Source organism: Labrus mixtus, chromosome 10 (genome assembly GCF_963584025.1).
Source record: "Labrus mixtus chromosome 10, fLabMix1.1, whole genome shotgun sequence".
NCBI lineage: Eukaryota > Metazoa > Chordata > Actinopteri > Labriformes > Labridae > Labrus > Labrus mixtus.
The window spans coordinates 16290130-16434308 of NC_083621.1; the positions used below are offsets into that span (position 1 = coordinate 16290130).

The window sequence follows — 144179 nt, forward strand, 5'->3', positions numbered from 1 at the left end:
TCCCAGTCTTCTGTGAGCCGCCAAATCCGTGCAACTGTGCTCAAAATCTGTGATTCACAAGCTGGGAGGTCTGAATAAAATGAGGGGAAACATCTCCCCGGCATTGTGTTGCCGGGCAGATTGCAATTAGAGACAAGGATGCTGAACATAATTGGGTGTGACACATGTTAATAGCCTTTCATTAAGACACATGTGGATCTGCAGTGGAAAGCTGGATGTGAGGACGGAAAATTGAGTGGATGCTCTTGGAAAACAACAAGTGATTATGTTGCAGCGTGAGCGCCTTCTGCCAATGTGTGTGAAGTCGCCGCCAAAAGGAGCTTGCAGCTGATCGCTCCCTCACAAAACATATGAAGCAGACTTTTATCAGAGCACCTGCATCTCTGTGAGGGCTGGAAATTGCATTTGTTTAAAGGATCACTCACAAGGAATTACAGCTATGTTCTGTCTCAATGAAGACAACAGAGGTTTGATGAATGAAAGATGGCTTTTATAGGATAAACTGCTGAGGCATTGAGAGAATCAACCCTTTGAGGAAATTATCTTATTGCAGGGAAGCTTTCCAACTAAGCTGTGCAGCCGACAAAGAGCACAGAAGCACAGGTGAGCCTTCCCTTTTCACGATCAGAAAGAGCTGAACAAGCAAAACACAGAACGTAAAAAGTATTCAATAAGAAGAATATTTCAGGATGATAACCCTTCATCCCATCCTTTTTTAAGAACACGTTTAAAGGAAAGAAAACCACTGATACCAGCAGAAAACTCCCGGAGATAACACAGAGCTGAAAGAGTCGCTTTACGATTGTTGCTGCTGCACAGATTCATCTCCATTCATGCTGTGCTGGGAAATTACAAGTGTGTCTGACCCATTGAAGCTCCCTGCATGGGGAGGGACAATAAAGGCAGTTGGCTCCCTTCATTGGCTCTGTCCATGCAGGGAACATTGACTTTTTATACATGGAGTCCCTTGTGCTCTTATCTCCTGGACTGTATAGACATAATGCTTGTTGCTCCAGCTGAGACCTCTATCCATCCCTCTTGGCACCCTAGAAGGAAAGCGATAGCAGAGAGGAGAGTTGAAAATCAAGAAGCAGATTTTAAATACAAATATGAATTGTGTCTTTTATTTACGCTATTTAGGAGCTTGACCAAATTTAAAAGGTTCCAGCCGGCATTTCAACCATCATTATTTTCTATTATTTTGTTTACATCACACGGTAACCTCTCCAGCTCCATTTATACAGACAAAAGATGTGCCAAGGGGTTTGATTTGGTCCATGACAAGAGTGAGAGGTACCACTGAACAATAAATAATACAGTAGTTATGGTGGATCGCCACAAAGGGGTTTTACCAACAGGCTCAGACCAGAACGCACCTGGGCGCTGAAACCAATTAGGGCAGCAAAATGTGCAGCCAACCCAGCTAAGCTAGGTAAGTTAATAATAATAATAATAATACTACATTTAATTTGTAACGCACTTTACATTTTTGCAAAAAAATCTCAAAGTGCTACAGGAAGAAAAAATTGAAATAAAAACAAATTTAATCAACTAAGCAACTAACGAAACTAAAAGCACAAGCAGAAGGCTTTGTTAAAAAGGTGGGTTTTTAGGGCCCTTTTAAAAGCATCAGCAGACTGTGGAGCCCTCAGCTGCTCGGGGAGAGCGTTCCACAGACTGGGAGCAGAGGAGCAGAAGGCCCGGTCACCCATGGTGTGGAGTTTAGTCCTGGGGGGATGGAGGAGGTTGGTGTTTCCAGAGCGGAGGCTTCGTGTGGAGGATTGTGGGGTGAGGAGTTCTTTGAGATAGAGGGGGGCATTTCCATGGGTGCACTGGTAGGTGAGAAGGGTGACTTTGTATTGAATCCTGAATGAAATAGGGAGCCAGTGTAATGTCTGAAGGATGCAGTAGTCCAGTCTGGAGGAGACAAAGGCGTGGACGAGTTTCTCTGCATCTGAGAGGGAGAGTGTAGGACGGAGTTTGGCAATGTTTCTGAGGTGGTAGAATTAGTTTTTGCACAGATGTTTAATGTGGGCTTCAAAGTTCAGTTGAGGGTCCATTTTGATGCCGAGATTTGTGACGGTTGGAGAGAGGTCGATGACTTGGCCAGAAAAGGTGATGGTGGTTATGGGGGGGTGACTTGATCTGGTGTGGGGTGCCAAGTAGAATAGCTTCTGTTTTGGAGCTGTTTAACTTGAGAAAGTTGTTCTTCTATCTCCTCCAGGCAGGTGTCGATGATGGCAGGGGTGCAGAGGGGGTTTGATTTGTTTTTAGGTATATTTGAGTGATATTGAACAGGGTGGGGCCGAGGACTGATCCTTGAGGGACACCGCAGGTGACAAGGTGAGTCCGGGATTTTTTTGTCTCCAAGGGAGACATGTTCGGTTCTTTCAGTGAGGTATGAACGGAACCAGTCTAGGGCTGAGTCAGAAAGACTGATGACAGAGTGAAGGCGGTTGAGGAGGATGGCGTGATCGATGGTGTCAAATGCTGCTGTCAGGTCGAGGAGAACGAGGAGAGATGGAGAACCAGCGTCAGCTGCCATCAGCACGTCATTTGTGACCTTGACCAGAGCTGTTTCTGTACGGTGGACAGAGCGGAAACCAGACTGAACTTTCTGAAATAGTTTGTTGTGTTGTAGATGGTTGTGAAGTTGAGCTGCAACTGCTTTTTCCAGCACTTTGGAGATGAACGGAAGGTTGGAGATGGGCCTGTAGTTGGCAAAGACATCTGGATCTAGGGTGGGTTTTTTGAGAAGTGGTGATATGACAGCAGTTTTCAAGGCAGATGGAACATGGCCGGTCTGTAGGGAGTGATTTACGACTTTGGTGATGAGGGGACTTATGGCAGAGATGTTTGATTTGACCAGGGCTGTGGGAAAGGGATCCAGGGTGCAAGTGGAAGGTTTAATTTTTTTGATGATCTCCTCAGTCTCTCGCTGCGTAATTGCAGAGAGGCAGCAGAGAGGCTGGGTGGTCCCTGGCTGTGGGTCGGCAGTCGGGACAGATGGAGAGGCGGAGCAGAAGAGGAGAGAGTGGATGGTGTCAACTTTTGTTCTGAAAAAGTCCATGAAATCGTTACACTGCTCCTCTGTGGTGTCTGAGAGGAAGGGGGTTGGTGGATTTAGGAGATGGTTTATGGTGGAGAAAAGTTGCTTTGAGTTGCCGGGGCTATTATTTATGATATTTGAGTAGAACTGTGACCGGGCATTTCTGAGGGACTTTGAGTAAGCTTTTTGGTGTTCCTGATATGCTAGCCTGTGCACAGTGAGTCCTGAGACCTTGAGACGCCGTTCAAGGACACGACGAGTCGCCTTCATTTTACGCAGCTCGGAGGTGTACCAGGGGTCTGAGCGTGGGAACGTGACAGTTCTGGTTTTGAGAGGGCGTGGTAAAATTCCACTGCTTCACTGGTTGATGAGAAGTTAGCAGAGGAGAGATGTTGAAGGTCTAGTGTTAGTGAGTCCGGGTTGATGTTTTTTAGATTTCTGAAGTGAATCTGGCGCTTGGGTTTGGTGAGAGCAGACTGGAAAAGCAGCTCCATTCAGACAGCCTTGTGGTCAGACACACCCAAATCATATGCTAATACATTTGTAATGGGTGCAGAGTGAGTGATCACCAGATCAAGTTAGCCAGTTTCAACATTTTCAACAGTTTCAACATTCAATTTGGTTCAGCTTCTAGGTAGCCCCAACATCATGCACTGATGTAAGCAGCCAACGATATATGTAACATGAACCATTGTACTGTATGTTTTAATTGAGATACCTAAAGTTTAATAATGTGTTTCATATCAGAAGTCTTTTTTTTGTGAAAAAAAAATGCCCCAACAACCCTTCAACCTGACTCAAATTAGACAACAGTTTGTTATGGAGCTGATATGAAGGCAGGCTGGAGATAATTGTGATTCGAGGAATGACCAGACACATTTACTAGAGCAAATAAAACATGCACTAGCAGATTTATCTGATTCCCAAGATTATTTCGACACCAAGCTGTAAACATGTTCATTTCTGCTGTAAAAACAATTATTCATGAATGGGTGTGTATGCGAGTTCCTGTGCTTCTGCAGCCAGCCTCAAGTGGACACTCGACGAACTGCAGGATTTTGCACTTCCGCATTACGCTTCATTTTTCAACACTGAAGGTTGCTGCTTGGATTAAACACACAATTTCAAAGGCTGAGGACAAAACCAAAGGCTGTTTATTTATTAATTTATTAAAACAACGTTCTGCAGTCAGCATGTCCTCTTACCGTAGTGGTCAAACCAACAGACCAGTTATTTTTTTCTTTAAGTTTTGCTTGTATACTTAGTTATATCCAATAAAGTATAATTTTATACACACAAACTAAGCACGTACACCTAAGAAAAGGTTATAACTTCCTCTTCCAGCGGTTCAAAAAAAACCAAAACAACGGAAAAATATTCTTTTGAAGCACTCCGTGGATCCATGATTAGACCAGAATCGTTTAAAACGTTCTTATTTATAGTGCAGTGAGGAAGTCAAGGCCAATTATCTTTGTTTACTTTCTCATTAAGGTTTGTTTTTGGAGATTGGTTAGTGGATTTCAAAGCCTTCTGAAAAATAAGAGTGAGGTTTAATGATCTTCATTTGGAGAAATGTCTGGGCCCGACCAAAATGATTGAATCTATGAAAGATTATCGGTGTACATTCCTAAACATCGGTGTACATTCCTAAACAGAAAACATGATTTTTCAGTTCTCAAACACATCACTAATTAAATGCAATGTGTTTTGAGCTCCACTCCTAGCTGCCGTAATCAAGTTCTCAGCACGAGTCCCCTGATCATGATTTGGGGACGAAGGCCAAATAGTTTTTCCTCCTCGCATGAAAGGTTGAGCCAAATTTTTATTACCACATATCACAGTGAGTCCGATATTACTCAACATAACAGCTGCTGCTCCCACCTGTGAGAAAATTCTGTTTGGTGTTTTGCACCATCGGAGATCTGAGAAATTAAGTTATAAATTATTGATGTAAATCTGCAACCAAGGGCTCGGAGAGTCAAGAAATGCTGCAGCTACTCTCTGCTCCAGTTTCAAACAAAAATGGACAAGAAAACAACTAGCCTGATTCCACATTAAAAATAACTAAACAAGGCTTAGAAAATCTAAAATAATAATTAAATTACCGTCAAACTTCGAGTAAAAGTCAATCCCAATTTAAGGGCCCGGGTCCCCTTTTCTAGTCTGGTGTTGCTGCACGTTTGACAAGTAAAGGCAGGTCTCCGTTAGAGGCTGCGATGCATTTAGTGTTGATTAGTTTGTGGGTCAAAAATAAGGATATGAAGCAACACAACACAAAAAAGAAAGATGAACCAACATCTGTCCAAGAAAGACAGAATCATAATGGTATGCAAACAGGCCATGAAGCAGGTGTCTTGCATGCTGTCTTTAAAATCAAGATCCGAAAGTGAGTTATTTAATTTGGTTTTTGATATCCTTATTTTTTACAACGTTAAATATTCTTACTGGTGTAAAATTTACAATCTCGTAGAGTGTCCTATCTTTGCTGTGCACCAGTTTTGTTTGAAAATAATTAAAAGCCCGTCTCATATTGAAGCCTGGCCCAAATAAAGGCAGGGCCATTTCAATCAGGAGATTCAAAGATAAATATTTATTTTACCTGATGATGTGATATTGAATGATTGTCAGATAATCTTTGGCACTTGAACTCTACAGGGAGACAGGGTGATTGAAGATGTCTATCCCCCTTGGAGTCCAGACACTGGTGGAGAAGGTGGTTGATGATGTCATCCGAGGCTGATGGGATGAAGAATGCGGCGAAACTGCGAAGGCTTTTGGTGATGGGGAGATGGAGGGTCGCTCGTAATGATGTCATGAATGAACTAGTCGAAGAGAAAGCCATATTTAAAAAAAGACAGCAGCAATATGATGATGATATGATTCCTGAGAGCTACATTTCACAGTCTGAAGAAAATAAAAGCCTGGGCTATTAATAGAAGTTTTGCTGTATTTTTGAAAAACACCCTAAGGTGCACTGAAAACCCCATCTAGGGGTGGTGTGGTGCCGAAATCCAACAAGGGTTGATACATCTTATCACCATTTGAATTGTGTGTCTGGTCTTCCAATAATAGTGAATGATTACTATGAGTAATCAGCTCTGTGCTCACACAAGAATCCTGTGAATCCCGGGTTTTGGAATCTGCCTAACAACAAAGGAAAATTGGTGACAAAACAATTCAGGTCCATGCTAACAAGAAAATGTAAATTCCAGACAAAATATTTCCCTTTGATTCATATTTCTGTTGTATATATGCTCCAATTAGCTGTCTCACTTGTGTGTGAGACTTCCTTGTTGCTCTAATGATGCTGCGGTAATTTCGGGTGGTCCATAAGAGGTCATGGATCACTTTAAGCCCCTCTAAAGGAGACACGTTCTGTATTTACAGCAGCAGCAGTAGCCCGGGGAATAACTGCGCATACATACAATTTCAGCCCCCGAACCGATGGGGAATAAATGGATGGAGAACACATTAAACTCATTTGTTTCTTCCATGCTGGTTGCTCTGCGTTTAATATGACTACAAACTGTGATTATGTTTTCAAGCCTTTATTCAACCGCGAGGTCTGCTGTGCAGGCACGCTGCTCCGCTTCATGCACACACATTACATTTATTCACAGGGTGCTGCTCAGGTCACAAACAGACCTGCAGTGGATCTTTAAATGCCTATCCTCATGGGACAAGTGTTATCTTAATTGTGGAGATCTGCTGACCGAACGCTGCATGTGCAACTTTGACAAAGAATTTTAAAATAAAAATCCATTTTAAATGACCTACCATGTTTCACCAAAACCAGCATGCAATGTTAAAATATCAGTTCTATAGGACCAGCAGGTGGAGCCCATTTCGGCTGAGATTGTTAAACGTATGTAAAATCCACCTCCGGGGGGCTCTCAATAAAAACAATAACAAAAGATAATGACGAGGCTAGCGGGGAATCATGGGAGTGATTTTGGATCACCTCCTGCTCCACAATCTATGACCCTGGAAGGACTGAATGCAAGGTATGTTGATGACGACATGCTTCATATCAACTGTTGAGTCTGTTACCTTCGGAGTACTAATTAGCAAAATACCAAAAATACCTCTGCCACAGCGACACTAAATACAGTGTACATTAATATGAGTACTGAAGCAAAAAAAAGTAACGCTCAAGTAACTTTCCAAAGTAATTACATGACATCAAGTTGTAAATGCCTGGACGCATTATTATGATGTGATGATAAAACAACAACAATGCAAACAATCAATGTTAAATCTTTGATTTGAGAAACAATATTGATTTGCTCACAGACTAAATAAAGCCCTCATCTAGCAGCATCCGTTTCAACATAGACCATCATAGCAAGCTTCTTAGATAAAGTTTTCCATCTGCTGTTATTCTCTCATCATTTTTGACTGACTCACTTTGCTTTTAATCATCAGTTTCCCGAGATCTTCTTTATGATGCGTTGGAAAGTGCAGCTCCAATCAAGCCTTTGCAGCGGGTGTTCAGTGCTTTCATTTAAAAATCTTAAAATTCAACTGTGCTTGTATGACTCATTCAGGTTAGTTTTTTTTTTTTTTTCACTTTAGGCACCTGTTCAAAGTGCTTGCTGATATATATGGAGCTCAGAAACGGAAAATTCATTAACAGGGAAATGTCACAGTGTCGCCCACACTGTGTGACTGACAAGTGAACTTTATGCTTTGCAGCGACACCACAGAAATAACACCACAAATAGAGAGAACTTATATTTAATGACTCTACTGAGACATTACCTCATGACTGCAGAAAACCTCTCTATTATGGTGCACTGAAAAGATAATGTACTGTTGGACCGAGGGCTGGAGGAGAAAACATGAAACAAAGTGGAAAAGAAAGTGGAATTTTCCTGTTTGTTCATTCTTTTTCATTCCAGCGAACTGGCTGTGTGCGAAATAGGAAAATGGATGCTTTAATTATCAGCGGACACAGTGGGACGGCTTCTTCATGCTGGTTGACATTTTGATTTGGGAGGAAATAATGAAAGCAATCAGTAGCCTATCCCGCTTCTCCCACTGGGCTCACAGCCCCTTTGTGACATGTTTACTCGGGGCTCTGAAGACCTCCACGTGTCTGTCTGGCTTTGGTCCTCTCTCAGGCTCTGTCACTACTGTTAACATAAAAGAAATCCAAAAACATGTGTGTTAAAGCTCCTGTTAGACATGACCCTGAATGGATATGTAGCTAGGCTTGTAAACACTGATAAACGAACTTCAGCCACTTATCAATGTGAGATATGTATACATTACTGGTATTCCCTTTGATACTTACTTCTGTGTTGCACTATAGACCTGTCAAATTTTAAAGTGGAGCAGAACAATGATGGGTTGAGAATGAGGGAGGAACGCCATGCCATTGGTTAGATGAGTACCGCTGACGAGACAGGTGATTAACCAATGACAGCCCCAGAAAATGACAGCTCGAGAATGACAGCGGAAACGTGAGTGAGCGTGCAAAAAGGGATGATTTTGTCTTCCTGACTGAACTGACTGAGCCTCACATCATTAATGTGTCACGCAAGACAGGCTTTAAAAACTAACGCAATGATCGGTTATCCATTTGACATTTAAGATGGCCTGATTGATTAATGACGTTAAATTTCTCTTGAAGTAGTCGAGCTGTTTTTATTAATCGTGCACGTTTTCTCGGTGTACAGCTTAATTGTATTTGTTCATGAATAATGAGGTTTGAGCAGTTGAAATGTATGCTGAGCTTTAAGATTTTTACTTATGCATTATTCTGATGTCACTGATTTTGTCATGGTGTAAATAAAGTTTGCGTCCATCAATGATAACATGTGCTTGCTTGCATGCTTTTGAGTGCAATTTTCAGAGTTTGAACGAGCAAAATCAGTTAGCAGCATAGTGCCCCTTGTGGTCAAAAAAATCCATGCTTCATTGATTTAAACCCTGAGATAAAACATATTTTTTAGCTGTCTTTACGTTCTTCTTCTCCTGCTCTAGATTAGTGTTGGGGTTGTGATATAAAACCGTAACATCTCTGCAAACGTGCAACACTGCAACATACTGATCTCCATGACAAACACAATGGTGAAAAGCAAGAGTGTTCCTCTTACTAATTCCAGATCCTTGATAACCCTGCAGCGTGCGATACACACAGCTGTCCAAGCAGCTGGTTGCGGACTGCAGATGATACATTTTTGCTTCAAAGCAGCTCGGTGGCCGATCAATCACGTGCAAACACAGCTCAGAGAGGCATTTACTGCCCTGGCACGTTCATGCAGCCAGCAAATAAATAAATAATAAACACTAATGGGAATTTCCCTGTGTGTTAAAAGCAACACAGAGATAGCTGTGGGCCTGTCCACATGAAAAAGAAACCAATCACTCTGAGCGAGATAACATGTCAGATAGGACGGTCACGGCGCAGATTGTTTTCACTGCAGACGCTGTGGCTCGGCTCCATGTTGAGGGATCTGCAGCTGATAGGGAACCTTGTTTGTGAGGAGCTTGTTGCTGACGGCAGATGGAGGGGCTCCGTTGGGCGTCAACATGAAGAGAGATAAAATATGGAAAAATTCCAGGTTTCCAATACCTGTCATGATGCAGATGACAGCGTGTTGAGTGAACGTAACACAACAGAGAGCCGAGGTTTTTATCTATAAGATTATTTCAGAGATTTCCCCTCCTCGGTTATTTATACTATATACTTCCCTCAGATAATCAAAATGTATCCCTCCATCTATTTAAATGTAAAAAATATGAATATAATCCCTTAAACATATATTTCTGGGATATACAAAGGGACTTTAACTATCTGCACTTGTGCATGTATGAAAGAAAGAGATGACATGGGATCTAAACAACATGAACAACTATCTTCATGATGAATGGCTTTTTTTATATATCAGTAAATGGACCTGAAGTTGCCTCTTTCCTGTCCGGGGTTTTTCAGAGATATAGGAGAAAAAGGGGCCATTTGCTGAAGAGGATCCTCTTAAAAAAAGGAGAAGGGAGCAAACCATTTTTCTTTATGAGTAGGCTGATACTGCAGCCTATACGTATTTATGTCGACAGCAGATTTTGCCATTGCTCTCTACGATTACATGCTATAAAATCTTTATAGTTTTTTAAATATAAATGAGTTATAAAAAAATCTATAAAAATATGTTTTGAGTTTGATTTTTTGATCACTCTAAATTTATCCAAAAAAAAAAGATTGAAAAACAATCGAAAATGCAGGTTTTTAAAATCTGATTGTATTTTATAATTAAGCTTATGGTAAATGTACTTGAGAGCTTGTATAGCTATTTTCTAGTCTTCTGACTACTCAAAGCGCTTTTACACCGCAGGTCACACCTACACATTCACACACTGATGGTAGAGGTCGCTGTGCAGTGAGACCATCAGAAGTAATTAATCACTTTCATACACATTCATACTCCGCTGCAGGAGCTGGGGATCAAACCTCCGACCTTCTGGTTGAGATACGATCGACTCTACCACTGATCCACAGCCCCCCACATACTATGAACAACAGCAACGTGACAGAAATAGCCTTCTGGACTCCCAACTGGTTATTGCAAAGAGAGAGAAACAAGATTCAGACTTTGCTGTTTATTAGTACAACGGAAGAGGACAAAACAAAGTCTTACTGTATAACAGTATCCATGGATACAAGCAAAAACTGCCCAAAGCAAATCAACACAGTTCATCAAAAAAGGTGGAAATAACAGAGATGGAGTCACAGGGAACATCCACACAAGGAACAAGGGTTGGAAAAAAAAGACTGAATACACTGGAGGTAGTCAGGGAGAGTGAGACAATTAGGGAACAGTTGAAAACAGGAACTAGGAAATGGACAACCAAATATAAATTAAATAGGCTATACATAAACATTCATACGAGCATGTTTCTATAAGTCTGATTGATTTGAATAAAAACATTCCACCCCCCCCCCCCCCTTCCCCTCCTCTGTTTTTCCTTTGCAAAGTACAGCCCCAATCATATACTTCATAGAAAGGTAGAAAACTGGATTCTGATTGGTTCTGATCAATCTTCACTCTCCACTTTCTGCAGCACTATCTTATCGCTGACTCTCTCTGAAAAGTAATCTTATCAATGAGAGGATCATTTGTGTTCCCCCCCGGTGCTATCACCGAATAGTTAAAGGCTTAAATGTTCACATTATTGCTTTCTGGGTTAGGCACTGCTGTAATTACACCATATTTCTGTGTGTGTTCAGGCACAGAAAGACTTGGAGTGCTGCCCACACATCAGACAATATGGTTCTTCACTGAATCCACCATCACACGCAGGGCCAGCAGGGAGGACTTAAAAGGGCTCTGAAGAGCTGCATGTTTGGGAGGGAAAACGAGAGAGAAAGAACCTGTCGAGTGGAACTAAGCTCCCAAAACATGATACATTGACACGTCAGGAATCCTGTGAGTTCCAGCCAATTCCATTATGATTAAGAAGCCAGCGTCATTATTTTACATCAGAGTGGGAGAGGATGATTAATGTGCAGCTATGTTTGGGTTGTTTTTTTGTTTATCCTGGTTTGCACATGCAGTGGGAGTGTCTGCAGTCGCAGCACACTCATTAATATAAGGCTGTTATGGTGTAATCTAATTTCTAAAGGAGTCTTGGCATTTAATGGTTTGTAATGGTTACAAAGGAGCAGCCTGCTCTCACCAAATGCTCTGTGAATAGACAAGCCAATGTCTCAACTCATTTTGTGTGGTATCAAAATAGATTTTTTTTCTTGTGCTTTGACATCATAATAAAGAAGTGCACATACCCTCTACAACAATGACCGCACTGCATGCCTTATGTTCTGAACTGACCCGCATGCACCAAAGAGCAAGACAGACGTCAAACACAACACAGTGTTACCGAAGTAAATGTGGAAGAAAATTAAAAACCCCTGCAGTCACCCCAAATACTTATTGGGTCCAACACCTCAGTGTCCCTCCACCGCAGCTCGTCTTCCAATGTTTGTTTTCACCCATCCTGCCAACGCTGAACACAGTCACGAGCGTCAATCCGAGTGACGTCCCCATGCATTTCGACCTGGCTGTTCAGAGTGAGGTTGCATTGGAAAAGATCTGTATCTGATTAAGGACCACATATGAAAATCTAATTTACATACAGCATGAGCTCTATTGTCTGCGGTGTGAACATAGTCTTAAAATGCAAAGGCAAAAATTGCAATCTATTTAACCGTTCACAGGGACAGACTTAGCTGGTTACAAAAAAACAGTTTGATTGTATGAAAGTCTACAAGAAAGTGACCCTGCTTATCACTAAATGGAGCAAATCATCACAACTTTTTCCTTTGGAGTTTACATGTTCTATCAGTAGTTTCAAGTCCTTTTTAATGTAGCATGATGTTCATTTTGTACATCATCGCTCCATTATTGAGTCAAATGGATGATTAAGCGCGTAGTGTTTACACTGTCAACTTGTTGGCCACGCACCACAGCAACCTGTCATCCAGTTAGAAGAGAAGCAAAATGTATCAACCCTCTCATCCTAGTATGGACTTTTCTGGCAGCTGGAGAGATGGCGACTACAAACTGGGTGATATGTCATGGTGGCTACACCTTTTTTTTCGGTGTATGAATTTAATGCACAGAAGACAAAGGAAAAGATATGTTTAGAGTGACTCAGTATAAAGACTGACAAAGCCAACTTATGGTTGTCAGTGTTGCTGGTTCAGTAGATTGCCTCTGGAGGACAATAACGATTTTCTGATTCCAATTCCAACCAATCATCAATCTAATCTGTAAACAGTAAGTTGCACCGTGGACAACAGGATCAAGCAATTATATTAAGCGTGTGTCTTGTCTTACGGATCTAAAGTAATGCAATAAAGCTGCTCCACAGGATACAAACAAAATGCTGAGACAATTGAACAACTTTTGCTTGCAGTAACAAGAGAACAGCTGTTCAGGTGCAGCAGCACAGCGGCCAACAGCACAGAGCTGGTGTTGTGTGTTGTGCAGCTGAGTGAGTTTAATTAAATGAAATGTACGGCGGGGCTATAATAGAGCCGCAAAGAGCAACGCTCAGCAAACCTCACCCCGTAAAAAATAACGGCTGGAAAAAGAATAATAACATTTTGTAATAATGTTAATGCAGAGCAGCCAGCATGAAAGAAACAAATGTGGTTAATATGCTCTCCTTCCATTTATTCCCTGTTGGTTTTTACGGAGCAGCTCAGAACAAAACTGCACAACTCTCAGTCCACCAGCAGCTTCCCCCCCACGCTGCCGGAGTAAATAAGAGCTCTGTTTTTATGAGACGAGCTTTATCAAACCAGCAGGAATCACAGCAACAGCAGCACAACATTGTCTTCTACTCCTCCTACTACTACTTCTATGTTGTAAAGGGTTATACTGTATACAAGGCAGAGCAGATGACTGTATAAGAGTGGATGCTTTGTTATATATTTGTAATTCACGGGATCAGCAACATGCTTTACCGGAGAAGAAAAAGAAGAATCAAAAGGGATTATTTTAACAGAAAGACAAAAGAATACTCCATTCCTGATGTTACAGATGTCAAAGCGCAGATAGCTGCCTCTACTCTGATGCACTTTTGATAAAACAGGGCAGATGAAGGGTTTGTTTTTATAATCTTAGTATAATAATTTGGCTTTCCCCATCGTTATACTATGCAGACTTAAAAAGGAACACAGTAAAATTGCTCATAGAACAACCTTAATGTTTTGATAGCCAAAACGAAGATATATCATATGGATTTAGAAACAATAAACCAGCAGACTGTGTACTGTATTTAAGCTGGTCACCAGTAGGTGATCACTAATAAGTGACCAGCTCGAGAATGTTTTGTCCACTGCGGCACAGAAACATTTCTTAAACATGTTGGATTGCAAACATACTAACTATTTTGAGCAAAAAAAGGGCAAAAAAAGAGAATACAAATCAAAACTAAAGATTAACATCGACTAATTTAGAGATTAAGCACACTTATTTAAATTTGAATTTAAATCATTTTTAATCCGGGTTCTGAACAGCCGAGCGGTTATGTTGCACGCCCAATGTTCGGAGGCTATAGTCATCATCAGAGCGGTCGTGGGTTCGAGTCCTCAAAGTGACATTTTTTCTTTGTGCATGTTCAAATTTAAACAAACAAAGCTAAAAAAGCAAAGCCTTTTCCCTTTCACAATTCAAAGGCACAGTATTCTGACTGTGGACACACATCTCATGTTAATCAAAAGATACAACATTTACTTCTTAAAGCTTCTCACAACTATTTATTTCATTTCATTATATTTTTGATTTTTCTTGCATGTTTTTTTTAAATCTAGTAATATTGTTTTTACTTTATGAATCAATGTACTGTTCTTATCTGTTGTACTATGCTGCTCAGGACAATGCTTCACTGTTTTGTTGTCTCACACATTTAAAATAAAGGTCTGAATCTTTAATCTTATGAACATACATATTTGCAATGACCTCTGCTGATATTGTTATGACTGAGTAATATATGCACATAATGTATTTTATTTTTTTTGTTATTATTGGATCTGTCTTTGTGGTGCTTTGTGCTCTTTTTCTTGTTTGTGCATCTGTATTTGTGCTGCGCTGCTGGTACCCGCTCGATGACTGGAAAGCGTCGACAGTGTGCGCCCGGCACATACAGTATATGTAAACATGCCAAGAGATCACAGCTGTGCACAGCGTCCTTCTGAGTCCAAGAATATAAATTAAGGCCATTTCTCAGCATTCCCATCACGAGGAGGAGCTCGATCATTAGCAGCTATAATTCAGACGCAATGACCCAGGCTTAAGCTGCCCATGGCAGCTTCAAGGCACCATGAAGGACGAGATGAACGGCCCTGTTCAGTGGCTCCACACATTCAACAGCACCCATGGGTGAAGTCCAAAACCCCACAGTGACAATTCCTGTAAAGGCTTCCAGTCCCATAAACGCAGCCTGGCATGTCGTTACTTGTCAGGTAAGGGGTGGTAACTAATTAATATGCTGGAGTATTAATCATTGTGTAATGAAGTGCAGTTTTCATGTTAATTGAATGGTGAAATGATGGGCCACTGAGGGGGTGTAAACCAAACAAATGTAACCTGATTCTGCCTTGAGGAGTTTAACATTTCATACGGCTTTGTACGGGACACACAGGAAAATATTGTTTCATTAATCCAACTTCACCTTCATGCTCTACCTTTCCATTCTGTGATTTACAACACATACTTGTTCTCATGTGGGGTTATTGTATTGCAAATTGTAGCACTGTAGTGTTGGGACATTTTAAAAGGCTTGATTCATAACAAACACTTGTAAATGAAGCGAACAATTCATGGATGAGCAGTAATAGATTAAAAAAATAAATCAAACCTTTTTTAAATGTATGGATGCTCATTCATAAATTCTTGTTTTATTTACAAGGGTTTTAAAAATAGTCTTTATGGCTGAAACATGACATATTTATGTGATTCCCAATTATTAATCTCCAAAACCCTCGGCCATAATCTGCTGCTATAAAAACATCAATTTTAGATTTTTAATAGCAACGTGAAGCTGCTTCAACATGCAAGCTCAAATTGTGTCATACTAATACTATAATACTCTTTTTATTTACAGTATTCCACTGTATGTGTATGTGTAGTATGTGAAAAACCACACCTCCTAGAACAATAGTTTAAAACTGTGCAACATATTTCACAACTTTTGCCTGCACAGATAAATACATGGTAGATATGGACAGTACAACTCAGGGAAGAAAGGAAGAAGTTTTGTATAACATTGTGAAGGAGAACTGGCTAAATAACTTGAATGCCTTGGAGACCATGTTCATTCACCAGCTAGTCTTGCATGTCTCCTCTTTTATTATCAAGCCTTAACGGCAACTATTTTGCAGGATGAGTGGATGAACTCTAAAGACAAATATAATGGAAGCAGTCAGCCACTTTTCTAACTTATTTCCCACAAGGACAGAAGTAGACAGAAAAATGTCCAAATAAACCAAAAAAACAAACAGGAGAGTTTCATGAAGCACACAGTCTGTGCACGCCCACACAGTCTCCAGCAGAAGAACAGATCTTCTCAGGTAAAGTAAGAGTGGGAGGATACTCGTTAAGAGTAAGAGAAAGTTCACTGCTACAACAAAGAAATTAAAGGAGGACTATATACAAGAATGTAAAGCTCACGGCGAACATCTGTCAGATCTGTTATTCTCTCTCTTTCTATGGTTGACAGATAAACCAATATTTAGGATGAGAACAGATTGAGTAAGCTGTGTGAGTTGAAAGTAGGTCACATATTCTCTGTGTTGCACAGAACAGGCACAGGAGGGTCTGTTTGACAAGAAATGTAAAAACTACAGTAAGCAGACATATATTGTGCTGCACAGGTGGTGCAGCACAATTGTTTGATTTAAAAATGTTCACATCAAGTGATTTTTCTTACAGGTTCCAAAGGTTTGCACTGAGCTGGTGGAAAAAAGCTTCTTGTTATCGACAGAACATTTGGTAGAAATCAACGCCATAATATTTACATACAACTAAAAAGTTTATGTAACTGTGACATGCATTTGCTTCATTGTTTCATTTTTGCTCCATCGCAATCCGCACCCAAAAGCCTAAGCACTGAACCCTCGTGGATTTTAATGGCATCAGGTCTGTGAGAGATCGTGAGTCCGTGAGAGCTTGAGATGGTGCTGTATAAAAAATGAGAAATGGGACACAACATTATGACATCACACATTGCCTCGCCTCCAGTTTGTATCTATTTGCTATCTATTTGCTATATCTATCTGCTTATTTGCACTTCTGGTGAGATGCCAAACCTCATTTCGTTACTCTATACTTGTATATGTGTAATGACAATAAAGTTGAATCTCATCTCATCTCATCTCATTTAATTACAGTGTTAATATATTTAAGCATAATATATAATAAGTAATGAAAAAAAACATGAATAATAATGCCTTGTGAATATTTGACTGAAAAACCAAAAACAACTTTTCAAACGTGCTGTAAATATTCACAAAAGTAATAAACTATTCAATTCAATTCAATTCAATTCAATTTTTATTTGTATAGCGTCAACTCATAACAAGTGTTATCTCGAGACACTTTACAAGAAGCAGGTAAAATACCTTACTCATTGTCTGTTAATATTACAAAAGAGCAGGTAAAAAGACCTTACTCATTGTTATGTTACAAAAAGCAGGTAAAAGACCTTACTTATTGCTATATTACAAAGATCCGGCCTATCCATCATGAGCACTTTAGCAAAGCAGCAAAAGTTACAGTGGTAAGAAAAAACTGCCTTATTAAAAGGCAGAAATCTTCGGCTGGATCCCCCGGCTCATGACGAAACAGCCTTCACAGGCCAAGTCCCAAAAACTACATGACATAAGCTGGTCCCACACTTGCATAAAAACTTAAAAAAAAAAAAAAAACTCCTGAAGTTTTCGGGGTGAGCTGCATGTGAATGCAAACAGCCCCTGCATTTCACTCAGACTTCATTCAGAGTTTCTCCTTCCAGCACCCTAGTCAAATTTCTGCATGGACTCAAAGTGAGCTGATGTGAGAATTTAGCAAGCTATAATCTGGAGAATTCACCTTGAGCAAGTGGGAGGGGGTGGTGAGGTTCATTACCTGCGATCGGTGCAAAGTGCATAATTTTTTTCTGTTCATATAAAGTAAAAAAAATCAAAACAATCTACAATCAGCCGTTAAAATTGCCTTTGGCGCAGACAACAGGTTATGTTGACTGTTTATATTTGCATGCATGATAACGATGAAAAGCCTAACCCTCAACTTCTTCTTTAAGTAGAGAAAAGATTGTCTAATGACTTCTTTGAAACACTATATTGCAGACATGTTTACCCTCGACTTCATTTCTCTTATTGACTGCAGACGAGGTGTTTGAACAGCCATGTCACTATGGATGCGCCTAATTTAATTAAGATGTGATCACTTATTCATCGTCATTAAATGGACACAGAGCTGTCAGCAGGCTGCTGCTCTGGCTGCCTGCCAGCTAACCCTTCAAGACACCTCCACGGCAAAACAACCTGCATGAGACAATGTTCACTGTGACACTACAGCACAGGGTGGACGGGAATGATGAGGCCATGGGGGGATGAACAGCACTGACATGATCACAGAGACACAGTCTGGGTCACACCTAACAGGGTTTAGAGTCTACAGCAACGATACAGCTGTGAGTTACTTATTTCACTCATTATTACATTTCATGAAATTACAAATCTACTCACTATTTATGGTTTGTCTTTAATTCAAGTTTCAATTTTGTTGCATTATTAACATCTTAAGAGCATTGAAAACCCATTGCAACCAAATGTTTAGCACATAAAAAAGATTTAAGGTCGTTTCAAACACAAATGTCTCTTTAAGATGCTAGAGTAGAAATTTGCCATGGTGTCTTTTTAGCACTCACGTCCCCCTTCCTGTTACTGTTCTCCCACCGGTGCTCAATAGGGAAACATAAAGAGGAAACTCCACTTCAAATAAAGGTAGTCATTTTGAATGATATCATCTTGATTTGACCTACATAGACTGCTGTTCAGATACAACCTCAGAAACCCACTCCTCATCACATCCTGCATTCTTCTATCACCACCACCACCAGTGTCTAGACTCCATAGGGGGGGTCTCTCTTCATCTGTTGCATCACATAAACGCAAAAGGCCCAAACTAAATATCTCTGAAAAGGCTAAATATTTTTTATACTTTTCTACTGAATGTTTCCTTTGCAGTATTGCACTTTTTGATGGCATAAAGGGACTTCTCACATTCAAGGTTTTGCAGACTCATTTTTGTTTATCATACATGGAAGAGATGGAAAAGCAGAGAGACTTCAGCTTGTTTTTTTAAAGGCCTTTTTCTGTCACACAGATGGTCCTTGGCTGAGTTTCTGTGCAGCAGACAAAATGACCTAATTCGAGGGATTCTCCCAAATATTTGCCGTTGCTGTTAAGAAGTCCCTCAGCGTGGCAGGGTCTCCAAACGCCAGGAGCTTAGACAGCACATCCTTTTCAGAAAGTTTTCCTCCACAGCGGAACAGTTGACATTCAAAAGTGAAATGTAGGGAGTCAGTTTCTCATATCCAGCCTGAGTGCAAAAAAGAAAAAGTTAAAGTTTGAATGAAAGAGGTCTATTCAAATTGAAGTTGTGTGCTGCAGAGCGGTGGAGACAGAAGTGCTTCTTATCAACACGGCTTCTTGTGCGGAGAAGGAGAATAAGGCCGAGGCATTTCCTTCACCTCGTAGAATGAGTTCACAGGCGGTCGACTTTGTTCTAGAAACCAACACAGACGTCTGCCTTCCTGGAGCCCTCATTTTCCCACTGAAAGCCTACATGTAATATATGTTAATGTGATCAGGCACTTCCTGCTGCGCACAGAAAAAGAAGACTATGCCCTCAAGACTTTTTAGAACAATTTAAACTTCTCATTTGTATAAATCCCCCTAAACCGCTTTAATAACTCTGAACAACGCTCTCTCATTTTGGATTCTCCTTTGAGTTTTTTTAATTTATGAATGTACCGTTTACTTGCAGATTTGTCAGCTTTTACACACTCAAATGTTACAAAGCAGTTTTGTCAGCAGCGGCGAACGTGCAGGAGGTCCCAATGGTGCAGACTCACAGCACCACCAACACCTATGAATCATTAAAGAGAGGTTTGACTTTGATGTTAGTGGGCCACAGTCTGATGCACTTCTCCCACAGGGAGGGGAAACTCTTCTGGTCCAGATGTGGCTGTAACCTGGCACGACCTGCTGCTTTCATGTGCTTGAAGCAGACAGATCGGGATATCAGCACAGTTTGGGACTCTGCCTATAATGCAGCATCGGAGTCTTACCCGCTTGGAGAAAAGCAAACAAACAGATGAATACTAGTGTGGGAGGAGAGGTGTTGAAAATAAGCATCCACTATAAACACTATGATACTTGCACTGGATAGCTGTTGTAAGTTTGTCTATATTGTATCTGTCCCTATCAAATAAACCATAAATGAATACAAAATCATTATGGAAAGGTTTATTTCTCTTCTCTCTTCATTTTTTGTAAATCCAAATTCATCCAAAATGTATAGTATTAAGGACAGCAGACTGGATAACAGTTATGTATCATATCCTTGTTACTTATAGAACCCCAAGTAAGTTACTGAGTCACTCCTTAAGCATTTTGGTGAACGCCAAGCAAAGCGTTCATTTGAAAATGGTAATCAAAACATTTCACTTCTGGAAAATGTTGTCCTGTTAACATTGTTTTTGTTACTTGAATTCACTTTCGCCAACTGAAGTCAACTGACCTCGTTTGCTCCTGACTCTCCGGAGATACAAGTCTGCCGACCCTGTTGTTATACTTTTTGTCTAAGTGACACTTCTGTATCATGTGTACTGTTGGCCATTGAGGGGAGAGAAAATAAAGTCTTGTTTCTATTCAGGCTCTTGATAATCAATAACATGTGGAAGTGAAAGAGCTGAGTCTTTAGCTTTTTCTTAAAGGTGCAAAGGGACTCTGCAGATCGAATGGAGTTTGGTAGTTCATTCCACCCCGGGGGACGATAGAGAAGAGCCTAGCTAGTGACCCTGTTGTGAAGGTTGGATCAGATGTCTTTCATTGGCAGAGCGTAGTTGCCGGGAGGGAGTGTAGACCTGGATGAGAAAGTTTAGGTAAGGAGGAGCTGTTTTTGTCGCCGTTTTGTAAGCGAGCAGCAGAGTTTTAAATTTGATGTGAGCAGTAACTCGGAGCCAGAGTAATGAGATGGACATCAGAGTGACATGTGCTCTTTTGGGTAGGTTGAAGACGAGTCGCGCTGCTTCATTTTGGATCATCTGCAGGGGTTTGACAGTGCATGTAGGAAGACCAGCCAGTACGTAGTTGCAATAGTCAATACTCACTCACTTTCAAGAAAAGCCATCTGTCTGGTGAAAGTAACATTTATCAGTCAGATTAAGTTGTTCATGTTTGGCTTCATTGTGACAGAATTCGAGTTGATTAGTTCTCCGTTTCTTGCCTGGTGGCTGATTTTTGTCATTAAGTGTTTTTGAAATGATATTTGGTCTGGCTGCACAATAACCTTGAAGCCACTTTCCCTCTGTAGCACTGGTCAGTCTTTTAACTGAAAAGCATGTCTGTGGTATTCAAGGGGAATGTCTGCCAAATAAAGACAGCTAAATGCCATTTTGGACGACCATTCATTTAATTCCACTTGGCCGAGCTGGCCTGGCAGCAATGAGAATAGGCTTGGTACACCCACACTGCACAAACATTTACCTATGCAAATGAAATATCACTTGAGAAGTAATCAAAATTATGTGCATCCATCTGTAACACAGCATTATGAATCCAATGCACACTGATGCATTAACCTTTGATATGTTTTTTTTTTCCCACAGAGCAGGGACTTTCCCTGCGAATAGAGTTGTTATTAAGATCAATGTTATTGATGCTACAAAGCAAGTCAATATACTGTATATTCTCATGGGTAATAACAATGTGGAGATAAAATGTCTCCAAGCCAAGCAAGCTCCTGTTTACTGTACACAGCCAACTCTTAAGATCAGGACGCAGCTTTGCAACGCCTCAAGCATCTTAAATCATATTCTGCTGCTTTGATTGACCCATTTATAATAGATTTACAGACAACATGGACAATTTCATTACATTAATGGGCAGTTAACAAACTGTAAAATGTTTTTTCCCTTGTGTTGACATGCTGTATAACTTGCAGGTTACATATTTTGAATCAGAGAGCTGTGGCCTCCATCCTACACCCAGCCCAGAAACTGTGCCCACACAAACACACACTGTGTGACCCCCTCCTTCCCCTCAGAGACAGTCCAATAACGTTTGAAAACATGCAAACGACTTTTTGCACGAATTCAAACGCTATTGGACTGCTACTCTAAAGCACCTTAATTCTTTCAAACAACATATCTACACAGTTGTCACTTCTTATTCCTCCATAGCTCTATTTTCTTACTTACTTTAGCTATTGTACTTGTTTCCTCTTTTTATATTTCTTCTCACTAAATAGAGAGATGTCATTATTTGGATTGTACCTTGGTAAAATCAAAATGAATGATAGAAACATGTGTGTGACCTGAAAGCTGAATGTACACTCGACTAACTCAAGTAAGATTTAAGTTACAAAATTCCAAAAAAGCCTTATGTCCGACAAATTTCCTACATTGTATCCATGAAAACTTTAGTATCAGGAAGTCCCAAAAAGCGTCTTTCTAGATTGTTTTTCTATTTACATCTTGACCTGATATGTGCCAATAAAGATTAAAGACACTTAAAGCAATAATATGTAACCATGGTGTCTTTCCCATGTCCACTCCAGACGCCTGATTGCCCATTTACTGCAGTAAACTTTGGCAGTGGGCGGAGGTCATCTCACAAACAACACCTTCAATAATAGAAAAGAAGCCAGCTAGCTTGAGGGACGGAATATGACGGTGACGGATGAAGAAAATAAAAGAAAAAAAGGTGTTACCAAGAAAGAAGCAGAGTGTACATCCCTGCTGATTTTATTAATAACAGAATGCGACGTAACGTTAGGCTGTATCGTCATCGGAGTCATCGTTGTCTCATGTTCAGCAGCTTTACCGGTTGCAGAAAGTCATCTAACTCCCCTAGCTTCAGAATAATATCTGCAGTAATTGAGTTGAGCTTTAGGTTGATATAGCACAGAGATAATTAAAGCCCCTTTAGAGTTTCCAGAATTTTGTATAAAACCATAAAAATCGAATCACGTTTCATGTGCAGCTTAACTGTGCATACGTCAGAGCAGGGAATTGTTGCCTCATATTGTTCTGAAGCTTACTTGAAAGATTCAAATCAGGCTCCCCAACATGTAAATAATAGAATAATCTGCAGAAACCCCCGTTGTTCTAACAAGTGGATGGAAATGTGTAGCTGCCAGGAGCGCGATTAAGTTGTTGTGCACACCAGTCTAAAGGCTCAAGTATCCTTTGTGTTTTCATCAAAATCTGCCGAACAACAATAAAAAATATTGTTTGGAAACAATTTGCTGCACACATAGTTTGTCTGCTGTGACAACCAGAGGCGGTGAAGCCACAAAACAATCTGCTCAATATAAAATGTGTCTGTGTGGAGGGGAAGTTGATGCACTCTCCTGATGAGGGTGTTCGCTGTTGGGGAGTTTTATTTCCCAAAACACTTGATATCATGTTTGTAGCTTTCTATTCCCTGGCTTGTTATTTTTTACAGTCGGAGAGAAATATTTTCAGTGTCAGAGGAATTGGTTTTAGTGCTTTGATTTCATGCCAGCAGCAGATTTATAAAGGCAACATATCTGTTTTCCCCCCATGGCGGAATTCTGGTATACAATGAACGAATCATAAGCTGATGATACTGCATCTGCGTCTTCAATGTGAAATGTATCCAATGATAGAAACCCAGGTGCATCATTGCTGCTGTATTTCTGTATACTGTATAACCCCCCCCACTCTCGTTCCTCATTCATTGGCTATGCATCTTTGTGCCCATCCATGAGCTGGCCGCCAGGAAACATGGCCGCAGAGCCAGACGGTGGAAAGCAAACTGGCGAAAAAAAACCCAGGGTTTAACGTGGCACCGTGCCTCGTTGTGACAGTTCAATCGGAAAGCGTTTCTGGAACGAGCCTCTGAGGAGTCTGCCCGTCCCTTTGTAAATGTCAGAGACAAAGCTCAAACCCGGGGCTTTTGTGATTTTCTGGCTGTCTCGTGTCCTACAGCAGAACAAAAGGCGATATTTCCATGAACACTAAGCTCATGTCCGTCATGCATGTGACTTGGCAGCATTGAGTCTCATGAAGGAGGGACCACATGCGTCACATTATGGACACTACAGAGGCAGATCTGTGCCACCTATAGGGACATCTTCCTGTCATCACATGTTACACATCACGTGTTCTCAATGTTTCTGATACAATATCTGAAGGCTTTCACTCCAACTCACTCCATACTCATAACATCACTGTCGTTGACCTACATCTCAGTATACATGATTTGGAACTATATTTAAGGTGGTGTTTAATTGGAATTTCTGCGATGTTAATGATATGTCCACTGCGTATCATCTGCGTAAATCAAACCATTCACATCATAACTTGAAAAAATCGTCCTCGCTTTCAGCTTCACTGACTCGATTATTGTAACTCCCTCCGTACCTGAATCAACCACAAATCACTGTCCTGCCCCAATTTGTTCAGAATCCAGCAGCTATGCTTCTCATTGGTTCTAACAGATGACGTCACAGCACCCCCATATGGGTCTGGCTCCAAGCTGTATAACCTACTGAGTTTTTCAGCGTTGCCAAACTATGCCTAGGAGAACTGCAGGTTATATTGACACTATACTTAACCAACATAGGAAGAAATCACGTTGACAATCTATACATTATCTTTAAAGGAGCATGCATAAGAACTGGAAGAAAAATGCGATGGAAAGCCTTTTAAAACTACTGAAAGAATCGATTACATGTGTCAGGGGGAGGAAACTGCCCTGTTAAAAAAAGTTTCCCTGCTTCATTCAGTTGTCAGATAGGCATCAAATAACTCAGAATGATTTAGCTGAGCGAGCTGGATTAAGTTTGGCAAAATTCAGACATTTAAATGATGTTTGAAAAGCACTGGTCTAAATGTTTCAAAGCCTCTGAACAGTTTTTGGAAAAGCTCTCAAATGAAATCGTCTCAGAAGGCTGACGTCTACAAAATTATAGAAAAGCTTTTGTTTCTGGAGGGTTTCCAGTTTGAAATTTGGTAGAAGCTGCTAAAACCCAGGAGTGCAGGAGTGGAAAATGAATAACAAATCCTTTCTCGTCTCTTTTTCCAAAAAACACTCATACTGAGTTAGTCAGTTATGAAAATGTTCAGTGTTAAGTACTGAGTCTGCCCATCTGGGATGTTCTGCATCCTGATTCCAAAAAAAGAAAAGTGGAATATCAAGTTGAGTAAATGTGTTAGGCTGGTTAAGTTACTCTACATGTATGACATTAGTTATGTGTCTTAACTTTAAACATGTACAGAAGTTAAGACAATGGTGTCTTTTCTTGAGTCACATGAATGTTCTCTTGGTGAAAGTCATATGGTTTGATCTTTTCACCAGCGCCATCTCAGTATCCACTCGTGAAAAATATGGTTACTAGATATCATTGCTTAACAACAGAACAATGGGTTACAATAAGCTGCCTGCAAAGACTATTTTTTTATATATATTTTGGGAGGACTATCTATTTAAACCACCCAGGTGGAAGTGCAGCACTGGTTCATGAACCATGAAAAAAACTTGAATGTTTGATACAAATATATCTCCCAAAGTGTTCATGTACCAAAGTGATCTTGAAAACCTGCAACCTAGAAAAACAAACTTTTCTCCAATGAAGACACTTCCTAGTGACTATCAAGGTCAAGGACGATGGAAAAGAAAGCTTTGGACTGATTTCTGTTTTGAGAAAGAAGTGTAAAACCTTATTTGTGGTTTTCCCACCTCAGTAGCTCCCAGTATGTTTCAAACTAAGTGCTTGTTGGATTTCTCTGAATTTCAGATGCTGTTTCACACCCACTTCATTCAGGGAGGTGGCAGGTGTAAAGAGAGGCGAGAGAGTAATGGGTTTCTCTGATTTTTTAAAATTCTTTAAATGTATTCAAGTGCAACACGACTGCCTTTAAAGCAGCCTTTTTGCAGACTTCTCCAAATTCGTTTAATGTTTCAATTGTGACCTGCCGAGGCACTGCAGATGTAAACTAGCTGGTACAATGCATCAAATGGCAACATATGTTTAATATTGTACATGGTCAGTTTAAAAATAAAAAAACTTAAATACAAATCATTTGAGGTTTCAATGTGGCTACTTGGAACAGGCATTAAACAAATAAGGTCTAGTTTGTTGCAAGTGCACTGCCCCACCCTGAACCATCTTCAAATATCAGCTGTTATACCCTTACCTAAAAACCACATCTTGATCTAGACTTATGGGCAAAGACTTAAGGAAAGCAAATATATTACAATTTTCTATTGTTTTTAGTGTTTGGTGTGATGTCAAAGTGTTGTGGGAACTGCAGATGTGAATACTAAATAATTTCAAGTAGATATTTATTAGTATGGAAAGAAAACGATTGCAAGATGTGTTGTTTTTCAAATAAGAAAATCCTCCTTTAAAACGTTATATTGTTACAGAGGTAAGTGAAAAAGAGGCTAGTTAGCCAATGTATAACCAATTACCAATATGTGTAACTAACAAAATGGAGGGAACGATCAGGGATGATTGGCTGGAGGCTGCAGTAAGCAGTCATCAGGGAAGATAGGCAAAAAGAAAATGGGAGCAGGAGGGGGAGGGTATAAATACATGGTGCTTAATGAGGGAATGTAGAACAGGTGTGCAGGAAAAGAGGTGGAGGAAGGTAAGAAAGTAGCCCCACAAAGAACAGAGGAACAAGAGGGAAGGAGGAAAGTCTAAGGGCTTCATACATCAGTATATAGTTAACAAAAACTAAAGTTTCTGAAGGGAATCGCTATCTGATCCAAATAGAGGTGAGGATAATTAGATTCCATCACCAACTGAAGTGTTTTCAGCTTTGTTTGGCAGTCAACATTTGTGTGGATTCATCTGCACAGAGAAAAGAAAAAAGTGATTGACAGCTTTCTGTTTGTAATCTACACAGGTAGCACTCCACCACATGCAGCTTCAGTCAATATTTACATGTATGTAGCCAGAGGGGTCAACATGTGTTATCTACTGTGCACACATTGATGTCGGTGAACGCGCTGATTCGATTAATATAGGCTTCAGGTTGTTGGAGTGACGGCAGGAAATTGATTTCTGCTGTGGAACAGTTGAAGAAGAGGGAGAAGGTTAACAGTCACTGTATGTGCTGTATGACACATGACAATATAAGCAAAGACTGCACATGAAAATACAAAGTATACCACCTTATGTGAACTCAACAGCTACATCATACTGACATGTTATGAGGTTGTACGACGTGATTGCGATGGCTGACTTAAGCATTATTTTTAAAGGTCACATATTATGCAAAATACACTTTACAAAGTAGAGTAGAGCTTTCCAGCACAACTTCACCAACTACCAAGGTGCATGGAGAATGAAAGGCTTGAAGAGGTTGAAAAGCTCCAGCAACACTTATAGTATGAAGATCAACTTTATTCACTTTATGAGGCCGACACGTTTCGGGTCTCGGCCTTCATCAGGGTCATCAAGCAACACATTGCAAGCATCATTTAAATACCTACCCTATTTAAATGATGCCTGCAATGTGTTAGTTCAGCACTTCTGACTAGTTACAGTTTATTCAGCTGCTTTTCTTCTCTGACTTGTGAAATGTATGGTAATAACATAACCAGCCCTTTTTGAGTATTTTATAATCAGCTGTGTTGTTTGGTTCTGATGCGACATTCTAATTTGAATTTTCATATACATCAATATTGATGATCTTTTAAAGTTAGCAGAGGGATTTCCCACTTGAAGATAGACTGCTGGATAGCTTGTAATTATTTACAGACTAACTCTAAAGAGTGTGATCACATTCTGTATCATGTAGCAATGAGAATAAAAACAGTGTTTCTCACAGCTGAGCCTTGTATCAGTTGTAGAGGTATAATCTTGACGTGACCTGGTTTTAGCTGCACACAACTGTGATCTTTGAACTGAAACCAAAACCCTAAAACGTGACAGCAGATCCTTCAGCCAAACGCCCACATGGGCTAAGAGTCACAAGTTCAAATGCTTCAGTGAAACTCGGCGTGTCTTTCATCTCGCTGCTCTTTCTCGCTCCATAAAGTGAAGATGGGTTCTTCTCTCAGTGAGCCCAGAAGGCAGCTGAGCTCACGTCTTTGAAGTAATTCTCCCCGTCTCACATCTAAGAGACCCCGAGCTCTCAGAAAACGGCTGGAGGGCTGACTGATGGGGTACATGAAAAGACGAGTCAAGAGTCCTGTCGATACGATAAAACAGCAGTTAAGAAATGAAATTAAGTCTCAACTGAGAATGACATAGCAAGGAGATACTTCTATTTGAAAAGTAAAAGTACAAGATGCAACATTTTATACATCAATACAGCAGATATCAAATATATGCCAACTAACTACATCGGAAAGTAATACCTCTCTAAAAAAGAAGGATGTCAGGGTTTGTTGTCTTTCAGCTCTGTGTTCACACTGACAGGACGGCACTTCCTTCAGCTTTTCTTTTGTTTAATTCAGTGGCTGTTTCATACAGGTTCAATCAATCAATCAATCAATCAATCAATCAATCAATCATTATTTGTATAGCACTAATTCATAACAAGTATTATCTCGAGATGCTTTACAAAAGGAGCACATTGGAAAATATGCAGTATCTCCTTTGTATTCCTTGCATTCCTGTTGTCCACACTTTCTTGCCGCTTAGGTGGAGGTCAGAGCAGGCCATGCATGAATGAGGACGGCGGTGGTTGAGGGACGACACAGTTTGATGTTAGTGGCTGGGCGTCAGGCGTTGGTTGGGTCGACAAAGTCCGATGGCGGAGGCTAGGCGTCGGTCAGTGGTTGAGAGATTACACGGTCCGACGGTGGTGGCTGGGCGTCAGGGACGTCAGGTGGTATTAGTGTCAGATCACCTTGCTGAAGGTTGGGGAAGTCTCATTTTTTAAAGATGCTTTTAGTTTGAAAACAAAGTGGCAGCTTGACCTCAACCACCCAAAATAATCCTGGAGGTTCAACAAAAAAAAAAAATTGTTGGCCTTGGGGAAACATGTTGACAGTGGGATGCAAGTTTGAATCATAGCACTGAAGGTCAAACATAATAGAATACACAACGTGTAAAACTAAACTCACAATGCATAGGACAATGTAAAGCAGGTGACCGTGAAACATAAAACATCCAGCCGTCATCATCAAACTCAACAGTCATTCAGATCCCAATTACCATCCTCCATTGGAGCTGGGTCCTTATGCAAACACACACACATATGCCCACACACATGAACACACACTTGTGCTATTCATCACATTTTTTAGACTCCTCAGTGAATTCACAACTAAAAAGGGGCCGATCCATCTCATCCTTAATTCTGCTGAAGTCTCCAGTGTAGTCCTGCAGTGTAGTCCTGCAGCAAACATGTTCAAAGTGAATGCATGTCATTATGAAGTACTGAGTGGAAATGCATCAGTATGATCAGTTTGTTTGTTCGCGTTCATCGTGTGTGATAATGAGCTGTTTGTTCTGTGTTTCTGTCATCACTCGTCCATCAGCTGTGTCTCTGTTCACTTCCCAGCAGTTCGTCATTCTGAACAAATCCTTCCTAATAAATCATATTTGACGCTCTTTCCATCAAGAAACAGACAGTGCAGCTTATTGATCTGTGAGCGTTTACATTACAGATACAAAACACACTTTTTTTCTTGACACCTCGTCATGAAACCACATTGCAGTCACTTTTGAAAATGTGATTATTCATTTACTGATGTGAATGTTATTGCTTTTAATAAATTTGTGACAGCGACTCATCTCTTATTTCTGCCAGGCCTGTAACCAAACTTATCTGAGACAGATTGAACTTCCACATATGCTGTAAATAGTTCAGGATCCAGTACAAATGATTCGTTCACTTTTCCCTCACACAAAAGAAAAATGAATAAAAGATTTGATCACTTTTGTAAGTTATATGAAGGCAGAAATTTGAGAAACACTTTTGAGGGTTCAAACCCACATGAATATGAACCACTATCAGTCTTTTTGTCAGGTAATTTTGCAGTAAAATGCAGCATCTCTTCATGTTTAGATCAGTAGTCCACCACTCTGCAGTGGAGAACACTCAGCACAGAGGTGGTAGAGGGTCAGGACACCATTTGTCGAGAAGACGATGGTTCTCCTCTTCTCCTCTCGCTCCAGTGGAGGAGCTTTTGGTAAAGAAGGACAGACTAGAAGTGTTTCCCTACATCCACTGCATTTCAAGCAACAATATGTAACCTTTCCACCTTAAAGTAGTACTTTCAAAGTCAATCTGACGGTTCAATAACTTTCAACAGGGACAATGGTGTCTATCCCATTTACACAGAGCGCCTTGGATGCCTGCTTTCAGTACTATGTATTTTGGCAGCAGGCCGTGGTCCGCTCATGAGAAGTAGATGGGGCTTTATGGCACAAGTTCACACAGACAAAGACATTAGAGCTTGTATTGTCCCACTGGCAGATTCACTGCATGTGCAAAGATATACTCAGTGGGGTCCACTTCCACATGTTAAAAAAGCATGGACGGTGGTCTTACAATAGAAAAGGTACGCTTATGAGCCCCCCCAAGTTAGCCGCTATATCATTACATTTTCTTCAGCAACAGAGCTGAATGTACCGTATTGTGAAGTGTTACAAATGATACATTTAAAGACTGCACACTACAAAAAGTTTTTTTTTCCCACAGATGTATTTAAAATGCATGATTTCATACATAATAAGTTGCTTGTCAGTTGACATGTTTGCTGTTAACTCTTCAATCGAAAACAGGAACATTTTAGGTTACCTAAACGTCTAAAATTGACAAATTTTGTATAATTTGTCTGTGTTAAAAATAACTCCAGATATTAGTGCACATGTAAGTACAAATCAATCATCAGATGATGCAACACATATTCAGCACAGAAGAGACCGACCTTCAGGCATGATTTGAGTTAATTTATAACATAACAGTCATTATGAAACATGTGGTCGCTGTGTGTGAATGCACAGCTACCCACAGTCTGCTCCTCTCTGAACTCTTATCTCTCTGTAGAGGGGGAGACTGTTTCTCATTCAGGGTTTTCTTCAATGTATAATAAATGTATTTCCCCTGAACAACCACTTTTATCTGTGTACACACACACTCAGCGCAGACAGCGTACCCTGCTCGCTGCTCTTCTTCTGCAGTTCTTCCTTTTTGTTGCTCCCATACATTTACTCTCTTTTTCTCTGCGGAGGGGAAAGCTGTAAAAGCAGCCGCGGCTTCAAACACCACATTCAGTCTGATAAAAGAACCCTGTGCTCTTTAGCCAGGGTGAAATAAAATGGATATATGTGACGAAGTATAAATTAAAGCTGTTGCAGCCTATCAACATTAAGCTGTACGACTCCAACAGCCACGAACAATTTAGAGAGGGGCCTTAAATAAAAACTAGTAACTAACTCGTGAGTCATGCAAGTAAACCAAAATGTTTGAAATTGTCTTATTCAGGTCTTCATGTTTAAAGGACTTGCATCTTTTTTGAAAAAAAAAAAAAAACAATGCTAAAAAGAGATGTATAGCTTCTCTGTCAAATGACATATAGATGCATGCTCAAATACCAAACAGCAAATAGCATACAACAAGTGATTCTAAATGGCTCCAGCGCTGTGCAGTAACAGCATTTGACGTGCTGCAGGGCCCGGTATTAGAACGAGGGTAATGGCTTCACAGGCGTGCGGGATGTGGAGTTGCCGTCGCTGGTAATCCCGATGGGAATTGGGGCCATTATGGAAATGTAGTCTGCGGCGCCCTTGGCCCGCTCTGCACCAAGGCGAGTGACCTCTAAGCGCTGGCAAGGCAATTATCAGCAAATGAAGAACTATGGAACAGGCTTGATTGGATTATTTTGGTCATCTCTGCACTATGGTTTTTTTTGGCATGCTGAAACGAGGAGTGAGATATGGTTTAGGGGGCTTTAAAGCACATACAGGGAAACCTATTTTTGCCCCAATTACTGAGCTGATCCTGCCTGTGTTTTATCCACTAGACAGACGGGAGGGAGTGCACTATGATACTGCTCTCAGGGTGAGCACAGGCTCGATGTTGTTCTGGCTCAGTAAGCTTTTGACTACTACAACATCAAACCGTCAACACACTTCAAAGCTTAGTGTCGTCATCAGAGAGGAGAGAAATCCCCATCAGGTGTGCTGCCTGTGAAAGGCCCAGACTGAACAAACAGCCTTTTTTTCATTTGAATACCCTCTAACGCCTTCACTTTCATACAGATTCTTCCTCTGCTGGGGCAAAAATGTAATATATTCCAGTGTTTCTGCTGAAACAAAATCCATCCCTGCACCCTTGCAAACACAGTCCTGTTTACCAGCAGCTGCTGTGACATTGACAGAATGTTCAGGGTCAACATTTACAACCTACCTCCTGTTCTCCATCTGTAGCCTTTGGCTCACAATAATCCCTCACTTAGTTTCAAGAGTTCATGTATTAAATATGTATGGTGTCTTTGGTTAGAGGTATATCCTCAGGCTATATATCTACACTTCAAAGGCATGCATGTATAGTGTGTTCTTTACTTGGGCAAACCTATTTGCATAGATTTCAATGCGTTTGTGTCGGCTTAGGTTCAGATTTAGTGGCATGGTCTGTATTTCATTAGACTGGTAGTTGTTTTGAATAAGGGGAGTTGAAAGTGTGATCAGTGTTTAATTTATCGTTCAAATACTGATGAAAAAATGCCCATTTGTCTTTTTTTTCCATTTAATTATGTGGCAGTCCAAACACTTGCATAAATGAGATGCAAGGAAAGATTGACAAGATTGTTCAATAATGTGCCAATCATATGACACGCAATACATAAATATTGGAATATGCACATTAGCTATAATTTACATTTTGTATGTCTTTTTGCTGTTTGGCACATTCTACACATTAGTTGTATTTGTAACATTTTCTCTCCTTCAAGCAGAGGTTGATTTTTAGCAAAAGATCTTCATCAACCACCCTCACCCGCTCGTCTCTCCTTCCTACAAAGTCATCATGCTGACAAAGCTTGCAGTCGCTACCAAATTGACAGAAATGAATCTGAGTTAGCTGACAGCTAGCTCAGGTTTGATCTGATTGGCCAAAAGGCATGAATGCATTTTCTCACCTTGCATTCCATGTAATAGGTCATTGTTAATGATGGATAATGTATGCGTGTAGCTTATACATATTGTTTTTTCTGTTTATTGCATTTCAGACTATCATTTGCATTGTTTATATTAAGGATGTACATACAGTGAAGATGCTGTAAATAGGATTTTTGTGCAGTGCTGGCCAGGATTCTGCAGAACTTCAGGCAGTTAATGATGCCTCCTTGAATGTCACAAGATATTCCAAATGATGAGCACTATATATTTAACATGGACCCTGTCTTTTGCATTATGCATGGGTCTGGAATGTAAATCTGCTGCAGGAGAATGAGATCATCATGCAGAGATGACTGACTGATGCAACAATAAGAAGTCTTGCAATCCATGAAAGTCATGGATTGCAAGATGAGAAATTCTTCTGAATCCAGAATCAAAAAGGCTTGTTTAGAAATAGTCCTGGGCAAGTACCCACTGCATCTGACCAGCTTTTATCAACTGGTCTAGAGGTTGAAACTGGTGTCATTCCAGTAACCAATCATTTTCTGTTGCCTTCAGGGCGCAGCTGACCTTTGAGTCAGGACAGGAGTGATGATTCCTGTCGAGATCCGTAAAGAGCTCTTCTCCATTGAGAATGAAAAGAAGGGATGAAGAAGCCCAGCTAAAAGATGAATATGTTTGAGTTTTTCCAGTAGCTGAACGCCTGATTTATTGCATGTAAACCCCCACCCAACACACACTTTAGTAATAAAGTCTGTCTCTCCTTGGGATACCCATTTTATATCTGACACATTTTCCACTTTACATTCAGATCATCTTTATTTTGCATGCAGGCAAAATCAAAAAATCAAAAACACAAATCCTATGTTTTTTTTTTTACATGCAATGTGTCCATCACTAAAAAGTCAAATTTTGGCCCCTTAGAGTCAGTTTTGCATGTGAAAGGCTTCACAATGAAGTTCAACATGTCGATCTCAACGCTACTTTATCTGGCTCGGTTATTTGTAATGTAACTCAAGTGTCCATTTTGTTGTTGATCTTTCGTATGCGCTGTCTGGTGGACTGTCCTGGGAGGTGTTTTCTCATTGTTAATTCCGTTGTACATTTTAAATTTAGCTATTGGGCTAAATGCTAATTCCAACATGTTTACACTGTCTTGCTGATATGTAGATTAATTTCCACTCCTTAATTACTAAATACTTTCAAATAAAAAGAGTCTTTCTGTGAAACATGATAGGATTTCATAATTGAATGAACAAAGATAAATGTTGAAGAGTCCAGTTCATTAGGGTTAGGTACTGAAACTGCTAGGTCAGTTTTCGTCAATAATCATATGATGACATTGTTATTTATAATGGTTTAGTTTTATAAAGGTACTAACTTTAGACTCTTATTTCCTCAAAAGCCACACTTCCACATTCATTTGAAATGTATAATGCACATCAAAACCAACCAAAAGACTGAATTTAACACTTTGGAGTAAGAACAGGCTGTACATAACATGGCCAGCTAAAACATAGAAGCTAGAAGAAACAACGTTGCCATATAGGAAGAGAAAACAGAGCTTTTCAATGGGCACACAACTGGGAATATCTGCAGGTGGGAAGCCAGTGAAGGATTATATACTGGCACCTGCACAGAGGAGGGACATCACCAACCTCAACACACTCCAAATGGAGCTCCTCACTGGCTATCTAAAGCCCCAGACCAGCAGCAGGCGTTGGCAGCAACAAGAATCAAATGCATAAGAGTGCATATTTACATGGACAAAGGTGCAAAAATGCAGAACAGAAGAAAATAAAGGTATGGCGGCAGGAGAATACAAACTCAGATCAAAGGTGGAGAACATCTTACACATTGCACAGTAAAGTCGCAGTATGTAAATCGTTTCTTCAGATGCAGTCGGCGTCTTGAAATAGTGAACTTGTTAATTCTAAGGAGGAGAGTTTAAGTGTATGCATCAGGGCTGTAATTATGTTCCTAGACACCATCAGTGCTGTGCATATCGCCCAGGGAAGTAGATGTGAGAAGCTTATGAAGGATGGCCCCTCCCGAGTCACTTGTTCACTGCATACATTTGAATATGGAACCTCGCTTACTTATTGTGACACCCACGTAATAAGCTTGGAGGATTGGTTTTCTTCATCTTAAATTATTTTTTTAATTACTGTGGAATCAATTTGGATCTTCAAACTTAAAATAACCTCTATGTGTGTATATGAGATTTAAAAACAGATTTACAAAGAGTAAGGAGAACTAGAAACATTGTAAATCATGAGCAAGTTTTAGGTCTTCATTGGTATTTTATATTATTTTGAACTGACTCGATGCATTCAATCCAACAGACCATCTCATGCTGTGCATAAGTGCATGAAGAGCCCTCCCACTCTATTTAAACATCACCTGCAGGAGTAACACACTCTGAAGCTACTCAAGCAGCAAAGTGTTTCATTTGGTATCTATCTAGACACCCTGAAATGCAAAGTTTATTGTCAGAGTTTCAGTGGCTATGGTGTCTTTACTATTTGTCTTATGAATTCCAGTAAACAGAAGCACAATAACCGATGTTGTTTAGCTTAATAGGTATCCGTTGATGTCATTAGTGCTATTGGAAAGCGTCACACCGTTTGTGCAAGTATTTTAAAACTTGCTTTGAAAGTCACCAAACTTTTTAATGTTAGAAAACATTATCTTTAGTCTCTAATATCCCGGTACACAGTGTTGTTGGTGGAATTTGCTAATCTACCAGCTAGCTGCTAACACCAAGAGAAGAAAACAATATGCAGAATTTAAACTCACTCTGTTTCTTTATCTTAAACAAGTACCAAACCATTAACCACCAAACATTTCAAAACATAAAAAAAATAAGCACAATGAGCTCATCTTTTCTTATTGTTAGATAGGACACATGCTAAGTAACATTAACATAAGAAAACATCTGGCTGATTGTGGGCCAATTGAATACCTTAAAAAAAATTGATAAAATTGGTTAAAGATTCTGGACAATTTGACTACATAGAATATTTTTAGGTTTGACAAGTGAGTCACAGATCAAAAATATTTAGAAGAAGTGACTCTTTGACAGAGGTTAAGACTCAACTCGTAATACACTGATGCAGAAGCTTAATTGTGAAGATACGCCCATTGTCTAGGGTTAATTTTCTTCTCAGAATAATAAATTATTGTGTCTTATTTTGTTCGCCTGTGACTCTAGGGACAATAAAAATTTCCATACATATAAGAACAGAGAAACACATTACATTCTCTTAGACCTAATCAGTTTGAATCCTATTATAATGCCCCTGCTATACTGGCTGCAATCAAACATGAAAAATAAATAAATTATGTGATTCGAATGAAGATATTACGGCAGTAAATTGGACCTTTCATTTCAGCATTGACTCTTGTAAATGAACATGATATTACACTTGCTCTTGTTGAACTATGTTCAGGGAGAAAGAAGGCGGGAGAGGTGGATTATGAGACAAAGATTTAAATATTTAATCACTCAGCAGTTTCAGCAGTGAATTGATTTTATTGGAGTCAAAATTGCACTTTGAGCTTGAGGTTTTTGCTTTCCATTAGAGTATTTGGTTCCTATTTTTTACTTGCCAAATGCAGAGCTGGTTTATTGATGACAGAGATGGATTAGCTATAATGTACATGTGATAAGGAAAGGAAGTTCATGCTGTAGGCTCACTATTTAAAAAGTTATTTCTGAGACTGATTTCTATTTGAAATCTGTGAAAGTATTGACAAACAGAAATCTCAATCCCTGATGGTTTAACGTTAAAATTGAGTTTTTGATATGAAGAAATATCCTTTTAAACCCCATTACACGAATATATGAAAAATAAACAATGGTCAGTTTGTGCTGTGAGGTAAAAGCGTTCCCTAAGGCCCATGCCCCTTGTTTCTTCTATGAATGGTTATTATAAAACGCAACATTTCCTTTCTTATGTTATGAAATCGACCTTCATTCGACCTTCTCAGCCCCTGCAGGGTAAAGATAACCGCTGCAAGATACCGCGTGAGATAAAGAAAAGCTTATTTCCATTGTAGTCTGTGATTTTTATGTCTCACTCGTCCTGACAGCTGGATGAGATTTCAGAGTCAGAGGCCCATAAATCAATCCACCTGGGAGTGCGCCACCAGACAATGCTTTCATGGCACACTGCAGCCACAATGCTAAATTGGTTGGATAAGGACAAAGGCACAGGGAAGATCCAATACTTTTCATGTAACCTGCAGTTGAGCACAATAGCAATGACACAAACTCCAGCAGAGCAAAATCCCATCTACTGAATGTTAGTCAATATCGAACACTTTCACTTTCAGGCAGTATGCAGGTTGAAAGATAAAATGCCTTCACCTGCCGATGAAACAGTTTAGGGACACATACCTGCAGCTACTGTAACTGGAAGATTCTGTATTTTCTTCTTTATCCTCTATCCCATCATAGAAAATGAAAAGATATATCTTGAGCACGAGTAACATTAGTGTCCCTTGGTGCATCCAAACCTCATAATGTGCCTTAGGTTGAATCCCAGTGTCCAGCCACAACGTCTCAACACCAATTATCCTGCTGCCAGAGGCGGATCTAGATTTTATTTCTTATCAGGATGGACCAACTGCGTCACCGACTTATGCTGTTGGCATTCACACAAACAGGATTGAAAAGCATTGATTTACCCAATTTCCACTAAAAAAATTACTTTACCACTTATATAAAAGTATTATAGAGATTTAATATTCATGTGTATAATTGTTTAACCTTCAAAAGTAACACATCCGAGCAGCAACATTGAAATCTTCTTACTGTAGCTTAATTCTTTGAAGACTCAAATAGAAAATACTTGTCCGAAGTTATAATTGATAATGCTAATGCACAACTAAATTTACTGTATCTTAATGCAATTAAACTATTATCAGCCTGTTTCAACACAAGAGATTGATTTTAACATAAGTGTCTCTCATGAGGCAAATAGCCAATCAAGGTGAAGGATTTATTTATTTATTTTTTTTGGGGGGGGGGTGCTTTATGCATTTAATGTAAAGAGAGAATGCAGTAAAGTGCTAAGGGTCAGAGTGGAACTTGGGCTGCCCACTTCGAGGACTACAGTCGCTGCACATGGGGTGTGAAACATATCTGCTCGTCTATCAAGCGCCCAGCTGCTGTCAAATTTTAAATCAGTCTCCTCTCTTCAATCGTTGAGTCTCTACTCCAACCTAGCTGTTTCCAATCCACCTCATCAGTGTCCAGATTCAGCTCCTCAGCTCATCACCACCAGTGTCTAGACTCCATCGGGCGGAATCCTATCCTGCTGTTAGCCTCCCTACCCCTTCGAGTACATGAAGACATCACGATGCAGTCTAATTGTCAAAGTCATTGCACAGTCTCATCCTTTTATAAACTTGGAAAATAAAATATTCATTGATGTCTCCTGACTGAAAAATGTAGTATAAGTTATAGAGGTCATTAAAATCGTTCTATTTTTTGGTCTCTGTTGGCTTGCCTGTCAAAGGTTTATATGGGCATGAAGCCTTGAGCTCTTGCAGAATTGACTCAATAACAGACGACATGCCACAAATACGTGTAGTCTACAATGGGCAAGACATAAGGTCAAGAGAATTGTTAGCCAAAACCATACCAGAAAGCTCGACATACAGTATGTCCTTTAAGAAACCTGTAGGTGATTGCACTGTCCTCTACCCTAGGGCAAAAGCCCAGAAATTCCTATTTGAGACTCAAGCTGGGAAGTTTAAAGAACCAATGCCCGAGGGTCAGCAGGGTGAAGGCAGTGTGAATGTTGCTGTGGCTGCTGTACTTGAGGTGTTCTTTTGTGAAATGTGCAGTCTCAGATAATTTGGTGCAGCTGCTCAGTGTACAGCTGTGCTGAACTGTGGTAGTAATGTTAAACTTTCCTGAAAGGCTGGAAATGCATGTTTACTGATCATCTTACTTTAGATTGAGTTTGAGGCGAGTATCCGTATTCGTATCCGTTTTCGTATAAATATTTCTTGTACCTATTATTGATATCTTACTTACATTCCTATTCTATTTTATCAATATTTTTTTTACTATATTTCTACTGCTATATTGTATATTTTGTAGCAACTGTAACGATCGAAATTCCCTCTGGGATTAATAAAGTATTTCTGATTTTGATATCCAGAAATGTTTCTATAATGAGGTACCTTTATAGTTATTTTATAAGCTTGGGGCCACAAACCAAGATACCATACATTCCACTTTCCAAACAATATATTGATCATTTATTTTGCATATATCAGGTGAATATTCAAATCTAAAATTAAATTTACTGAATACATTGTCCTTGATATTATTTTTGAATAAATCTGTGTGGGTTTAACCAATAATTGGCCTCATTGGATGAATCTAAAAGTAAAGTGGAACCACAGGTACCCTGGAGGGGTCTGGAGGGCCTGGAAAGATTTAAATAAATGTCTATGCAGCCACAATTTGTGACCGAGGTTAACAAGACTGCCGATGTAAGGGGAGCCAGAAATTTGGGTTAAAAACAAAACAATAACTTTGTAGATTCTTGTTTTGTTCTCTCGTCCTCTGTTATTGCCCTCAGCGGGTTTTATTTTGCCTCCAGGCGTTGTGATGACAGCCAACAGACACCGTGACCATTGATGTGTTTCAGCTGGCTGCCTCACTTGTTTTCTTTAAGTGTCATGCAGAGGAGAGTGGGGTTTTGTCTAGCCTCCTAGAACAATGTTGTATATTATTGCTGCCCTCTAAAAACCCAAGAGTCCATGCAGTACTTTGTGAGAGTTTGTGGCTGGCTGCTCGATAAGATCCCAGCATTCATAGCAGGAACCCACAAGAGCTAATTCTGATTTATCTGTTTTCAAACCTCATTACTTTTTTATACTTCTATGCTCTGAGGGGGCAACTCTTTTCTTCCCTTTGTATTTTGATAGAGAGACAAAGAAGAGCCAAAGCAAGTCCTATCCTTCAGGCTATGCCAATTAGGAAGTCAGGAAGCATTGGAGGCAAAAAGACGAGTTCTGAGGTGTCTAAGGGTGTGAAGAGCATCTACCTCAGCAGTTTTCAAACCCATATGTCTCCTGGAGGCATGAGCTCACATTACTCAAGACGTTTCAAGACGGAGTTCAAATTTACAGGAACACACATATTCCCAGGTGCAACAACACAAGGCCTGGAATAAAAACATCTTAATTTAGAACCCTATGTGAAACCATTGTAAATTAGTTATACTGACCCTATTAACTTTTTATCAGAATTATATTTAAAGTTTTTGACTTTCATCCATAAAAATATTTTCAGATGTACTGTAAAAAAGGGATGCAGGTCTCAGTAGGGTCTCAACTGAAGACTACTGCCAGCAGAGACTCAGAACACTGATCTGTGATCCAAATATCAGAATGCCATCATTGCATCTTCGTAATCTTGCATGCAGTAAAAACTCATGAAGCAGAAAATTGAAAACGGATGAAACCACCTGATGACCCAGATAGAGCAACGTGATGTTTTTTCCATTAAAACTGTAATGGGAGGTGAAGACTGCATTTTAAATCAAATAATTTAGTTATGTGAAGTTTATCAATGTAAATATATCAAGGCAAGTCACCGTAAGATTTGCATACTGAATGACTGAATGGTCTGAACCACATATAAACACAATTAAATGCTGCAACAGAGCAGCACCTCTGGAACAGTCAGGAACCAAACAAACCAAGCTGTCATATTTCGATGGACAGTAATATTTCCCAGTGGATATTTCTCAAATGGCTCAATTACTTAATGAGTAGAAAGTTGAAAACCTTAGTAAAGGTTACTAATACAAACATTTTTAGAGTAGACATTACTCCAACAAATGAACAACAGCCACAGACAAAATGAGGCATTTATGGGTTTTTGGAACTCCAAATACTTAACCAAAAGTTGGGTAGAGAATGTGGTCCAATCTCAACAACTGTTTGCCTTTAATTCCCCATAAGGGTGCACTACATTCTGAAAGACGTCATCCCCCATCATGCACCTTTGAAAGTCCTATTGAAACTGAGCCATGGATTACAGTACAGGTTATTGAATTTAAGTTAATAATTTGGGGCGCAATACAAAGGAAAGGACCCAGATGCAGACTATTTTGTAAACTGAATTGTCCAGGAAATGAAATGTCCATCAAAAGTTTTAGCTAAAAGTCCAACATAAGAGGGGAAGACCACAAGAAGACATCAACACAAGGAGCATGGCATTCACATTAAATTTGACAAAACCAACTGGAAGAAACACAGACACTAAATCCACATTGATTGATCAAACACAGGTGAAGCTAATAAGACACAGGTGAAATCAATAAGGGCAGGGCACATAATTAAGGCAGGAAGTACAGAAACATTAGAGAGCATACGGCAACTTAAAACATGAAATGATTACAGAACAATGACTAAATTTACGACAAAGCTTGAACAAGGATAACACAGAACAGATCCCATACTTGGACCAGTATTCAAGTATTAGAAGAGAGTGAAAGAAACTGCAAACGATATCTTTCTGATGTTATCAGAATATCTGTTTTACAAGTGAGCTGGTTGTACTGAATGAGTTCCAGTTGAGTTACAACCCTGACATTACTAACTCATATTGCTTTTATTATTACCTTTCATCTTTATATGCAACTGACAGCAGCACAGGAATGTATGCATCGTGACTGATACATCTACATTACATTTCAGTAGTCCCTTCACTTGAGTCTCTTGATCTTTTTTTGGGGGGACTTTTGAATCACAGCTGTAACAGGCTTTATTTCCACAGGGGCAACACCAACAAATTCAAAGCAATAAAGTTGGTGCAGCAGCTAATGGAGAAAAGTTTCCAAGGTCTAGACCTCAGAGACCTCGCTGTGTCCAAGATCGTCATCTGGAAAAACAATTTCACCTTTTTCTCAGTGCACCTTCTGCCCTCACTACCTCATCCAAATGAGCAATTAACTGGGGTCGTCATCTATAAACCTTAATGTCAGTCAACAGTGCAGGTCTGCCACTAATAAATTAGTCCTCGTGGTACCCCACTGCTGCCCACATCAAACATCACACAACTAATTGGGCACTTGAAAGGCAATGAAAAGCTCATGTAAGCTGAATGCTGTCTCTCAGAAAGTGAAATTGCATAATTGGAATGCAAAACAGAAGCCCCAGGAGAGCTGTTTCCACCTGAGTTCCTTCCTCGTATATTTATTAACCTTTATCACATCAACACATGATGAACATGAACTTCTCTGATGACCTTTCGGTGTTATCTGATAACTATGCAGGAGGAAGTCGGGGGCAATGAAGTACACTGACAGTTTTGCGAACAGGAGTGAGAAGGTCACAAGTTGAATGTCAGAAAGTTTGAAAGTTTAATCCGCCTGGGTATCAGGTGTGGATAATAGCACGCCACATTACCTTTCCTCTCAGATTGCAGCAGCGTTTTGGTGCCCTGCTCCGATTGATGAGCCTTGGTGCGAATAAAAGGCACGGAAGATTGATGCACCGCTGTTTCTCATGTATCACTGCCTCCCATGCTTCAATGATAATCTTGCCCATCAAAAGCAGAGCTGGACAACAGAGCAGCTGCTCCCGATTTTTAAATGAGAGCTCCCCTTCTCTTGCTGAGTCTTTGAAGCCTGAATAACTTCTCTGTCAGTCTGATGAAACAAGTCAGACATACTTCAGTGAATTGAGATTCTGCTGTTTCACTAATAAGAGGGCCTGACTCATTTTAGGGCAGATATGTCCTATTTCAAATGGAACTGAATATGTTGTGTTTACCTCTACCTTAACATATGGTAAAGCAACAAAGACAAGTACTGAAACCTCAAGATTACAGACATGTGCACATGACTGTATGTATATGTAGTCTCAGTGACGTCTCAGTGATTTCACCCACTGTGGTTGCCATGCTGAAATGCTGTCTCAAACATACTTTCTGTAGCCACGCCCATTTTTTTATGATAAATTGTGTCAGTCATAAAATCAAATATTTTTTAGTTAAAAATACAAACAATGTATGTGTGCTGTTTTTTATGTACTAGGCTGTGAACATGATAAGTCCTGCTGTCAAAATGGGCATCTTAACATAGGGTGTGGTTGTGACATCTGGAGACAGCCTCGAATGGACACTGAAAGAATTCCACTTCCACATTGGCTTCATTTTCTATAAACGGTTGCTGCTTGATTTTCAACCAATGGGAAGACAGCATACGGAAGGAGCATGACATTTAAAAAAAACCTTCAACATTGATTGCTAATGAACAGTCGGTTAGAGATCATTGTTTGAGACTCTTTTTTTTTTCTCCCACAGCCAATTTGAAACATTTCACCTCTATGAATGACTTCCAAAGACAGACAAAGGTGTTCTCATACTGACACACATCCATACTGTAAAAACACCTGAAATATATGGTTAACTTTGAGACATGGTTGCACTTTGGTAGATTTGTGAACAAAGATACTTAGTGATTGGGCTGGGGTTTAAATTAGTATGTAAGTGACTCAGCTCATTTAATTTAAGGCAAATGTGAACAGACCAAACAATAAATAAGAAGTCACGACTTCTGCATGTGGGACCTGCCTGTCTTGATTTGGTATTTGAGATAAGAGAGCAATAACCTCATCCTGTTTTTACCATTTAGTTTGCAGCAGGTCACTTCCACAAAAGACAAAAGTTGCCTCGGGGGCTCTTCCAAAATGAGACAACAGATATTTTAAGAGCCTTGGCCCATTACTCTCCCATTTCCCTTAAATCATATCTCCGTACACGTGTTTGGAGCCAACGTGCTCCACGGGGAATCGATTAAATTATGCATGGGAACAAATTGATACTCTGAGCTAAAGGTGGTCCTTATCATTAATTTCCATCCTCTTCATTATCCTGTTATTATTCAAATGAATAATTGAAAATTCAGTACCATCACTCTCACCCAAAACATCTCTGAGCACAATGTCAGCCCTTCCTTTTTTTAGGCGTTATGGGAAGTCATGGGTGAAGCAGGCTACAAAGAATTAGAGTTCAGTGAATGTATTCACTTCACTTCTTCTTTTATCTTTCTCATTATGCATTCTTTCAAATCTTACTTTTTAATTGCTGTCACCAGTGTTGTGGAGACACTGATCAAATGAAAGAAGTCCTACTGAAGTCTTCAAGATTATTATTTTTTTGAATGTTTGCATTCTGATTAGTTTTCGCCAGCCTGTTGAAAATGTGCATTGAATCTTGGCTTTATGACCCATTATTTCACAATCCCTTCATTTCAGATGTTATACAATAGGATGAACTCCATACCAAATGTTGAATTAAAAACTATAGGGAACTATACCAGTACCTTCCCAAAAAGGTGACCTTTTATTGGCAGACAATTATTGTCTTGTTTACTTCTGCATACAGGGACATTTCTTCTAATGTAAGACTTTTTAATTTTGCCTTTAGAGATTGATGTGGGAACTATTATGATGATGAAATACATGGATAAAACATGTCTGAATAAGTAATGCAAGTCCTTTCAATCAAGTAAATAATCCACTGGTATCAGTTAAATAAGATACACAGTGTTTTAATTTCAAAGGGGGCAACAGTGTCCTTTTCATACAAGCTGAATTACACCACGTGCATTATTGGCACTAACACACCGTATTTTTAGATATTGTCAAGAGATCAGCTTACTTTTTTGAAGTTCAAATACATTTTTTTGTTAAACTACAGTACCTAATAAAACCCCAACAGTCTTGGTATAATTAGGCTATAGCTATCAACAGAGTTTAGTATTACCAGCATTTTCAGTTGTTTAAAGAGTATAAAGTACATGTTATGAAATGTTAGTCTTCGGGTTTTTAAATGGAAAATAAAGGAAACCATGAATCAAAGCAAACACTCTTAAGGCGTGTCAAATGGTCTCAGTATCATCTCCACCTATCCACCCAGTCTTTGGGGCTTGTAACATACCAAAGGATCCTACATACTTATTTGAGCCTTTTACTGGCGTGTTGTTAAGAAGCACCCTTACGGGACTTAGAGGAGAATTTTTCAGGAAGGGTAAATCCCTAGAAATCTTTGGAAGATCTTGCTATACTACATGCGAGATCTCTAATACGTTTTGATGCCTTCTCCAGTCAATTACCAATTGGCCAAGTTTTGAAAACCAACACCTCTTTCCAATCAAAGTAAGGTTGCAGCGCGCTACAACCTGATATTCATCTCTATGAGCCACCCACAGCTTTCATCAGCCTCTATGCAAAGCCGGCCGTAATTACAGTGAGCAGGAACTGTCTACCAAGTACAATACATACAAATAAGCTGTAGCAAAGAAGCCAACATGTTATCCAGCATGAAGGACGGCTCATACTGATGAAAATCAGATTGTAGTTCTCAGTCTAGATCATACTATGATTGAAATGAGGTGTCAGTTTTGTAAAAAAAAACCAATGTTTTGCTGAGGAGTCATTGACCCACCCCATTTCCCAACTTTCCCAAAGTCAGACTTGACTTCACTTGTCCCCTTAAAGAAATCTTAAATCATAAAATGACCATACTGTATTATCAGCATTAAGGAAACATGCTATGTTGAAGTGGGAGACAGCTTTCTCTTATGTTTTGAATTTTGACTGCAGCACTAATATTAAATGCTAGGGATTACGAGTTACATATTGCTCCTTTAATGTCCGTCAAACTATACCAACCAAACTGATGATGTCTTTCTTTATCTGACCCTCTGTTGTTAGCAAGAATATTTATAAATTAATACATTTAATAAACTCAGGCAATAACATCACCACCTTAATAAATTACTAAACACAAATGGGGAAACCTACAATTTTCTTCCTACTATAGCACAAAAATATTGTTATCACACTCCAGGACCATATAATGATGAAACCCTTGTGAGTGCAATCTTATACAGCAGATCGTGTCATACTAAAGAGTATCATATGCCGTCCAAAGGCTTCTGAAGGGGACTGATCAATGCTGGAGAGGAGGAGGAGTGGGTGTTGGTCAACGAGGGAGTCACAAGCTTCACTGCAGTAATCCATCATTTTGGTTTTTCCAAATCTTTCCCACATCCACTGCCTATTGATTAAGCAGGTGATACACGGCCACAGGGAGCTCAGGATGTTTGATTTCAGAGCAAAGCGTATGGATTTTTTCTTCACAGACAGCAGCTCACGTGCCCTTTCAGCCACTCTAGTGGTCTGGTTTATCATTTATTTACACACTTTTCTGCTGGGAGCTAGCGCAGAAGTAGGCCAACATGTCTGACAGCTGGTGAAAAACCTCCTTTGCTTTGCTGGTGGTAATTCTGTGCGTTAAGACTTCATAGCACTGGATATTAACTAGCTCTCTTTTAACTCTGCAGTCGCAGCTTTGATGCCAGGTCTGCACAGCGTTTTTGATCTCAGAATAGAGAAGCCTGTAAAAAAAAAAAAGCAGTCACATGGTTTGGCTGTATTGTTCAGTTCAGATGGTAGATCAAGAGAAAAATATTATCCCCGATGTGAAAACCCAGAAAACACAATGCTGATCACATTGAGCTGGATGGGAGTCTGTTCTTCCCACCTGGAGGAATATCCGTCTCCTCAGACTGAATGCTTGTTGCAGGGCAGGAGTTGAGAGAAGGGTTTTCTGGCACAGCTTCTGCAACTACCTAAGGTGCATGGAGAGAAAGGCTTGAAGTGGTCAAAAAGCTCCAGCAACACTTGTAGTATGAAGGTCAATTGTATTTACTTTATTAGACCAGCCTTGTGGCCTTCATCAGGGTCATACAAGGTAGGATCTTCTGTACTAAAGACATTAAGGAGTAATAACAGTGTTTAGTTCTTCCCCTTTTTTCTTTCAACAATCAAAATGTCTTCTAAAGAAACCTAATGCAGACTACAAGTTCAATCTTAATTTGATCTTTCTACAGAATGTGTTGATTATACTTAAAGAATAACATCAGCTTATAATGTATTGAATTAGCACGAGGTGTTTGGAAGGCTTATGTTGTACAAATTACTTTACATTTCTAGATAAGCATTTTTAAAACATAGGGCAACAGACTGAGCTTCTTCATATGACAAAATTGCAGATGGAACGTTCTAAGGTTGCTGGATATTTTCCCATTAGACCAATATGTAACTTCCTTTGTAAAGTCTTGCTCCTCTCCTGCACAGCTTCCATCAGCGTGTGACACGATACCACGAGATACTTGGCAGCTGTCACAAGTCATCAGCGGGGGGTAATCATCACGAGACATCATGAGGATCCAAAGTAGAAAATTAATGAGATCGTTTCCTTCTCCTCGTCATCCTGTCATAGTCACAGCTAGACTCTGAGTGGTTCAGCAGATTCGCAGGGGATCCTTGGCTATAAAAGTTGTGATTTGTGTATTTATAGCTAACTACAGTATGGCCCGTCACATGACTACAGTTAGCCAAATGCTGCAGAAAGCTGAAGGGAGTTCAAGCTCAGTCACGGTGAAACAGTTTTCTGCTGGGGGAGCTGCTATTGTAAATTAAATTCAGGCCATGCCCTCAATGTTAAACTGAGATTAATAGTAAATTGAGCACCCTGACTTATTTAAAGGGGCAGTGTCGCACTCTGGCAGGTTTTCCTGTACTTGTGTTTTCTGGTGACTGAGTAAGAGGCAGCATCAGGGGACAAGTGCATGTGTGGCTTTCACGTCAATGTTTCAGAGGCCCGGGTTCTGCTCTCTGCTGCCTTCTTGCTTCAGGCCATCAGGCACACACACACACACACACACACACACACACACACACACACACACACACACACACACACACACACACACACACACACACACACACACACACACTGGATCCGAGACTGTTGTTAAACAGAGACCTTGTTTATTTTTCTGCGAAATACTGAAAAATGCTCGACTGGTGAATTCTGTAATTAAATCGAGAAGAATTGAGCATCAACCTGCACAAAAAGGTCAAGTAACAAAATCTGGCATAACGCAAGAGCATTTATTAGCATAGAGTGCTAAATGCTATGACATGTAGATGTGCATCAGCTCCTCCTTTTCTGCCATTTTTAAGTAGTTTTAAACCTTCACATGCATGCAAATGACTAAAAAAAAAACTCCCCCGCTTTATTTGGATCAGAAACAAGGAGCAGGTTAGACTGTTTTTTTTTTTCATTCTTCAAACATCTGCAGGTTGATTGAATACATCAATGTGCAGTGTTTTATTTTAAACATCTGAAAAGCAGTGAAAACCTCAAACAGTGATCACTTCTATCCAGATCAAATTTGGTCATATGGGGTTGAAGGTTATATCCTATTTATTTCTCCTGGTAGTCTGCGTTTTACATTTAATTAAAACAACCTCTTTCCTGTCTGGATACCAGAAGGGACATTATTCTGTACAGTCAATTTAAAAAAAATAAGTGCACATTTAATTATTTGTTCTTTTTGCTGTCATGGATGGAATATCAAAAATTATTACTGTAGGAGGACTATTTTTTTACAATGCAAGCTCATTACTTCAAAAGCATTTGTATAATAATGATTCTGTGCTTGGTTTAAAAGAAACAATATATGGAAACCCTGATAACCTACAGAGGCTTCCACTGTAAAATAAAGCAGCTGAAAGAATCTACAATATAATCAGAAGCTTTAAAGATTACGGGCCAATTTTTAAGCAAACATGGGCAACCATTTTTAAAAATACAACAACGGTTTACATATGATACCTGATAACATATATCTTGCTAAAGAAGATCATTCGATCAAGCTAAAGCTCTCTCAGGGGTTGTCTCGTCAACTATTAAAAAAAACTTTAATTTTCCTTTTGTCAATGAACTCAATGATTGACGTCTGAGAAGTCTGGGAGATTACTGTCAGTGCATTAGAGACAGATGACCTGTTCAGCATTTAATCACAAATGACTGTTAAACACTTGATTATATTAGAGATAATTATGGACAAACTGAATATTTATAAGGCATAATAATTGGCCATTATTGAAGGATACTTGTGTAAAGCAAGTTCCACATGAGATTCAAATGAGCAGGCCAATTAAGTATCTACAGTAAGATGACTTAATCTATGAGGGTGGAAAAACCTGACATAATTACTTTGTATATTTCTAATGAAGATATATCATGTTCCATGGCTGTAAGGTCTTATTAAACCAAACTTTTGGAGGGAAGTGTAAATAACTCTTGGCAAAGCTGACTGTATGAAGTTCTTTTTCAATAAAATATGAGCCCATATTTCCGTTCTATGTACTGAGTCCAGTCACAGGATATAAACGTCGCCACCCCCTCCCTATAAGAGAGCAGACACATCTGCAGTTGAGGGAGTTTACCTGTATGTAGATCCTGGTATCGATCCTCTGTGACACTACAACACTTCCTGTTTACTCAACACCGGAGCGATTCAATCAGCTTCATGGAGAGGCAGGTTGGTGTCAGGCCACAACCAGAGGCACCGGCCCCCCCTCGAGGTTAATCTGAACTTTCAAAGAAATCCAATTAAAACGGCAACGCTAAAGAGACAAACACTTGCGGGGCATCTTTTGTGCAACACTGCTTCAGTAACAAGAAGAAATAAGGCATTTTCTCGCCATGACACCTGGGGAAAAAAGGGCCTTTCAGCTGCAGCTATTATAAAAGTCAGCGCTTGCTTTTGTGCGGTGGAAAATGGAGTCTAAGCGGACACAAAGACTCTTTTGTTTATCTGCTCAGTTTGTTTGCCGGGGGTCACAATGCCATCTTTCTCTTGAGGCGACAGAGAGGAAAAGATAAGACCACTGTAGTATCCACAATTGAAGTGTAACACAATTGAATCTTGGCTGTACTGACTACATCTCAGAGATACCAAACCTCTTGTTACAGCCTGACGCTCTGAAAAGAGAAAATTGTAAGCTTTCAAAATCTTTTCTGTTATCAACTGAAACACTTCACTCCTGCAGACGCATTGAGCCCACTGGACAGTTCATATGTAAGGCTTTATTTCCAGAATGAAACATCCATGATTGGACTTAAAATAGCATGCTAGTGGCTCCCATGGTGTATACATTTAATAATCATCTCTTCTGGGTTTCAAATGTGTAACAGAAAACTTTCAAATGTGCTGATATTCGTTGTTCTGGTTTTTTCTTGTGCAACTTTAAACAGAGTGAATGAATGAAATAAAGAATCTGATTCTGGAGATTTTGCTTGTGTAGGTCAAGTAAAAATAACTATCAGGCAGCATACGTTTTTAAACTTATAGCAAGCCTCCGCAGGCCCCCCCAAAAAAGTTTTGAAGGCTTGTTAGACCTCAGCTGTAAGATTGGACAGAGATTTAATGGGACTTCCATTTGAACTCTGCTTGAGGTAAATGAAGCTAAATTAACTCCTGGCTGGACGTGAATCTGCCCCACCATCCTTCTCAGTGTAATAAATGGAGAGCAAATGTTATTAACTAATCTAATAACTGAGAGGAGAATGAGGGAGATGTCAGTCAAAAGATACATTTTAGTAACAGCATCACCTGCGTCAGTGGACCAGGGCTGTGTAGGAGAGACATTAGAAAGGAACTGCTAGACTTATAGTGCATTTTTAATTAGTTAATCTTCTCCAGAAATAATTACACCAGCTAAACACATTTAATGAATTATGATGAATAAAAAAAACACAAGGGATTTATAGTACTACAGGCAGCCCATCCATCCAGAAGTAATCACAAGTGCTGACCTATCTATATCTGCCAGTAGAGAGTTGTGACTTCTCAGGCATGACTAACTATGTGCATTGGCTATTGGACTTAATGTAGTTTATTTCATATGTAGTGATGATGCAATTTAACATAGTTCCAATACAGAGCATGACACTGATGTGTTTTTAGCTTTTGCTCAATTCAACTCTTGTCCCTCTCTGGGTCTTCAGTGTAAAAATATGCACTGTTCAGTAACATAAAACCACATAACACTACAGATATGAAGGTACAATAAAATACAAACATTATTAGATAACAATACATATACCCCCATGAACAGTCCTGTCCTGTCTCACTATGTTCTTTGAGTTGCGCAATGTATCGCTCTGCTAGCAGCAGCAGGGCTTTTTGCTCTGCTGCATAGTGAACTTGGATGTTGGATGCCGGGCTATGAGTAATGCAGAATACATTTTGAAATTCAGTTCAAGATTCCAAAGCACCAAGACTCATTTAAACACATTTTCGGACTGATAGCACTCCATAAACCACCTGTGAAATCTGTGAAAGGGTGTTTTTTATTTATATTTTTTGCTGCATCGAATATCTAGGGGGCAACTCTGGTGTGACATGAGGAAAATGAAGAGCTGTATTTAAATGTATACTTGGTTTACAAATCAGATGCATATTCCATGCTGGTCGATATGCAATATATGGCTTCTGTAAACTATGGGAATGGATTTGAAAACGTGATATCTTTCTCTGGAAAAAAAGGAATGGACCATTTCCATGGCGAAGGCATCAGCCAAGTGTTAGTCCAAGTAAGTGAAAAGCACAATAAATTAAACACTTCACTGTACAGTACAAGCTGTAAAAAGCCCAGAGCAATAACGCATCAAATGCTAATCTTAAATACAGATACATTTGAAGTCATTCGTTGTTCTTTAAAAATACCCAATCCACAAATAACAAATCCATGCCCTCTGTTTCCCAAACTCTGCCCACAGATCACAAATCAACGGGGCACAGATTTTGAATCCGTGTCAAGAATTACACATTGCTGTTTTTTTCTCAGCTGACATCAGGGGGGCTGGGGAAAAATGACCTTGGACCCAATCTTGGTATACCCAAAAGGTTTTTGGCTTGCAGTCTTAACAAGTCTGCGAAGTAGAAGACAGAAGTTAGCTGTGTCTGCTGTGTTGCAACCTTCAACACGGCTGCCAGAAAGTATGCTGTTACACGAAGATCAACATGTTCTGATGATATTTTTGACTGCAGAGCCTGATGTTGCCATGACAACTTTGCTAAAATAATCATGTGTATCTGAATGGGGTTATGTGATAAATAAAAACCTTGAAACAGTTGGAAATTATTCCTCTTTTTATTATATTTGTATTACATTGAAGGACATTTGATAACAAACACTATACTTCACTATTTTCTTTAGGTGTGACACTAGCTATGTGTTCAGTATGCTTTTAGATACTCTCTGAGGTTTTATAGAAACTACTGTTGGAGTACCATGTCTTCCCTTTTTCCACATCCCAATTATAACACCTCACACCACTCTTTGGCAGTTTAGCAAATGGAGCATATCTGTTCTTACCCCCACACACATTTCTAGCTCACATGCTGCACGCTGGTTCATGTGATAATTCTATCACCTCTCAGTGTCTATTTAAAGGTCCAATTTACATTTTTTGGCACTACCTGCTTACAACATTGCACTTGTTTCACGTGCAGTAACAACAATTCTTCAGTGTATGACTTGACTTAATGAGCAGTTTTATCTTCAACTTATAATAATATGAATATTTGAGAAGAAAGTGCATAATGTCAATATTGCGCAGCTCTAAATCTGTTTTTAACAAACAAAATATAAAAATGGTTAGTTGACACAAACCTAAGGAGTCATCTAAGGTTTCCCACTGTTTCCATCTTTAACAACTAGCATGTTGCTCTGATGTATCAGTAAAATCATCTCTCCGACTTTTGCAGTTGACTCCTGCCAAAGCTAAACATCCGTACTGTATGATATCACAGGGAAGCAGTGTGCCAAAAACAAACATTTTTGGACAAGAATGGAAATCCTGCCGTCCCATTTTTATCTCTAACTGGACAAGTTTCTGATTGGACTGTCCTAGTTCTTACTGTAATGAGGTTTCTGTCTTTTCATGCTTCAAAAAGTAGCATATTCAAAAAAATCAGGTAACGTTCAATTGAGGTTATGTAAAAACTTCTACTGAGCATTTTGAACTTTAGTAATGATTCCGATGATGATTTTTTTCAATGGATGTAGAGCTTTCTGGGGATGTGCTGTGCATAATAAAGGTGGCCCTCTTTCCTCTTTGGACTTTGGAAATGCTCATTATTACTAATATGCTCTGAAGCATACTTAGTCAATATTTCCAGAGTGGAACCCTTAACAGCTCTGGACTTTGCACTTTGTGGCAGCCCATCACTCAAACACATCTCCCCCACAATTTTCCAGCTAAAGGTCCTGCTCATGTGTATCTTTAGGCCTGTGTGTGTGTGTGTGTGTGTGTGCGTGTGCGTGTGCGTGTGTGTGTGTGTGTGTGTGTGTGTGTGTGTGTGTAGTGAAAAACTGAAGTTGAATTTCCACAAAGGGAACTAATAGTAATTTGTCCTTTTCTTTTTTAACCATTTAAGGCAGAGTAGGAGCACAAGACCACTTAAAGTAATGGGGAATCTGCATTTAAATCACACATATCTATCAGAATATCATGCAATGACAAGGATCTGAAATTAAATGACCTCCTCTTTAAGCCCCTGACTTCAAATAAATATCATGAGATGCCCAGTGCGTCTTGCACAAAAGCCAGCATTTCAATTTCAAAGCAGCCCATTTGCTTGAAGCAGCACAGGGCCTCTCTGCATAAATCTTGGCCCATCTCTTGACTGTGGAACAAATGAGTGCCTTAAATTAAATTTGAGACAATTAGGGTGCCTGCAACATGTAATTGGTTTTCTGGATGGATCAGACGGTCACAGCTCAGGCCTGGATGAGAGGAGATGTGGGCGGATTCAAAGATGCATCAAGGGAACATGGGCTGAGGAGTCCCAGATGTTTCATCAAACAGTTTGGTAATAAGATATCACAATGTTTCCACTGGGAACCACTGCAGTTAGTATCTCACACTTGCATTTCCCTATTATTTTACAACATAGCAAACGCCTTGATAGCCACAAGGAGAACAATTTACTTCACACGACTCTGTCACAGCTGCCTCAGAGTCAAAATTCAGATGTCAGGCTCAGAGCATTACCCTCTGTTATCAAATTTCCATAGATGACTGCAGTTCAATTTTGCAGCTCAGCAGAGCTTAATCTAAAAGGAGCATTTCCTGGGAAGTAAGGCTGGAGATTTAAACCAGTGGAACATGGTGCAATATTTAGTGCGTCGTGTTAGAAAAGACATGCTGAGGAATATATTTACAAGCTACAAATATAGCCTGTTTATGAACACGTCATGTGTGATACAGTGTTAGGAGAGGTAGTTAGGTGTGAGAGAGATGACTAATAAACATGGCAGGAAAACTTAGGAGGGGAACATTGTCATCTCCCTGTGCAGCTCTGTAGATGTCGGACCATGTTTTAGTTTGATCAGGCGATTTCCGATTCGAGGCAGTGTCTGAATCTGGTTTTACTGGTCTAAGGCGCGGATGTTTCTGCGTCCTCAGCTTTGCGTTGGATCACACCCCGGTTTAAAACAAACACAGCCCCGGGGGCTAACACGGGTGCAAACTCATTTGCCATTGAATGTATGCACTGGTTTGCATAAATTATTAGAAATTCATTAGAGGCTCATTTTAATCACTTAACAATGTTTAGTTTGATGAAAAACCCAATCACTTTTTCACCTTAACCAGTCTGAATTCACCACAATGTTGTAAACCAGTCTCATTGGTGCAAAGTGAGCTGTCAATCCAGAATGCAGTCGATATCCACCAGTTTCACATACATAGGAAATCCCACTCAATAGCCTTACAGAAACCCCTTGGAGAGCATTCAAGAAAATGACGTTCCAACAATATTGCATTTAACAGTTGGTGCTCTGAATTGCATCACAAAAAGTAACTTTTATTCTGAGACACATTAAGGAAAACATCTAGGGAGAAAGCTGGCTGATGAAATGTGAGATGATTTCATTGTAGACGGGAGAAGCAGCACATAAACAGTATGGGAGTGACAGGTTGAAGCGCGGCAGTATTTATAGACCCAGCAAAACATCCTGTTTACTTCCTTCCAATCCTTAAGGAGGAATATGCAGTATTCATGCTCTATTTGAGGAGGATGTTTTATATTTAATGTAGGCCTCTCTACAGGATTATACTGTTTGCAGGTTGTGTGTCAAAGACTTAGCATCATCGTATCCCACCTAGCACTTGAGACTCAGAGGATAAATGCTCACTGATTGAGGTCAGCAGTGCTCTTTAACCTAACTTTTTTTTTTAAACCTTCCAGCCCCTTTGTCCGCTCCTTTTAACACGCTGAAATAGAAGAATGTCCCCTCGGAGTCCTTTGCTGAAATTAAATGCCTTATAATACCTCAGACCTTTTGTCCCCGAGTTGGATGGAAAAGCAGCTTCTAGGTCTGATGCTGATACGGAAGGGGAACTGGGCTTCTTTATTCATTAAACAGACCTATTATAGCTTCATCTGAGCTGCCACGGCTGCTGTGATCTCATGTCAATGGACTTGTCAATCAGACTCTCCCAAGGACCCTGTGATACCTATCGAGGTCTCCTAGTCTTTAAGCGGAATGAAAGAGAAAGCGGCAGAAGGAAAACAGCCGGTGCTGGAATGCTGCACATTTACCTGTCAAGAGTTCATTTGCATATAATCAAAATATGCAAGACAGAAGAGATGTTTGCATTTATGTCAGGAGCATATGGTGTGCCCATTGGATGCAGTTTGATGTGAAAATAAACAAAGCTTCTCTGGGTGGCTGCCTGTCTCTGAGTATTAGTTTTGCAATATGGAAATGCAGTCCTGCTGGTCATGCATTGTTGCTCAAACTGAACATTTCCATCTACAGCTGAGACCCTGTTGTGCCTCACACTGCTCTCACACACGAAGCTATATCACATGTAAACAAACTATGAATATATGATGCTGTTTTTGTTGTCTTTAGGTGCTGTGTGCTGTCTGGAGAGACTTCAGACGGAGGATATAGAATACTTGTTTTAGTCATTCATACACAAATGTAGAAGGCAATTGAGGGATTCTTAAAAAAAAGTGTGATCTCTTTAAGCAGATATTTGAATATAAACGCAATCTGTAGTTGATTACAAATTAATCAAGGCAAGGGACACGATTTTTGGTCTTGCAAGCATTTTGGTTTAATATCTGAGATTTATTGACCTGACTGGTTGTACAAAGATTCATTCAGGAGAGCTAAAGAAACGGAATGTATTGGCCATTATGCAATCCCAGCAACAATCAACTATATATGGACGATATAGTTTTTTTTCTCCATTAACACGTTTAAGCGTCAATACCATCAACAATACAATCATAGATGTAGTCCATCAATTCTACTCACAATATCTGTTCCCTTCTGCAAGCTAATGTTAACAATGGCAAGCTGACTAGCGTAAATAAGAAGACGGCTGTGACCTAAATTATCTGCAAAACTCTGCTGGTTACAATATAAGAGTGTTTTGCCTGTCACCCTATTTGTTAGAAACTGATGTAGGACTCCAAGTTTGGTGCATCCAATGATATTAAGCTCAGCGATTGGGCAGATTTCTGCTTCCTAAGCTGTTCCGATAGATATATACCATCCATCAGATCGGCACTAAAGTCAATATATCACTGGTAGGCTAATCATTGCTTTTATTATGTTTATTGTGACATTAATCCTGGGAGTCTGACACAGCTGACCTTTAGTAAATGACCATAGAAAGAAAGGCGCAGATTGTTTCTGATAACAGTAGTTCTGTCCATGTTCTCATGAAGGGAAACATCTCCATTCAAACCCAAGAAAAAGAAAAGAATCCCCTCTTAAGAGTTCAGTTCCAGTCTGTGCTCACTGGCTGGATTATGGCTCTGGTGCTCAGTGGAGAGCAGTTAATTGACATTGACTGTTGGGACACAGGACACCAATAGAGCTCCGGCTCCCCTGCAGCCTGAGTGCTGCTCAGAGAGCATAAAGGCAGCTCGCTCTGAAAAGGCAACCTCAGAGCATGAATGCTAATGGAATTGATTTATACCTCCATTTCCTGCAGGGAGACTCGTGGACTTTTATTGCCAAGGAGGAGCCAAGACCCCAGAGTGTGCTCAACAGCCTGTAGAGGAAAAGCAGCTGAACAGTGAAACCTGAAATGGCTCTGCAGTTCTGTTACAAACTGAGCAACCGGGTCTTGTGCTATCACGGAGCTCCAATGTGAGCTGTGAATATAATGACACACACTTGCTGTGTTGCATGAAGAAGAGAAACCTCATGAATCTGTTGGTGGGGGTACATTTGGACTCCAGCAAATTTTGGTAAATGGGGAAACTAAATTTGCATCCTTATTAAGATGTATTTTGCAGATAAAACTGTCTTGTCCTAGTATGTTACTAAAAGAGCCTTGGGTGATCAACTCAGTTTCTCATGTATAAGCTTACAACAGTCAGGTTTATATATATTAATGTGTGCTAAAGAAAATGATATGAAGAGAGTGTTAGCCAAGAAAGATAAAAAGCTGACATTACATGAGGTCTCAGTTGGAACCATTCTGCTTGAGAGGATTAATGGTTAATACCATTGCATCATAACTCACTTTATAGAATAGTTGTATAATGTCAGTGGCTTTGAGAAACCTTTAAAATCTGAGAAAACACCCGGATGCTGTTGTATTGATGTCATCGGGGTCCTTTTCAACTGGAGGCGTTCAATGAATTAAAAAATGGTTGTGTTTACAAGTAATGGAGTGGTGTTCGTACTAATGACAGAGTTGAGTTGCATTATGAGAGGCGAAGAATCCAGGGTTTCCAAAGTTTGGCATTTAGTGACTCAATGTGCGAAAATCAGAATATCTCGTTCCCAGCTATGGCAATTTTTTTCATACAAGGAAAAACCATCTATCCCAGCACAGATGTTAGACATAGAACAAACATATTCCTTGGAAAAACCGACTCATTATTTAAAAACTTTGGCAAGGACAGGAGACACTGGAGGAAATGGACTGAATGGATAAAGGGATGTGTTGTGATTGGATAACAGGATGTTACCTGTTACATTCATATTTGTGTTTTTTTTTTTTTTGCTTTTTGTTCCATTTAGATTGTAAATTGATATAAATGAAAGTTTTACATTAAAGTGACATACTGAATTTCTAAAGTTACCCTCTAAGTAAAATCTCAGAATACAGGTATCAAAAGTTTAGATACTGAACAAAAAAATTATTTTAAAAACTGCTGGTAATCTAGTGGATTACAGTTTGTTTTCTTGGGAAGCACCTGGTGACAAGACGCCTTTTTGAACCTCCCTCTGAGAAACCCAAACATCACCCAATTGAGTGTCTGTCTTTTCTTTGGATTTGCTACTCACCACAGACAGCAACAGTACGGTACATCTCTTCTGATAGCGCTCTCTTGCAGATATATCACTGCTAGCAGACGGGTGCAGCTTGTTTTTTTCTAGATGAATGTCAATCAACAACCAATTTTTCATACCAAAGACTAATAAGGTTTTCAGCATCGGCCCATGGCTTCAATCATCATGTGTTAACTCATTCGGTAGGGAGCAGTATAGTATCTGACATTCATTTAACAGGAAATGTTGGACTTTAAGTATATACCCGTGGAAAGATGATTGGATTTGGATTTGATTATAGTTTCTTGATCATAACTTTACAGTTGAGGATGGCCTCATGTAATTTAATAACCAATAGTAGCCTATGTATCAAGAGATAAATGGCTTTAAATTCAGGGAAAGTTAGGAAATAGTACTTCGTATTTCATCTTAATGTTACAACAATAAGAACCTGTCTCTTTTAATGGGGAATCTCTGTAGAGCAACCAGCAGAGCATAAATCAGTAAACATCTGTTGTAACAGACAGTAAGAAAGATTTTGTTCCCCCCTGCTCTGCAAACCGCGTGTTTACTGAAGCTCGACAGCTTACCACCAAGTTGTCAGATGCATCAGACAAATGAAATACTTATTAATGCATCAACTGAATGTCAAGTTATTAATCTTCCTTAGACAAATTGTGCTTTTTGGTAAAAACAAACAGCTATGGCAAATGAGATAAGCAGTGGCAGCTGTCCTTTTCAAAGTAAAATGTACAGGTGGAAGGTGAGTTAAATAACTAAGCACTGTGTATGCAACTACAACCTTTTCAAAGAACCTCAATTAAAATCAGAACCAAAACTTTGACAGGCAATAAACCCAGAAAATGTCAAAGCATCACAATCAATTGAGTTTGAATGTCGGCCTCCTATTGTGCCGGAATAAAACCCAACTCTGAAGTTATTGCTGTCCCTAATCCTTGCTTGGCGTTTCTCCATCATCGTTTTAAGTGGATTTGTTTGAATTAAAGGTTTGCAGATACCAGTATCACAGACCCACTTATGTCAAACAAACCGCTCTGAGAGAGATTCTATTTGCATTGCTTTGATGTCTCTGTGGGGTTTTCCATAAAACCATATTTGAACAACAACAGTGCATTCTGTTTAAAGCCCTTTTCGCTTTTATTGAATAGATGTTAAAAATCCTTCTGAGAAAAAAAAACAACAGCCATGTTGAGATGAAACACAGGATTGACTGACAGAAACAGTACCATGTGATATACATTGAAGGTCTTTGCACATACTGTACGTCCTTATTGAATGTCATGCAATGATCCAAGAGTGCAGATAATTTGTTACTCTATAAGGAATGATTTTGCCTCCTCAAACTGTAAATGCACTGTATGTTACTCCTACAGCTTCCAATCATTGATTTCTTGTTCTACAAAGATAAGCAGCAGCAGCAGCCAAAGGCCTACCGCAGAGTTGTTTGAATGCAGAAACACAAGACGATGAAAAATTATATGAAATCACTTTATTCTCAGAGTGTGCGGTGATTCCATTTTTGAAGGAAGGTTACAGACTGAAACATCTGTCTAAAATGGCATGCAGTGAGGCTAACAGGTGGAGCTTCGGAACACACAGAAGACACATAACGATTTATCAACAACCTTGCCTACATCGCACACCATAAGCATGCATACATTTTGTCAACAAACGGGGAGATAGAGAGAAGGAGGGAGAAGGGTGAGAATATTTCTGCAGTACAAAAAGAATTCACTAAATGATCATTCTTTTTTTTTTCTTCTTAAAAATACAAACCACCAGCGGACAGAAACAGGACTGGCTACAGACAATAAAGAAACTAAATACCGCACAGGAGTAAGCATCTTCTCAACAAGTACAAAACAGAGTAAGACAGATGCAACGAGAGCGATACATCAGACAGTTACATTCAAGTCACATCAAAGGATTATTTTTAATGGCATATTTTTCAGGCAGTTTCTTAATCATACTAATGGCTGTATGAGCGGCACAAATGAGCGACTTCAGACCGAACTGGAGTCTACTGGACTGCTAAATATTGATTACGCATGACTTGGGCAGTTTGTTTGGGCAGTGGTCTATAAGCCATTTAGAGCGCAATCAATTTGCATTTTACAATATGATGGTAAATGGATTTATGATGGCGTTGATGGACGAGATGTAAAGGGTGATCTGGTTTCAGGGCCAACCAGTTTACAAAGGGTAACTGGTAGCCTGAAGGTCTGCGAGTTTGCTAGTAAAGTGTTAAATATGGATCAACGTGGGCAGTTATTCTAGCTTCTGGAATATTCTTGGGCCAAACAAGAAATATGTGATTCAAAAAGAAAGAATTGTGTAGGCTTGCTCGGCCCCTGGAAAAAAGAGTTTTAATTTAATTGTTTGCAGAGAAGGCTAATTATGCTAAGAGAAGGCTAGATACGGTTCTGTTAAAACTAAGAGCTAGAATACCTGAGAATTTAAAAATAAACCAGATATGCAGTAAATAAACAACATGGAAAATCTTGTCTAAGTCTACTACTACCTGCACTATTCTTTGGTTTGATTGGAAAACTGCTCTGAAAATGGGTTTGAGTGTTTTTGATGCATGTAAACAACTATCGGTTTGCTGACTATCTGCTAACACAGAGGCTGGCAAAGGCAGTTTACAGAGTACAATAACAACACTGGGAGTTCAATAAATGTGCTCTATAGGTGGCTTAGATGTTCTTTTCATATATTCAACATGATTACAGAGCTCACAAAGCGTTTATAAAAGCTACATTTCCCTCGTCTATGCCACAGGAATGCACATGTTTTGAGTTAGAGTAGGCTAATATCAGTGTTTAGCTAGCTGAATAGTAACACTGACGATGTGCTCAAACTTAATGTGGGATTTTCTTCAATACAAGGTAGCTAAAATTACTTTGCATTTACTTGGTCAAGACAGGAATCTTAACATTACATTATTTTTCCCTAGCTTTCATAGTGTCGGATTTGTCTTCTTTGTTGTGATGACCTCATAGGCTAACGAAGGCATCGGCTGAGGCCCACTGTCATTTTGTGTGTTACCAGCACGAGTCTGTTGGAATGTTGGAAATATCTGGAATGTTTGAACAAGACACAGAGGAATGACGAAGAAATTAAAAAACAAGGCATATGGAGAAACATTAGATTTCATCCTCTTATGATTCTTTTTTTTTTTTAATTGTGCGTCTGTGTATTTCAGCAGGACAGACTGAACTCTACAGAGAGCAGGTAAACATTATCTGTTGGTCGATCATGGAGCTTTCATGCTTTTTAAAAAGACCCTCATTATTTAATCTCATGTCTCTGCATGTATTGTAACTGCCTACCTTTAGGAAACCTTTTAGTTTTGTTATTTCAAACACAAATCCTGGTTGTGCTAATCGTTCCATAAACTGTGACTGAACTTTTTTAAGAGACAAACAAAACGTTCCACCTTTCCCCTTTTCTCTTTTTTAATCAAATATGTCTGACCTTTACGAAGGCATCACTGTCACTATGCAGACACACCTCTGCCTTTTACATTAACTAACACATTAAGGAGCAACTTTAAACACATAACAATGAAGATTGTCTGTTATTGCTGATTTGGGATTTCACTCCCATCAGTTAAACCAACGGACACAGGACAACTTCATTTTCCAACACTATATTGCACTATTGTCACTGTCTGTTCACATATATTGTGTTCACAACATAGTTGTGTTTGTGAAGCTTCTTTTACTTACAAAAAAGTGATGGAAATGTAAAAAGAAATCAAATTATACAAGCCTGGACTAAAGATTTGGAAGTCCTACAGCAGAAACAGAGCGAGTGCCATCTGCCAGAGGACATACAAAACTGAATATTCAAACAACAAACATGTGAAGCGAGTTAATTTATCGTACGAATTCCATCTAACTTCTTGGAGACAAACTTCATTATGGAGAACATTTATAGTTTCCCCAATGGAAGAACATTTCAGACACCTACTGTACATAATGGACGAGATGTTGATGGAATAAAAATGGAAAACCAGTTATTGCCTCAAATATCAATGTATTTTGTGTCATCGTAACAAAGGAAATGGTTTCCATTTTTTGTAATTCACTTCACAAAACTTTACTGCATGCTTAAAACAGGAAAATAAAAATAATAAAAGCATAATTTCTAATGAACTCCTTCACTTTCTGGTTTACAGATTATGTTTTGACTCCACCAGCGCTCATATTACACAATCACAATAAACCCATAACATAAGGGACAATTAATGGGGTGAATCCTCACAACGGAGAACTAATAAAAATGTAATAAGTATTTATATACACTGTATGTATCAAATATTAGCAAGAACATAACAGGAAAATTCAATCAAATTTTGATATGATTTGGATAATTTCTGAAAAGTCAAAAATATGGCTTATACTCTTATTCATCTTGTTATATGTCACATTTCACTTTTATATATTTTCTCTTTTTATAACCCGAGGCTTATTTACAAACAAAAAGGGTGGATGATGGGTGATTTCTGTCCTGGAAAGCATGGCATATGATTTGCCCCGAGGTAAAGATCTGTGCAGGTGTTACATACTTTTAAAATGCAGTTTTAATCACAGGTTATTTAAAAGTACATATCACCATAAGGGATCAGGTCTTTCAAATCAAGGGCAAAATCATTGCACATTGCTTAATTCCAGGACGATTAGAAGTTGGGTCGAAGGGTTTGAAGGTGAGGGTTGGGGGTGAAGAAAAGTGTGACTGTAGGTTTGGGTGGGGGTGGGGTCGTACAGCATTAGTCTTAGTTAGATGAACGTTGTAAGAAGTTTTATCACATAACACCCAAAGCACTGTTACTTTTTATTGAACATATCCATGAGTGGGGTTGGTATGAACTTCATGACCGTGTCCACGATGCTCTCCTCTTCCTCCTCGTCCCCGCAGCCGGTGGGAACGGCCTTCTTCGGACGGGTGAGGCTGCCCTCGGAGGCCTGCTCCATCGCAGCCGCTGCCTCGGCTTCCTTCTCCTCCTTCTTCTTGATGCCGTACTACACAGCAAGGAGAGAGAGCAGGGAATGACATTAAGCACCAATCTGGATGTTCCGCCTCAAGGACAACAGCCTCTTCACATGGGGCGCGAACCAACCACATGGCCACCGGCGCCATCAAACAGTAAATGATTTTTATGCAGTGGGAACAACTTGTCCCTTCACTTCAACAGTTTGCCGCTCTGTCTTTGCTGCATATCTTCCTGTGAATACAGAGACTGACATCAAATTGTTCTCCTCTGAAAACAGAGGCGAAAGAGGCGTGACATGATCATTTCATGCATTTGAGGTAAATTGGTTTCAAATGATTGCATCACTTGCAGAGTGATTCACATTTCTCCATTTGCACAAATTAGCCGATGCAGCTTAATGAAGTTTAAGCACTGTCTATTGTAAATGTGTGGGTCCTGCATGAAGCAGTTACAATCAATTTGAGCAGTTATATGTTGAGTTGGAACTGAAAGAAGTTTGGGCTGAGAGTGTTTGTAATCATGAGTTTCACTGCTTCTTGCTCTAATTTTTACTTTCAGGATATTTTATGTACCAATTATCAGGAGAGGAGCTCAGCTGGATGTGTGGAGAAAATTAGCTAACGAAACTGCTGGCTGCACAAACTTCTGTTCAAGTGTTTTTTTAAGGACACAGAGCACATAATTGTTACTAAAAACATTAAGTGGCAAAACAGCAGCAGCATGGAAATATGGAAGCCTGCACCTTGATTGTAATTGTTTGCAATTTAAAAGTTGTTGAAAGTTGATCTTATTAACTGATCATTCTGCATGTATTGCTTTGAGTCACATATATATTATGTCCCTAAAAAAAACTCTTCTTTTCTGGCAATAGGCTAGGCAACAACAACAAAAAATTATACTTTGGCAAAACAAAGTTTTGCACAATCACAGCAGCAGGAAACAAACAAGTCCAGACAAGCTCAGACAATTTACCCATAATGCTGCATGTCAGTCTGAACGCTTCTTTTCTAATTGAGCTTGAAGGTTCTGTGAATCCAAACAGATGGTGAGCAGAGGATAATTATTTTAGCTTGAATATAATTAGCAACAAATATTCTGGCAGCTTGTGTTTTTTATGAAGAGGGTTCTGGTTGGATGTTTACCGTTACTGTTAGAGCCATTTGTGGGCATGCAGACGGGTGCTTCATGGATATTTAACCCACCCTAAGGTGAACACCACAGTGGTGTTTGGGAAAGGCTGAATCGCCTTGTAAAGAAAACATTGCCATCAGTTTGCAAACAGCAAACTCACACTATCTTCTGTGAGGCAGAGGGCACACTCAGTCGTCCATTAACTACAGGTTCAGATAATCTGAATGATCTTGAACCTCTTACACCCAACCATCTTTGACGACCCAAGATTCAACCTAACTTACCACCAGCCTTATTCAAACCAAAGGATCTATTTACAGGATGCAGATGGAGACTAATACAATATATATCTGTCTTGTTCTGTACATGGTGGGTAAGAGAGTTACCACTGATGCAGCAGAGACTAAATAGAACGGTGTCAGGAGAAATCTTTCAGGAAGGACACATAGTAATAATAGACTCTAATGCTCTCTATGTGGTTCTCCGTTGACTGTAAGAGTCCTTGAAACCCGACCGGGGGCAACAGGATTAGTACGATCTGTACTTGTGAAAACCAAAACGAATACATTGGAATGACCCCTAAGCAAACTGTGTTTGCTAATTCCTGCACCTGAGAACTGAGACTAATGGACTTGCTTGATGTTTAATAAAAGGAGTATTCTGTTTTATGGCTCTTATCACTTTTGTTTTTTGTTATGCTTAATGCCCATAACAATTGTGGCAGGTGTGTTAAAACCATTTGTATTATTTTATGTTAATGTGAATAGTTTGGCAGCATATAGTGGTTGTTTTGGTGCTGAACCAAAGGCAAAGCAACACCTGACCTTGCCTTTTAGGAGCCATATAATGACGGCAGGTGTGAAAGGTTCATTTGGATTCATTTGTCTATTTCCCACCATTGATTTCATTGTAAAGGCCTGTAAATCCTGGAATTTGTTTGTTTGGGCTTTAGATTTCATGTATGCCAAAGCAGTTCATAACAAAAACTGTGACAGCCTTCAATAAACCTTCATACAAATCTGAGACAACCAGGACCAGAGTGGATCATCAAGCAGTCAGTAAACATTAAACACCTGGTGTCTGTGGGCAGCTATAAATGAATCAGAATGTGTGGTCCCAGTTGGAGGAAAAAAAAAATCAATACAGTGGGACTTCAGGAAAAAGGTTACAGGTCAAACAGGCTGAGTGAAAGGTTCATCTTGAGGCAGGGACGCAGGAAATGAGCTGGACTCCAGCATGACCTCTTTCCTGCTCTCCAAGTAACACGTTAATGTGATTCTGGAGCAATAAATATCTTAAAGGGAACCTGCTAGTGTTCATTTCTGCTGTGAAGTTGTGCAAGGGGCAGTGTATACATCTCTGGGGAAGGACTTGTGCTGTTGAGAACAGAAAAGTCAAACAGTAAGCAGACAGTGAGGTTTTTTTTTTTTTTAACCCTTTAAGAGCCAAAACTGAAATTGTTTTCAGTTTAATAAATTCTGCATCTGGCTAAACCTTACCATCCTTTTGTCAAGTTTAATATTTCTAAGTACCTCAAATTCAATTTTTAAGTGTAAGTCTGTGAGGGGAGTCTCCCATATATGTATCCAAAACTATTTGTTTATAATGGAAAACTTTCAAGGCCAAAACAGAATGGATATCAGCAAGTTGTTGGTTTAATTTTGAATGAGTCATCTTGCAACCTTGAGACCATTTGGAATAATTTTCTTCCAAATTCTTCATGCACTTCTACTATTTTGTTACCCTTCTTTTTTTGTAACCATAATCGTAACCCTCAAAACCATTACACCATCAATAAAACACAAACTATCATCCAAGTCAATGTGGGGAGGCAGGAAGCTGCAGCAATTAGAATCAGCAGTGAAAGACAAAGCAGAACATGTTTCACACTCTGATCCTTTTTGTTGGCATGCTTACAGCTGCAATAGCTTCACACCAGTGAAACGAGTGCACATCACATGAATGTGTGAATCATTGTTTTGTTGTAAAGATGAACGGCAGTAGCTTTCCTTTACTTTGACCAAGTTTGTTGGCTCAGTATTAGCTGTAGACTTAAAACCATAACAAGTGATTGACAACGAGGCTAAGACTGTGTATTGTTGAAATTAGATTTTGATTGACATTCAATTGTAGGCCTCTGATTTGCCAAATAAAAAAAATGATTGACAATTACCTCTCCCATTCAAAGTCTCCAGCCTGCAGGGACACAGAACACCTCAAATGCAACAGGAGCATATTAAAGCCTTAGTGTTAAGTCTCCCTGTTTCCTACAGATTAGGATGACTCTGCCTTTTAACTTGTAATTGCTAGAAAACAGTGAAGTCTCACAACCAGAGCATTTCAGCTATGTATTCGTAAATTGTAGTTGTAGTCTGTGTGTGAAAGCTTTGTGTGTGTTTGCTGTGTTTGATAAGAGTTTTTACTTGTAAATGTAAAAGCATTACCCCTGAAGATGTGCCAAGTTTGATGAAAAGTATATGAAAGAGTTTAGTTAATGTACAGGTCAGTCTGAATTATGTCCCTAATGGCTACTCATACTAATTCACAACAGATGCTACTTAAAGAGAGAGCAGATTTAGAAAAGTAGATGATGTGGTTATTTAGCCTGTGACATAAAATCAAGCTTATGTTTCTGCTAACTTTGACTACACAGACTGATAGAGAGTTAGACAAATCTATAGACGGTCTATTAACTGAGTAGTTGGAGAGGTACAATCACAAATTGTAGCTCAACACCTGGTAGAGATTTCAGTTTTTCTTTTTTGCTTTGTTGTAAAAAACAAAACATTGGTGGTATTGATTGATGGATATCTCCTTTGTACATCCTTCTGCTCCCTTGATTGTTCTCTGTTTTCTCTTCATGCCGCTGTGATTCTTTCTCTTGCAATCTGTCAAATTCTATCTCCCTCTCTCCCGTTCACACTTGTTTCACAGCGACACAGGCCTGCGTCAGTGGAAGTGAAGACAGTCACGCTTAGTCAGTCCTTCTCCACTCGCTATAATCAAACACTTTCCAAAGATATCCTGTCATATCGCTCTGTCGCCCTCTTCCCTTTTCTTTCCAGTTGTTCCAAACACAAACTAAAGAATCTCTGAGGACTCAGTGGAGTGTGCAGCCGATCCTCAAACTCCAAAGACGGGAAAGTTTTAAACTCAGCTTGGTCTTAGGGAGTGTTCATGTCAGATATTCAATTAAATATTAGCAATGTCAAGATGAATATTCATCTACATATGAAAGGGCTTTGATAAATGTATGCTTACTGTTTAATTCATTTGTAATAAAATGTTAATCATTGGTATCACAGACAAGATAGGCCTTTTGAGACAAAGGGGTCTAAGGCTTGATAACTGAATTTCATCACCAAGAAATCTTTAACGCGTAAACTGAAGAACCTGACCTGTCTTAAAAGCAAACTTAATATGACACAAAGAGGCATGATGTCATTGGGTACTACTTTTCATCTGTTTATAAGCCACTGATGGAACATACGTGATGCTCAGCACAGATTTAAACTAACAATATACCTACTTTAATTTATTCACAGAGCAGAAGCTCTGCTTAGCTCACATCTTGTATTAGACCTGTTGTTTCCTCTGACGTTGGATTCATTCAGTCTCCACTGTGCACTGTGTAAAATTTGAACTCGTTCTTTTCAAAACAACAGCATTCTTTTAAATGTGAATGTTGTGTTTATAAAGTGAGCTGGGACTTTTTTTGTTTTGTCTTACCTTATCTCTGATTCCCTGTCGGATGTTTTCTCTCTCTGCCTCCATTTTTGCATATTTGGCCTTCCTCTCCTCCTCCTGTTGCCTCAGGGCCTCTTGCCTTTCTTCTTCCTTTTTCTGCGCGTCGGGATCCTTCTCCTCCTCCCCACCGAGCATCTTGCCCATGTCTTTGGTGGCACCTATTGTTGATGATGACAGAGAGAGAGGGAAAGGTGATGAGTTAAACAAACATCAAGACAGAAATCTTTGACCAATGACAATGGCAATTTACGGTAATTGTAAATAATAGATCTCAGCAATCAGATGTTGCTAAGCATTTGGCGTGACTGTGGAACATCTCAAGTTGAGATTATTCAACAGAGACGTCTTTGTATTTCAGTTCTCTTTCATGCCAGTGAAAGAGCAGCTTGATCAGCCCTTGACTGAACCAAAGACAAAAGCGTCTGACAATAAAAAGAACAAGAGGTGAGCGCCCAGACAAAAAGCCTGAGATAAAAGATGCCGCTATAAATTATTAGCAAGTCTCTTGATTGTCTTTGTGCTGCTCAAACTGGCCTTTTTCTTTCTACAACTAGATTTTTCATCCAAAGCAAAGCATCCACTTGGACATTGGGTCAAGACCTAGGAACAAAAAGGTTAGAGTGCTGTACAAAGGACAATAATAAAACAGATTGGAGCCCATTTTGCTACTGATCCCTTCACCTGTCTGCAATTGTTAGTGCATGACCATTATTTATGTTGTTGTAGATAGCTTTAAATGCTACGATTTTTATCTTTGCACAGGCTGCTAAGACAAATATAATTATAATAAAATCTATAAAATGCCATTTTATTTGGCTTTCCTGTCCTTTAGACATCTTTTTGTTGACAGACCACCAATATCATCATCAAATGATGATCATATCAAATGTCCTGTTTTCTTTTTGTCTTTTCAAATCTCTGTCCATATACAAATGCTCTATAGGCAGTTTACATCGGGTAGATTAGCGACGCCTTCGCTATAATATGAAACCTTGTGATACAATGCAATAGTCCTGCTGTGTGCACAACTTCAATCCTGTCGGAGCTGTCAGGTCTCAGATGAAGCCATTTTCTGCCTTTCACTCTAGTACAAAATGAAAACAACTTGGACAGAGAGAGATGGATGACCCTTCATAGTAAACATTTTGTTGTGCTGGTTCAAGTTCTTTTTCAATTTTGTTCGAAGTGTTTCCGCAAGTTTGATGCCTACATGTCAGACAAACACACACACACACACCCTTAAACATAGGAACAGATCCAAGCTTCCCAAGTGAACGGAAGTTCTTTGAGACCAAAGTTTTTTTATAAACTTCACCTTTGAGTACACAATCAGCCACGTCATGAACATTTGTTCACATACTTGACTATGAACTAAATGTGTTATTCAAGGATGTCTCGAGAGGCCACACCAGAGAAATCAGGCTGTATGCCACTTATTGATGTGCATGATGTTAACAACACTTGTCCTCAAAACATTCTGCGATTTTTGTCCCTGCTGCTGTGTTGATCCTGTCAACCTCTGCCTCTACACTGCCCCCTATTGTTCATGTGCATACTGCATCTTACAACCGCGTATAGTGTTCATTTTTGAGGACCTGCACAGCCATTGCTTTTTTAAGTTGTTGGAAGATGCAAAGTTGTGCTGTCTTGTACATGATGATGACGAATGTGAACATAAACACTATATAGCCATGCTTATCAGAAAGTAGACATCAACTGTCTTGCTTTGATTTGCTGTGAGTGTTTCATTGAAGAACTAGCAGATTATACTCTCATTAACCCTTAAGGAATAAAAACAGTGTGGTTTAAATGAAATGAATAAAACCCTTTGAACAAATCATGTTTGTATTTAACCATTTCAATTATAACCACATGAAAGACCATAGTTGAAGAAGTTGCACAGACACATGTTGAGATGTGAACATAACCTTGATACAGTGCACTGTCGGTGTGTTCTCACTTCAGAGGCATTAGCTCCTCTTTCCAGTTCAGTGGTTGGAACGCTCTAACAGATACCTGACGAACCCTTGATCTCACCCTGACTCCATGCTCACTTCCATCTCACAGGAAAGAAATTAACTTTAACAAGAAGTGGACCTCCTGGTCCACACCTGGCTCTTTCTCTCTCCCGCTCAGACTCCAGCTCTCTTCCTCTCAATAGTTACGCATCCTTGTGTCTGTGCTCCGGTCTGTACTCGAGGCTTGCAGGCTCTCTGGAGGGACGACTCAAAGACACAGCCATCTGCTTCAGCCGGGAAATTGATGAGACAGCAGCGACCTTGAGGTCTTTGGCTGTGGTCCGAACTCGCCATGTTGACGGGCCAAGACAGGACAAGCCCCAGTCCTTGGTCACACGAAGCAGAGCAACTACTAATTAATAAACAGACATGTTGATGTCTCGTGTTTCTACATTAACTTCTTTGTGTGCTGATGACAGGACATGTTGGCATGCAAAGAGTGTATTACAGTCAGTATTTCTTTTTCATGTCAATTAAACAAGTGTACAAGATCAAGTAACATGATTCTGTTGAGTTTTAAGGCTTTGCCTTTTTTTCTCACTAATCATTTGTTTGCATAGTGTTGATGTGTAGCCACAGTCTTCTTTAAACGTTTCTTTATTCTAAAAATCTATAATAATAATAATAATACTAGAATAAACCTATACATGGCTATACTATCGAAACAAATGGCTTTACATTGTCTAAAAAGAGAGTTCCATGTACTTTTTTCTATGGCTGTGTCATCAATCTGTCTGTAAATGGTTATTGGGAAGTTTTTTCTTTCTTTTATTGTTTTCTCCTGATTGGATCTTTTTGTCTTTTTGGTTGTTTTCCTCAGTTTACTTATCAAACGTTACGTAGCTTATTAGGGTCAGCAGTTGTTTTTCTTTGCTATGTTTTTATAACCTAGAAATAATTCATGAATTGACTGTACCTGTGGTTAGTCATTCATGAAGAAAGGCGACATTTTTCACCATGTCTTAACACAGATCAGCTTCATGTCCGTTAATGTAGACAGATTGTAAAAAAAAAATTTTTCATAGATTTCAGTCAGCTAAATTCATAGTTGTATTTTGCAATGTCAAACTATGACATTTAATCCTAAGCAATTGCTGAAATCCAATAGGTAATTGTATGCTTTTATTTTGAATGTTTTACTGTCTTGTGCTAAGGGTACTTTACTTCCTTTTTTTATATAAACTGCTTTTGCTTTGAAAGAAAATGAGGAACCTCTGGTAGATCGAAAATTACGACATTGGCACCACCGAAGAAATAATCCTGCTATGAATGGAAAAGTGAATGAAAATAACTAAAGGGAACAATAAAAATGGAAATGTCTGACATCACAAGGTGATGTCACAAGGTGGATATCATGTTTTTAAAGTGAAATGAGACATTCAAAGGTGTCGTTTTTTCCTCACTCCAAGAGCAGGAAGATGCTAATAACTATGCTACAAAAGAGACAGAATGCCGCGCAATCGAAAAAAAAAAGGTATGCATTAATCTCGGACCTTAATCACATCACGATTTATGCGTAAAAGCTGATAGTTCTAGCTCTATTATTGATGAAATGGAAATCAGCGTGTTGTAAAGCAGAGCCTTGAGAGTTCCTTTCTTGCAGGAACTCTCAGATGAATATCTCTTAAAGATTTTTGTTTTCCCCCTGTGCTCTGCCTCTGGCCAAACGGAACCGCCGAATGGGTCTGCTAACTTTTTCTCCGACTTCGCAGCCTGTAGCTTGAGGAGATTTCCCTAACTGGTGTTCATAGTGATCTTTGCAGAGTCTGAGTCGATGTCTGCTGAGGATAACCCGCGTGTCTTCAGGGATGATAAATTCATCTTTGGCCGAGCTGAACAGAGAAACTCAGGAAATTAAAACTTGTTAAACTTCAGAGCCTGCCGCTTCAAATTAAAAATAGCATGACACGCTTTACATCTTGTTCCAGCCTTGACATGTCTTTCTACTTTCTTGCCATAATGGACCATTCTCATGTTGTCATTAGAACTAAATTGATAGAGAAATGCGAGCAAAGTCTTAAAAATTCAACAACAATATTAAGTGTATGATGTAGTAGCTTTAACCTTACTGTAATTTCACAGTAAATACAATGACACTCTTATGAAAACCTCTAATCTAAAGCGTATTCTTTCAGTTGGTGGTCTTTCTGAGTTTTCAAATCTTCATGGTACAATGTGCAGGATCTGTCTAGTTCATAAAGTTTAGAAAATGGACTATCTTTCTGAATAAAAAAGCTCTAATTTTAGGCAGATTCCACGTCTTATCTCTGGTCCGCTGTTGCAATTGATGCCACTTTATCATATCTCAGTGCCTCTCCCAAAACTCCACATGACTAATCTCGATGCTCAAGGCTAATTAGCTCGTCTGATTGTGACAAAGTTGCTGTGCAGCCGAGTGAGACAGTTGCTGTTCCCAAAAGCCTCGGTGTCATGAAGCGCTACCAGCTGTGGATTCTGGGAGCTGTAAGCACAACGAGAAAGCTCCAGAGGAAGAGCTGAGAGCTGCGTGTACGGTTAAAAAAAAGAGACATTGGCGAAAGTACTTAATTAGAAAGAACAATGGATCACTCATTTCAACAACACTCTGAAGCGCGGTACAAGGCAACATGTTGATTTATAACAATGACTACAAATTAGGTCTTAACTGGAGTTTTCGAGGTTCTGCTTCAGGACAATTTCTGTCTCAAAAATTAAGCATGTTTATGGAATAAATGGAAAACACCAGCATTGAATGAAGAAAGAAGCTACTATTCAGATGACTTAGATATAACCATTGAAAGACAGAATCTTCAGCCTCTGGATTTACCTATTCTGAGATAGTCTGAATAAATAAGGGGAGGACGTTGCCCCATAAATGGGGCCCACGTCACAGCCTCTAGGCTTTCGGCGTCCCTGCCACACTATATGTGCGTTCATTGGTCTTTAACTTCAAGAGTTTTTGGTCTTCATGTGAAAAACACATTTAGCCTGTAGCATTCAAGGTCAGTCCATTTGAACAGCAACTAACAGATCTAATCTAAGGCCCTTCTGTGAACCATGCAGCTTTAAACACATTTGAAGTATTTCCAATACCCCACAGTACACAGCTAACCTGCTTAGTGACGTCTCGAGCCCGGACAGAGGAGAGCTCAGTAAACGTGCTAACTCATTACAGCTTTAAAAGGACTTCCAGGGTCAGCTGAGGTCTAAGGGCTCGTGTTAAAGTTGGGAGAAGTGTTGAAATTGAAAAGACATTTAGAAGTTATGGACAGTCAGGTCACATGTTGGATTTAACTGTGCAGAGTTACATGAAGACCAGCTTTAGATTCAGAGAGCGGGCTAGAACGTGAGGAGAGAAAGTCTCTGGAAGTATCTTTTTTTACTCTGTGTGTTTGTGTCTGTGTGTAGATGAAGCTCCACTGGGTGTTAAAATTGAGAACAAAATGTACAATTCTAAATTCCCACTTTGCCTGTGTGCATGCAAGAAGAGTGTGTCACAGCAAGAGTGCACAGGCACTGTCAAAGCAGAGCGACTGATCGCGTGTGTGTCCTCCAGGTGCATTTCACAAAAAGAGTGAATTCCACTTGTGTGTATTGGTGCGGGTGCATGAATTGCATGTTTCACGCTGAAGGACAAGTGAGACCACATGAGAAGAAGCTTCCCTGCGAAGCCCAAAGGCACGCAAAGAATGACGGAGAGAGTAAAGGAGGGATGGGGGAGAGGAAAGAAGAAAATAAAGGACAGAATAATACGGTTAACTACAATGTTAGTTACAAGTCTTTCCTTTCAAAAAACAACTACGCAAATTAGAGGATTCAACAGAGAGTGAGTGTGCAAAAGGGAGAAAAAGGGAGTGACTCAAAAGGAAGAAGAAAAGATGATGAGTGTATTTAGGACAAAGGAAAAACAGAAATGATGAGCATAAAGAAAGGACAGTGAGGTGGAACAAAAGAAAGAGACGAGGATGATCATGTGAAAATCGAGATATCAGAATGGGACAAAAGAGAAGAGAAAGACAAAATGTTAGAAAACTGAAAGATAAAGACATTCGAGAGGTTGAGATGACGGAGGTAATGAATAACAGATTTCGAGAAAGCGATCAGGAAACAGATAATAGTAAAGGACAAGTGTATTGAAGGAAAATGGGATAGAAAAAAAAGCGATGGAGTATAAGAACGAGAGGAAACAGCGGGACCAGCTCAAGGACTCTGTGTTCCTGCTCTCCCATCTGTCACCAGTCCTCAGCAGTCCCACGGATGCCGGCCAGCGGGTCCCTGTTTCAACCCCCACGGCCCAACACTAGATGTCCAGACCTTCATCATCAGCCTCCTGCTCTGGGCCAGGCAGGAAGGTGGTCCAGACTCCCATTGGGGAGACCAGCGAGGGAATCTTAAAGCAGTCAACAAGATGGCCGAGTACAGAGAGAACAGTTTGAAATATGAGCTCTGTTCTTCTGTCTTTCATTTTTAGCTGAAGTAGGTACCCTCAGGTCACCGGAACAACGGTTGCACAAAAAATTTAGACAAAGACTCCTAGTCTTTCTTTACAGTATGGTTCATTCTCATGGGTCTTTACATGCAACAAACATGAGATTCTTTTTGGTTGTTGTCCTGTCTTCAGTTTGCCTTTGAGCCGATTGTGTCTGTAAATGGCCAAGTTAGTTTGGAGTTTGGGTGTCAGAGACTTCTTTCCTCTGGCATAAAAAATGATCACATACAAATATTTTAATGATATGGCTCTTTTGGAATATCTTACATTTTTTAAAGATGTATTTTTTGAGCTTTTTATGCCGTTGTTAGAAAGACAGGACAGTGGACAAGGTGAAAATCAAGCAGTTGAGAGAGTGCAGAATGACATGCAGGTAAATAAGCCACAGGTCAGATTTGAACCCTGGCTGTCCACTTGGAGGACTGTAGCCTCTATGGGGGGCGCAAACTGACCACTAGGCCACTAGCACCACGATACCTTACATTTTATTGGATGTACAACTGGAAATACAACTGTGTTTTTGATTCTATTTGTCTCTTGTAGTTCGATCATGTAACAGCATGGGGGCATTTAAATGTAAGTAGTGTTTTATCTTTTGCATAAAATGTGCATTGTTCTTGGAAATACATAACATACATTTTCAGTTATACCTTTTCTTCCAATATTGCAATGTAAACAGAGTTGAGCAAAACAAAATTGCTTTTGGGGTGCGTTATGCACTCATGTTTATCTCCTCTCATGATTGTTCAAAAGAGAAAATCCTTTGAGTGTATTTGGGCCACTATGCATCCAAACATTGCCTCACTTTGGGTCAATCGATGTCTCAGAAACGTTCTGACCTGACACACAGTGCATCATCCTATAAATCTGTGTGACTTTAACCACTGCACATGGTAGCATGTCTCTACCGGTAATGCCGTCTCGAGAACAACACCATCTGCTTTGTTGTTTGCTTTTGAATTTGCCTTGACAAATGTAAAAACAAAGTTTCTAAGGTTGAAGGAAGAACTCAGGTACAGAGGTGGGTGTTTAGAAAGTTACAAAAGTTCACATCCATATATCCAAACTTCTCAAAGGGACACACAGAAGTCATGGTTGCATTGTGATGCTTTCAAAAGTCTGCGGCTGTTTCAACTCCCACACCGAGTTTTAGCGATGTCAAACCTCGAAAAGACTAGGAAAAAAAGATTTTGTTAAAGCAGCACTGAGTCACTTTTCACACTGAGCTGTCTGTGCCGGTCCTTGACAACTATTGACTCCATCACGGAGAATGGTTTGGTTTTTGAAAACAGTTGTCCTTGGAGAGCTTGAACAACACTTTGGCTTGGATAGAGAAAAAATGCGGCTCAGTACAAAACATTGCTTTTATATTGGCTCGAGTGACAGGCTGACCAGGGAGAGATTGCTTTATAACTGGATGGTGCCAGGTTTGATCTCCTCTAAAGTGTCCTTGATTATGCATCGTATCCTCTTCCATTTTATTCTTTGTTAGTTCTCATTGCTAAGAGGATGCCTTTCGGGTTTGAAATGAATTTATGTGTCTGTTAAAAATGTCCTTGAGAAGAAAGCCAAACTGCCTCACTTAGACCTTCTTAAAGGCTTAAAAAATATAACTAAATAAAAGAAGCTAGTTGCATCATAAAATCCATACTGTTAGCGGTGGGTTGCCAATTTGTTCCTTTATGTTTCATCATTTGAACATTTGCTTATCTTCAAAAATGCATTATGTATACTTTGATAAAGAAACAGTGAATGGGAATATGAAGCCTGATGCTTTACTGATTTAGGTTTATCCAAGATTGAGAGTTACTCCAGGGCAGCACAATGTGAATATTGCATTGTCCATCCCCAAAGGGACACAAACTGGTTGTTTAACTGAGAAGCTACACTTACTTAATGGCACAAATTTTCCAACGGAGGTGCAGATGCACAGAAGTAGGAACCTCAGTCCCAGAGCTGATGAAATTATAAGGAAACACAAGGTGATAGTGGAAGTTTTTGGAAAAGCAGAATGAAACAAAATAAAAAGAGGACACTAGAGAGACCTGTACTGTGCTGGCCTTGTCACAGCTTAACTCACTAATCTCTAGAGTATATGGGAAATACAGTCCATGGCTGCACTGTTCTTGTGCTTTATCTCTCTTTTGCAAACCTTATCATTGGACGACAGCCTCACAGACTGTGGCCTTGGCGGTAAGTGTGCAGAGACAAGCCACATTTATCAGCCCTGAGGTTGGCACTATTAGGACGAGATGAACCATCCATCCGATCCACATGCACACAAACACGGGATGCAGGTCAACAAAAACATGCCATTACTTCTGGATATCCTAGTTTGTCCTTAGAAAATGTGCAGAGAGAGGACATTCAACTGGATAAATAACGCTCAGTCAATCATGTTAATGACAAAATATATCAAATTAGATTGAAAAATCAAAAACGAAGATATGATTTGAGAACTCAACATAAGAAAATCCTTCAGGAAAGATTACTGATAACAAAAGATACAGATCTCAGAAAGCTTTGTGGAAAGAGTCTCTTATCACGCAGATTAAAGATTGCATTTAAAAAACTATGATACATTAAGAAAAAAAAGCACCAAACTGCAACAATATGACCAGATCTAAATATATTGCAGCCACTGTCATTAAGATTATCATCCCTCATTAAATGATAACCGGGTTTGAATGAAATTGAACTATTAGAGATAAGTATTATGTGTGTTTAAGCAGGATCTAACAATCCATGACAGCTTAGGTCAGCATGTTTGGTCGCGTGCCAGAGATCACATGAAAGAATCTCCAATCTTCATAAGCCATTACTCCGGAGTCACTGCAGTAATGAGCTATAGATGTGACGCTGCCTCAGGCTTTACCCACCACAGATGCAAACAGGAGGTAAAACATTAAAATCAGAGGAAAGGTTATTGTTATTATAGGCATACAGCATAGTAAACAAACCTAAATTTAATGAGAAACAATGTATTTACTGTACTGTAATACCATGGCAAGAAAGGGTGCTTGCTGCTGTCATGAATTGTTATTTTGCATTCATTTTTGTACTGAAATGTTTTTGTTTTTTTCCGAAACTCAGAATTTGAGCAGTTTTGCTTATAGTAGATTATTTATTACATTTGGGCGTGTTGCAAAACTATACTGCAACTGTTCGGTAAAAAATGAAGAATGCACTGAACAATATGTTTGTCCCTAATGGTCAATAGATGTTTGTCCTTTCAAGTGTTGAGCTGCTGTCATGTCGATGCTGCAGTGCCCTTGAGCTGATTTAGAACAGTGATCTGTTATTGCTGACCTCGATCACCATGTCGACAAGGGATTGGAGATCGTTTTTCTTTTTTTACTCCAACAGGGATCAATGAGGTATCAGACAGTACTTTAAAGGCGTAATCTTTACTCCACAGATATTTTCCAGTGCTATGTCTGGTTTTCTGATCCCTGCATGGGCTTGCATTAAAGAGAATATCTAAAAATAGCCTACTAGACAGCTCATTAAATGCATCTGTGAGAGAAAAAAGGTATTAAGGCTGACTTCTTTAACATAATGAGTAGTTGTGCAAAGTCTTAGTACATTCGAGGACAAATGCTTGGGGTTAAATATTCAGTAATAAAATATTTATTTGTTGTTTTATGGTTATTATGCACATTTTGATGTAGTCAATTATTCACGCAGCTTGTATTTCTGGTCAGAGCTGGAATACATTTAAGTTTGGAGAGGTGGATTCTTCCAAGGTGAGGGGAACTACTTCCTTCCACCCGTCGTTTTTTAAAGCACGTTCATTTGTCTTGACAGTTCAGTGAGCTACAGTAAATCAATCTAGTGGTCCCTGATGGTGTACAACCTTGGAAGTAATTCACATGACACCAGAGTGCAGAACTGCCTGAAGAAACAGAGTATAAAGGGCTTCTTCTAGGAGTATATTCTTTGATATTTATTCCCAATAGGCTTGGGTTAAATAAGTATGGGGGCATTATGGGTCCGTTCATATTGTATCCATCCCAGTCTTATGAGTCAATATCTCAGGAATGCCTGCAGAGAATTTCTTCAACTTTGGCAAAACCATCCAATTGGACTGAAAGATGAATTAAGTAAATGTATGCAGCCAATGGTCACTGATTCATCAAGTAAGTCCCATTTCTGTGAACACTATATGTACGCCTCAGTAAAAGCAGTCTTAAAGATGACAGCGTATTTCTAAATGGACTTTTTTTTATTGACTCTAGTCCCATTTATAATATTGCATTGTGCAAAGTTACTTTGTGGAATGTAGCTAGTGTGATAATGTGTTTTTTTCAAATCCAAGTTCTCAACCTTGATGCTATTCTTTACTGTTTGATCATATTTTGTCTGTTTGATTGTTCACCTCATATTTAAAGTCACCAGTATGTGTTTCCCAACACAGCTCCTGTTCGTCTTCTCTATATCGTTTGTGGATGAAACAGCAGCTGTTGACAACCACAGAAGACAGGCTCCTTAAAAATCTAGAGAGAACACCATGCCTTTGATTTTACAGACCTATAGAAAAATCCAAAACCATGAGGCAATACGTTTATACTCATACATAACAACGCTATATGGTGGGGGTTCTGAGCTGCTGGCTTCTTTGACCTAATTCAAGTCGTGTTTCACGGTCAAGGCTCATTCTTAAGAAGTGCAACGTTTTCATTATTCATGAACAGCATTTTGTCTTGGAATTAAAACCCTTTTTCAAACTGGGGAAAGAAAATACTACCACTAGCTTCGAGTGTGTAAGGCAGCATGGTTAATATCTCATTGTGACTTGGTTTCTCTCCAAAATAATCCATGTTGTTTTATTCTGTCAACTTTCAATCTTTTTGGTCCTCCAATTACACCTGGAGGTTACTGTTTACCTACAGGTCCTTTCTACACTTATGATAACTAAGTAGAAAGGCAATTAACTTTGTGAAGATGCTGTTCTGTGACAAAGGAAGAGGAAAAGCTCCAACATGAAAGCAGTACAGTATCACATTCAAGCAGAGAGTTTATTGATTAGAGCTGTCATTATTTCTGGCAGAATTTGCTATGATTGTCTGAACAAATCTATAGTTCCTATGAGGGAATGAAAAAACTGTTCATGCTGGTAATAAAGATACTTTTTTTTAATCTATTTTACGCTTATTTAAACACAATCGATGTCAATCAATACAGTCCTTGCAGGCATGTTAATTTATGCTAACACAAATTATTCAAGGACTAATTATAACTGCCTCGTTGTTGTGCCGCTGCCGTTTGCTTTGCTCTGTCAGGTGAGAAACCTGGAAGCAATTATGTCCGATGTGACAAAGATTTGTTCCACTGTTTACAGGGCTCAGTAATTGCTGCTGATAATTGCCTTTAAGATAGGATCTGGGAATAAGTGACACATATGAGAATCCGATTTGTCAACTAAGCAGACATTATCACTGCTTAAGTACGCTTATTGGAATAATGCATCTGTCTCTAAGTGGGTTAGAAATTGGACATTGTAAAATAAAATATTAATGAGAATGGAAGCATCGTAAGGTTGTTCTTTGCTCTGAAATCATTGAGTGTGATCATTGATTTTAACTGTGTTGATTAACTTTATCACACATTTGCCTGAAAATCTTCACTCTTATTAACATTTTCCATTCATACACTTTATTCACGCCCCAGATGTGACTTCTAACGCCTTTGACTCGTATCACCAGAGAGCCAATTAACAGGTTAACAGGTTAATTCAGCTCCCTTTTTTTAACAGCTTTGTTTTCAAATGAACATGAAAGTGCTTGAAATTAATTAAGACCTTTACAAGCAATGAAGACAAAGCAAAAAATATGTTTATGCCGTTTTTATCACAGCAGCACATATAATAAGAGCAACAGCGGCTTTCAGCAATTTCCAGTGTTTCCATGGCCACAGTAAACATTTTGTGTCTGTCATGGCGACTGTCACAACGAGACACGTCCCGTTATAACTATAAAATTTATCATTTATCTGGTTTTGATAACTTTTGGAAATATTTGAGGTAATGTAAGTATCCAACAAACATTTTTTTTAAACATAAGTTTAGTCAGTTTTTAATTAATTAAGATATTTCAGTGTGAACATTCTAATAAAATTCTGCACATTGTACATTTAACTTATTCCTTAAAACAACATTAAACATGTCTTAAACACAACTTACCCTAAAGAGATCTTCAGTGTACCCCAGCTCTTCTGTATATTTGATCAGTATTAGTTTCGGACATTGATACTTTTCATTAATTTTGTGTCTACTTTTGCAATCTAGCTTTGAAACTGAAGTAGGTCTCAGTATGTTTTCTTACAGTGTTAAATGTGTATGCATGTACCAAATTTCCATGAAAAGCAAAAGCAATATTGAATTTTCTCCTGCATAGGCCTGGCTGTTGGAAATCCTTAGCTGAGAGTCTGAGAGTTAAACGCTTGAACTCTTCCTCTGCATGAATGAAAAGAGGGGGGTTTGCTTAATCCATCAACCCAGGGCTACATCCAGGAGAATCCATCAGTCCCAGATTTGCATTTCCAGTCATAGTATTTCCCACATGACTACAAATACTAATGCAAGTCTCTCTTTTTCGCTCTGCAATAAAACTCCACATCACCTGTGCAGCTGAGAGAATCTTTCACATTAAGGACAACAACAGCTTCTGAATTGGCTTTCATTTTGCAGTTTCCTGATCTATCATCGAAAAATAAATGATCCAAGCTCTGCCATGATGATATCAAAATCCATTTGAAAGGGATTTAAAGGCTGAAATAGATATGTGAAGCGTGGATGGAAGTCATAAACCATGCGCTGAGAGAATCTAAGCTTCTAGCTTGTCTGTCTCGTCGTGATGTCAGATGAGGGAAGACAATCATGAGCTACAGGGCTTTAAAAGCTGCCAGGGAGTTCTTCCATTTGGTCTAAAACTTTTATAAAAGTTGACTTTATTGACAAGAAATAGGGGGCAGTCCACCTTTATTTTCACCTGAAAGATCATGGGGGGGGGACTCATCAGTTTGAGTCAATGAAAAAAGCAAATGGTGGCATGTGGTTGTTTTTCTCTTTTTCTTGAAAAGACACCATTTTAAATTGTTGTAATTTTCCCATGTTGTGATGTTTGAATTGGTTTTTAATGTGTTTGTGATTTTGTATGGCTGCCCTCGATGCCTTTGTCAGGTCTCTCTTGTAAAATATATTTATTTTAATATCAATGGTACTTCCTGGTAGAATAAAGGTTCAAATAAAAAAACAGAGAATGGAGATAGAAGAAGCAGTATACCTCAATCATCTACATAAAGGCAATTTGAAATTTTCCAAATGAGGGGGGATATTTTGATGATTATTTGGTAATATAAATAGGTATGAAAAAGTGTTAAAAACTGACATTACAGGGAAATTAAATTTGTAAACTCAACAAGTGATTCAAATAAAAAATGTAGATCCATTTCAAAAAGACATTGGAATGTTTAAAAACATATTTCTGAGATGTCCAAAGGGTTGAAGTGTACATTCAATTCAAGGAGGAGCCGTATTTTGTAGAAGGAATAAACCTCTAACAGCTGACTTGAGATGACATGATTTGAAATTCAATAGGAAATTTATCAGCTAAGGTAAACAGAGGATTGTATCAGAACTGAAAATGCAAAGAGCTTTCTGCTCCTCTGAGATCTCTGCAATGCTGCTGTCACCTTCTGAAATAGGCATTAGCCATGAAATCCCCCGCGGAGCTAAGCTGGTTGAGATTCTCCTTGTGTATGTATCCTCCACATTATGCATGCACATTGATCCCTAAGACCCGAGACTCTGCTTCTTTCTCACCCTCCAGTTATGCTTTTAGCTCCCATGTCGCCTCCATGCTAATATCAGGAACTATGATTCTAGACTCTGTGCCTCCTGTGAATTAGCTGAATGGATCCCCGGATTCCTACCACGCATAATTACCCTCGACTCATCTTCTCCTGCTACGATTTAAGTATACTAATCAGTCACGAGTTGGGGGAAACTGATTTCAATAATAACCAACCCCATTTCTCAAACATGAGACCAAGGTGACCTCCAACTCCGTCACCCGCGGCTTGGATTTGTGCGACTTATGGGCGTGTGAAATATGAAAATGCAATTCATGCCACTCACTCTCGCAGCATGAGTGGTCATGCAGGAGCAAAGATGGTGCAGCGCACATACAGAGCAGGACTGTGGAGCTCTGCGTGGTTCAGATCGGGCTGCAATTTGTAAACGGGCACATACAAGAGGTGGACCATTCCAACACAGGCTGTCCTGTTTTGTACAAAGTATATCAAATGATAGGGGGCAAACACAGAATAATTACAGTTAAATACAGCTTTTAATTACAATAAATATGATAGAGTAAAAAAATGTAAGTTTTTAGAAATTAACAATAAATACATTTTGCCAGGTAATTACGACACTTATACTACCTAATAAATTGACTACACTAAATTGCAAGGATCAATACTGTACATTTTGTTCCATTTTAAATTACAGACAACTTAAAGATAGATGGAAAAAGATTGGAGAAACAAAAGTATGTGGTGTTCTCATCATACAGTATTTAACCACATTATCCACCCGGCAGTATATAATGCAACTAAAAGATATCTCCATTCAAACCAACTACAACAATTAATTGCAAATTGCATCTTTTGCATCTGTAATCATGTTCCAGTGATATAATCAAAAAAATCCAGCAGGTGCCTTTTTTGTTGCAAAATGAGTTTTTGTCGTATTTAGAACCTTCTCCAACATTTTTTTTTATCACATGCTCAAAAATAACAGCTTAAATCAAATTCCTTCTCTGAATCCTTTATCGTGACAGCATAATCTTTATCTCATTTGAACAGCATTGTCTTCGGAGAATACCTCAAACAAGTTATTTGAAATCCGAGTGATGCTGACCTGAATTTGCAGAGACAACAAACATGGTAATTTCCCTTTCTGCATTTGTTTATCTCTTCATAACTTTAAGGTTTATTTTTACTTTCAAGCACTCCTTTTCCAAAATAAGCACCTGTTGTAAATTGTTTTTTAGATCTTGTTTTAAACTGTGAATTTAAACTGCGACTGTGCAACCAAATGCAATCTGGATTAAGTTAGCGAACCTCTTCTAAATCCATCTCCATTACACTGCTATAATGAGCAGTTACGTAAAAACTATGAATGAAGGACTCTACACAAGAGTATTAATGGTATAGGAGGGGCTGATTTTACTTAGGTAAGAGACCAACACATCCACTACTGCATGAAAAAGAATTCTGAAGTACGACTACCACAAAGTGTTGTCAGAACTGTTAACACCCCGAGCCATCTGTCCTCATACACCCCGGTTTCAAACCTCAAATCACAAGGTTTAAATCTCCTCCTGTCTGGTTCAGAAGTCGACAGAGGGAATTTTTAAAAACCAAAAAAGGGGATCATATCAGTCCCTTGAATTCTCTCGTTACAGCTCCTGCATTTCAAAGAGACCAGGTGTCCCTCATATTTAATACATTTAGTGACACTTGAGACTTGGTGGAAACAAGAGAAAGTTAAAAACATTCCACTTCAAAGCCAAACCGGCCTTGAAACACAGCTCTGCCTGGCAGAGGAGATGAATAAAGGTGCACTGAATCTGATGTGAGCAGCCATATATTTTTAAGTCTTGTCACAGAGCTGGATACAGACTTTGATTTAAAGTTCCAGTTCTGACTTATTCACCTTTTCCTGTCTGGAAGCACAATAGCAGTCGGTAATAAAATACAGCAGACCTGATTTTTTTCTGAGATTCAGAGTCGGCTGAACAATCGCAGCCTCTCTTCGACTCTATAGAACCCTCCATCTGCAGAATGAGATAGAAGGTAATAAAACACAACCTGTACCCTCTGTAAAGGCGTTGCAGCAAAAGTTGTCAGTGTTATGAATTTGCAACATGCTGTTTGTAATAGCTTTTTTCTGATTTCAATTTTGTATGCTTATCAAAGAAGAAGAACGGCTTCATTATCAGCCTGAGCTCGCACACGACTCCTTTCTGCATATTGACTTGTTTCTTCTTATTTTTCATCGCACACACAGAGGAGAGAATGAGGAGTGTCTCTTTGTTCAGGGATGTTGATTTAGTCTTTTTCTTTTGCACGATGCAAGTGCATAAAACATTTAATTAAAAGCCTGTTAGCCAAAGCCGATAGACATATTAACCATCATCAGTTACAGCTATAAACTCAAGCAACTTAAACTGTGTTCCAGATTCATACTGAGTTCTAAAACTTTAAACCTATGCTGCTTTCTTTTTGAAAACAGTGACAAGCTAAAGTATACCCAAATTTTTCATTATGCAAGAAGTCTGCATAAAACACAAGGCTTTGGAAGCAAAAAAAAGCAAACCAGAAAAGTTCACAATGATGGAGCCGTGTTTCGGTGTGAGACGATGAAACATGAATCTGTAATTGATATTTGAGTTCCACTGTGAGCCCAAATACTGCACGAAATGTACAGAACAAAAGGATTATGCAACAGTAAGCCTCTTGATGCTTAAAGGTACAGTTTCACTGATCACAACAATGTGCACAATCATCTGGCTTTTGTAAAGACTGGACCCTCTATTTCCATTTGTAATTGGCATGCAGTCGTCTGCAAACTTTTTTGCGCGAGTTATCTGAGGATCTTCGAGCTACACAATTCACTCTGCTAGAAATAAAAGGATCTACCTCCTACTGCAATGAATACAAAGATTGTGAATGTTGGCAAGATGGCAGCAACATTTGTATTACTTCAGCTTTACATCGAAGTGTGCGGATTCCTGTCTTCTGTAAACAATGGTTTTATATGGGACAAGGGCAGCGAACATGGAATGAAAAAGTATTTAACAGAGCTGAAGCCGGGGCGCCAAATAGCCTAGCTGCCTTGCTGTAGGCGCCGTGTACAGAGGCTATAGAGCTCGGTCCAGATACCCTGCATTGAATCTGTTGCCAATTGATCCATGTTTTGATTATTAGGTTATTTTGTATCCATCATAGATTGTTTTACTCTTCAATTTCAGATCTTAAAAAATGCTCAACTTCTTCGGCTCACACGCCTTTCTCAAAATTCCTACTTGTCACCTCGTGTGAGTGGCAAGTAGGCGTCGCTGAGAGGAGTCCAACTGCAATCGAGCAGTAAGGTGAACTTTCCCGACCATAACGTGTCTGATTTTATATTTCAGGCTGCGTTCTGACTGAAAGCTGCAAATATTCAGTTTAATAACTGGTAAATCAGAAAAAGGTCACGTATTTTTTACTAAAAGTCCTAATTTTACCCTAAATCTTGTCTTGACCTCTAATTTGAAAACCATAGGTGTGGCACATCCCGCCAGTTAGGTGTGAAAAGTCTGACTGTGAGTGCAGCCAGAAAAAAAAAAACATCTTTCCCCTGACAAACTTTCAGTCACACCACACGCTCTGGCACTCTTTCAGGCAGGGTTCATGTTGGAGTATTTCTAGATGTCCTCTGATGTTCTCCAGGCGATCGGACCCCTGCCTCTCCCTCGGCTCTTTGAACCTCTTCTCAGGCAAAGAGAGTAGAAAGAAAAGTGGAAGACCTGAGCTGAGAATTGAGGTCAGCATTGGATTCTCTGCAAGTGGTGAGGAGGCACTCACTGATCTCTCCCTGCCATCTTTCATTCCTGAATTTCAAGAAATATAATCCCCATGTGATGTAGTACAAAGAGAGAGAGAGAGAGAGAGAGAGAGAGAGAGAGAGAGAGAGAGATGGGGGCGAGAGTGAAGGAAGGTGAGCGTTGGGGACAGAGGGACAGACTGAAGCAGGGAAAATGAAAGAAAAAAGAGAAATTGGGAAATAGTGGAGAGAAAGTGAGGCTCAGAGTTGATTGTCGTCGGGGAGAAGGAGGAAGTTTTGCTGAAAGGAAAAGTGGGAGTCGTACAGAATATCAATGTTTCCTCCTCTGCAGTGGAGATTACAGAGATAGGCCACACTTCACCGTGTTTGACAGAATCTGCCAAATCTGATTTGAATAAACTTTAGAGACAATGTCAGGGATTATTTTACGAGACTATTAGGCTTCACATCCTCAACAGGCTCTATCATATATCAATTTGATCATAAATGATATATGGTTAATGTCTCATGATGTAGATTATTTGTTGATGGAGCCTGGCTGGCTTTGAAACCTAAAATAAATCTGAATTTTCAGTAGGATTACTTTTGACATAAATAGATTTGTGAGCTATATGACCAGCATAATGATGACAAAAATAATTTCACTTTAAGATAAACTAAATAGCTTTTGCTTATCCATCATTGTTGGGTGTGTTTAGCAAGAACATGAAGCATTGGATTCAAATTCAAAGAGAAATACTTGTGGGTGACATTATATCATATATAACATCATTCTATGTATGAAAGTTTCAATGCAATCTTTAAGTTTAAAAATGTGTTAAATTTAAGCAGTGATAGGTGACTTCATTTCTAACACTCTTGAAAGCTGTCTTACCTTGTTGGTTATGTGAAAGAGAATCCATATTTTATTGAAGTGATGTAATTTGAGAGAGATAAATGCAATCACTTTGTTTCTCTGAATAATTTTAGACAGATTTTGCATCATAAAAACACTTAAAAGTATGAAGTATGTCTGTGTTTAAGTTGGATATTTCGTGATATCTGCAGGCTGCAGCACTTGTTCAGCTTCAGTGTCAAAAGGAGGAAAAAGAAAATCTTTTCCTGCCAAAAGCAATAACTCTTTACAAAAACACCTCACTTCTGTCAAACAGGGAGCTCACATCCTGATAGCCTCAGTCTCAGTCAGACTACACTCTTCTGCTCGTTCTTCAACTCTGCATAGTGTGTTTCCACATGTACCAAAACCTACCTACCTCACTGTGTATTATGTTTTAACAGGCTTTATTCTACATTCTTATTTTAACATTTTATCCGATTTTTTTTTTTTTTTTAGATATACTTTATGTTTATCTGTCATTTCCTGTTCCCATGTAATGCCTGAATAATCTGCTGCTGTAAAACAATAACTCCTATTTTAAGTTCAATAAACTAACGTTTCAAAATGTATCTACTAAAAAATGATTAAATATAAAAAAGGTCTAGAATAGTAACACACAGGCTTTAATTACAAATTAATTAACCAGTTCAGCTTGAACAGAGCGATGCTGGTCTGAGTTAACCAGCTGACATGATCTCAAAGGCGTCATCAATCAAGGCCCGTCAAACACAACCCTGATCAATGTAATTTAATTCGTGCAATTAGGTTTTCATAGTCCGTCTTATAGTGCTGTAGAACTCGAAATCGGACCTGAGACGATACCACTTTCTGTAGGTCTCGGTCTCATCTCGGAATCGAAAACATTTTTACTAGCTCTTGTCTCGGTCTAAGACTGGGCGGACTGTGGATTTAAAATCAAGACAAGAAGTAAAGACCACCACTGACAGGCTATTTTTCCAAGTCATTCATGTGATTAGAAGGAAAATGCCCCTTTCTAAAATAACAAATAATTTCAATTCAATTATAATTTGATATTTATCCCATGGCTTCTTCTGCAACCTTCCCAGTGTTACGGTGCAAGTGAGTGACACGCCCCATGCACACAAGATTACGATTTTTAATTGATATTTATGGTGTTGGTCTTGACTCTGTCTCACCCTGTCTTGGTCTTGGTCTTGTCTCGGTCTCGGTCTCAGAGCACTCTGGTCTCCGGTATGTCTTGGTCTTGGTTAGTGTGGTCTTGACTACGACTCTACTGTCTTACACTGTATCCATCAGCGATACTGAAGAACTTCATGTGGACTTTATCGACATGAAAACACCACAGGCACTAACATAATGTGAACCAACGTTTGAAGCCAGTCTTTAAAAAACACACTCACCTGTCCACAGCTGTTGCTTAGCAGAAATATGACCTCCAGTATGGATGCTTTTCAGAGAAGTTCATTACATAAACTGTTGGGTGAAAAACAGCCCGATGGTGCTCATGTTCCTGTCAGCTCGGTTTTGAGTTTGTCCTGACAGATTTATATTTGGTTCAGCCGTGTGGACTGTGGGTGGCTGCAGCTTTTAAAGAGGCTACACTTCAGGTACATTATGTGTGGAAAAAGCAGTTGTGTTTGTGGCGCCCCTCAGGGCTGAAAGCGTTCTCCAGCGAGACACTTGATCACCTCCAGCTGCTGTTATTCTGACGTCTCACCTCATATCAGAGGAAGGGCAGTAACGTGGAAAAGCAGCATAAAAATGATTGTTGCATCTATTATTTCAACTTCATTATACCAGAAAATTCCAGTGAAGTGCGTGAGTGTTTCTCCAAGGCTTCGACCACTGAATAGCAGCTGTATGAAAACACATTCAAAGCTCCTCCACCAGAAACGGATGGCTGATGTATCAAGGGAGGCTGTCAAGGTAAGGTCAGGGAGGACGCTGTGAGGTATTATTAGACAGAACAAAGATGGATGTTCTATACTGGAGCTCTTCTCCTCTCAGGGACGATCATTAATGCAGTTTATTATTTCTTCATTATGAACCTTGATACAATTAGCTCATAAAAAGGGGAGATTCTCCACTTAAAGTGCAAGATTATTAGTCTGGGTATTTCAGTAATCCTGCATCTTCCCAGTGGAGGGGGTTCATATAGAGGTTTTCTCTGCAGATGTAAGACTTCCCACATATTGAGTGCATTTTCTTCATCTTCCCAAGCAATAGCGAAAGGACAAATCACAATACAACTCAAGAAAATATATTGTATCAACGGTAAGACATGTTTTCTCTTCAGCTGCAAAGTTACAGATGAAGTTACAAACTGAGTTGTAGGGGCTCTGGAGGCTTTATTTTACAAGACAGAATACTTTTTCTGATTCTTTCACAGTAACCGGGGCTTTTCCTTTGCACTGACAGTCTACCCTTTTAACTTGCACAGAGGATTATCACCATAGTTCCAGGATTTGTTTGTTTGTTTACAAAGGAGCATTTGAGATGACTTGCTCCCAAACTTTAATATCTTTGTTATTCAAAGCGCTCCTGCTGAGTGCTTCAAAAGACTTAACCATCTATGCAAGGCAAAAGATACTTCGAAAAAGAAAGCAGGGAGACAAAGGATTCCAAATTGTCTGTCACAATGCTGTCTGTCTGAATCATTTTCGTCACCAGATAAGCTGCCTCACTTACTGAAACTGACTGTGTTCTTTTAGTGAATACATTTGTTCCTCACCATCCGACTATAAAGTTCACCCTCTCCTCCACAAACCTGATCTTTGCTTAAATCGTAAATTATTCTGTGCTTTATTAATATAAAACACATCACACAAGTATACTGATGATGTTTTAGTTTTTCATTTACTACATGGCTGTCTCTCAACTGAAAGGTTGGGGGTTTGATCCCCAGCTCCTGCAGGCTCATGTCAGACGTGTCCTTGGGCAAAACACTTAACTCCAAGTTGCTCCCGCTGCTTCATCAGCGGTGTATAAATGGGAATATCTAAAACTGATGGAAAATTTACACAGCAGCCTTTGCCATCAGTGTGTGAATGGGTAGGTGTGACCTGCAGTGTAAAAGTGCTTTGAGTAGTCAGAAGACTAGAAAAATGCTTCACAAGCTCAAGTTCTTTTACCATTCACCATTTAAACGAAGGTCTGCTAGTTTAGAAAAAAACGCTCATTTAAATCTGCAATCCATTGGAAAGTTGTAGAAACACTAACAGACAAAACAGATACAAATAAAAAAGGGACAAAAAGATTGGGCAACATATCATAGTTACAACAATTAAACATCGGATTTGTATATTTACTATTAAACGGTATTCTACTGTAATCAGCATCACTTGAGAAGTGAAATTCCCTCCTTCCTTTAGGTAATTTATTTGACCACTGACTTTGCTTCCTACAGAGCACACAGCCAAGACTTGCAAGATTTTATGAGGACAGTTCACTGAGCAGCTGTAGACTTTACAAAGAGTCCAGACCAGACCATTATTAAAATGTTAATAAGTATGATTCTGCTTATGCAAATTTCAGGATTGAGGTCAGCAATAATATATATTTTAAGTCACGTGATTACAAAACCATCAGCCTTATTTTATCCCATTGTTTTGTAAAACAGTTGCATTTTGGACTACAGTAAATATTTCTTGTGACAAAGAATATTGTGAACTTTAACTCTGAAATTAGACTACATATTCAAAACGAAAACAAATAAGTTTCATTAAAAGTTTGCAGATGAAGTGTGTCTTTGTCTCGTCAGTCTCGGAGCTTTGGGGAGTTATCATGTGGAGACTGTAAATGAGAAGGAGGCTCATTTACAATACAGTGCTGATGGTATGCTAATGGTAAAGCTGCTGATTACGGCTGATTCCAGCTGGGGTGAAAAGAGAGATGGTATCGACTCTTGTGAGTTGAGAAGTGTTGATTAATTAGTTTGTGCTTGTTTCGGCCCTGGAGGGGAATCACTCGTGTAGCGTGCAGCGTGCAGCATACATCAGCTGCAGCGATGCATCTCATCCAAGAGACTGAACTTTAATCAACCGGTTCAGAGCAGCTCAACTCAAGTCACACAGACTGTAAGACCTTGATTTACAGCAACGGGACTTACAAGCTTCTTCGCTCTCTTGAATGTTGTAGTTTGGTTTTTAACTGAGTAAAAGTGAAATCATGACTGTGACTGTGTATATCAGTCAAGCGACGACCTCCAGAGTTGAAGCTGATGTGGAAAGGGAAATTTCCTGCAGTTCGTCAATTGATCGCTTGATGCTGGCTGCAGAAGCAATGGAAGTCACAAACACATCCATTTTTTTTTTAAAGTCAGGTTTTACAGCAGAAATTAACACGTTTACAGCCTGGTACAAAAAAGGAAATAGGTCTGGTTAGCTCATGTCTCCTTCAGCACACACTGTACGGGGCTGGATTTTTTGGTAACTCATCCGCTTTGATTTGACGGAAGGATATGATGGATATGAGTTATTCACAATAAGGCGCATAACTGACCTGATTGGCAGGCAGGCGCCATGTAGCGGTTCGTCAAGAGGCTTAAACCCGCCTCAGCTCAAGCTCTTAGCCTGTGGTTAGGTTGACTGAGAATTAGTTAGTTGACTGAGAGCATTTCCAGCACAGTGATTGTCATCAATGGGACACCAGAGCCCTCTGCAGTAACAGATGTGTGATGTCACTCAGGCTTTGACAGTTAATATTTACAATATTACATTTACATTATATGTTACAGTGTCCAAGAGAATTTAGAAATAGGCATACTGCAAAAACTCAAATCTTAACAAGTGTATTGTCTAATTTCAAGACAAAAATATCTTATTATACGTATTATGAACCATATTCACCTCCTGACAAGTCCAGAGAAACATCTTATTTAAAGAAAAAAAAGTAAAAAGGCCTGAAATGCTTTTAATAAGTTTAAAAAAATCTGCAATGGGGCAAGATAATGTTACTTGTATGGTGTCTTGAAATGAGATGTGCAATCTAATTCAGAAAAATGAACTATGATAGATTAGATTGTTTTGCAGTGACACATTGTGTTTTCCTCTCTTGGCTTCTCTGGCTCTGTGTTCTTTGTGTGAACTGAAACAATGGTCCTAAGTCGTTTTGGGTGCAGACTGTCAACTTTAATTACAGGTTTGTTTACATCCACTTCATGTTAACAGTTATTGGACCCGAAGCACTTTTTACTCCAGCCAAATGTGTGAACAATGTAAACAGAGACAGATCTTAATGTGCTGGACTATTCACTTGATGTTGATGATTAAATCCTAAATTACAAAAACAAGCGGAAAATCAGTATTTTACACTCAAAATCTAAGATGCAATGTACAACAGTGGATTTAATGTTTTAAGCAAGAGTACTTAATATCACATAAGAGCATCATGTTAGGGGACAAACAAAAAGAAAAGTAATTGAATGGTATAAACAATACATAAATACCACTATATTCTGCTATATAGATCTACTAGGTTGCAGAAACTGTTCAAACTTTGACTTTCTAGCTTCTAATTTCTCAGCAGCTAGAGTTCCTCGCCGGGCCTTTATCAAGCTTAGCGATCTAAGCTGCTCTGACATCAGTTCGCTCCCCATCTGACACCTCATAGCTGCAGTTAGCCCTCTGAAACCTGGCCCACACAAGCATCTTCTCCCCGGGTCGACACAGTCTGCCACCGACCAGCAGCCCCCGTTCAACCCCGAGGAATAAAGGTTAATTTTCCAAGTGAGCTGCTCCTGTCACATGCATTAATGTTCTGACTCATACACAGTGGAGTGGCTATGTGTTGGTATGTACCCGATGCCGGGTGCTGGATGCCTCTTGCTGACTGTGAGTCATACTCAGCCGTCGGCTCTCAGACATGGAGCCTGTCTGAAGGTCTAAGCGAGCGCTGGCTTCGCTGACGCTGCTGACCGGCTCGGACGCATGGAGCACAGTCAGTAGCTTACATGTGCAAATTCTCTTGAATCCGATTCAAATCATCCTGATTGGGGATTCTATGTTTTCTTTAAAGAAAGTGGTCCAATTGTGACGTACATGTACATGCATCAAGCATTAGCAGCAAAAGAAGCTGTTCCTTCGTGGTAACATGAATAAAAATGTGATAACTTGTGAAAATTGATCTCTGATCTTTGGTGTTTCTGTCAATGGGCATGTGTCAATAAACTTTTTATCCAGAGTCAGATCCATTTCAAGCAGAACTCAAGGCCCGCTGTGTTGATTCCAATATTAATATTTTCCTGTAATTTTTGTGAAGCACGCCAGGGTCACTGTGCAAGTTGACTCCCCTTGTGTTTCAAACTAACACCACTGTTGCTGGACGTCTCCAGATGTTGTTTCTCCTCTGTCCCCCTAGCTGTGCACCAAAGATCTCCTCCTCTATCTGTGACTTTGAACGCTTGTATTTTACCTTTTCTCTTCTTCCTATTTAAGCTGCAAGCTCAGCAGGTCATAACTGTCCTTCAATCGATTAAACAGGGGGAGAGTGTAAAGTCTGCAGGACCTTCAGACATGTGCGCTAAGAATAGATATACCCAAAACAGGATGACACCATGGGATCAAGGTTGTACATCGATCCAAACAACGATCGGCATAAATCTATCTCGTTTGGAAGGCAATGTGTTTCCAAATGAGCCGGATCGGATCAGTCTTTTCTGCTCTTTTTATATTAAGCATTTTTATTCTGATCTGTATAACCCTTGGCTCATTTCACTTTCTCCAAACACATTGTCCTCATATTGAAGTAAAATCAAAATCTTGCCTCTAACATATTGTATATGATTTCCAACTCTGCTTCGCTATCAGTTCTTTTCCAGCTAACTCGACTACAGGCTTTTCATCTACTCTCTGGTCCAGTGAGACATGTTTCTTTATAGCTCTGCAGATATTGAGATTGAGCAGATATCTTCTCCCCATTGTCTTGGAGGACAAAACCTGGCATTGATGTGTGAACTGTGCACCGCCCTGATAACGAAGCTGCCAATTCACTCTCATAATCACTCTGGTAACAAAAAGGGCAACTCCTCTCTCTAGCCTAACCCTCAGGCTGCTATTGATTTACTCATTTTTACCTCCAGGGAGTCAGAGAGCTTACATGACTGCAGCAATGTCACACTCACCCAAAGTGTTATAGTATGTGAAGTGCTGGCGCAGAGTCAGTGATAGTTTGAGCCCCTATAGAAGCTCTGACCTTTACAGCACAGCCTTTGTCTCCACTTTTCTTTTCCAATCATATAAAGCCAATTCCGGCTGGTGTGTTCATTGTCAGCCTGGCAGACTTCAGGGCCACCAGGTTGTATTAAATGTCTGACAGGAGGTCATCTTCGTCGCCCTCAGTCCTGACCCTCTCACCACGAGTGAATAGATTACCCAAATGCCTTTGAATTGTTCATATTCAGCCCCATCCTACACCATCTGTTGTTCAACATGATTTTTTTTTACAAGGATTTCAATGCTACACAAATAGCCCACAACAGGAAAGTGAATCTGCTGGTTTCTTGTTGTAGTTGGAGAGTTAAAGAAAAAGCTAAAGCAGAAGATAGCTGCTCTGTACCAACACACCAGTAATGATCTTCTAATATGCTGCTCTTCACTGTACCCCAAGGTTTGACAGGCTATTTTTTTTAGATGAAAGGCGTAAAAATAGAAGTATAGAACAAGGACACACCCACTGCTAACGTAGGCCGGAGACTTAGCACCTATCCCCAACAACTCCCTTTCAACCTTTATTACTTTTTCTTTTCATTTGAGCAGCTCCTCGCTCTCACAAACTTGTTTTCTACACACTTCAAAAACTCCTAATACTGGAGTCTGTTTGATCCAGTGGTTTGATTTTCTTGTCTTGTCGAGGTGTTTGGGAATGTAGGTGCCTATGTTAAATTCTCACCTTTATGTTATTTTGGATGGTCCTCAGTGATTCATTAAACCAGTTATGTGAACAGACCCATTTCATGCCTCTCTCCGTCACTGACTGTGACACATTTCCCCAAAAACGGAGGCACTTGCGTTCCAATTCACATCTGCAAACTAATTAGAGCTCCATTGTGTCAGCTGCCGTCTTTTCCCTCTCCGTCTGTTTTTATAGACTCTCTCTCTTGTTTGGCGTCTTGTGGAGGATATATTTGCTCAGTGGCCATCAGTGATTGAGTGTTTCTTTTGTTTATAGCTGCTCACACAGCATGTGCATAGTGTTTAACTGAGAAATGATATGATTGAAGACCAAATTCCTCCGGTTGTGGAAGCCCACATACTGTAAGCGCCCCTCTCGTTTTCAATTTTGCAGTAAAGCATTTTTACTACAAGAATAGCACAAGATAAAGCCCCCCCCCTGAAGCACAGTGAAGAGATATGAAGTCAGAGTCAGTTTAAGGGGTATCTAACCTGTGACCTTCTTATCCACTCACAATGATTCAACCTGGTTTCTCAGATGGTGCTCTTTAGGAGGAGCGCTCGGGGAGCTTCATAAAGCTTTTTAGCAGTCAGCAGAAGTTCGCACTCCCACACACGGCAGCCATGGCAGCCTCTTTTTCTCAACACCCACAGCTCCGGAGCCTGTGTACCTTCACAAAGGTTCACAGTGAGCAGAGGAACCGACGCAGCTCAGAGACCTACAGCTTCAGCACAGAGCTCCTCTATTCATGTTTATAACACAGCCTGCTTTTTCTCCCCCATCAACGAACGACCCGCAGAGAAAGGGCAAAGCGCTATGATCTATGGCAAAGTTCCTTTTGAAAGTGCTTGTTGTGCAAAAACCATTCTCTACTGTCACACAAATAAGCCCTACAAGTATTGATTTTCAACACCTCTGTGGTTAATAAGAATGCTTTCACAGTGCTCAACGCCCAATACAAACAGTTCCTTTCTCTGTTTTTATGGCTAGTTATGATCCGAATTAGCTTTTCGAACTAAAACCTTTTGGTAAAAAATATTGTCCTGCATACACATTTTATGAATTATTGCAACAACAAAAAAAAAATCATGTATTGTGTATCCGTAAGAGGACGAAGATTTGTTTTTGTTTTTGTTGAGAAAGATTTTAATCTGATACCGCTTGTAACAAAAATGACATAAATGAAAAGTAGCATTGCCATAAAACAAATATGCAATGTAAATGAAAAGGTTTGTGGTGCTAATGTAATACAACACACATATAGTTTTGATTTAAAGTGACTTCATGATGTTTTATTGTTTTACGCGACTGCTGGTCACTGAATTGTCTTACATTATAATTCAACTCACTCACAAGTACACAAAACGCTTCAGGCAAACCCCGTGCGCTCGTGTGTGTGTGTGTGTGTGTGTGGGGGGGGGTGTCCACAAACTGCACGTAAAAGTCCCCACACACCTGCGTATAGTATAAAAGCCCAGACTGTAGCCTGCTGACAGCACATTCAGCCTTTGAAAAGCTTAGAAACAACATTCAGGTAGGTGAGAGTTGATTCCCCGGAGGCATCACCTGAGCTCAGGGGTTTGCTGGGAGACAGATGAATCGTACCATGACTCAGCACTGAAGGGATATGCACCAAAAGACTCTGGCTACAGTTATCTCAAAAATGCTAAAATATGGCCTATAGGGATTTCCTCTTTAAACTGCAGAATCCAAACAGGTAAAATAAAGAAATTCAACAGTTTTGAGAAGAGCAGGCAGGGGTTGAGGCCAGAGCTAAGATGCTGGATTTGGGGTCAGAGCGGTTGCTTCAGGTTTAACCCTGGAATTTCAGCTTTACACTGGTGATTCAATGCATGGTAACTTGTGCGGCATACTTTGCTGAAGCAGAGAGAGACCAGCCCATAAAAAAAAGCTGAGCAATCAATACACTTGATGTCTGGGTAAGGGTCTCTTAGAAGGGTTTAGGTGTTCTTACACCTGCAAGCCCTCCAACTTTCCTCTGTAACTTTTTACAAGAGATATTCACTCTGCTTTTTGTCCAATATGGGCCTACAAAAAGACGGATTACCCTCAGCCTTTGGACTTCTTGCATGCAGATGAAGCTTTGTGTTAGTTCATACAGGGCACGGCTTGTTTGCAACACTACGGCCATTTTCCTCCTGTTGCTCAGTTTAGAGTAATGAATGGGGAATTTCCCCGAGACAGATTGCCGATGACGTAACACCAATGTTATCAGCCGAGTCAGGGCAGTGCTGTGTGCTCTACCACCCTCCAATAGTCCACATGTCCCTCCCACCTTGTGGCTATACATGCCAGATACCACTAGTTTAACTGTGGTATCTTACAATATCGTGAGTGCATACATTTTCAGCATGGCTTGACCCAGCGGGGACCAAACAACAGAAACCCTGGCAGTGTTTGAGACTAAGGGCTGTTAAGGACACTCGGCATACGACAACCAGCAGGAGGATACGGTTTGGCCTGTACAGACTGTATCGAGGGAATGCTTATAGAGAACCATGTGGAGAAATAAAAAGGCTAAAATACTGTGACTGTGACAAATGAATACATACAACACTGAGTTCAAATATCAATATTTGTATCATTTGGTTCTTGACTTATTTTCAGTAAGTAATTTATTTTATTGACTTAAGATCATTTTCATAAAATGTAAAGTTAAAGATAAGCATTGAAGCAGTCATCAGCTAAGTCAGAAGGATCAAGAGACCTGCAGGCTTTTGTTCCTGTCAGCTAATCAGGGATTGAGTTTCACCTGGGAGGGCAGGTGGATGCTGTTAACACCAATTAACTGGTCACCATGGAACACCAGCAGTGATTTTGTAGAATACAAGGGAGGTGATTTATCTGGTCCGGATTTAGATGTAAATTAAACGTGTTTGTCTCTATCTGGTCAACAGCAGATATCTGTATATGAGGCAAAGTCATGTATCTGCAGGGACTTCCAAAATGTGTGGAAGTCCCTGCAAATATTTGCTGACCACTTTCATCAGGTGGTGGCCAAACCTGAACAATCTGATGCTTTCAAGGGCCGTCCAAGGACTGGACACACAAATTCACAATAAAGCCCCCAAAAAGTATTCTGTTTAGTACAGTGAAAAACTTGCTCCACCTCAAATGTTTTGTAATGATCCGATGATTATCAACATTAGCTTTTGTTTTTATGTTAGCTGCATCCACTATACTATATTTGAGCAGTGATTAGAACCGATCTAATGTGGATTACATGGATTAGTATAGTTTAAATTTAGTACTGTTTAAAACAGACTAAGTTTTGATCCTCTTCTGGCCTTCACATTAATCAGACATCTCCATTTTTTGTTGTACAATGTTTAAATCTGAATATTGGATGCCCTATGCTTAATTCTGGGCATATTTATTCAACCAAATGTGAATTGGTATGAAAAGTAACCTCCCTAAACATAATCTCAGCTATGTTTCTAATTCATGTTTGGTGTCTAAATTGCTAGCAGAGCATGCTCAGGTGTGTGTTTGGATTTCAATCTGCCAAAACGTGCCTGGGTCTAATTAAGTATTTGATCTTTCGTCGTCCTCAGTCCTCATGCATTTGCAAAACATCGCTTGTATCTGAGTCATTTAATCAATTCAAAGAATTTGTTAAGCCAGCACAAATTAAGTAAAGTTGTTTGCAGTTGCTCTGCAATGTCCTTCAATTTAAAGTTGTTACAGTGATATTTTCTCATAGTCACAGAGTGGGTAAAGCTCCAGCCTTCGCATCACCTCGAGTGTAATCTCAGTGGGAGTATTGCTGCTCTATGTCTTTGATCTCCAAGGCTTTCAGCTCGACCTTGTGCTTAATATCAGACAAAGTCACTGCTCTGATGATTATAGACCCTCCCCACCTCTCAAACCCACAACAGTACCACAAATATATCTGAAAAATATGAGTGTGCGGGGTGCAGATACACACCTGCAGCGGCAGTTTGCAGCAAGCAGTGGAAGTGTTTTGATTGATGATAGAGCAGACCAAATGGAGCGACGCAGTTTAATGGACCTACAGCAGCTCAGACTGTCATAGACCTAATTGATGAGCCTTTTTTGTTTGTTTTTAATGGAGACCGTTCCAATGTGTGTGTTAGTGTGTGTACGTCTGTATGTTGTGTGTGGGCAGAAACTTAAAACAAATTGCTCCTAATCATTCAACTGTCTGCTGACTACAGTGTAATGAAAGCAGCGGAGTGGAAAGTCATTTTATGCCAAGGTGACATATTGAGGAAAGCAGCCATTTTGGATGCCCGTCAAAAAGGTGCCGTGAAGGTCATCTGTTGCTTTTTGGCCTTGCCAGAGAATTTTTCATTGTCCTCACTGGGCAGAGCAGCCCAGCATGCTGTATCAGAGAGCCAAGTGGGAGATTAGAGGTTATCTAATGAGGGAATACATCACAAGAGTTATTTTAAGAAACCAGGGTTCCTTTAGATAATCAGATACAAAGAAGACTTTAATTTATTTAAATAAATCTAAATACTTTAATGAATTTTCACACATTCAGTGGGGATCAAGGAGGGCCTTCGATATCCCATAGCAGAAAAGGTACTACAGATTTATATAGCCTACATTTATGAAAGCCCTAACAGACATGCAATAATACATTTTATGAATCCAGTTAGGGATAATGAGTAATTTCTGGTGTTTTTAATCTCATGTCTGACGAAAATATGTTGAGATCTTTAGGTACCAACAACATAAATTGCTAAAAATTCCCTCTTTCTAATTCCCCAAAGCTCTAAGAGAAAATTCCTGCTGAGAATATGGAGCCATTGAGTGACTCTCACTCTTCAGTGGCAGAGCAGATTAACTGTGTTTTGTTTATTTGTTGTAATATTTATGGTCTCATTTTGCCCTTCAGTTATTAAAAAGCCACCTCTGTTGTTTATCTATTCAACTCTTTTGACCCAAACGAAACGGCGTTGTTTGATGTTAAATCGTCATAAACGGACAGTGGAGGTCGGCACAGCGATGTTGCATAATGTAGGTGCAAATATTCAGGCCAAACAGATGAGTCATTTCCTCGCAGCACAGTCGCTGCAGAGGCAGAGAGGGAGCCCATCTGGGATATGCATGTGTGCAACTAATGTGTTGCTGTTTGAACACGATTGTTGTTGATTACAGTATATGGGTTTGAATCTTTATGTATGTAAATGTGTACATACAGTATGAATCTGTTGTTTTTATTACATATGTCAACACCAGTTTGTTCATTTGTGTTTATCCGCTCGTTGTATTTGTTTGTGCTTTTGTCTGTGTGTATGAAAGTTTATTACGCCTCTCCAGTCTGAATGACTTGCACATACACATTTTGTATCTTGTGTTAATGTTTATATGTCATGTTGGATATGCATATGTTTACGAGTGTTTGTTTCACTACCATGAACGCAGCAATAAGTTGATATTTGCCGCCTGGATGCACAAACTGCCCCCAGTACATCTGCAGGGGTTGTCAAGGTTCTTGAGCAACAGCAGTGACTCAGTGCTTTCTTGGCCATGTGCTTCAAAAACTCACTTCACGACCCAACTTGTGTTGGAGAAAAACAAACTCTGCAGTTTCTCTCGCTCCTGCAGCGGTCACTGATACCTTCACGCCCCTCTGTGTGTGTGACACGGCAGCAGGTGGCATCTCTTTGCATCAGGATCCTCCAGGTGGCTCAGCAGGCCATAACACATCACTGACTCCTTCTGCCCTTCGTTCAGACAGCTCTGCCACTGCCAATATTTGTGTGTGCGTGTGTGTGTGTGTGTGTGTGTGTGTGTGTGTGTTTTTCACAAAAAAACAGCTACTGACCCCTACAGAAAGTTCTGGGTTAAAGAACCTGCTGTTCTTGAAAGATCTGTCTTCTCTCCATCTGTGTGCTTTTGCAAAGTCAACACCTTCCTCAAAGTGCAAAATACTTTATAACTTAAAGTTTCACAGAGGGGAAAATTCTAAAATGAAACCTTTACATTGTTAGTATACTTTCTAAAGTGTACAGTATCTGTGTATTACGGGGGAGTTGTTGGACATTATTTTTCTTCAGTGCTTACACACCAAAATGAAAAATGCATTCATCTCTATTAACAAGAAGGGCATTTGGAAAGTGCAAACTTCCATTGTGGCCATTAACTCCCCACAAAAGGAACTCTAACTGCCTGTTACCTGTTGTTTTGTGACGTATTTCCAAATGAAACAGGATAAAGCCAATCTCAAGATAGAAGGCGGGACATAATGTTGGGAGGAATTTGATTGGACTGTTTAAAACGAAACACACTGACGACCTATAACTACTCATAGATGCACCGGGCAATAACTAACAGAATTTATCATAAAAGGGGAGGGGCAAACCAATTAGACAAAAGCTTTTGTTTCATTTTTTAAATTCTATTTCTGGGTAACTTTTGCCTTTATTGGATAGGACAGCTGAAGAGAGACAGGAAACTTTGGGAGGAGAGAGTGGGAAATTACATGCAGCAACGGGCCGAGGCCGGATTCAAAACCACAGCGACATATGGCACACATGGCACCCCAGGCAAAGCTTCTTAATTGGTCAAAAATGTGTAAACGGCCCTGAGTGCAGTACAGTTATTTTGATGTAAAAATTCTCAGATGCTTTTTCGAAATAAATTTGTTCAATGATGGCAGATACATTAACATTTACCACATAACGCAGGATTAAAACCGTATTATATGTCACAGGGACTTTAAGTCATTTATGAAAAGTAAATTTGCAATCACAACCCACATAAATATCTAACTGGTGTATTATTTGTTTTCTATAGAGATGTTTAAGGTGGCTTATATGGCTCTCACCTCGTGCAGACTGCCGTGAAAATCAAGAGTGTTAAAAAATACCCCTCCCTCAAAACACTCCACGAGCAGTCTGATCCAAACCACATTCTTCCCTCAGAGTTTCAGCTTTTACCCTCTGGGAGAAGATTCAGGATCCTTCACACCAGACTGAACCTCTCTAAACATTCATTTGTGCCCATGTCCATTAAGATACTGTATAACAGGTGATGTAGGATGTGCCAAGGGGTCATGCCATATGTACCTACTGTCAGAAATATTGATGTATAAGTGGATAATTGCTACATGGCTGTTTTGGGATTTATTGTTATGTGTTTTGTGTATTTTCACAAGTTTTATTCTCTTTATAACTGCAGGACACAGTCCAGTACAAATTTCCCTACGGGGAAATGTAAGTATGTCTTATCTTATCTTGACATCTTTTTAGTTTCATTTCATCATTTACTTTGCCGTAGTTTGTTTTCCATTTAGTCAATAACAAGGATTGTTCTAAATCCAATCCACTATCACTTCCCTCTATGGATCTAAGTCTGAACCAAACATGAACCAATGTTACACCCTTCAACACATTTAGTTTCCTGTAACTTTGTCAACAGTAAGTGGCAGGTCGGCAGTGTGTCTGACATCTCTGATGGATAAATCTAATAACAGGTCCATAAAATGAAAATCTTTACATCCACAGCAGAAGTGGCTGATATTGGACTGCTAGTGCCAGTCATCTTTAACATTTCAAAGGAGTATATATCAGGCATCATTGATTATTTGTCTGAGATAGAGACTCGTACTCACTCCTGATTGAAAGCTTGGCAGCATCTCCTGAAGCTCCATTAGCTTGTCAGGTTAAAGCTGAGGTTGTAAGGCACTCTATTGTTCACACTACTCATGACAGACCGTTCTTTTCATTATATTAAAAACGTTTAAATGCAACTGGTATCGCTGAAGGACTTGGGAAACCTCAGTAATTTCCTACAAACTAAGGAATTCATTTGAATGGTTCACTTCCTTTTCATATGTTCATTTGATACAATTATGTGATGGAATTGGCTGAAACAGCTCATTTGGCGTCAGGTATTCAAGAGTTCTTTTGAAAGCATTGTCTGGGTGTAATAGTGGAGCGGCTAAGTGCTTTTTTTCGTCAGAATCTTTCAGTTGAGACATTTGAAATTTCAAGATGGCGGCCATTTTTCAAGATGGCCGACACCTTAGTGGAGCAGTTAAGTGATATAATGGTTTATTTGGTGAAACAATCATGAAAATTGGCATGAGCAGTCTCTGTGGGTCACATGACAATAAGCCACCCACAGCTACTTGAAATTTCAAGATGGCGGCCATTTTTCAAGATGGCCACCACCTTAGTGGAGCAGTTAGGCTTAAGAAATAATTTAGTTGGTGATACAAACATGAAAATTGCCATGAGCCATCTCAAAGGGTCATTTGACAAGAAACCGCCCACAGCTGCTTTCAATTTCAAATGTCTCGGACAAATTTCTTGTCAAGTGACCCATGGAGACTGCTCATGCCAATTTTCACGCTTGTATCACAAATTGAAAGATTGTAGCACTTATCTGCTCCACTATAATAGCAACACAAGGTCCATAATCTATCTCACAGCTTGGGAACTTGGGCTGAAATGTCCCTTTCTTGACTTTATGACGGTTATAAAAGAAAATAAACATATATATAATGATACATTAGAGTTAGAAGAATATCCTCCAAACTAATCCAAAAGGCTGTTATTGGGGAGCCATGTCACTTCGGACAGGAAAAAGGGGAAGAAAGAGGGGTTGTGAAAGTAACAGCCTGACTTAGCAGGGTCTACATCTCTATGTATTTTTTTTAAGTTTTGATGTATTAGAAATCCAGAAGTATGGTTTCCTTTTCGCGACAACCCCAATGAACTGTTTCACTTGTAAATGTATTGCTACATCCCCACATAATCCCAGCCGGCTGGCTGGATGTGGCTGGAAGGAGGCCAGCTTGTGTTGTTATAGATTCTTGGCATTGATCTCAGGAGTGTATGTGCTGTCGGTGCTCAGCAAACAAACCTGTTGGGAACGACACCCTTTACTGTCCAATATATATTAGTTTTAAAAAGGCTCCTGTCTCATCTGTCTGGACAACAGATTTTAAAGCAGCAACATTATGTATACATTTAAAACGTTCCATTCAGAGCCATACAAACGTGGATAATGAAATAGCAACAGCAACTAACAACTAACAAATGCAACTAAAAACTGTTAATGCAATGGGTCAACTGAAAAAGTCAGTGGAAAAAGCCAACTGAGAGCAGGAACACTCATGTAGAAAATGTTTTATATATTTAACACTGCATGCATATGCAGCTATACATGTGCTCTGTGAGGTCCAGTCATCCCTCTAAACATACTTTATTTCAAAGTGTCATGCAGCCTGTGTGTTTGCTATGAACTGCTTTCTAGGCCAAAGCGTGAATCAGTAATAAGTATCAGATAATTTGATGCATCTCGGCGTCTCTCATCACCCCTTCCTCCACTTCAGGTAGTGTTTTGATTCCCTGAACTCCCCACCGAGATCAGAAAAAAAAAACATTTGGAGTGTGGGAACCAAGAAGAAAAACAAACTGATGACAGAGAGGCTCGTTTGTCTGAGATGTGAGTGTCTGTGGCGCCTCGTTTGGTTTTATTTGTCATGCCGAAGCTAGTCTAGAAGTGACAAAATGTCTAGCTAGTAAATTTAATAAAGAAATCCCTATCAAGTTATTATTCCAGACAATATCTAGTATGAAAATTAATTTGAAACACAACTGATGTCAATGTGATTATAATAAATTAATCCAAACTGTTTTTTGCCCTAGGTTGTCAACCCTCTTCCCCTGTTAGTCTGTGTGGTGCTAATTAAAAAGAAGATAAAACATAGCAGAGAGACATTGTTGTTTTTTGTTTTACAACATATATGATGATAAGAGTATAGTCATCTTGCCACAAAAGGTACATAGTGGCAAACAGATTGAAATTATTAGCCGAAGTATTTAGCATCTGTCAGATTTTTGACTTGGTGTCACAGCCCGAATCTCCAACGTTTATTTCAGTCTCAGTGTTCTTAACCAAATATATAAAAGCAGCAGACGACAGTTTATAGGGATATAGTGTTTATAAATGTACTACATAGTGATTATTTTGGAGTATATAGATATTTCATAGTTTTAACTCACCATTAGTTTGATATTAAATAGCAGTAAATCACAAATCAAAGGTTATTTCAAGAGTTTCTTTTCTAGCTTTGTGTCCACACAGGTTTGCATCAAGCTGTTTACGGTTGCTTTATTCCTCTCACGTCATTGCATTTCTTTCCACATGCAGAATACATCACATACAGAGTATGTCAGGGGTTTTTCATGTAGAAAATACAACCATTTGATTGACAGCCAGGTTTGCCTCAAGGGGATTCCCTCTGTACTGCCCTGCCAGGCTGTTGCAGAGGAGAAAACCCCTACAGATTGGAGATTGTCAATCATTTGCCATTATTATATAAAGGAGACATAAAGCTTAGCAATGCACAAATATGGTCCGGTTTTTACTGAGATACAGCAGCAAAAATGTTAAAAAAAATTAGGGGCAGGTTCACAGATGCAAATACGGGATGCATACTGCTAATCTTGTTTTTGTCTTATGTCTCCACATTTTGTAGTCTACAGTTCAATGACATGCTTTCTGGTAGAGAAAGATTTGAAGTTCTTCTGTAAACCTAGCACTTGTTGCATTGAGCCAAAGTGATGAATTGTTTACTCTTTTGTCTAATTTGTTCACAACTTTTTAAGATCTGGAGTTTGTCTCGATCATGACCTTTCTTTTCAACATTTTGCAGGTCAGATTTTCTAAAACCTGTCTCTTCAACAAGAAACACCTACAAAGAGTTTGAAATCAGAAGGACTTTTCCCCTTACTTGTTTCATAGTTTAAGCTATTTCTCAGTCATTCACTGACCACATGTAAAATCTTTAATTGTGTACGTAAAGTATGATGCTTTTAGCAGATCCCCTAGCCATCCAAACATTACTTATTTCACTTGGAAAACATTTCTTCTTTGGAATGTGACTTGAAAAGTCTGAGCTTTTGTTGACTCAGGTTGTACTAACTTGGGAAACCATAGAAAGTTGCCAGGAGTGGAAGATTTTAATTGCACTATTTGGAAAGTACTAAAACGCTGTATTTCACTGCCCCAATAACCAATCTGGTGGGATGTGAGTAAAAACCTTAGATTTTTTAACGCTGACATGACTGATAAAGCCTCGGGGAGCTTCAGGAGTCACCAAACTGGATCTTTGGACATGGTCCCTTCTGAGGACAGTGGTCTGTAAGTTAGATTTCTGAGAATGCCTTTCGGTTGGCTGCTGTCACTCCACCGTGGTTAAAACACAAGTGACGCACACAGTGTGACTCAAACAGGAGAGTCCTCGGGGAGAGTTGCTGGACCATGACATATAAAATATTAATACATCAATCATCTTCAGACTGACACGTTTATTAAAGCTGCCAGGTGAAGGACTTTTGTGTCTGAGGTTCAGAAGTTTGTGAGAGTGTTACAGAAGCATTATTTTAGGGCCAGACTTCACAACAATGCAGTTAGCTATCGAAAGGAGATAGTGACAAAATGAGCCTATAGAATAAATCCATTCTTCTGTGCGATGTTTGCCCAAACATCTGTGAGAAGGCACACAGTACAGAAAATTAAATGTAGATGGAAAAAGCCAGCCGGCAATCATTCCACTCAACTGAGTAGACACAATGAGTTGTGCATCAAGCCGAGCTGTTTGATTGAGATGTCAAACACTTCAAAGGTTCAAATGTAGAAGCAGCTGAAATACATATTTACAGGTCAGTATTGGCTGGCTACGGCTATGGACCGATATATGTGTATTGAATAACTAGATTGAAAAGAAAAAGGCACAGCAGTTAAGTTATATACAGTTAAGTGTTTGACAGTTATATGATTTAGTATTCTTTTCTACTGCCATCTTGAAAATCCAGCCCCTTGGCTGAAAGTCCTGTTTGACTCAGCAGCCGCCAAAGACAATCATTTCTTGCAGACTTTACAGCTCTTTTTAATAAATCATGCCACTACACTGTGTTAACACCTGTCATACTTACAGTGAAAACCAAAAGTTGTTGCCTGACTATTCATGTAATTATGCAACATAATGAGCGGTCGCAGAAGGGATTGTCATGTTCCTGTTTTTGCTGCAGAGTTTAACTTGAACAGTTGGTTATTTTCGACTAAAATAAGCTTTTAAAAGCAATAATAAACAAATGAATGATTAACTGTTAAACTGAGTAGTTCTCCAACACTTGTTATGAGCTTCTATTTCTCTGTTCTATGTTATATGCGATGTGATGTTGATGAAATACAGGTGGCTGCGGATTGGCTGTGGGGGAACATGTTTGCATAATCTTCAAATTAAAAAAATTAAGAAGTCGAGCGTACTGTTTTTTTGGTAACAGAAAGCTAAGTCTTCTGTGTTTCCTGTCATCATCGTGTTCATTATTATCTCAAGGTAATTGCATCATTACTTAATGTCATATTTGGTCCAAATAAAAGCATGTTCGGTCCTATAAAAATGTATAACTTTTTTCATCTATGAAAGTTGATTAATTTACAAAACCTTGAAGCTTATTGAACAGAATCAGTGCACATACAAGAAGCATTTAGAGATACAGTCATGTTAACTAAAAACACAACTGGCAGTCCATTTTTTGTTGGTGAGTCCAAAGGGTGAATTATATAAAAAATGGACAAAATTGAAATCATAAGTCACAGTTAAACATTTAGTTTTGGTTTAAAATAATGTGATTTGTTACATTAGTCCAAGTTATGGCTCTGCACCACTGTGCCGTGCAGCCTAGGTGTCTACAGAGGGCAAACATCATTACTGCATATCAATTTATCAGGATTACATTGCCTGCCTTCTCGGCTCATTTCTCTGAATCGGGTTAAAATAGGTTGATATCCGCCATAAAACATTATTCTTACATGCCAAGTCAGCCGAAAGCCAGTAAAGTATGGAGCAGCTCATTTGAATTGCTCACAGAGGCTGCCCAGCCAAGCGTAAAGGCTTTAAATGAATTCCAGCAGGAAGCATGTGTTATATGCAATCTACATGTTGGGTTAACTAAGCCTTTGGTTAAATGGTCAACTCTTGTGAAGAGGGTCATATACAGTGTGTTGGTGAAAAAGAATAGTGCACACAATCAATTAATCAAACGAATGATACTGTTCTGGGCTGAAGGACATTTATATCACAGAGTAATATCACAGTCATGCTGCTGCATAAATATCCCCTTTCAGCTTCAGGTAGCTATTTTCCTCTGTTAAATCTTAACATAAAAAGGAAAATTATTACATTTTACAATCAACTCTCTACAAGCTTTACAAAAGGCTGTGTGTGTAAATGTGTCCCACAGCTCTTTTAAAGACAGCAGGATGGCGGAGGCCATGCCTGCAGCTTAGAAAGGCACAGCCCATATCAGCCTCATTAGCAGGGAGTGGACTGAGCAAAGAGCGGAGAGAGGAGGACGAGAGAGAAAATACGATGAAGAGGGAAGGGGGATTAGCAAGGACAAAGAGCATGAAGAAAAAGTCCATCTAAACCCCCAATCAGTAACAGATTTTTTTCAGAAAAGATTTTGAGGGAGGGAATTTACATCATATGTAAAACCTTCACATCAGCCTAAAGAGAAATTACAAAAGAAATCCTGACGCTTCACAAAAACTGCACGTGTCTCTTTTTGTTTTGTGTGAGGAAGTAGTAAACAAATAACAGCTCATATACCTGAGGGGGGGGGGGGGGGGGGGGGGTTTGGGAGGTCACACTAGAGTAATATATCTTCATATAGCAATATATATCCTCCAGGGCTCTGCAGCTAATCCTAATTAATCCTTCAGGATAATTATGTTTTATCTCCTTAGTGACCGCACAACCAGAGCACAGGGAATTGCCTCATACTGTACACTGCACATTTCATTTTCACACTATCAATATTAGTCATTACACTTTACAATTAATGCATGTTTCCACGAGTGTGTCTGTAATTAAGTACGTTGGCACGCAGACATGACCTTTTACACCCACTTTAGTTTCCAGCTTGAGTTTAACAACTTTTTAAAAATGTTGTCAAAGACTTATATGGTTGTAATATTCTGGCTGCAAAGGGCCCAAAAAGGGAAACAGGTTACACATTTTTTCATGTTTTTTTTTATGCCTTTAATTAGAGATAGAACCGTGGATAGAGTCCGAAATTGGGGAAAAAGAGTGGGGGGTGACATGCGGGAAAGGAGCCACATGTCGGACTTGAACCCGGGCTGCCCACCTGGAGGACCACAGCCTATGTACATTGGGCCCGCGCACCAACCACTAGGCTACCGGTGCCCCCAGCAGTCAATACTTAATGTAAATCTTGCTCATCTTGTGTATTTAAGAGACAGATCCAAGGTAAATGGAAAAGTTAGGGTCGAGAAAAAGTGTCTATTTGCAGAATCATGTTGTTTTGCTTTCTTCATTGTTATAGTCATATTGGCTGTGTTGTGTGTTGACAGTACTGACAGAGATTAGCTGATGTATACCTGCGATCCTTGTCAAAAAAAAATATGAAGTTTGTTACCAAAGATTAAACTTGACAGGAGTTTTGTGCTCTCTTTATCTCTTCTACACGAATCACTCTTGATCCACAAGCACCCATATCAGGAATTAAATATAAGTATCTGTTAATCCAATATTTAGGATTTTCCTCAATCTAAATACATTCTTAAATTTTATGAGGTGATTCTGTCTCTCATCCAGACTTTGTAGAAATCAATGCAAAGGGCAGATGTGGCCTAAAGGGCAGATGACTCTGATCACTGATTGTTCAATAATTCAGTTCTCTGCCCCTGATCAACCCAGAGAGGTGCCCTTTAGCGAAATACTTTACATCCATCCAATAGTGCAAATAGATCTGAGAGGCCTTCATGTTGAGTAAAAGTACCCTGAAACGGTTAACGTACGTCCTTATCATAACTTAGACTATCTGTGCAGCAAAATTACTCAAATATAATCTTACACAGGCAGCAATATGGCACAAGCTGGATTGAGATTTTGTTTAAAATAAAGTTTTACACATTTTTAAATTGCTGAAGTGAAAAAAATAGGAGAAAGAGTTATGTCGGTTATCCTGAAATAGACACCAAATTCAGAGATGATTGACAGCTGCAGTGTGACTTTATATGTGTGACTCTGTGTTTATGGGCTTACCGCCCCCTTGCTCTGCACTATATCCTCTCTTATTATACAGAGCTGTTTTCTGTTGACACACAGAAGTTTGCCTTCTTACAGACTGTTTTCACATTTGTCCAGTGGGCGTGCGTGTGTGTGTGAAAGGCTCAACTGCAGGCTGCTCTGTCCCAAGTACTCTGGTTTTTTTTAACTTATCATCCCCATGTGTGTGTGTGTGTGTGTGTGTGTGTGTGTGTGTGTGTGTGTGTGTGTGTGTGTGTGTGTGTGTGTGTGTGTGTGTGTGTGTGTGTGTGTGTGTGTGTTGAGTGAGTGAGTGTGTGTTTGAGTGAGTGAGTGTGTGTGTGTGTATGCTGTCGTTTTTTGTTGATATTTTTGTGCATAGCATTCATGTTTTGCTCAGCAATTTTGTGTTTTCCTTTGCATTCGTCTCAGAATCAAACCCCTCTACATCGTATTTAGGTACAAAGAGGAAATTTTTGTATTCAGGCAAAAAAAGACGTTTTCCTCTGTAATATTTAGGCACCAAAAGACACACACACACACACACACACACACACACACACACACACTGTTGCATGTTGTTCTCTAAGGCAGCTAAAAGTCCAACTAAGCTACTCCCACCCAAACACACACGCCCCTTTTCTCTTCCTCTTGCCACAAACAGGCAAATACTGAAGCACGTACACCTCCTGGTCCCCCACACCCCCCAACCCCCCCCTTACCTCGCCCCTTTAGATTTACTGTAATCGTTGAAGGGTGGAGGGAGGTAAGACAGCAAATAAATTTCAAACTGAAGGATGGAAAAAGCACAGAGGGAAAAAGAGCGATGGCGTTAAAGTAGAGAGGGTATGAGGGGCCAAAACTGACGGATGGGGTGAGAATGGGAAAGAAGAAACACGACTGATAGGGTGGGGGAGGTTAAAGGGAAGTTGGAAAAAGGGTGATAAATGAAGAAATGAATAGAAGGAAAGAAAGAGAAACTGCAGGGCCGCAGAGGAAAACAGAAAACACCTCTCATTAAAGGGAGATTACAGCTTCTGCAGGCTGAGTGTGCAGTGCGACTTTACAACCTCTGCCTTCAGCTGCTGATGATATAACACCCAGTTTTAAAGATCAATTTGTCACTTTTCATCTCCTCCTACACCTCATTCTCCTCCTCTTCTCTTAAGGCAGAGGCCAGGGATACCAGAGGAGGAGGGAGAGGGAGGAGGGGAGGAGGAGCTGGGGTTCGCTGCTTTATGGAGAGACAGAGGCGAGAAAGCCGAGAGCATTTCGGCTGATGTCATACACCATAAATCCCCCCCCACCCCCCCCCGCATGGTTTCCAGTTCTTGCAGTCAGAGCCCTTAGCACACAAAAACAACACACAGCTGTAACTACCAGGCAGACAAAATCAATTCCTAATTTTGTCCTTACTTCTCCCCCTAAATGTGAACAATAACAATCAGCTTGTGGTTCAAGGAACAGCAGGAGTTACTGAGGTGGTCGAGGATCCACATCTACCAAAACAAAAAAATCACTGCAAACACGCATGGCTAACAGGATACATCTTAGTGCAGGCCAGTCACAACAGCCCAAATCTACTGATGCTAGCAAGCTCAGATGCTCACATATTCACGCCACGCCTTTTTTTTCTTTTACATGGAAAATGTACCAGGAGGCTGGCAGGAAAAATCCCAGTTCACGTCAGGGTCAAAACATGTGGCTTGTTTGCATTTCCACATGTAGCTTACCTCAAAATATTCTGGACATTATCTGGATTTTTGTGCATTTGTGAAAACACCATAGCATGGACGTACTTCTTCAAGTACATTAATTGTTTGTTTGTTTTCTATGCTTGTTTAACTTGGCTTTCAATTAATAACTTCTAAGTTCAGTCACATGTGGGCTGATTTACGTTTGTCCCTCCCTAGAAGAGCTGAACAGGAAGACATTTAGCTGTAGATGTATAATATGTCTTGCTGAGTAACGCTTAAATCCACATGACTATTAGTGAACCAGTTAAACGATAAAAGCCCAGATGGTTTTCTTTAATAGGTCAGTAAATAATCTTTCTTCAGATGAGCCTTCATCTTCTGGGAGTCTCTGACATAAAAAAAACTTCTGATCTTTGACTTGCATTTCAAAGACTTAAAGGCTCGTGGGTGACAGAGATGAACGCTTCATGGTGACAAGCAAGACGACCTTGCTCCTCACTGTATAAAACACACAGAACACAAATCACTGGCTTCATGGGAGCAGATGGAGTGTGAGTTTCTTCACAGATCAAGAGAGAGAGAGAGAGAGAGAGAGAGAGAAGTGAGATAATAGCCCACAGCTAATCCACTGCACATAGAAAACTCATTACTTCCTAAAACGAAACGGAAAAACTTGCTCCCCAAGACAGAAAGAAATACTCTGCTGAAGGTGAAGACCTTGGCACAAACTGCCTATTTCCCCTCATGTGTGAAATTTCTTTTTATTCAGCTGCTTTTAACTCGTTTTCTTTGTTGACGAGAAGCTTTGTGCGAGCCCGGTGGTGGGCAGCCGTAGTTCTTCAGGACTCCCACATGCACACCCGCCAGCACTGAACCAAAACCAAACACACACACACGCACACACACACAAGCACACACACACACACACACACTCACACACACACACACACACACACACACACACACACACACACACACACACACACACACACACACTTGTCTTAATACGAGATGAATACACAGCTACTGTACCTGACACAAACAAACAAAACACAGACCCCAACAGCCATAAAGCAACACAACTGTTTGTTTGCAAGTTTTAACTCCTGACCCACCAATCATTTGAACATCGCTGATTAGTTGAAGTTGTTCATGATGGATCGTTTTTGGGATGTAATTTCCCACCAAATCTGGTCAACCAAAGTTTCCAATCATTTCTGTTACATAGAAGAACCTTTTATCAGACTAATGAAACTCTTGAAGCCACTGCTGTAAAATCCATCCTTTTCAATATGAAGTTTGCATATTATAATTTCAACATTAAGGCTTTGTCCCATTAGGAACACAAAGACTTGAAACGTTTGTATTGACTGCAACAGGTGAGATGAACAATGTTTACTTAATGGTTCAAACAACTGAAGTTACTGATATCATACAGAAATCTACAGAATGATGGATAAAGCTTTCACATTTCTAAAACACAGTGGTGTAGTTTGTTGGTTGTGATGTAAAGACTAGAGGTTTAGTAGTAAGTACAACAAGTCCTCCAACTAATATGCATTAAGATAAGATGTCTCTACAATCTTGTCATACACACAGGGGTGTTTCCTAAATTAGTGCCCCTAGAAGGCACCATGTGAGAAAGTCATGCACTACGTCAGCTTGTTCTGGCCCACTTAAATATGTATCAATAAATTAAATCATAGGATGTTTCCTCTAATTGATTGTTAAGGTATCCTTTATGAAGTTAAGGTGTAGAAACCAGCGCAGATTTGGGTGTAGAAATCATCGTACGACAGGGTCCACGTGGGACCTATGAAACGTGCGTAAAGTGGCTGATCACAGCGTACGCATGACCGGGTGTTGATCAGTGCGGCGGCTGGAAACGATCGTCATTTAAATACCACGCCCCTATATATTCACGGCTCAGCTGTCCTCGCCCCCAGAGTTTACGGCATGGAGATACGTAATACGGCAATGAAGAGAAACAAGATATGACCTGAGTGACACCATAACAGAGAGAAGTAAAGAGGAATAGCATTGTGTTGTCTGGCAGCCTGAAATGTAGGATTAAAGAGCTTCAGAAGAAATATGGCTGCATGAAACCTCAACAGCGTTGGTGTGGATAACCGAACTCCAGCGGCGATTTTAATAATTAATTTAACATCCGTGATATGTAACGTACATAATCTAGGCTATAATATGATCAAATTTTTATACTTTTAGTTTAAAAAAACCTGGTCAGACCATACGATCTCTACAATATAGGCTAGTGTTGCGGGTCTTAAAAGAAGCAGCACCCAGACCCAGACGCCAGCCGGACCCCACCTGAAATTAGCCCAGATCGAGGAGTGAGTGGCTTCCTTCATCGAGCCTGCATCTGTGTCGGATAACTTCGGCTGCACTGACGGGCTCCGTGCTCGCCATTAATGAGACTTTAAAAGAGACGAGAAACCTGAAACATCCTGCATCAAGTGTTTGATCAAACGCTGTGCAATGTGCACTTCTCATCCGATTAGCCTACTTTCCAAACATAAGAATTTAACACTTACATATAAGAAGGTCCTGACTCTGTCTTACAGCCCCCAGATTTCTTTATTGGTTATTATGTCACATGTAATCTCTGGCCTATGTGCGTCTGCTGTGCGCAATTACGCATGTGGCACATCACCGTATTATTGATTATTTAAATCTCCGGACATACCGATTAGTTATGATCTAATGTTGCTGTTCTGTATTCTTAAATATTTCATATTTCAGAGGCTTAAAGTTGTATTTAGTATCCTCTGGAAGTTTTTCTGTCCTTTTGAAGTAACTGTTTGTAGTTTTTCTGTTTTAATTTGTCTCAGTATTTTCTGCAGAGATATTCCTGTGCGCATGAACGTTTAACATGTAGGCCTAATTACCGAAAGTAGCCTCTCTAATCTTTAATCTTTAAAGTAAATCGATTAAACAAACATAAATTCATCAAATATGATTAGACACACAACTAAAGAAATCACCTGAAAGCTCGTGTTGCTCAACATTATTTAAAAAGCGATGTAGCCTACAGAGATCATTAGAGGTGAAGCGTAATATAAAATACATTTTAGATGACATATCTTATCTAACAGTAAATCTGTGGACCTCTACCTGCCTTTCTTAACAAGCACTGTTATAGTATGATCTAATTATTCTCCGACACAGACAGATTCGCTGCAGCGCAAGTCCACACTGAGTTGAAAACGTGCGTACACGAACTGAGACCTGGCGTGAGATCTGAGCGTACCCTCCGCTCACGTCCAACTTGATAAGTGCCGAACTTTGCTTGGAAGTGACCGTACACCCATTTTTCTGCCGTACGTACCTTTGATAAGTGAGGGCCATGGCGGTGACTGTGTCTGCAGAGACCCTGTCCTCTGACTGTAATTGTATGTTTTGGTTGACTCTGGACGCTCCTCGGTGGGAAGTGGTTGTGTTCCCCCCAGCCAATGACAGCACCAAGGTGAGTTTGGGAATGGATACAATTCATCAATTGGACGCCAATCAAAACAGCGGATATTGCAGAAGCGGATATTGCAGAAACAGACATAGCGACCGTGAAGAGAAAATACAATAATCGCGAGTCTCTGTCTCTGTGCTGCCTCTCTGCTGTGTCAAAACCATATAGAGCCTTTGACCTCCATGAGACCATTTGCATATTCATGCATAATAACAAGTTCACATTTCTTCAAAATTCAATACTATGTTATGATAATCTCATGTCCGGGGAGCCTTTTCCAGCACAAGCAATTAGAAAGTCAATCACATGCCTGCATGCGGGAATGAAATTATTGAAGATTAGATTGCCTTGATTATCTCATTCTCCCCTTCAGGTGGAAAATGTGTACTCAGCACGTGGAGATAAGAGTCACTGCAGGGTCCAGTCAGAGGCACCATCAACAACCTGATTAATGTTAAGGCTGAGCCACAGCAAAGGCCTGCTTTAACCAGCTCTTCTGGCAGGTCACTGTATTTGTGCCTGCAATACTGTGTGTTGGACAGAGTGGTCAGCAACACTGAGGACCCCACAGGGGACGATCCTTTCTCACTTTCTCTTCAGCCTCCACATCACAGACTTCAACTACAACACCAATTCCTACCACCTTCAGAAGTACTCTGCTGTAGATGGATTCATCAGCAAGGGTGAGGAGGTTCAGTACAGGGCTGTGGGGGGGTGACTTTGTCACATGGTGCAAACAGAACCATATCCAGGTCAATGTGGAAAGACTAAGGAACTGATCGTGGATCTGAGGAGGGCAAAGGCAAGGGCAGCCAGGGGGTCAGTGCTAACATTGTGGAGGATTATAGGTACCTGGGAGTATATTTGGATAACAAACTGGACTGTTCCTATAACACTGGGTGCCTAAAAGAAGGGTATGAGCCACCTCTATTTTATGTATATTTATATTCCTATATTTCTACTGCTATATTGTTTGTTTAAGCAACTGAAATGACCTATTTCTGCCTGGGAATTAATAGAGTATTACTGATTCTGATCACTTCTTGGTAAGCAGGTGGCACACAAATGCCCCTCTAGCCATCATGGTTCAGTCTACCTTAGACATTACAAACCTGTTACAGTAAGCAGGCTCTGCTCAGTGTGCCCCAGGGGCCAAATGAGCAGCAGATGTGCAGGGAAAACGGAAAACACCAAAGCGTGAGGAGGTAAAGGGGAACAAAAGAAACGTCAAAAATGAACCAAGTTCTTTTGCAACATCTGTGAGAGAGTGAGGTGAAAAATTACGAGAGAGTTCATGAACCAATAAGAGAAATAAATACTGAACTGAATATTAAGAAGTCAAGTTTTGGGAAAAAAAGAGGGGGAAAAAACAGCAGGAAAAGCCCAAAAACAACACACACACACACACACACACACACACACACACACACACACACACACACACAGGTTAAATTAATGCAAACCAGTTTGTTAAATTCTTACCTCCCAACGCTTGTTTCATAACGAAATTCATGGTGATGGCTTTTAATTCCCTGCCTTCTTTGTCTGAGCGATGTTACATTCAATTGAAACGGAAAAGTTGAAGTCCTTTGTTGCCAGATCTGAAAAAGAAAACGACAAAAAAAACGTAGATTTCTGTCAGAAAATCAATAACCTTACTTTATAATTATCATAAAATGTATGAACAAGACAACCAAATCAATGGCTATGAATCAGGAACATTAATCACGTCCGTAAAAGCCATTACAGGGTAAGGAGGTCACTACAAACTCATTCTTGAGTAAGCTACTGCAGACACGCCACCTGTAAATTATTAACAGGAAATTACAGAAATTAGTTTAAAAGGTCTACAATCAGACCCAAAACAAAGCTGGCGCGAAGCCAAACGGCCACATCGGATCTGTTTTGGGTGTTTGGCACGTTTCACCAATGCGCCGATGAAGGACACCAAGGTCAATGGTTCAAACAAAACCTGAACACAATTGGAAACAGAAAAACGCAAAACATCTCAAAACAAGACACAAAATCAACAGCTGATCGGATCTGTTGCTTGGTCTTGATCAGATTTTTTTCTTGCAAAATGTGGGCTCTTTGTTTCAAGAATTCCGGAGTGTTCGGTGCCAGGCACGGACGTGAGTACCTGTCACGACAATCAGGAATAACCTCTATGTGGCAGCGCGAGTTTGCAGAAAGTGTACAGTGCGAGTCCCCAGCCTGGCAGGACGCTATATAGTCATGCATGTGGACCAAACCACTGCTATGTTGTTTTTTTTTTCCTGATCATGTGGTAAAACTTTCAATCCTCCATTGGAGGGACATAGGACACAGACATCCCACTCCGGCATCGGAAAAAAAGCTGCTCGAACATTGCGTTAATTAAGCGGCAATACCGGCAGATGCATGCATGTTCGCCGCTACACTTCCTCTCAACATTTTAAGAATCGACTTGATTGTGAAAGCAAAGACACAGAGATGGTGTGCAAGCAGGAATACACATGCGCTTCCTTGTTTGATCGGCGCCTGCTTTCAGCACCACCGCGAGTGGATAGCTCCCCCTCAGAACCGATGAATTGCACTCAAGCAGCCGCATCATGCATCGATTTACCTCCGTCCGGCGACTGGCTGAAATCCTTGTCACACACTTCAGACACCTGACAGGAATCAAAAAAAGCAGAGCTTCTTCAGCTGCAGCACAACCTCCACAACCAAGTTATCCTGCAACAGCAACAGCAGCAAGAGCTAATCTAACTACTCGTCCCTTGCATCTCCGGCTCCCGGGGCTGGAAAAAAAAGAAGAGGGGACGTCCTTGGTGGTGTTGGTGCTGGTGCTACGTCTTCCTGCACACACACACACACACACACACACACACTCACTCTCTCACACACTCACACGTAGAGAGGAAGAGGAGGAGTAGAGGGTGGTGATTTACGGAGGGTGAAGCTGTAGTCGTTCACACCGTGATGGAAAGAAGCGACTGAATCACATGGAGGAGATGGAGAGAGAAAGAGAGAGAGAGAGAGAGAGGGAAACGTCCCACTAACGTCCTCCTGACCGAGAGAGAGAGATCAATTATTCAGCCCTGACGCTGGCTGGCTGCTCCAACAGACCGTCCTCCCTCCTCTGCAGCGGGGAGAGGGACTCATTGAAAACGGTATAGCAGGATATAACGAGGGATTGGGATAAATGCCTTGTAGATGGATGTCTTATTGTTTGCCTGTACCGTCTTATTCAACGTGTCACACACACTGGGTATTGCAGCCAGTGGGCGGTGTAAGAAATAGCTAAATGTTCCTCTGGGGTTCCTTTCATGTTGCTATGGGGGATTCCAGAGTCTGCTCATTGTGACATCATATGGTTTTGTATTATATTGTTACATCATGATGTACAACACCATGGTGTGCAAAGACTCTGTAGTGTCAGGAGCTAAATGAAACAGGCACCCCTTCATGGTTCTGTTCATTCTTGCCCAAGGTCACATGAGAGGATGCTGAGCCTGCCCTCTGACGTGAACTCTCAGGGAAACGTGAAGCATGGAGGTGTCCTGTTGTGGTAATGACAGCCTCTGTGCCCACTAAGTGCAAGCGTTTTTAGGTGACTCACAGTTGTAAAAATTATTATCACCCTCCTGCTTATTTCCCCTTTTAAAACCACTATGATGTTTTGCTGATACTACAACCTTATAGATTGCCTGTGCACTAGCTTATTTTGACCAATATCACACAAGAGGGAGTGATTTGTTCTGAGTAAAAGCACTGCTGGGATTTGGCGGTAGGCATGAGGCCGTAGGCTGTTTTGAACATAATCACAACAGTGCTATTATTCAGTACAACATCACGACCTTGAGTGAGTATTGCTTTTATAGAACAGTGAAACAAGTGGAAAATATAAGTAAAATATATTAATCAAGAACATTTCATCTTTTTGCTTTACCAACTTAATTAGTTCAATAACTTAATTTAAACTAGTTTGTTGCCCAGCAACATTTTACTGCACTCTACTTCTTTGTTTGTGTCCAAAGGTACACAGACAAACTACATGAACATTTATTTGTTTGTTTTCACTTGTGAAGCATTCAGTTAAATTATTATCTGTTGTCTTACTCAGAGTTATCAGATTTAATATTATAGACAAACACTGTCTGATCTAATGTTGATTAATTGTATTCAGACCTCCTGGCCGAGGCGCAGTTATATATTTCTTTTTCATTTCACACCTTATAAATAAAGTTCTTTAGTAGCCGCAGTAATTATGATGAGAGAAAAGGTTTGAGTCACGACCTTTACCCAGAGACTGGAGTGCAAGCTCTTTGTCCATTGGTAGGGTAAACAACAAGCATTATTCAACTAGTAAGTAAGTAGTAACTAGTTAACTCATTAATTGACAAATTAGCATGTAATTGAATATTTTAACCCACGCCATTACTTTTCACCAAACAAACTAGTTTTAGTGTTAAAATCTAACCATACAGCACAGTTTTACATCGTTTAAGATGTACTAACGTTTAGGTACGAGGATGTATGTAACAAATCTGCCATTCATATTTGTTTCAGGACTCTGGTTTTGTTGCATCATTGGCTGATGATCTCTGGCTAGCTACATCACTGCAACTCAACACTGAAAAAGCAAAAAAAAAAAAAAAGAGGACAGGTATTTATCTTAAGGTAGTAACAGAGTTAAAAGCTACTTGTCTATTTATTTATTTTTAAAATCATAGCTGAGACTTTTAGTCAGCTTGTGTTGTACAAACTGTCTGTATGTACAATGTACACTATCCAAAAGGCTACTTTATTTTACATTAGTTATTGCTTTACTTTAAGGTTCTTATGATGTATATTTGTGTTATTACACTGAAAAACAGTAGTCTAGTATTATTTGTTCCACTGAAAAGCATTCCTCAAGGGACCTAGAAATGAGCCGGATTTCATCAGAAGCTTTTTTTCATTAAACTCTTTCCTCTTTTTGTTTACACAGGAACAAACAACCACGTTGGATATTGTCTGAATGAAATCAGGAATTGATTGAAACCATAATTAAACCCTTTACCTCGTAAGCTCAAAGTGTCCTTAACTGATTTACCCAATAATTCATTCTTATTTGTCAAAGGGAATACTATAAAGCAACCGGTAGTAGCTAACTGTTGTAGGTCTCTGTTGGAGAAACTGACTCATCTCTTTGCAAATGAACATTTACAACATTTAGTATGAGCTTGCGGCAGATATGAAATTATTGTATTAGCTTGTTTTAGACCATATTGCCCCTTTATACATTTTGTTCTCAATGTATAACAATGTTCCCTTCTCTGATCTCCCTCACAGGCAGATTTAACCTGTAAGTATTTTCTGTGAAACCAGCCTTAATACAGAATTAAACTGTCTCCTGATACACCATTTGTTCTGAAAATGTATGCAAAACTGTGACATCAACATTTCTCGTATATTACACCTTGTGAGCTGTATCTCATTTGGCCTCCTATTAGGCCTTTGTCAGTGTGAATTGTACTTTGTATGAATTGTACTTTGTAAAATTCATGCCAACCTTAGAAAGCTCTTCACTACTCAGCTGTGTAGCAGGGACGTGATACGTTTCCTGGAAATAGGCTGCATGTGGAGAATATTAAACCCTGCTCTCTTTAATCTCGGCCGTTCACTTCATTAATGAATACTGTCTTGGCATTAGCAGCAGCTCTACACCTGGAAATTGTGCCCTCGAAAAGACCAGACATATTAATTTCTCCTCAGCAATTGTTGTTGACATAGCTGATAAAAGAAGTCCCACCCCTTCCTGATTTTAATTGGTCAATAAGGGACAAGTGAAAATGACAAGCGACAACGTTCTGAAAGTTGAACTTGTTTTCAACAGAGAGTGCTGTAAGGGCAGCAACGAAAATGAGCTGAAGAAGAGGGCTATTTCTAAGCTAAGTTCTGAAAATGAAAATGGGCACTGCTAGCACAAAAAAGCTTCATAAATGGGCACAGGGCCTACAGTAGCACAGGAAACTTCTTTACATTTTAGAAATACTTGTTTTTATTAATCATAAAGTATAAATGCCTTTAAACAGCCAAGGGATAATGCCTGTTTGGTCTATTCTAAAAACTGTTGTATTACAACATAGAGCTAAGATAAAATATTTTCACGACACTCTAGCTCAGGGGTGGGAAACTGGCGGCCCGGGGGCCACATGCGGCACCAATCAACCCTCAACGTGGCCCTCAGGTCAATTTTTACATATCAATTAATTGGAAACATGAAGAAAACATGATAAAATCTGCCATGAAATCATGAAACCCAGAAATATGTGCATAATAATATTTGATCACTGGTATATGTTGAGTTAAATTTGAGACATAATTGATTGTAATCATTTTTGTATCCTACAATTTGGCCCTCTGGCAGTGAAAGTTAAATGAATGTGGCCCTTGCTGTGACCAAAGTTGCCCATCCCATTACTAGCTGCTTTCCATTTATTTTTATTATCATCCGCTGTCAAACTGGAGCATTGCCGATACCACAGGTCAACTCCCAGGAGGGCTATTGACCAAAGCAGAGGTCAATGTGCATCCACTCACGAGCCTCCACACGGCCCCTCCATCAGCCTCTGAGATGACTATTGATCAAGAGCTGAAGTCAATAGTAACTCACATTAAGTGATTTATTCTAAAGCTATCACTGTCAATACAGTATTGCACTGTCAATGGGGAAACTAATTTATTTTACTTGAGCATGTCTTCTGAGCAATCCTAATGATCATTTTTGATTCTGTAAGTATGCATGGAGCAGATGCACTATGGCACTGATGGTGTGTAAACCTGCAGATCAAAGACCAAAGATGATATATTACAAGTGGATATAGACTTATAGTTTGGATTTGCTGGTGAGGTCCGGAAATGGTGTATTAATAATGGAAAGGTCTTCTCCGGATGGCAGTGGGGCAATAGAGAGGTCTGGACATTCAACCAGGAGACTGGTGTGTAAAACCAAACAGTGATTGTTGACTTTTTTTCTGAAAGATATGATGTACTGAAGGAACTTGTCCTTTATATATTAGTTATGTAATGTAATTTGTTACATTTGAACCCACATTTTTCTTGGTGTTGTAATATAACCCAACTATTGTGCTTTCACAGTATTTAAGGGTTAACTGTTGGTGGACATCCAAAAGTCTATCAGAAAGTGTCTTTTTAACCAATCGCTAATTTTAACCACTTTTTATTAACGCTAACTACATTCCCATCTAAACCCCCTGTAAAGGTAAAGTATTTAGCATATATAAGCCATTTCAAGTCAGGTTTTTTTTTTCAGTAACTACTTTGTATGTTTTGGGGTTGTTATGATAATTAGGGTTTGGCGCCAAGGAACGTTTCGGGAAATGTTTGCAAACTGGGTAGGATGACAGAAAAATATGGCCAGAAATCCTCAAGTAAAACCACGACCCTGAAACAAGTCCTGGCTCTGATACAGATGGAATACCTTGTGTTGAATAATCTTCAAATAGGCACTGGGTCCCGATAATGTGTATGAGGAGAGGTTTATAGCTACAATTATTTTAGTACACACACATATATAGCCTCCTACAGACAAAGAAATTGAAGGGGGGAAAAAATCAAACTTGTCAATAACAAGGACTGCAAGAAAGAGAATCTGCCAATAAAGCCAATTGACAGAACCTGCCACTTTACCAAAGATTATTATAGACAAATAATCCCTGTGAGGGCAGTCCCTTTAGTGTTGGTGCTTTTTATTGTTTCATAAACCTGGAGGAAATTAAGCTTTATTAATATTTATTCATAAGTTTTTTGCATTATTAAACTGTTCACCAAGAAGTGCTGCTATGAAATTAAGGATGTGTTTTTCATAATAAAACCAATTGTTGAACTGGGCCATCTTATGCCACCCAAAGGCCTCATTGACTAACAGACAGTCCAATACATGGTGAGATGCCTTCTTCCACATCAGCAGAGTAAAAGGACTCTCTGAGCTCTCATTTTTATCAGGGAGGAGGAAGTACAAAGCCCAACAGATCAAAGCAGAACTGTGGTTAAGAAGTATTTTGGTCTGGTACAGTTGAGGTGAAGTTTTCCAGGTTATCACATGGGTAAGCAACCTGTAATCATTAACAAATGCAGACTTGGTCACAAAGGAGCTTCAGTCAAAAAAGCCCCTTTACAACCAATTTAAGGTGGGAATGCTGTCCCTTTATGTCACCTTACTGTTCTGTATAAAAAGCATCGACAAAAGTTGGAGGTAGTAGAAGGACCAAGCTAAGTTGACATTTGTGTAAATGGGGCAGCCATAATAACAAGCAAGGGCATGATGTTTTGCAGCGTTTTTGTGTGTATGAGCCTCCAGCAGCTAACTATAATCAGAAGAAGTTAGCAGCTAAGCTACAGCGATCAAAAAATGTTTTGCTATCTAGGGAAAGAACACGTCCAAGAGATCCACCACCAATTGGTGCCAAATAACTACTTTAAACCAGGCTGTAAACATTTTTATTTCTGCTGTAATAATAGGGATTATAATATGCAACATAATGGGGATTCCTTGACCTTTGGAGCCAGCCTCAAGTGGACACCCAAGGTATTTCATTTCTCAACCCTGAAGGTTTCCGCTTGGTAATAATATGGGTTCCAGTCAAGGGCACCTTTGGTTTCTCACAGAACATCAATATTGGTCTCCAGTATCTGACTAGTATCCATTTACTATCTGTCCTCCTCCCTATCCTGAGTGTCTTATACACTCTACAAGTGGGTCAACACTAGAGTTGGTAAAAGGCCTCGTAAAACTCTAAGGAGTCCATGTGTGTCTGTATAAGTCACCAAGGGGGCATCTCAAAGCATAATTTCCAGCAACCTGGAAGATACAGCCTGCAGTGTCATTACAGAATCAAAAGCCTGAAAACGTGTTTGGTCTTCTGCATGTATTGTGGTAGAGTTGGCATCAACTATCAAAATTAAGCTGTTGTTCTCCATCACCCCTTTAGCCTGACAGCTCACTTTGACCAAAGGCAAGAGCAAGAAATTGAGACAGTTCTTCTTTTGAAGTGAGTTCCAAATCACCCCATCAGTTCAATGGGATTGGAGGTTTTGTCCACTGCAGTCATTTTCTGTATGTACCAGAACCATCATTCAAAGATATTTCTCCTTAAATTAAAGAAAGCAACCTGTATGTATTCCCTAATGCATCTACAGTAAGCAATATGTACATCAACCCCCAGCTAATGTTGCCATGCAACATAGATTTTGGGTAATTGTGCTTAGCAACAAAATCAGGTGATGTGATATTCTTTCTGATTGGAGTAGCAGCAGATATAGAAAAAAAAAACTGAGCATTTTTTCACAGACCATTACATAGCACTGTAAAAACAAAAAGTCATAATAATTCTAAGTTAGTTTAACTTCAAGTCTATGAAAATGTTGTGTTAACTCAATATTATACGTTTATGTCACCTCAACTAATTTTCCAACTTTGGTACAAGCCGCTCCCATTCTCCTCCCTTCACACAACACCGACACAGACAGTGTTGGTATCCTCGTTGACGAGAAGCTCGACGTCACTCCACATCGCCATTTCACGGAGCTAGATACATCGAAAGAAATGTCAATCTCAATGTTTGTAAAGTAGTTAGCACAAGTGTCTAGGAAGGTGGTGGAAATGCAACTCAGCATGATGTTTTCCAATAGGTGAGTATTTATTTATAGTGATTAAACCAACATGTGTTAACTTAACAAAACAAAACAAGTTCAAAATAATGAAGGCAACTTAAGTCATAATTAAATCAGACTAAGAAACATGTTAAAGGCACCTCTCCTCATGCAAGAACAAATGTCTCCTGGCTTTATAGACAGCCCCATTAACAAAATGGCCAGGAAGTGCTGGGCTATCCCCTTTTAGCTGCATGGGACCACATGAGGAACTGAACAAACAAATAAACAGAGGTAAGTATGGATAAGAGACAAACAATGATATTTTGCAATTCCAGAAACTATGTTAAAATGACTGACCTAAATCAAGACTGTGTGTTTGCTTTAATTTAATTTCTACTTTGATGTGAACTGTAACTTAATGCTATCACAAACAAACCTGGGATAGTAAGTGCTGCAATGTTACACAAGCAAAAATAAATTAAAGCGAAATACACAACTGTAATTAATAATTTGATTTGATATTAAATGAAGATTTAAGTGACAAGTGGTGAATAAGAGAAGAACTTCTCACCCACTTTGTTTTCTATGCGCTGATTCAGCTGACTGTGAACTCCCCTCAGTGTCACCATAGGGCTGTCTGTCACCATGTATCCCCACGTCTTTCGTCCATTCACATGTGAATTAAACAGACAACCTCTCAAACTGAACCCATTCCACATCATACCACAGTTCATTGCAGCAGCCCATTTCCTTCCACTGAACATTATTACCCATGATTCATTTCCTCATTGAGAGCTGTGGCTGCATGGTGGAAAATAAAAATGATAATGGGAAAAAAATGTGAGCAAATTCATATTATATCCTGTACTTAGGTCTTCAGATGACTGTTTGATACTGTAATTCCCCATGTAGAAGAGGGATGACAGTGTCAGCGTGCAAAATGCGATTGAAGAAATTAATGATAATTTGAGCAATGTGTAACACTGTGCTCCTCTGTTTGACCCAGAAATAATACATGCAGGCAGACTTCAGGGCGGGAACATGGATCCCTGAACACTGAACGTGTAAAGTGCATTTAACAGAGGAAGGTGGTTTCTGTGTCACTGGGCTTCTTTTCTGAAAACTGTCAAGTCCACCAGACCTTAAAGGAGGTTCAGAGTATGCATTTGTTTAGCAAGTATAATATCCAGGAGGGGTTTTAAATGAATGAACACTTGAGACTGATCCACACTGGAACACATCCGTCTTTGATAGTTTCTTAACATTTTACACAATGCCCCAACAGAAAATCTGATTCTAAAGAAACGTATTGTTGCCCTGTGCAGCTTCCTATCACAGTCACATTTAAATGTATACATCAACAGAGTGATCTTTAGTGGCTGTCATGACATCAGAAAAGTAGGATATCCTGTTGTTTGGTGTAAAATGGGTGAGGGTGGGCAGTCAAGGCTTTGGCTGAGACAAACAACAAAAGGACAGCCACCAGAAGACAGAAGTTCAATTCCTAAACAAGAAGTCGACACTAACTTCTATAAGATTAAGCGCTCAACATCAATCAGGTACATAACATCTGGATTATGTCATTTACTCCATGTACATATGTATCAAAGAAATCAAAGTTTCCTCATTTTAAGTTTAACTCAGTTTATCAGTTATGTTTTTTCTGACTGCATTTTAAGCTGGTTTTGGCTGTAATCATTCTAATTGGACTGACTTTGACAGAGAAGTGTACAGAGTGTGGAGTTTCTTCATACTGGACAAAGAGCCTGCTCCAGAGCTGATTGCCGCCACAGTGGAGAAAAGCTTCTTCTACAGTATATCAAGGTAAAACAACACCACTGCTAACATTAACCCTTGTGCCCTCCTCAGAATGATTTAGATTGTTCTGCTGTTTCATACATAACTTTCAACTTGCTCAGAACTATCAAACATTCAATCACTTTCAGGATTGTGACCCTTTACGTGCAAGGTTATTTGTTGAATGGTGATTAGAGTTTTGGATATGTGAAAGACTAGCAAAGAAATGGATTTGATTGCATTAGTGTTTTTTTATATACTGTCAGATACTCCCTCTGGACACCCTCGTGGCCAAAATGTTCAGACAAACTCTGCAATAAAATCTCCATACATGAATATTTGCTTGTGTATATTTTTTTTACTTTTTTTTGGCTGACTTACAAAAAATGAGAGTATCATCAATATTTTAAACAGGAATGTTTTTTTCTCCATCCAAAAATATTCTACAGTAGAAAATGTCATTTGAATCATGTTAGCATGCTGTTAACAAGATGTATCATTACCATTTGTAACAGATTTATTGTTTTTCAATTTCAGTGACACTACAGTACATAATGTTGTTTTGGTAGATAGGAAGCAGATGTTAATTAAGCACTCAGATCATTTCCCATCCAAAAATAGTTGAGACGTAATGGTCCATGAAGCTGCGAGGGAAACAAACAAATTGTCAAACAATGTACAACTTGTATAACAAGACAATGCAGCATGCTTGTGTATTTGAAAATGAGATATTGATCATTTTAAAGAACACACTGTTCTTCAGCAGTCGGAAAGCAATAATGCATATTTTTTGATCACTGTTACTTAAAGATGTAAGCTGTGCAATTTTCTTTCACCTTTGCAACATTTGCATCCAAGTAATCATCAGAGTAGTTATTTGGCAATGCACCATGCAGACCATGCTAGCATGAGAATTAGCTAAAAAAAAAAAGAAATTGGGCCCTGATTCACAAGAAGATTGTGCTGCTTTGTGCAAATGAATCAAATAGACACATCCTAAATCATGAAACACAGCCAGGGGATTAAATGCACCCATAATTTCGCTGCAGAATAAATGTTGGTATTTCAATGAGCCATTAGGCAATCATTTGAGGAAAAACGGCCCCATTTCTATGCAAACAAGCATCATTGCAAAAAAGAGTATTTCACAAAAACTGGGGCCGTGCATAGATAGTATGAAGCAAAAACCATCTGATGTGGTGGTAACTTCACTGCAGTACACACAATATTTTCAGTGATCAGAAAATAAATTCTCCCGATGACTTTTAATAAATGATCTGTATATAAAGTCTGTTAATATTACTTTGAATTTGATATGTAAGATATCTTCTGAATTAAATCCTAAATTGATCTTACTATATCATCAGACAATAAGGAAACATGTTATGTTTAAGTGATGGCTTTTCTGACAATGAAGCAGCCAGTATCAATCTATCAATCAATCAAGCTTTATTTATAAAGCACCTTTCATAAAAATCAAATGCAATTCAAAGTGCAACAGCAACTGAAAAACAAGAAGAAACCTTTATATATGTCCTCCTCCTAAAGTTGGATTTTGGACAGGTGTTACAGCGATCGAATCGGGCAAGGGAACTGGTTTAGATATAACTGATTCTACCCGACTTAAAAAGCCTCTTCATTTTTTGAATGAACTCCACAACCAGAAATGTGCTCAAGCTAGGATAATACAATGCTTTTGAAAAATGGAGAGCTTTTAGAATGCAGAAAGGTTTCAAAAAACGATGCAGAGCAGGCTAAACACTGAAGCTTTCATGGCAACATGGCAACCTGTGTGTGCATTGACTTTGGGGAGGAGGGGGCGGGGTGAGACAGTGAGGAAGTTTTGTTTTAAACTGTGCACCTCATTTAACATTTTCAACAGTTCAAGTCTGGCTTTAAAATGCCCTAAAAAAGTTTACCATTCCCTCCCAGCTCATCATAATGTGGTACACAGCCCCACACAGAGTTAAGGTGCAGACAGATTTTCTCCACTCTTAGAAACGTATCATAAGCACTACATGCTCAATGAATTGTACTTTGAGATGAAACAGATAGCAGCTAATGATGCATCATTTTTGGAGCTATAAGCGGCCACATTCGATTCTTGATTCTTGAATCAGACACTTAGTGTTTTCGTATCAGACCTCTCAAATTTCACCCATTATCCAAATAAAGTCACTCAGTCTAACAACTGATTCACTTGTTTTTACTGTTTAATAGTAAAACTGTTTCAATTTTGCTATTAAAGTTTCTTTCAACTTCTATTTATATTTTTTCTATAATATTTATCATTTCTAAGTCTCCTTCTTAATTAGCGTGTTTTTCGCTCTCATTTGCTACAAATAGCGTCTTATTTTAAGCCAATGAGCTCCATTTCACTAACTTCCTTGGGACTAACTTGAGGAGTGAGGGCCAACAACAAGAGAAGAAGAACATGATTATATTGATATCTCAGTGGGCCGCTGGGAGAAACCTGCTCACCCTCCTCCTCTCCTCCTCTCCTCTCCAAAACATCCAGAGTCTGGAGAGGAATTTGATAAACAACCATCTTTGCGCCCTTGTGTGTTGAGCGTGGGGCGTTGTGTGGGGGTTAGGTTTATTAGATGTGTATGAGGACTGTGTAATTGGCTCCTTGTCTTGAAGTGAAAGAGAGGGTTTGGTAAAAAATCTAATGCTCTTGTGGGAGTCTGTGAATAGGTCCTTTTGTTGGAGCGATGACGAGTTATTGTGGGCTGCACAAGCATCATCATTTCTGCAGGGAGCTTCCTCCAGTGCGTACACTCACAGAATGGAGAACCTGAAACACATTGATATGAATCCTCAATACAGTTAATTATCAGTCCATCTTTTCATTCAGGTCTTTGTCAGGGTGACAGCAGGATGGGAGAGATAGTTTAGGTTAGTTTATTTTTTTTATTGTTTCGTGGACAGTCCCCTTTAATTTACTGCACTTTCTTAATGTGCGCTTTAAAAGAGAGATTAGAATCAATAATAACGCCCAGATACTTAAATTGCGGCACAATACTAATGTTTTTACCGGTTATATTTGAAACAATGTTACATTGTCTTCTTGTGAAAAACATTCCTACAGTTTTATTTACATTAAGTTGAAGGCATGAACGGTTTAGCCAATTGGTTATCTGATTCATGGCTTTGGTGAGTTGGGCAGCAGCCAGATGTTTTGTCTTGCACATATACTACGGTGTCGTCCGCATACATTTGTGTTTTGATGTCAGGGCAAACCAACGGCAGATCATTAATATATAAACTAAAAAAAAGTGGGCCAAGTATCGATCCTTGTGGTACCCCAATGCATAAATTAAGAGCTGATGAACGTTGGTTGTTCACAGAAACATGTTGACTTCTACCAGTTAAATATGACTCAAACCATTTGAGTGCCAACGGGGAGAGGTTAAAAGCAGACAGTTTGGCAATTAGGACCTGATGGTTGACTGTGTCGAAAGCTTTGCGAAGGTCTAAAAACACAGCACCAACAACACCTCCCTTGTCAACCATTGCTCTGACAGTCTCTAAAAAGAAACAGTTAGCTGTTTCTGCAGAGTGATGGGCCCTGAAGCCAAACTGCATGGGGTGAAGAGTAAACGGACCATTATTCAAAAAAGAAACAAGCTGCTCTGATACACACTTCTCAGCAACCTTGGAAATCACAGGTAAAATACTGATTTGACGGTAGTTACATATGTTCAGAGGGTCATCTGACTTGAATGGGGGTTAGAATTGAGTTACAATTGTGGTCTTCCAGGTAGTTAGGAATATCCCCTGTAGTACTGACTGGTTGATGGGGTAGACTAGATGTTCTTTCAGAGATTTAAGCATTTTAAAATCCATACCATAAGTATCCTTTGCTGTTGAAATTTTAAGAGAATTAATTATTGCTTGAGTTTTAAGTTCAGAGATAGGTTTAATGCTGAAAGAAGGCTTGCTTTCATCTACTTTACGAATATTTTTAGTTGTTCGAGGAAAATTCTGTACAATTTCAGCCACAGAATTGACAAAATATGAATTAAAGGCTACAGCTATTTGTGCTCGATCTTGCATTTATTTACCATTCAAATTCAGTTGTAACTGGTTCCTAGGTCTGTGGCTAATCCCCATTACAGTCCAGGTGTGAAAAAAGCGCTTTGAGTATTCAGAAGATTAGAAGCGCTATACAAGTTCATGAACATTTTCGACATTTTTCAAGTAAAAACATTTTCAACATTTTTTCATGAAAATTTTTGACATTTTTTAAGTAAAAATGTTTTCATGAAAATGAAGAAAATCTTCACATTCAGATGTACAAAAAGACCAAGGACGACTTTTCGGGTAAATTTGTGCCTTAATTTGCTTCATATGCTTTGTGAATAAAACCTTTTGAGGGAGGAGATACCGGGGACAAATCATGTGCAATTTTAGGAGCTATTAGTGGCTGTAATGCTTTAGTGACTCAGGCCCTGGTTGTAAAAACAGTCATCTTTCTCATCTAATAAACCCCAGGTTTCTAAAGTGCAGCCACATTACAGTGCTCAGAGATTTTCACCCCTAATATCTGACATGCTATAGGAAGGAATTTTTTTTTTCTTCCTACAGTAGGTTCACTTTAAGTTCATTAAGACACTGTGGCTGTGCCATGCTGGATCAGACATCTTCTGAAGAGAAACACTTCAGGGACTGAGTCACAGTCAGACATGAGAGAATACATTAACTAGCAGTACACGATAAAGCTGTACTGACTGATATTTGGTGAAATACATAAAAGTCTAACACAGACATAAAATCTCAATAAGTCACACATATTGTGTGAATGTTTGAAAACCTAATCAATAGCATGCTCTATGTACTTTCTCCATCAAGGTAGCTTCATTTCATTGGCTTATTTACTTTCTTAATTCACATTATTTGGGTTTAACAAGAAAAGATTCAGTGTGGGACTTTCGGAAATATGCTGAAGATGTCCATCTCTATTCACTGCCTGCACAATAAATGTCTTAATCCCGACCGGGATGTCTTCAATGACCGGGTGAATCAGTTCACCTGAATAGGCCTTTCTTACCACAGTGTGCATAAAGGCAGCCTTTTAAGAGGATTTACCTGGGAGGGTAAAGTAAATCCCCCATGACTATTTAGCTTCTGTCCCATTAGCAACTACACTGCACTAATCAGTTTGCTACAGGTCAGCAGAAAAGAATAACAAGCCATTTGGTGCTCTGGTGGGTGACATGTGCTTTACAGCAACTTTTTTTTAAAGAAATCTTTTTTTCTACACTTCAATAAAATACAGTGATGGCAGGGAAAGTTTCCTTATCCTGCATCTCAGAACCAGACACACACAAAAGAAATACGTGGCTTGAATTGTGAAATAATCAGGTTTGGGAATCACAGGTTTAGTTTTGAAAATAATTGTAGTTTGGTGTACTTCTCAGTCCCGCCAGGTTTTTCAGGCTTTTTTTTTTGTGATTTTTGCCGCCCGAAATGCCTGATTTTGTGGCACAGAGCAGGAAATTGCACAAAATAACAGTAATTGTAGTTGGTATATGTGAACTTTACATCCTAATCTTCCCAACTGATTACAAGGTAGTGAGTCTGATGATGCATGCTGACACTAAGGGCAAGCAAGGGGGGTAAAGGTGACGGTCAAATCTGCTGAGAAGTTACATGACCTGGCAACATGGTTCTGAGTTTGGTTCTTGTATTCTTTAGATCCCCCGAAAAGCCATGGCACAGTAAAATTCAGTGAAGGTATCAAGTTGATGTACTGGATTTTTGTATTTTCAAGAAATTTCCACAATATTTATTTTACTTGTTTAGTCTAAAATAGTCTCATACTAATAACATCAACCTACAGCTGTCAAAGAAAAGAAGTGATTCATCACTTTTTCACATGTAACTCTATCAAGCAATCATAAGAGCACATGCAGATTTCATTAAATCTCGTGGTTTTCTATCATTTATTCTTGCTCTAGCTTGTCTGAGATGCTGAAGAAAATACATTCTTTCCTGGTAACTTTCCCAAAGGCAGGCTGCATTTGTGGCAGTCTGAATCATACTGATAAAAGGCAATCAGACCTGAGATCAGAGCCGTGAGGAGCTGTCAGGTTGTGTTTTTTTTAAACTTCTTGATTGTAGGAAACCTTCCTCCGCTCCTCATGCATCCCAGCATGAAACACAATGGGCTGTCACTGCACTGCAGTCAACCTCAGTAGGACATGGGGCCACTGATGGTAAAAATAAAATGTTTGATCAGGGGCTGACTCATTTTAGCCGGTTCCCAGACGACAGACAGAAATAGTCCTGGCATACATGAAGAGAGGCCGGTTAAGTTTGAAAAATATTTTAGAAACTTGAATTCAGAGTCTGCTTTTTGAGGAACAAACATGTAAACACAGCAAAGATTAAAGAGATGCAAAATATGTAAAGCCTTCAACCCTTCTAGTTACTGAAATTAAATAAAAAAGTGAAAAAGCTTGAAATCTGCATTCAGTTCCAGCAGTGAAAATAAATACTTCTATACTCAAAAAGGCCTTGAGAAATCTTTCAACTCTGAAAACAAATAACCAGCTACCCAATGATGCATTAATGTTCCTTTCTCCCCAAGCCAGTTTAATTAAAATGTTCAGTCTGGAACACAGCAGAGGTTTGCCTTTGTTTGCACACCATGCCCACATACTGCATTAATAGAAATGATTAATATTTAACGATAGCTTGTGTGGGCTTACAGAGAACTTGTGTGGGCCACAGGTGTGCTTCGGGGGGAGTTTTTGAACCCAATATATCAAATCTGAGAGAAACTTTTAATCTCAATAAATCATGTTTAGTGAAAAAACTTCTTAAAGGTTATCACCATCTTTCAAAAGTGTTGACTTTCTGTTTTTGTTTCTAAAATATGGATTTTAGTTTGAAAATAACACTAAGGACATATTATTACACATATTTGTCCTGGATCAGGATCCAAAATCTGAAGAACATAAAAAAACAAGACATAATTGGACAGTGCATTATGTGATTTCATTAACACCTGCATGCTTGACATTTGAAAGTGCAGACATCAGATGAAGAGGCCAGCACTCATTGCATCACTCTGCAGATCCTGATAATTTCAGTGCACTCTGGCTCTACTTTCTTCCACATTAGATTTGTCAGACCCGTCTCACAGTGCAGAACATCTGCTCGACAAAATGAATGAACGTTCCAGAAACATGATGTGCCGACAAGAAATGTGTACATCCTTTTATCCAGAATATGTCTAGCCTTAAATATTAGCCAGAGTTTGATTAAAAACATTGAGCAAGAATGACAAAGTATAGTTTTGTATGAGCAGTACTCCTTTTAACCAGTACTTGTTCTATTCACGTGTAACCAGTGAAGAAGTGCATAAAACAACATTGTTGAAGTTATTGTTCTCCTTTACTTTCGACTATGCAGTTTCTTTTTCCAGGGATTTATATTGACATATTGCAGCAAATGTTAATAATGACAAATGTGTCTTCAATCATCAATTATTTTATAAATTATTCCATTAAAAATGTATGTAATGGGGGGTTAGTAATGGAAATCTGTCTAAACAGGAGGGGTAATTAGTTTAGTGAAGAGTTTTTTTTTTATAGCTCTACATCACCATGCACATTAAAGTTTATACTTCTTTACATGTGCAGGTCATGTCAGATTCATATCACCTGCAACATGTACTCCAAAAGCAGACAGATACTCTCTGACGCACACACACACACAGAGTGGAGGCAGAAATGTTGTCCTGTCAGATTCATTAGAGCCTTAAGGTCACAGAGGCTATCATCACACTGCCTTTATTTGATTTGGGCAGAAGGGTGAAATCTTGTTATACCTCGTAATGAGCAGAAAATAGTCTCCAGAACCCACAGAGACGATGCAGGCCTGTCTGCCACCTTATGTTGCTGACATTTCTGTCCCTGTTCAGGCTGCAGACGCAGGGACATGGATGAGGTTAGGGACAAAGAAAGCTACAGGGACATTCTCACCCAAACCATGTCGGAAGACGTGTCTTCTTTTTTTTTTGTTTTTCACCGCTGAGAGGGCCAGCATACATCGAATGCAGGCTGCTAATGAGGGCGAAGCTCGCTCACCATGACTCCCAGCTCACAGTGAAGGTCGTCGTTTTTACCAGAGCATACGCTGAAATAAGACAGTATAATAAGGTGTCCATGCAAATGAAAATAATTCGTCTTCACTCTTAAAATACTTGCCATCTATTTTCAAAAGACAGAAAGAAGGATTTAATATCCTATTGTTAACTTGTACTCATTAGTATATCATGACTAATACAGTGAAAGTATCACACCAGCTTTGGGAGCTCGTCCAGCCTCCACCATTTCTTAACAAGATGACACAATAGTTTGCTGCCTTGAGGTGCTTTTGTAGCTTCTTCTTTTTTTTAGATAAATGGTACTACTACCCACATAATGTGAGTAGTGATGGGGCATTCTCAGGCAGAAGCTTTTTTATGTACTTAACATCAAAGAACTGAATTGTGTGCTTTGACAGATTTGCTAATGTATGCCATTAGTGCTGAAAGGAAGAGAGAGATAGCATTAAAAAGGAAAACAGATGAACCCACAAAAAAGAGGAAACAACAATACAGCTGCTTTGAGGACTGATTGTGCAATGGATGTGTCATGTAATACCACTATAGTATTAGTCTAACTCAGCAATCTACAGTCAGACATAATATGAGATATTTAGTGCAGCTGTGGCTCAGGAGGTTGAGTGGGTCACCCATAAATCCTGGGGTTGGTGGTTTGAATGCTGGCTCTTTCTAGTTCAGCAGTCTTAGTGTCCTTGAGCAAGACATGTAAAACGACAGGAAACGGGATACTGTGGCATGTTTACGCCTTACCCCTTTTTCCTACAGATGCCGACTACCTTTGCACCCCCGGCCTTAGCAAAGTGACGTATCAGCCAACATGGCGGACCCCGTCCCACCAGTCATGACTTCATATCTTCACCCATTGCTCTCTTGTCCTACGCAGTGGCAGGGACAGGCAGAGGTGAGGACTTGTTTAATATTTGCTGTAGTCCTCTTCCGTTTCTGGAAATGAGCATATCTGCAACGTGAAGTTGGTATTTAATAGTGCTACACCCGCAATAAGCAGCAGAGGACTAATTTTTCTCCAATTACAAAATTGCAGTGGTTTGCATTGTAAAAATTAAACATCACAGGCACCTGCGCAAATAAGATAGAGTAATCAGAAACCGGGATACTAGTATTTGTCACGTGTACAGGGATATGAATAACCAAGTTTCTCCGTGTGCATGTAAGCGCCATATCCCATTTATAATCAAAACCGGGATATGGCTCATAACCGTGATACTCACGTCCATGTAAACACCCTCAATGAGATCCTTACAGGGAGGAATTCAGCTGTTTCACCAACACGGACTTAATCTCGCCCTTTTGTTCAACACAAATGGCAGATCTTTCTTTCAAATAGAACGACAATATACATGAAAACAGTTGGACTATGTGTATGGATATCTACTGTGAGATGATCTGTGCTGATATAGATGCAATCTTTCACTAAGGTCTGTGCATGAAATAAAAAGCTATTTCATGCACTCATAGAAACACTCAAAGAGAAAGCCTGTTTAAGCTTGCCCAGGCAAACATCCAATTTCATCACAAGGGGGTGACACATATTTGTAAAATGGAGTTTTAGTGTTTTCTCCTTTGCCTCTATACTCCAAAGCGGTGCTATACAAAGGGGTTCCCATGGTGATGAATATCATATCTTTTGAAAGGGATGAAGGTTTATAGCCTGAATGTTTCTGTTTTGCAGTTGTGTAATTTCTGTTTGCTAGATTTAAGAACACCTGTAGCCTATTTGTCTATAGCATAGAGTGTGAAATGCTTGACTTTTTATTGGGCTCATTGTAATCAACATGTGACCCTATGGCTCTAAGGTAAACAAAGACCTTCAAGCAACCTTCATGCAATTCATATATGGGTTAACAACAACATGTTTGTAATTAGGCAGCATGAGTTTTGATTGCGCAATAGTTTTCTTGGAATTCCAATTATCTTTGAGTCCTGTGTTTGATATTCTACACATGAGCAACTGTACCATCGACCGATCACTATCACTTTAGTTACAAATACCAAGTGACAGTGACACTTTGTCTCAGCATCATGTTTTATGGGAAGTGTTTGCATTTAAACAAATTTCAATACAGTAACATTGTGTTCTGGTTTTAGGCAGCTCTAGCATAAAAACATGCCAAACCCATAAGCCCTGAAGAAAAGATATCTTACCTGTTAGTCATTTATCAGTTTATCTTTCTTTGCCCTGGTATAGCCTTTTTCTCTGCATGTTTAGTTAGCTCACAGCATCTATTCTAGCCTTGACTTGTCCGTAATTAATGCCATTACATAAAAGATTTACATTCAAAGTCAATACAAAAAAAATCAGAAGTTGCAAGTTTACATGATTTTGTTAAATTTGGGTGAGTCAAACTTTTCCACTAAGAAAGTCAAGTGACACAGAACCTTGACATTGTTTGAATAATTCATCAGAAGCAATTGATCTGAGTTTCAAACACCCTTTAAACTCTCTATGGGGCTATAGCTTTACAGCAGACTTTCAACTAGTTCATTGCAACTAAATCAAAGCAGAGTCAGTTCATTTTGGGTTCAAACGGTTAGCCTGATTTCAGCTGAGTCAAACTGCTTCTCACTGGAGAAAGATGGAGAGGTGCTCCGAAGAACAGAACATTGGTGGCTGATGTCTATCCTAGAAATCCTTGCCCCGCCCCACCTCAACTGGCTGTCAGGTTTTTAAACTGGTCTCTGGTAAATCTCAAATACCCAGAAGCCGCAGATAGGTGTGCCTTCAGATGATGTTATGAACTCAGACATGACAGCAATTGTATCTTGAAAGGAAAAAATATGCTGGTTTTATAAATCCAACTACAATAAACAAGAATCAGTTCGCACCCTGGATCGAAATTAGGTTGCAAACTGTAAAATTGCTTGTTTATCCACCAGTTAAACCTGCATATGTACCATATGATTTAATAGATTGATTTATTGTGTAATTGTTTGCTTCCTTGTGACTCAGTGATTTTCTTGATGGTGGTCTTGTGAATCAAACACAAATTCAGCTTGACTGGTTGGATACAATTCTTTGCTATTTTATTCTTCGAACCAACTACAGGAAACAATTAGGAAGACAATCAACAATGTGCACAAAAAAAAACAGTTTGGCTTTTTGTGCTAAATCCCACACATTTAGTCCTCAGTGCAGGTCAACAACAGCTAAGCATTGTTATTATGCAAATAGTCATTTAGCCTGCCTGAGTGAGGCTGGAGCTGCAGTGGCTGCTCTCCCAGTCCTCTCCAGATGATGCAATATTACACTTAGGTCTGCAGGCATCATGTTCATATCTGAGCCTGCTAAAAGCCTCGTATGGACTCAATTATGCTTCATCAGAATGAGTGAATCAGAATGTATTTCCCTTATCTGTCTTTGCCCCAAGCTCTGTTCTGTCCCCAAGGAACAGACATTAAAGTCTCCAAATGCAGCTTCAAAAGAGATAAGTTCCACACAGGCCAGCTGCAGTGACATGTTTAGAAATGGGAAATGAACACCAGCCACCAGCCAAATGATTAAATAAGAAAGTGGTTGGCTCTTTCCTACAAAAATGCAATGGTTTGATGATATGTTGAGCATGTATTAAATGTTTCTGCTGTGTGTCAGTGACTGCAGATGACAAGGTTTTAGCTCTAGCTTTATTAAATAATTTACATGGAGATAAATAAAGATTGAATGCTGTTCATAAGCATACTCACTCCTACATGGACAGCAATAATATATTTTCAGCATGAACTTAAATCCTTTGGTCATGCCTCTAAATCAGTTATTATAGCTAAAATTATGAGACCAGTTAATGAAGAAGTTAAATTTAATTCCGACCTCCTGATGAGTTAACTGTGTCGCAAAGCCAATTGTGTGAAAAGCTCTGACTTTACCAATCAGAGATTCTTCTTGTTTGCCTGAAGATAGTTTTCAGATTAACCTTTACATATACCATTTAAAATTATCCAATAATAAATACAAATTCTTATTGAAGCAATGGTAAGGTAAGGGCAGGATGTAGTGTTGTTTTACAGGAGGTTCTGCCTGAGGTCTGTCAACGTGCCATGAATGAAACAAGGAGCAGGAAGGATTGGAGTACCGTGATTGTTGCAGGATAATTCCTGTTCTGTTTGCACATGAGCAAGCTCTCCATCAGTCTTCTGCCCCATGTGGTGCCAGTCACAGTCAGATGAATACATGTCATATAACCTCAAACACAAAGATGAGAAAATCCATTAAAAAAGCTCATGTCTTGGGAAATGACAGAGGCTGCAAAGCAAAGAGAGAGGAACCAGTAATCTCTCTCTCTCTTTTTCTCTAATGCAGTGTTTTTCTGCCCACAAGCTGCACGGTTTGCATAGTGTATGAGTTGTGAAGCCAGCAGCTTTGAGAACATTGTTGGTCATTTTCTTTGTCCAGTACCCTGTTATTTTCCACTAAGAAGAGCTGGTTTATTTAAGAGATACAATAAATCTCAGTTATAAATTGTCACTACACTGCTTTCTTACAACAGTTTGGAATGTGTCTCACGTTTAATATTATTTTGATAAACATTATTTTCCTCAGATGGAAAAAATGCATTCTATGTTGTTGTTTTTTATTGTATATGGATCTGTATTTTGTAATTACCAGCGCACATCAGGGACTGTGACAACTATTTAATCTTTAAAATAAAACAGTGAAACATGTACTCATATATAATATACAGTATGTCTCTTCAATGGAAGGATGGAAAAGTAGACTACCCATTTTTTTACATGATGGCTCTCTGTGCTTGGTAACTACAATGGAGTTAAGCCTAGGGAAGGGTGACTCTTACAATCAATAAACAACTGAACATTACTTACAGTTTTGTAAAGGGACAGAACTTTGGTTTCCTGATTGACAGTCAGACTCGATCCATCTCCAAAACCTAGACTCCTTCACTTTTTATCCCACAGCAACCCAGCCCATTAACATTCTCAGATGCATGGCCCACTTTGGCTTAGCTGGGTTGTTTTCCATGCCTGTTTAAGTGTGCTTCAACTGGGCATGGCTCAAAGTGAGATCTAAGTGAGTTGCCTAATGTGTGGTCCAAAATACCACACATTAGTCCTAACAATGAGCATTTCTTTTTGATAGTTGACATGGAAACTCTGGGTGTCTAAAGTTGGCCTAATCTGCAAATATGTGCTCTGTGTTTATCTTATCAAGGGCCACTCAGTAACCCAGTGTATCCTAGATCTTTATCTCTGTGGTGCTTCCATTGAAACTAAAGACAAAACCAGCTGAGCCCTGGTTTGACTTGAAGGTCAGTCCAACCCATTCTGACCCATTTTAACGGGATGGTTAGAATATAAGGCATACTACTTTCTGTACTGGCACTAAACAATTTATTTGATATAACTAAATTAATCCATTATCTATACCGCTTTTCCTCTTCTGGGTGCTGGAGCCGATCCCAGCTGTCATTGGTCGAGAGGCAGGGTACACCCTGGACTGTTCACCTGTCACTGGGCTGACATATAGAGATACAAAACCAGCTACACTCACATTCAATTTTACATTCACCAATTAGCCGAGCCAGCATGTCTTTGGACTGTGGGAGGAAGCCTGATTAACCGGGGAGAACCCGCGCATGCACAGGGAGAACATGCAAACTTCACACAGAGAAGCTCCTGTCCGACGGGGATTCAAACCAGGAACCATATTGAGGCAACAGCACTAACCACCGCACCACCGTGGTGCTCTAGATTTAAATAATGAAGGGAAAAGTTACCCATCATGACTGTTATCCCTCTGATACTGGGCTGACATGCTATGTACGGTGTGCACTTTTACATTCATTGGTTTAAGTCCTCAAGAAGTGTTTAATAAAGCTACAACACATTCATTAGAAAGTCCCAATTCACAAGCCCGTCTCTCCTGGCACCACCCATCCTAAATGTAGGCCGCAGATCAAACCAAAACCATATTGAGATTCATCCCTTTACAGTTCTGTATGCTAAATAAATGCACGCTGCTTGCCACATTCAGTGTAATCTCAAGTGTCTTTCCTGATCTAAATATTTCAAGCAGCCCCGGATTGCATGCATATGCATCTATTTTGAGCAATGGTTTAAATTTAATGCGGCTGTACATTCTCATGCCGGAGGCGACAGTGAAGTGATAGTAGAGTGGGGAGATCCTGGTGCTGAATTGACACTCGTTGGCATTAGGTCATTGCTGTTATTCACATTCAATTTCAATGATCCTGAACAGGGTTTGGACTAGCAGACAGGTCGAGGTATTTAACGTGCGTAATACCTCTTAAACACCTATGCAAACACATCTCTTAGATACCATCTTTTAGAATATACACATTCAGCTTATTAGCCGCTTCTGAATGGTCTGGGGCCTTTTCTTTGATTTCTTCAAATACTAGCTGCTGAGAAAATTGAGCTGAAATCTTTTAGTGTTCACAAGGTATAATGGGAGCACATATATAGTAAAATATAAACTAAAGCATGACTTGCATGTTGGTTTTAACTGGAAAGGATTCACCTGGAATGACATGCAGTGTGTTATTGATATATGATCTTGGTGTTGTTTGATTTTAACAGATCAGTTCTTTTAAAACACATCTTTGTAGTCTTCTTGGCATTTTTTTTGTATCTTGCTTGGTTCAAACACCCTTTTTCTGGCATGTAGTAAAAATGTATTTTCTGTAATGTCAGCAGGCAGAAACCTGGAGAAAGTCACTGCGTGCTGCCAGTTTGAGGATTCAGAGTGTTGTGACTCGAGTGTCGGAGGACTGTTAACTCTCATTGCCACAGGCGAGTCCAACACTCTTCAAACACCCCGATCTCTCACTTGGCTTACAAAGTCCGTCATGGCGTTCAATCACTGAAGGGAAAGTTTTGTCACAAAGAAGTATGTGAGGACTTGCAAACTTTTTCATTCAATTCAAACAGATGTTACTTGAATCTGTTGACTTATTATTCCATAATTTGCTTCTATTTAAACCCAATGGTCACAATAACATCATCTGATTAATTGCACAAAAAATGTACAAGAGTTGCAAAAATTGCTTAATTTTGTTTTACAAAATACATTACGCAGGCAGACTTTCTATGTGTTGGAAATGTACTGATCAAAGTTTTTTTTTTGGGGAGAAAACTTTATTAGTTTTAACTTTTAAAAAAAGAAACAAGTTCTATTACATTAATGGGCCTTATTGTTAACAACAACATCCATACCTAAAGCCCCCACATAATGTTAAATTACATAAATAAATTGCAAAAAAAATGGGGGTGAGAGGAAAAGAAAACAGACAACATCCATCCATCCATTTTCTTCTGCTTATCCGAGGTCGGGTTGCGGTGGCAGCAGGCACAGTAAAACAACCCAGACTTCCGTCTCCCAAGCAACACTTTCCAGCTTCTCCTGTGGGACAACATGACTAACGTTTATTTGGTAACATTCTTATGCTGCTCATCAGCAGAGCAGTATTGTGAATATTCACTCTGATTCTTTTACATTTTTCATCAGCACAGTTAAAAGCAGGCTTGCTCAACAACTTCACATAGGTTACATGTATTACAAAATCTCCCAGGCTCTGTGGGAGCTAAAGCACAGATACAATATTAAAATCCTCTGCTGAGCTCTGTGGGGAGCCTGCACTGAGTCAGCATGTAGTTATTATGTTCTTTGTAAATGGACAGTAACTCGTTTACTGATAATATAGAAAATGGTGGTGTTGCCTTGCACATATACGCACACAAGCAAAGCGTTTAATGTTTGTAAGCAAAGTAACAGAAAAAAATAAAAGCACAAAAGTGAGTAGTATTCTGCTTTTTTTAACAGGTTGCATGGAGACATAAGTTCTCTCCCTAGTGTTCCTTTTTAACTTCAGACTCGCTTGAAGTCAACAATCTCTCAGCTGCTGAAAAATCACTGCTCTTACTGGTAGGGATAGCAATCCTATAACAAACCTGAATGAGATAATTAGATGCTTCACAGCGATTACAAGCCTGTTGTTATGGCAATTACATGAAGACTCATGAACTGAATGAACCACTACTTTGCATTTCATTATAATAAAATACTTTACAGCAGGGCAGACATAACTTGTTTTAATTAGCTCAAGGTATATATCTAAAGATACTGTATATAATACAGTAAAGAGCTTTACTTGTAGGAATGTTTAACAACACCGGAGAATGACCATTTTGTAAAGAGTGCGGCTGAGATTGTGCCATTTAATACACCATTCTTTTAATCTGCAACATTATGGTTGTCTTGTGAAATCAATCTTTAGTCCTTTGCGCAGTTTGAATCCCCCAACTCCTTATCTCACAACCCTTTGACTTTGTTCTTCACATTTCTAAGTCCTGACTGTCCAACATCAATATCCGTCTGACCTTCACTCTTCAGTAAATAGCACCAAAACTCTGGAGACGTGATGATTGAAAGCTGTACTTACCTTTGGCCTCGGCCTTTGCTTGTTTAGCTTTTAAGGAAGATTGAGTAAGAACACAGTTTTATTTACAACAGAGGGCTGAGGAGGGGTCACGTCTGCAAGCATGGATACAACAATGGAAAAAGCTGTGGTACTTATTCACATCTATCCAGAGCCTTTTAAGATTTCTATTTTCATAGAAAATAATGGTTGTTTCTTTTTCAAATTAACCTGTACTGTTTTATGATTTTCATTAAATGAAGGGTATTATTCTTCAATATTTGAGGAATTTTGAAGTAAATATGTTTGTACATACAGACTTCCAACCAGATCATGAATAATAGAAGATGTGGCCCAGTTGGAAGAGTCGGTCGGTAGCCCATGCCATCAGTATGTGAATGGGTTTGAAGGTGTAGGTGTGACCTGCGGTGTAAAAGCATTTTGAGTTATTAGAAGACTAGAAAAGTGCTATACAAGCTTGTGTCCATTTACCATGTAACTTATCCATCAGTCTATTATCCTTCACTTATCCAGGGCCGGGACCTGTTAGCAGCAGGCAAAGCAAGTCGCCCCAGACGTCCCTCTCCCCAGCAACACTTTTCAGCTCCTACTTCAGGATCCCAAGGCCTTCCCAGGCCACAAGGGATATATAATGCCAACAGAGAGCTCTTGGCCTAACCCTGGGTCTCTCTCCAGTTGGACATGCCGGGAAAACTCCAGAAGGAGGCGACCGAGAAGCATCCTGATTAGATGCCCTAGCCACCTCAGCTGGCTCCTTTCGATGCAAAGGGGCAACAGCTCTACTCCGACGTCCAGTGGGATGTCCTAGCTAATCACCCTATCTCTAAGGCTGAGCCCAGCCACACTTTGGAGGAAACTCATTTCGGCCGCTTGTAACCACGATATTATTCTGGTTACTACCCACAGCTCATGACCAAAGGTGAGGGTTCGAACGTAGATCGACCGGTAAGTCGGTCCGACACACCAATCCGACTGTCAATCTTGTGATCCATATTACCCTCACTCGTGAAAAACACCCGGAGATAATTGAACTCCTTTGCTCGAGGCAGAGACTCACTCCCCACCTAGAAGGAAGAAAAGTCCACAGTTTTCC

At 39.6% G+C, this 144179-nt stretch overlaps 1 protein-coding gene across 1 annotated transcript; it reads right to left on the reverse strand.

The window, feature by feature from the left end:
* Positions 1-59614: 59614 nt before the first annotated feature.
* On the reverse strand, positions 59615-118081 carry LOC132982199 (complexin-2-like). Its single transcript, XM_061048550.1, has 4 exons — positions 117708-118081; positions 116585-116703; positions 68000-68175; positions 59615-63167 (listed from the first exon to the last, which is right to left on the reverse strand). Exons 2-4 carry the CDS (start codon positions 116613-116615, stop codon positions 62973-62975), a joined length of 402 nt encoding a protein of 133 aa, XP_060904533.1. The 5' UTR covers positions 116616-116703; positions 117708-118081; the 3' UTR covers positions 59615-62972.
* Positions 118082-144179: the final 26098 nt, after the last annotated feature.

Bases quoted from the DNA above. Each gene is read 5' to 3' on its own strand.
- LOC132982199 (XM_061048550.1), bottom strand. From the start codon at position 116,615: ATGAATTTCGTTATGAAACAAGCGTTGGGAG. The intron at 68,176-116,584 runs GTAAGAATTTAA...CATCAACAATAG, and splicing joins TATGAAACAAGCGTTGGGAG to GTGCCACCAAAGACATGGGC. The intron at 63,168-67,999 runs GTAAGACAAAAC...CTTGCTGTGTAG, and splicing joins GACAGGGAATCAGAGATAAG to TACGGCATCAAGAAGAAGGA.